Source organism: Phalacrocorax carbo, chromosome 11 (genome assembly GCF_963921805.1).
Source record: "Phalacrocorax carbo chromosome 11, bPhaCar2.1, whole genome shotgun sequence".
NCBI lineage: Eukaryota > Metazoa > Chordata > Aves > Suliformes > Phalacrocoracidae > Phalacrocorax > Phalacrocorax carbo.
The window spans coordinates 2,589,604-2,715,974 of NC_087523.1; the positions used below are offsets into that span (position 1 = coordinate 2,589,604).

At 46.5% G+C, this 126,371-nt stretch overlaps 3 protein-coding genes and 1 long non-coding RNA gene across 11 annotated transcripts; 1 reads left to right on the plus strand and 3 right to left on the minus strand.

The window, feature by feature from the left end:
* Positions 1-16,369: 16,369 nt before the first annotated feature.
* On the minus strand, positions 16,370-17,251 carry LOC135315428 (syntaxin-1B-like). The gene has a single exon (XM_064463577.1). It carries the CDS (start codon positions 17,249-17,251, stop codon positions 16,370-16,372), a length of 882 nt encoding a protein of 293 aa, XP_064319647.1.
* A 2,282-nt stretch (positions 17,252-19,533) lies between these two features.
* On the minus strand, positions 19,534-82,031 carry BRWD3 (bromodomain and WD repeat domain containing 3). Its single transcript, XM_064462842.1, has 40 exons — positions 81,741-82,031; positions 81,576-81,634; positions 81,415-81,444; positions 81,040-81,099; positions 72,524-72,674; positions 69,982-70,080; positions 62,709-62,869; positions 60,657-60,878; positions 59,054-59,154; positions 58,263-58,333; positions 57,019-57,119; positions 55,187-55,227; positions 51,161-51,265; positions 49,548-49,701; positions 48,874-49,008; positions 47,912-48,040; positions 47,277-47,502; positions 46,429-46,599; positions 44,394-44,577; positions 43,784-43,877; positions 42,996-43,145; positions 42,099-42,175; positions 40,957-41,134; positions 40,255-40,371; positions 39,696-39,803; positions 38,046-38,170; positions 37,747-37,829; positions 37,244-37,355; positions 36,817-36,878; positions 36,570-36,725; positions 35,725-35,845; positions 34,827-34,952; positions 34,655-34,736; positions 33,036-33,092; positions 32,361-32,501; positions 31,942-32,094; positions 28,960-29,123; positions 28,313-28,410; positions 27,631-27,789; positions 19,534-26,400 (listed from the first exon to the last, which is right to left on the minus strand). The coding sequence occupies exons 1-40, from the start codon at positions 81,775-81,777 to the stop codon at positions 25,613-25,615; spliced, it is 5,388 nt and encodes a 1,795-aa protein (XP_064318912.1). The 5' UTR covers positions 81,778-82,031; the 3' UTR covers positions 19,534-25,612.
* Positions 80,845-97,630, plus strand: LOC135315330 (uncharacterized). Of its 8 annotated transcripts, XR_010374769.1 has the most exons (6): positions 81,002-81,479; positions 81,595-81,623; positions 83,842-83,925; positions 84,653-88,260; positions 88,373-88,469; positions 88,920-89,247. It is a non-coding gene; the product is annotated as an uncharacterized LOC135315330 (long non-coding RNA). The 8 variants fall into 8 exon arrangements; XR_010374765.1 differs by adding an exon at positions 94,881-97,630 and having other exon boundaries at positions 84,653-89,061; XR_010374766.1 differs by having other exon boundaries at positions 84,653-88,469.
* Positions 97,631-111,062: 13,432 nt separating this feature from the next.
* HMGN5 (high mobility group nucleosome binding domain 5) lies at positions 111,063-120,287 on the minus strand. The gene is made up of 6 exons (XM_064462844.1): positions 120,013-120,287; positions 118,752-118,781; positions 118,191-118,220; positions 117,205-117,255; positions 113,066-113,209; positions 111,063-111,756 (listed from the first exon to the last, which is right to left on the minus strand). The coding sequence occupies exons 1-6, from the start codon at positions 120,025-120,027 to the stop codon at positions 111,709-111,711; spliced, it is 318 nt and encodes a 105-aa protein (XP_064318914.1). The 5' UTR covers positions 120,028-120,287; the 3' UTR covers positions 111,063-111,708.
* Between the last annotated feature and the right edge of the window lie 6,084 nt (positions 120,288-126,371).

A 126,371-nucleotide genomic window follows, 5' to 3' on the forward strand; every position in this document is an offset into this window, starting at 1 on the left:
CTTTTGGCCAAACAAGTGAAAATGCTTTAATACCCTAACACAAACCGGAAAAAAATGGGGGTCATCCAGTTCTGGAGCAGTGAATTCACAGGTTCCCCGGGAAGAGCCCGGCACAGCCAGGCGCCGGAGCTCGGCCGCGAGCGTCTCAGCTGCACAGCGTATGCTAATAAGTTCCATTATTTAATAATAAACAGCAACATTTAATTAGTGCAACCATTACTCTGCATAAAATGCTTTAATTACCCTGAAGGCTGGTGGAAACGAGCCAGTCTGGGGTGAGGTTGAGTGGGAGGCGCAGCTCTCATCCGTGCACTGAGCCGTGGCCATCAGCAAAGGCAGGCAGGGATTCGCCTTTGGTGCCTTCACTCACAGGTTAATTATACACTGAAATCGCTTTGGTTTGGGTTTGTGTTGGCGGGGTGGGGCACTCTCAGTTCCTCCTTGGTTGTGTGTCCGCGAGAGGCTGTGGCTGCTGCTGGGTGAGGAAGGCTGTCGTCGGTGGCTGGCTCCAGCCGCGCTCGTGCAAGTGCACGATCGTGCAAGGCGCCGGCAGAGCGCTCCTCCCTGCGCAGCCATGGGCCCTCTTGGATGGTGCAGAGACACCAGAGTTTGGAGGAAATGAATGAAGATCTTTAGTGCACAAAATGTCAAGACTGACATTTCACTTATATTTTCAGCCTATCACAACAATTTCCACCTATTTCCCGCCTCTCCCTAGATAAAACGACACTTAGCGAAGGTGCATGCTAAAGAAGCAAAAGTAGTTGCAGTCGCAGGCGTTGTTTTAAAATATGCTGGGTGGAGACAATCCGTGGGTTCTTCTCCCATGAACCGCCAGCCGCTGTAGAAGCTGAGCGAGGCTGCCCCGGCGCCGGCTGGTCGGTGTGGCACGTCTGCACGGTGACGGCGCAGGTTGAATTCATGAGCCAGGAGTTCAGCCCCGTCATTCTCTTGCACCCTGCATGCCGCAGCACGCAGCCTCCCTGCAAACCATCCACGTTGCCCCCAGTTCTTTCTTCTGCCCTGGCACTTCTCCTCCAAAATGCATCTTCAGACCTGCTCCTAATTTTGGCCAGTTTTTCCTTGCCATCTGCAGGTCAGGGCGTGGGGCTGTCCACCGGCACGGGGCTGCGGACGTCCCTGCGGCCGCGCCGAGCCAGGAGGAGGCACGGCTCCAGCCTTCATCTCCTCCAGCATCCCTTGCCCAAACAGTCACTCCTTCAGCTCAGGAGGAGTCTAAAAGTGAGGGATTTGTAGCTTTCTGGAGGCGTCCATCTGCCGTGGCTGTTCCTGGAGGAGCACGCGTGAATCCACACATAAATAATACCTTGTGCCATCACCGGTGGAGACGCTAGTCCTTGGTACCCGTGTGGCAGATGGGCTAGAGGAGTCTCATCAGCACCCTCGGTGTTGCCAAGTGGCTAAGTGGCCGCATGCGTTGTCACTGCACAGGAGAGTAATTTTGGGACACTGCATGTTTCCAGCTGAAAAAGCGATGAAGCAGCCGGACTGGAGTGAAATTACAGCTCACGGTTTATCCTGGGCCAGGTAAATTGAGGCAGGATGTGAATCCCGGGGTGGAGCCCACCGGGAACCACCTCTCGGGTTTTCCTTCGCTCCTAAGCCTGGCTTGTACATCCACCTGCCCCAAAATCGGCTGTCCCCAAACCCAGAAGGAAGATTTAGTGCACAAGAGTGAAAAATATCTTCCAGCTTTGCCAATGTTAGATTTGCTCAGGAATTTTTCAAAAACTTTTTTCATCGGTTAGTCAAGTCTTTCATTGTTAATTATTTTCATTAACTTGCTTTTCTCAAGCCAGTATTTTGAAATTGCTGAAAACTTTTTTTTTAGCCTTTTCTAAATGAAAAGTAGCCATTTAAAGAAAAAAAAAACCACCCCCAAACCGAACAAAAACACATTTATCAATAACATACATGTGAAAAAACAGATTATGATGAAAACACTTGAAAGAAACTATATTTTCTTAATTTTGTGACATGGGTCAGGGACATTTCAAGACCTTAAAAATGTTCATGGAAGGAGAAAACTAGCACCTGCCCAACTCCCTTGTGGTGCCGGTGTCTAGAAATGGGGGATATGGTGAGAGATGTCTACGAGAGCCATGGCCCAGCATGCTGGGTCCGGGGGTACCACCCGGCTGTGTGCTGGGCACGGTGCCGGCACCGCGGCCCATAGGTTTGTGTGATACCTCCCACGTCCCCAGGAACCCACCGCTTTGCTGGTGGATGCAAGGGGAGGCCCCGCCAGCTCTTCTGGTTCCTGCCTGGGTGGAGACTGGGGAGGGGTGGACATGGATTGCTCATCTCTGTTGCATACCCATTAATTATAAAAAGCTTTTGATGTCCAGGCTGCACGTCCTGGCACAAAGGCGCTTGCCCCGTCTGCCCTCTGCTCGGCTGCAGGACAGGACCTGCAGAGCAGAGGAGAGCTCAGAGTACGAGGCTGTGCCTTCATCCGTTTCACCTCTGAGGAAACAGCACAGGTAGCTTGAGTTTCTTCAACGCCTCCCCACCTCTCATGGTTGCAGTCAGCTGCCCGAGTCGACTGATAAAGGGGCATAAATGGGCCTGGAGGAAAAGCTGTCCTCTCCCTACTGACGCTCTTGTCAGTGGCCACATACGTTGCAAAAACATTAAAATAAATTGTAAACGTCTGGTTTTATAACAAATTCATATTTTGCAAGTTTGAAAACTTCAGTTTCTTGTGGAACGTATTTTCTTCCTGGAACTTTGTGCCTCTGCCTTTATTCATCAGAAATGTTTTAGTCTTAATTTAACATTATTCTGTTGGCGCTTTATGGATGGGAAACACATTGCTCTCTCCTCTGCTTGCATCTGCCGCGAAAACAAAAAGACGATGTTCGGCACCTGTCCCTGCTTCACAACCAGCTGAAACGAAATTCGATTCAACGGTCGCTAAACAAAGTGCGAGCAATGACTCAGTATGGAAATAAGACTTGTTTCTTTTTAACTCTATTATGTGATAGCACAAGAGAGCGGGCATGCTTTCTTGTACGGCGGTGTATATATGGTGTGCCTATTTCAAAATCTTCCCTCAATGCTTCCTCAACAACTCTGAGACAAAAGGAAAAAATACTGTATTTCTCTCCTGTGCATCTGTTCTAGGCGCTATTTGCATTTTTTAAACTTTAACTAGGCATGGTCAAAATACAAGAAAATGGAACAAAAGTAGAGGAGAAGTCTCAAGTCCCGGGCTGCAGCCAACCTGCGCTTGAATCTTCCAAGTATCTGCCAAACGTTTAGCAGAAACTTGTCTCTCAGACCCCCAGAGGGGTGGCTGCCCTGAGCCTGTGAAGGCTCCATCCCTGAAGGTTGTCAAGACTTGGCTGAGCAAAGCCCCAGCTGACCTGGGCTGGCAACAGCCGCGCACCCGTCGCGCCGCCGGACTGGGTGAGCCCCACAGGTCCCTTCCCATCAGCATCGCTACGGGCTTGATTTCCTGCTGCTGCTGTTATTAAGGTTGAATCAAAACCATTGCTAAGTGTGGGGTTGTAAGTACCATGGCCTTTGTACGCTGCCGATGGGTGTAACCTAACCAAATCCCACCGGCATCGCAGATGTGCTGTGCTGAAGTGCCCTTGCCACTTAACTCTAGTTGCAGGTTGGAGCTTTAGCCTTTAGGCTTTAGAAAGCCAAGGTTAATTTACTTACAATGACCAGATGATGGTGTTGCCTATTATCATCCGTGTTGTAAGGATATTCCGGTGGCCCATGCAAAACTGGGGGCCTGACAAGATGGGCACTTTCCAGACATGCAGAAAAAGTTTCTGCCTGAGGACATTTACAGGAAAAAAACCAACTGAAACTGCTCCTTGCCTTCAAAAACAGACAGAGGAAGAGCGGAAAAAGTCAAAAAGCATGTGGATACAGCAAACAGATCAGAGAGAGGCATGGTGTGAGGTACTTCGGTGCTTTTGCATCTTCATTTGGCTCTGCTACAGAGTTTTCAATGGAAACAACCCTACTTTAGAAGAAATTGTAAGGAGGAGAGAGAAGTTACTGGGAAAAAAATGATTGTGAGCAAAGATAAAGCAGGACACAAGCAGGGAACACAGCGAGGAGAAGAGAGGGCAGGCAAGGAGCATGTACAGGGGGTGTTCATGGTGTTGGGGGTTATGGTGTAGGTGGGAGGCCTGAGGAAACCCAGCTGCCAGGGGTGGGTGAAGGCTGAGTCCAGAGGACCATGCAGCCCCCCAGAGCCTGATGCAAGAGTAGCAGAGGTGCTCAGGGGCCCTCCCTGCCCAGGCTGACCCAACATGCTTTGAAGAAGCAGCTGCTGGGAGATCAGCACCCCTGTGTCTGTTCATCAGGCTTGTTTGACTACAGGAGCAAGCACAGGGCTTTGTAGCTTTGGCCCTCCCCAGGCGAGAGCCTCAGCGACGGAGAGGTGAAGCGCTGCGCTCGATTTTCACTTCTGCTCTGATTAACTTCAACCATATGTCACCCAAGCCGTACTTAACATCTGCATTTTGCCTTAACCACCCACATCTTCTCCTTGACCTTAACCTCCCAGGGGAACTTTTTCATGCTTTCTAGGAGTCCCAGCTGCTGTGTTATACCCACTGACTGCGTGTAGTTATAGCAGGAAGCACAGCTGTATGTGCCCTACCTGTGAAATGCAGATGGGTGCAGCATATTGAAATCGTGCTTCTGGAAACGTTTCAGCTCTCAGGATGCTGGGGCAAGAACTCTGAAAACTTTACGAAACTATGGAAACTTCTGGAGCAAACTCACTCATATCTGCTGTCCATCTTAACCAGCCTAGGTTCCTTCCTCGCTCGGATTTATATATTCACTAACTTTCAACAGAAGTTTGGTTTTCGAGTCTTTTATCTGTTCCCTGTCTTAAAGGAAATCCATTTTGTTGTAGTGAATAAACCTAACACATTCCCAACTGCAGTAAACACAGCAATTTTTTTGACTGCATAACATAGCTATTTAAAGAGTGCTAATTGCTTCTTTTGGAAAAAGTGCTTGAATGTCCCCGTTCCAGCACAGAACAGGCAGCATGTGTACGGTGCTATCAAGATTCTTTATCTTCCCTGCTCCTCTATTCTTAATATTCTCCGCTTCGGTTATTCTGAAGCCTGGCAGGCTCCTTATAAAAAATTGGGCAAATGATTTAAAAAGTAGCCCTTTCAGAGTTGAGCTGAGTGTAAAATCACAAGCGAAATAGTCTTTTTACTGCACATCCTAGGGTGGAAAGTCATGGAAAGCCTTCCACCTTGCTGCCCTTGCCACCTGCGTCCCTCAGAGAGGCACTGACATGATTATTTCTCTTCCCATTTGCACATCAGACTTATATGCAGCAATATCCACCTTCTGAGGAAGATAGCTGGAAGGTAGAAAGGCAGTGAAGGTCTAAGGACCTGGCCTTGCTGAGCTCTACACCATGTCGTCCAAGGGCATGAGCGGAGAAAAAGGATTGCCTTTGGAAACCACCCTTCCAGTTTTCCAACTCCATGTTCGATTCACATCTCATAAGCTCTCAGCTGCCCGTTGAATACCAAATATAAGTTAAAAGTGCTCTTTGTGGCCCAGGGAATGATGTGCTTTAATAATCAGGCTTTACAATATTGACTGCTCCTGTTTTGTTGCTTTCTGCCCACAATTTCATCTGAAAGCCACCAACAGAAGTTCACTGGCCTTCAGCCAGTGCCTCCAAGGCTTTCTGTGGGTCTCAGGTTTATCGCTGTCCTAATATTTTGGGAAGAGGATTGGCTGTTGAGGACTTTAAGGGAAATTATGGCACCCAGATGTCCTGATTTTGTGAAAAATAAAAAATACTGGGACTTCCCTGGAGGACAGAGAGGACAAGCCGTTTTCCTGTACAATGCTAACTCTGCAGGGCACCTCTCCTCCGATCCAGACAGCACACTTGAGCTGTTAAATAGCCTTGTTTTTCATTACAAATGGGAGGTAGAATTCACTCTGAAGTGTATTTGTTACAATAAAGTTCAGCTTGACCCATTAGCTTTTTTTGAAGGGAAAAAATTTTGTGTATTTTAAGTCAAAAAGAGGACATAGAAATGGCCCTGGACTTTTCAACAGAGAAGACCTGGAAGAAAGGTCTTCAACATTTTCCAGCCCGTGCTCACAGACACACTGTGTGGAGCAGCCGCCGGCGCAAGCCAAGAAGCCACAACGGCAAACGGTCCCAGATGCGCCGGCGCTGGAGCCCGCTCAGTCCGGCAGAACTTGCATCGGGACACACGTCCGTACGCTGCAAGGAGAAAAACTGCCAAAATAAGAAATCCTGGATTAACGGCTTCTGGTCTTGTGGCCAGGCCATGCACCATGGTGACAGGTCAGGGACCCAGAGCTCACCGTGGGGGGCACCGAGCAGAGACAGGCACCCCTGGGGAGACCCCACGTTGCATCGGCGCCTCTCCTTGCATGGGGAAGGGCTGGGCTGGTCGGGGGGTGATGCAAGGACGCTCGCTGCTCCTGGCCAAACTCTAGAGAGGGTCAGTAAGAACAAGTGAATTTCTTCTGCGTTTTGGGGTACGTGCTAAAGGGCAGCTATGTCAGCTGCCGCCGCAGCTCTGCGCTCAGGGCACAAGCTTGTGTTCCAGCGGGATGTGGGCACAGCTGGCGGGCACATCTGCAGACCGTGTGAAAATGCGCCTGCTGAGCTGCGCCCTCCCCACCCGCTGGGGTCGGCGCGGGACGAGTACGGTCCGTTGCGCTCAGTGAAGGAGGCAGGGGCTGCACCCACTCCAGGGAGGACACGCTGCCCCCGTCGCCGGCCGCTGTTGTGTTCCTCCCCGCAAAGAGGACGCGCAGGTATGAGTCAGGATGAATCAATTCCTGCTGGTAGCAGGGGACAGCTTGCTCTGATTGCGGCCGTGCTGGCAGCTGGCCGAAGGACAGGCGGGCTGAGGAGCAGGTCTCGCTGGAGGCAGTGCTCCCACGTCACAGCTTTCTGCCACAGCAAGAGGACTTGGGCAACACCGCAAGGAGAAGCAAAAGCCACGTGCGTCCCTTGCTGCACGTTTGCTCTGCAAAAGGGGTGACAGAGTCCCAGAAATTCATACGAACACCCATAAGCGACCCCTTCCTTCTCTAGCAGGGCACCAAACCACCTCCAGCCTGTGGCTGCCTTTAAACTGCAAGCAAATTTACAGGTTTTTCCCTTCTGAAATAATAATTAAAATGACAACAAAGATGTAGGAAGACAGAGAAAAAAGCCTGATATTTCAAGATGCAGTGAGCTCTCCTAACAGATGTGTTTTGACAACGAATGCTAATGTACACATCTGTAAAAGCAAAAGTAAAAGACTCCCCTAATAAAAAACCCTGTCACATCCTGCTCACATTTACATGTGACAGGGGTGAATGAACGTCCATACAATTGTCCATCAAATTCATTTTGTTACAGCGGGTTTTAACCATTCTCACTTTTGAAAATGTATAAAATAGGCGCCCTTGCCACTTCAATGGGGTTTTTAATATCAAGGTTAAGTAGCTGGTAATTATTCTGTGCCATGAGACTACCTGTGGCTCAGGCTGCAAACCGCTCTGAGAAGTGAGGCCGATGCTGATACCCCCTCACGGCGCCGCACACGGCGAGCCTGGGAGCGCCCACGCGGCGCCTGTTCGGGGCCAGCCCCTGCCAGAAAGGCAACGCACCCAGAAGGATGCCCACGCCAAGGTATGAAAAAAGCTTGCAATTGCTCCAGACATAGTTTTTTTAATAGGTGCATTATACAGCTGTAAATAGACGTTGGTAGCAAGAATAAAACGTTGAAATGGGGTGTAAATTGGAATTAGGGAGCAAGGCTCTTCCCTGCGGCCAAGGACAGTGAGCCGCGTGCCCCCGATACCTGCCGCTGTGGTACCACCGTCCCCTGCTGCCTCACCATGGCCTGAGATACTCGTGTTTCCCACACAGGCAAGGCAAATACTGTATATTTGTACCACAGCTAAGAAGGGATTTATAATCAACATTTTTAGGGGAAAATTTTTTTTGTTAACTACCATTTGTCACAGTTTCGAAGCAGCGCACGTCGCGAGGAAGTCAACAGAGCTGCGTTATTTCACGTTACATTACGATCTGGAAATATTAGTGGAAAACTTTATTTATTCCTGTGTCAACTGTATTTCTCAGGAAATGCATGTATTTAAAGCAGTGTAGCTAAATAAAGTCACAATGATAGAAGAAAGACGGCGAGTTTCCGAGCAGCCCGGTGGCGGGTGGTTTCCTCCCACCCCGCTGGCTGGTACTGTCCTCCTGCCCCGTGGCTGGAGTCCCTCGTGCCCTCGCTTGGCTCTGTTTCAAGGCACCAGGATGTCCAGCCTCTGCCTGAGATGGGGAATGGTTGTCTGTGATGTGCATCATCTGTACCTGTCGGCTCCAGCCGCTCCCCTGTTTACGCTCACTAATAAAGTGCCGACGTCGGGCGTTGCTCTGGTGATGGGATTTCGACACAGGCGCTCGGTGGGGCCGCCTCATTCCGGGCTTTGCCCGCCCTGTGTCTGCCGGACCTTGTTAGCCCCCTCCCCTTAAGCAAAAGCTGCTGGTGATCTGTTACTGTGAAAACCGCCATGGCACTTGATGTTCTCTTTCAGCTCCTGCCAACCTTATTTCCCATGCCCGTGCTCCCGCGAACCTGTTTTCCCATAAGCTACAGAAATAGCTTATTCTGCATTATGAAACAGTATAGAAAAATACAACATATTAAATGGATGGAAGTCTTTAAGGATGAGCCGCGAGCCATTTATGCAGCCTCTGTATACTTCATTAAAAAGCTGAGCTGGAAAGCAGCCGATCCCTTAATTAACCCCCAAAAGCAGCTGATTCAGTGCAGCTCCCCCGGCAAACATCGCGTGTTCGATGCTTCTCCTCGCGCTGCTCCGGCACGCGTCCTGGCGTGAATAACCAGGAATTCCTTCCAACAATGTTTTTGCAACAAGTTACAGTGGCGCATCACCGGGGGCTCAGCCACGAACCGTGGCATTTACGCTGCTTTGCCTGCACGCCACTTACACCCATCGGAGACGAAAGGCAGGCTGTGTACCCGCAGTACGAGCAAACCCAAGGAAGGTTTCGAGGAGACATAAGCCGGGAGCGAAGCACTGCACCTGAGGTCTGTTCAGAGCAGGCAAAGAGCCCAGGCAGAGATGGGGACATACCGCAGACAGGATCATTTCCAGCAGGCTGGAAGGCAGTGGGTGCGTGGTCCTGAGGAAGGGAGCAGACCCGCAGCCCCTCGAGCTGGGACCCCCACCCAGGCAACAAACGCCATGGGCCGAGGCCATTCCGGGGGGACCAGGGGCGCAGCCCCCGCCGGCGACAGCTGCGCCGAAGAGCTGATTGATGCTTGCCGTTGTTACTTTGCTCCAGCACGAAGCTGCCGCACGCTGGGACAGGACACAGGGGCTCCAGGTTACCTGCCCAAGAGCTTGTGCAATTGAATGTCAGGGAACGGGAACACGATTTTCTACATGAAAATTTAGTCAATTTTCAAGGTCAATTTTTTTCCTCTCACTGTTCATCCAACCCAAAAAATTAGTTATTTGGAGTGAGTGAAATGCTTTATTTAAGACTTCCATTATTAATAGAAATCCTGTAGTGGTTGGCTCCCCAGACTACATATGGATTGACAAAACTACTAAACCAAAACCCGTTTTCAGAGAACCAGACATTGACCCAAATTACAAAGCCTGGAGGGGTTGCTTTGTCGTGAAAAGCCAAATGAAAAACTACCCGTGAAGTTAAGACTGCACTAAAACTTTAATTTAGGGGCCATTTAAAGCCTTGGTGAATATTGTGCACGGCCTGGGCAGCAAAGGCAGCTCTGTGCCCTGACTCAAAGAAAGGCCATCGCCATCGCACGTCACACCACGGCCACCGCCGCGTCCCCGTGCGTGACTCAGCCCCAAGGCTCCACGGGTTTCCGTAATGCCGACTGCTGGCAACAATATCAAACTGTCCTCTGGATCTCTCCTGAAGCTTTAGAAATAGCAGTTAAGAACGAAATCATCCCCAGAGAAGCTATTATCTACTCGTCTCATCGTCGGATGCTAATGTGAGATCCTGGCAGAGCGCAATGCGCATCGTCCTTCCATTCAGAAGCGGCGTGATGGGGCAGCTGAGAGTCTAATAAATTGTCACAAATCCCTTTTCTCTCTCTCCCGTCATAAGTACTTTGCCCTTCCGGCCAAGCAGAGACCGTAAATCAGCCCCGCTGAAGATTTGCACAAAAAGATTTGTGCAAACAAGGCTTCAAGCTCTGGTAAACGGGCGTTTCCAGCCTGAGCTGCCCATCATGCTGTTTGTGTGACGGTTTGATCCAGCCTCAGCTGAGCAGGGCAGCTCAGGGCCGCCCTGGTGCAAGCATCTGGTCCTGCCTGGCTTCTGCGCGTCCCCACTACTGCACTGCCCCCTCGAAATCCCAGATTTGATTTACTCCCCTCATTTTGCAAAGAAGCCGAAGGATTGGAACAGGCTGTTAACACGCATATTTATGCCTTGCATTGTTGCCTGTGGGAGCAACCTTGTTAACACAGGCAACACCCTTTTAGGTGGAGAACCACAAAATACAGAATTTTAAATGCACGCATTCCTATGAGAAGACGGGTTGAGCAACTTGAACAGAAGTTACTGCCCTCCGTGCCAAAAGAAAAAAATCTAGTCAGCCTATTCACTGTTAATATGAGATTTTAAGAGTTTACCTTAAACCTAAAATAAGTCTTGCTGTAAATTCAAGACTTGCTTTTACTGCTTAAAATTAATGAAGAACACAACTGTTTCAAGACAGTGTAGGAAATCAAGCTAAAATTGTGTGTTCGCTAGTGATCACTTTGAAAGCCGTCAGTTCATCATTTATGTCACTGGAGTTGTGGTGATATCTTTTTCCCTAAGAATTATAAAAATGTATGTTCTTGACACAGCCTCGCTCAAGAAAATGGTAAAAAATGTGCTTGGATGCCAAGATCGACACACGGGATAAAAGGAAATGTTCAACGCGGAAGAAAAGAAGAATAAAGGGAAACGCCCTGTTCTGATTTCATGATAGGAAATAAATGGATTTATCGGGGAGCTCAGGAAGCACCAAGCGTTCCCCCTTGGGAACAACCGCATCCGGGACACGGAGGTGGGCACGTTCGGGAGCACAGGGTGGGCAGGGACCTCAGGAAACCTCCCGGACCTGCGTGGAGGTAGGCTCAGCCCTCGGCTCCCCCAGCCCCACACGGGGCCCATCTCCCACAGCCTGGGCTTACAGAGCAGGGCAACACTCGCCCGGTTTCAGCCCTTAATTGCACAGGAAGGAGCCATGAGGACTCTGCTCTCCGCGAGCCCAGCTTTTTCCTCACCTGGCAGCTGAATTCAGTGCTCACAAGATGATTATTCCACGACTCCTCTCACAACAGCTCATTGTGCATCTTTCGCATGCAAAGCTCGGGCTCCGCTGGTGCAATTTTACTGAGCGAATGGGAAGAGGTTCATTGTTAATTAAAAAAAAAAAAGAAAACACAACAAAGCTGAAAAGGTGCTGAATACAAAGACCATCACAAAAAAATACAGTTGTTTTGGTCTCACCGGGAAGAGGCAGAGGGTTGCTGTCAGTCACCCACGCGCACCCCTGTCACTACTACCGCCGTTAGCTCTGTGCACCCGTGGGACGCTCGGGGTCCCGGGGACACGGTGCTGCCGTCCTTCAGGACTCAGAAGGGGCTTTCACCCCCAAACTGGAGAGAGAATAAACAACAAGTGGCACCCCCGGGTCCAAGCTTTGCCGAATCCTCCCTCCACTTGCCCCACAACCCCCATTTAATCTCCACCTTTTGCCCAAACCCCCACACCAGTGAGCGCTCCTGATTGTTGTGTTCTTTCCTTTCCCTGTTCCCCACCAGGGACGTAACCCTCGGCCCGACGCTGCCTCGGCGGGAATTTGCTGCCTCCCTTTCCTTAAGTCTTTTCAAATTTGCTCTTCTCTGGAAGAACACTGCTCGGTGCCGGTCCATCAAAGCAATTTTGTGCGAGGCCTGGCTTATTGCCCCAGATTTGGGTCAGAAATGCTGACACGCGCAGCGCTCCCCTCTACACCCGTAAGCTGCAGCAACACATCCCTGCAGACCCACTAGAAGGCAGTGTTGGAGAAAACTTCATAGCTACTTCGCATTTGAAAGCTGCAGGTCAACGAACCAAAGGAGCGGGTTTTCTAAGATAGGGACCCCTGTAATAAAACATGAACTGCTTTGTCCTAAATTATTCCTGATAGATTTTGCCTCAGTTAACTGCAGGAAGAGGCACGGAGATCAAACTTCATCCCCGCCAGGGAAATCCAATAGCAATATGCTAACATTGGAAAACACAATTTATTTCACGCCTGCTGGAGAAACGCCCTTAAAAGGGCTCTAACATTGAGATGTGACCTGCTCCGTGCTGCCCAGGCGGGTCAGGCTGCTGGGACGCCAAAGGCACGCAGTTCCAATAAGCACCCAAACGACACTGAAATGAGCCCAATTTGCCAATAAAAACCAAGGAGGGAGTTTCCAATCTCTTACTAGAAAGACAAGAAGTGGCTCCCCTGCACGGCTTGGCAGTGATCCCTGCTCCTGCGGAAAGGCGTGGGAGCCAGAGCGCCGCATTTTCCGAAGCCAGGCAGCAGCAGCAGATACTTGATGAGCTCTATTCATAGAGTTGTTGATTCGCTGGAAAATACAGGAAAAACTGGGGAAAAAACAAATCAAGTCAATTTAAACCGCTGCCACATTTCTGTATTGGTGAATGGAGTGTAAAAGTGTTTTGAAGCATCGCAATAACTTGGTAGCCCACACAGAAGAATGACTTTCTGATTTGATGTTAAGTACACTCAGAATAAAAATACCAAGCGTGATTTGGTACACAAAGTCTTTTTGACGAAAAAAAGAACCCCACTTTTGGGAAAAATTCTGGAAATGGAAATATTGAGTGATGGTTTTCAATGGCAATAGTTTGAGGAAAATGTAAATATAATTCATTAACTCTCTCGTCTTGAATGAAAATATATAAATATTTCAAATTAAGAATTTCTCCTTGCCCCCGTGCCAGGGTGTGTTATTCAAGGGCAGCTGGAGTACAGCAAAGTGGAATCACAGTCCTGAACGCTGATGCAACCCTCCCTTCCACTTTTGCCAATAAATGTGCACGTCTCGAGGTTTGGCCAAACGGATGCTGCAAATTGAACAGATCTCAGGCAACTTCAATGTTCAGGAGGCTTTTAAAGTTGCATTCACAAGAAATCACTCTGTTCAAGAGCTGTTTGTTGTGACATGAAAAATCAACAGTGTTGAAGGGATGAAAATTCAGTGTTTGAGCTGGCGAGCCCGAGTCCTCCCGGGGTCTCTGAGCAGGAACGATGAACTCTCAAGCTGCAGTAACCTGCCTAAAAACAGAAGTCCTATAGGGTGATTAAATTGTGCCGGAACTATTTGCTTGCCTAAATGCCAGGAAGAGTTTTTATTCTCTTCTAAAGAGTGGCATTTCTTCAGCTGGAAGACCGTGCAAGTGAAAACCAGTGCATGCTGCTGGCACACCTACAAACCCTTCGTATTTTTAAGCCGGCTCTTTCTAAGGCATTTTACTAAAACATTCCTCTTTTAATGAATCTTATTCTGAGCATCCATTTGCATTCGGGTTAATAATCAACTTCGTGATGCCGGTGAGCAGCCGGCAGAGGTATCGCCGGGTCTCTCCCCATCAGGTCCGGTGTCCCACCAGCAGCGACCCACCCAGAGCCCACGGCGGGCCTCGCAGCGACCGAGGAAGGCTGGGGCAGGGCTCGTTTTCTTTTCGCAAAACAGGACAAGATAAAGGCGCAGTTTTCAGAATACCATGATTAGGGTATCCTTCCCTAATGGCTCTAGGTGGAAAGAAAGGCAAAAAAAGTATAATCTGATCTGCAGCAAGAAACATTAGAATACCTTAGGCATGACTGCAGTCTTAGCATGTCGTTACAGAACAGAGCTAAGGGGTTTGGGCAGCCTGATTTTACCCTACCATGTTTAGCTTTCTCTTAATTTTCCCCTTAAATGTGAACTTCCTAAATTTATGATGCTCATCTGGGAAATAATTAAAACAGCCTCCTCATGTATATTCTTCAAATCATTAAAGCAGGTCCTTCACCTTGGCTCCATCGTCCCTGGGAATATTCCTAAAGCAACGTGCTCCAAATGAAGCCCCAACCATTGCTCAGAGGAGAAAGGAAGCTTTCCCATCCTGTCGAACATTCATGCCCACATTACAATATTGTTAATCACTTTTCTATAGCGTAATCAGTCTCCTTCCGGGGCCAATATTTAGTGAAAGGCAACCAAGCATCAGAAGAAAAACCTGATGAATAAACTCATAAAGTCCCGTAAACTGCTGAAGCCATCGGTGGAAAGATCCGCTCCGAGGTGCAAAGTTTCTCCTCTTTTTGTCCCATTTCCTTAACTTCTCACCCGGCCGTGTAACACGTATCAGGGCTATTTTCTTGTTAATCCCGTATGCAAGAAAGAGCGTGCCCCCGGCCGCCGCTGCCGGCAGAGAGAGCTGCCAAGGGGCCGGCGCCTGGGGACCATCGCCTCCGCGCCAGGCTCCGGAGGACGCTGCGGTCCATGAAACCCCCTGTGAATACGCACTGGCCGAAAGCACCGACGACAACACAGTGGTTTTCCTGCACGTTATATGGATAATCATTTACTGAGCAGCTCAACCAGTTCCGCAGGGCTGCTGGCACTGGGTGCTGCCCAGTAAGCCAAGCCGGGGCTCAGGCAGGTCTCTGCTGAGGCCGACGCTCGCGCTACGCAGAGGTCGTTCGCACGGAGCCATGCCGGTGTTGCATAAAGCGTGGTTAAATATACGCTACGCTGCATTTGGGTTTGCCACCTCCCCCACCTCGCGGAGGTTTTTCCCTTCTCCGCACGTCCCCGGAGTCTGTAAATAGTCTTCAATGCTTCCCCAGGAGGCTGCTGTTGCAACCACACGTCAAACAGGATTTTAATATAAGATGTAGACGGTGTTTCCTGTGGTCTGGCCACACGAGACGGGACTGGGCAGGCGGTCACTGCCCTGCGCTGGGGAGGCTGGGGGGGGCAGGAGCCACCGCGGCACCGCACCGTGACACGGCAAGTGTGAACGAAGCTTCCTTCTGCTCGCTGCCTCTATTTGATTTCCACTCCAGGAAGCTTCCTCTGGGGTTGCTGGGACAAACAGGAGGGAAATAGACCAAGAGAAGGTCACTCCCCTGTGAAGCTCACGCAAGGATGGATGCTCCTGATGCCGGGAGCCTTCCAGCTCAACAGAAAAGACCCGTATCAGGAAAAGCAGCACACTCATCAGCATGAAAACTAAGTTTTCTAGATTCATAAGAATTTAACCCAATAGACACACCAAGTCATTCCGTTTCTGCAATTTGTTAGCTTTGGGCTACCCGCTGCAAAGAAATAACTCACCCATCCACACTCAAGAGGTTATGGAGAAATTGATTTATTAAGGCTCAGACAGAAGACAAAAATAACCCTAAGGGTGGTGGAGAGAGCTGGGACCCGACTCCAGAAACTGCCAGGACACAAAGGGACCTTCCGCAAAGGGTTCCCGAGAAACTTAACCAGGCCCCGGTCCCTAATTTGAGAGGCTTTGGGAAGTTCAGATGGTGTCGCGGGGACCGGAGGAAACGGCCACACCGAGTTCCCAGCACACGTGGGATATTGGCTGACCTGGCAATGTGCTGGTTAAGGAAGGGCCCATCTCCTGCAGTCTCCCAGAAACCTGCACCCATCATATGAAACCCCTCCTGGTGTCAGGGGGGAGTAGAAATTGGAGAAAGCGGTGAGAAGAAAGAGTCAGAGGTGGTGGAGGAGCCTTCACGCTGCTCTGTGGTGGCACCGAGCCATCGAGTCCCCTCGCGTGTAACAACAAATGTGCCAAAAACTTCAACGGGCTTTTTTTTTTTCCTCTCCTAATGCAACATTAAAGTTTTTAAGTATTTTCATAGTATTAAAAGTGCTTTTCCTTGTTGGGCACTGGGCGCCAGTCCTGCAGCACAAGCGTGGCCTCCGTGCTGGTGTGCAAGGCGTGCACGGTCTCCAGGTTGCCACGCAAGGCGTTCGTGGTCCCTGTGCCATCGTGCAAGGCGTGTGCGTGGTCCTCGCGCCATCGTACAAGATGTGCATGGTGTCCGTGCTGCCGCGCAAGGCGTGCGAGGTTCCTGCACCGCGGTGCAAGGTGTGCGAGGTCCCTGCACCGCGGTGCAAGAAGTACAAGACGGCAGAAGCCTCTCACGACGTCGTTTCTTGCGGCGCCACAGGAGGGAAGGCCATGAGAGCTGCTGCAGAACCCTCCCGGTGCCGCGCGGGCTCATCGGACGGTCCCGCTGAGGCAGGGCAGGCAGGCGCAGCAGGCGCAGAGGCCGAGCGCCGCCGTCAGCAGGGACGAGAGCCGCGAGGGCCGCTGGTACTTGAAGGCTTTTTTCACCTCGCTGCTGGTCTGGGCGACGTAGTCGAGGGTTTGCAGGACATACTGCTCCACGCTGTCGATGGCCCCGTGCTGCTCGGCCAGCAGCCCCTCCAGCTGCAGGAAGAGCCTGTGCAGCTCCACCATCTGCGTTTCCAGGTCGAGGAGCTGCTGCTGGCGCGCCTGGGCCAAGGCCAAGTGCTGCTTGGCCTTGAGCTCCCCCAGCTCCCGGCCCACGATGCGGGGCGCCTCGGGGCTCTCGGCCAGCCGGTCCAAGTCCTCGGCCCCCAGGTCGATGCCCGCCAGCTCCGCCTGCCTCCCGATCTGCTCCTTCAGCCTCTGCCAGTAGCGGCTCTCCCGGGCGTAGTGGCGGGCGAGGATGGCACGGTACCGCCGCAGCAGCAGCCACAGCTGGGTCTGGCGGACGCGGGGACCCGCTTGCCCCGACCCCAGCTCCGGTGCTGCCGGCAGGGCGCCCAGCTGGGACTGCAGGGACACGGCCTCGCGGGCGAAGGCGGCTCTGGCGGCGCCGAGCCCCTGCTTCTCCCGGGTGATGCTCTCCTCGGAGGTGCAGCACAGCACCGTCTGCTGCGTCCTGTCAATGCTCTCGGAGAGCTGCTCCAGCTGGTCCAGCGCCCGCCAGAGCTCGGCCGCCTCCCGCAGCGCCCGGCCGACGGAGCTGGCGTCGTCCCCAACGAAGGCCGGGTTGTCGAAGCACAGGGCATCCTCGTGCGGGTCGCCCTCGGCCGCGGCTCGCCGCCGCAGCTCCGCCAGCCGGTCCCTCATGCTCCGCAGTGGCCGCCGGCGCCGTCGGCAGGACGGGCAGCCCATCAGCCCCGGGAAGGGAGGGCGAGGTCGGAGCTCCTTGCGTCAGTGGGAGCTGTTAAAACCTTCCCTCCAGGCGCCCGAGCAAATATTGATGGAGGCGGGCAGGCTGCCCTGCGTCAGCCGCCGGGCCGGACCCCATCGCGCCACCGGCGGGGAGGGGAAAGGGGTTTTGCCGGGAGACAGAGCGGGAGGAAGGCAGCCCGGGGTGGGATGGCTGCCAGCACCGCCAACGCCTGCGTCATGGGAGAGGCGCTCCTGGCTCGATGTCCGATCCTCCGGGTTTTAAGACAAAGGGCTTTTATTCACCAAGAAACAAAGAAAGCCCAAAAGTCCGGGCTCCCGGGAGGCGGGGGGGGGGGCACCAGCCCGGTGCTCCCCCAGCCCCTCCTCCTGCCGCAGGGCCCCGCGGTGGCACCCCCGTCCCGCAGCCCGAAAGCAGCCCGCGGTCGGCTCCGAGGACACACGCTGCACATCTCTTCAGACCTTTCAATGAGCCTTGAAAAGCAGCTTCGATGAGGTGCCCCCACAATAACCGAAGGGCAAACCATCCTGCTGCGGGGCCTATTTTGAAATGAAAAGATGCGACGCAGGCAAAGCCTGGCTTCCCCGCTCCCGCGAAGGTCGGCACGGGGCTGGGAGCCGCGCGGAGCCCCGCAGCCACCGACAGCACCTGCACAGGCGAAGCGGTGGATGGAGCAGGGTGCTTCGGGGTCTTCCAGGCTGGAAATGAGTGTTGGGATGACACAGCTGTGCTGCACATCAGGGCAAGGTAGTATTTAGTCCACACACTGCTAAAATGTATAAAAATCACAATTTAATTCTGAAACATCTGCAAAAACGACTGTTAAAAAAGTACTTCTACAAAATGTATTTCCAAGAGGGTGTTGGAAGAATAACTGAATTGTTCTCGACTACATGGATAATTCATATGATGTATTTTCTAACATGCATTATCATATACGGCCTAAACATACAATGATATAAAGTATATAAAATCTACGATATAATATCTACGGGGGTGACAGCGAAGGGTGGTTTGACAAAGGTAAAGCAGCTCTTATTTCTTCTCACTAATGCCTTTCGGTGGCTGGACTTAGCAGGGGGCTTCAGCATCTGGGCAATGCAAGTTCAATTTTATTCTCTGTAATCAACAAAGCCAAGGGAAAAAAAAAAAAAAGCCCTTCTGTTCGCGGAGCCTGCAGCATGAGCTCACCCACACCAGAAAGGAATTGCCATTCGGGCCGTTTGAATCAGCGCAATAAAATGAAATGTCAAATAAGCCAGGAGAGGGGAAAAGCCAAAATACCGCGTTGTGAGAGCAGCACGCGGCGGGACGGGCGTGAGGGAGGGCTGAAGGGCCAGGGCCAGGCCACCTCGGGCAGGCTCGCCTTGCTCGAGTACTGGCAACAGCGATTTTTGAGGATGAAACCCCCGGGGCCGAGGGGGCGCAAGGGCGTTAAGGGCCCCGCGCCAGCCCCCAGCCCCTCCCCGCTCCCACGTGGGACGGCGCAGGGCCAGCCCTGCGGAAGGGTGCCACGCAGCGACGGCGAGCCCCCGAGCCCGGAGCCCCCCGGGGCAGCGCCCGGCCGCCGAGGCGGCCCCAGGCACAGCCGGTGCCGGCCGTGCCCGGCTGCGGGCGCCGCTCGCGGAGGAAAAGCCCTGTTTAAACAATATTATCGCTTCTATTTAACAAAAGGGCGAGAACAGCGATGAAAAAGGAGTAGCTCTTTGGTTTGCACTAAATACCCCTGAAAAGCAGGCACGACCTCCTCCTCGAGCCGAATCTCGCCGCCGGAGCCGACCGTGTCCGCGCTGGCCGCAGGGACCTCACCCACCAACCTCCTCCTCGTCGCCCGCTCCGGCGCTGCTCGGGGAGGCTCTGCGCAGGCCTGTCGCCCCGGACAGCGTTTTTCGCACAGTTTTCCATGAAACCGTCCGCTCCTGCTCTCCTTTTGCCCAGGAAGACGGTATTTTGGAGCCAGGCGGATGGTGATTTGGGCGACAGACGCCCAGCGCGCCCCCGCCCTTGGCCGAGGCGAGGGTCGCCGTCCTGTCCTGCTCAAGACTGGCATGGTTTGTAAAAGTTCCTATATCCAGTTTATAAAAGTTTCCTTTTTTATAAGTATAAAATTATCCAGTTGTATCAAAAAGTGATTTTCTTTTTATGCTGAAAACTCAATCTTAAAGTTTTTTGATCCTTTTAACCTCTAAACTATTTAGTAAGCAATGCAAAACCAACGTCAGAGTTTATCTTTTTTTTATTAAGACAATCCCACAGCTGGAAAATGAAACATCCTAGATTACATAAGTGACTTCAAAAAAACTCTAGAAAAAATTCTTTACAAATTTACATTTGTACAATACAAAAACTAACAGCTCATTGCATATAAATATTACATTTGGTCTGCCAACAAGTGGCATCAAAATCCCTGAAGTATTCATTTAAAGGGACCTGAGATAGCGGATGTGAAGATATGGGCATAAATATCACCTGGAAAAAAAAAATCAATATAGAAAGTAGACATAATTCTAATAGTTTTGTGCATTTTTGCAGTATTTTATATCATCCAGACCATGAACTGGAGAGCCTAAATCACGTGAATTTCATTGCTCCGACATCAACTGGTATTTCTAAATGAAGTCTGCTATAACGATCCATGGAGGAAAGAATAGCCTAGATTAGTATTTCTACAGAAAAATAATCATCAGACTTTGATTTCCGAGTATATCCGAGTATATCCGAGGCAGTTTTAGGAAAAGACACGGAGGATTTTGATCTTATCCGCCACGGAGCGGCGCCGCCGCGAGGCCCGCGGGACCCCCGGCCCCGCAGCAGCTCCTCTCACCACCCCGGCTGCTTCTCTCGCACCCCGAAATGGGGAAGATACGCAGTGCTCCCCAACTGACAACCCCAAAACTGCTCTTAATCGTCCACCGGTTTAAATATTTCCCAAATATTTACACGTCTGTCAACTCCCGAGTGCGGCTGCGGTTACCTGCCACGAGCGTGCGCCCGCAAGGGCAGCACCGAGCCGCTCGCTTTCGCTTTAGATTCTGACAAACCCTTACCAGGTACCCACACCCATGCACATAAGTGTATTTAAGCACCATTTTTATAACGCTAGAGTTAAGGCTGTGACAGCAATTCCACTGGAAATCTAATTTTTCAGGGATTCATAGCACAGTTGCGTAAGTTTGCTGTGGGCTGAACATGACATATTCAAAATGTACAAGCTTCCAACAGGTCCTTGCATTTCTAATACTAAAAAAGACAACTTTTAGACTAAATTTTGCAGGCTGTTACTTACTGTACATAAAGGAGTTTGTTTTTTTTCAATGCGTAAACCTCCGATATACTAATATTTGAAAATTATCTATCGCACATGCGCAGTAATTTTCTATAATACATACTTGTAAGAACACAATGACAGCTCCCTACAATACTAAATATAGATTTATCCTTGGATTGTTAACTGCTCCTTCAGTCTATCGTGTAAAGAATTAGCATTTTAGGAAACTTTGCATGACGGTTTTTTTTAAAAAAAAAAAACAAAACAACCCCGACAATAAAATCAAGAAATGTAAACACACAAATACATGTTTAAAACACTGAATTCATGACACGGACCATCGACAGCAGGACACTCCAAGTCAGGGCTGACAAGATACCCTTACACCTACAGCTACTCAATTTTCCCTCACTCACTGCTCTCAGATTAAAGATGACGTATTAATCAAGTTCTTATCAAAAATTAGTGATTTAAACTTATTGTCTCACGTTAATACTGTGTGATTTTGAACGGTTGCCAAAAGCTATCCCAGAGACACGCAGGAGCCGCCTTTTCAATCGCTTGACGAGGTTCACCTTGCTTTTTGCAGCCAAAAGAGCCTCCAAACATTATCAAGAGCAAATACATGGGCGTCGGTCTTTCCATATTTTATTTTTTTTTAATTACTTGAAAACCCTGTTTATATGCACCCGGTGTCAGACCTTTTCAGTGCTCTGGGACCACGCAGCCTGCCTGCCTTCGTGCAGGAGAAGCAGCCGAGGCGTACATTTAAGAAAACGTTCAGGGAAATTTAAAAGGCGCAACAGGACGCAAAATTTTAGGCGGCCCAAAAAAATCCTCCACCAATTACTTCTTCGCGATTCTATTTCGCTTGTTTATTTGCAGGGTGGGGGCGACTGCGATAAGGGGGTGGCCTCTGCTCAGTTTATGGAGAAAGGAGCGCTTGAAAGAGAGAGAGGAGCGATAAAACTGCCGAGACCCGGCGAAGTTCAAGCACCGGCATAAAAGTTTCACGGGTTATTTAAACCAGAAGTATCTCGTGAGGCTGGAAGCACGCGACTTCTACGAGGGTTACATCAACTGCTATTCACACAGCAAAGGGGGGAAAAAAGAATAAAAGGAGTAATCCAGCAGAAGGGAGCACACGCGCTGAGGGGCGCCAGGCGGAGCTGAGCGCTGGCTTACGCAGCCGTGCGTAGGGCCGCGCTGGGAGCAGCCCCGCGGCCCCGCCACCTCCGGCACCGGGGCACGGGGAGGCACGTGCTGAGCCGGCAGCGTCTCCCCTCGGGGTACGGGCGGCCGCGGGGGCGCGGAGCAGCCCTCAAGCTTTCCGTCTTCGTTAAATCCACCTCCAGCGGTTGGGGGTTGTTGCTAGCAAAGGCAGATACAACGAATATGGAAAGTCTTGGGGGAAAAGAGGGATTAATAAAGAATTAAATCTAGACGAAATAAAGATCATCGAGATGTTTCCGAAAGAGCACCCGAACGAACCTACAGGGGCAATAATGGGAAGCTAAAGAGGAGAGGTGGAGCATGGCAAAGAGAAAGCCAAAAGGCGATAGAGAAAATAAAAAGCAGGCAAAGTTTGGGCTGAACTGAGACAACAGCACATCGCTACTGCAAAATCGGCTTCGTCACGCGTGCCCTGGCCCGGGAAGAAGCGGGAGCGCTACGGCAGCGGCAGGTTTGCAGCCAGGAGAAGTCTGAGAACACAGATGCCCACAAGACTGTCAGCCCCGTCCCCCCAGAGGACGGAGCGCGTGGGGCTCGCGCTCCGCTGCCAGCGAAGCCCCTCGGGGCGCGAGCCCTGGGTCTCCAAGGTGTCTCTGAATGCCCTCGAGTCCCCCGGCGACTCGGGAAGGGATCACGCAAGACTGCACGTCTAGAGAAATCTTTGAAGCACCGATGCCCAAGAATTAATGCTACAGCAACAGAAGAACCCCTGGCCTGCCTGCACGCCTTGTTAGCCTGCAGGAATCGGATCCGTAACCAGACCTGCAAACCCTCTTCTTGGGCAGAGTTTGGGAGTTTTTGGTTAAAAGTGCAAGGAGAGAGACTACGGTCGTGACTCTGCAACGCACGGGGCGGTGCAGCCTGGCAGGAGCTCGGCAACTTCACGAGGTGCTGGCGAAGCACCCAGGTCCTGGGTCAGGCAGCGCGACGGCACAAGGTGTAAGTCATTTTACCGCTTCTGCTGCAGCTGCCGGGCTGATACAAAGTTTTCTGCAACTATGAGTGGCTCCTAACAGGACCCGGGCTTTGAGAGAAAGTGTCCAAGTTACTACAAAATTGTAACTATTCCACAGAAGGAGGCTATGAGAAATCGATCGCCTAACTCAGAGGAAGAATCCGGCTACAAAAGCAAGTAAAAATAACGTCTCTAAACCCAAGTTATTTCTTTCATGCTTATAAAAAACGTTCTCATGCACAAAAAAAAGCTTTTTTTTCTTCTTTTTTTTTTTTTTTTTTTTTTTTTTTACAAGAAGCAATAGTTCTGTTGTTGTAGCACACCCTGCTGTCTAGCTCTTAATCATGGAACACTTTTGATTAATACTTACGCCACAGCAAAGTGATGCTTCACTGTTATCTTCACAGTACTTCATTACATAGAAAAGATACATTTAAGAACAGATTAAGTATTATTCTAATTGCTGCTAAAATGCACAAACTTATAAAGCGATTTCTCTGGAATCCACGTGTTTTATCTCTCCCCAGCCCCTACACAAAATAAATAAGTGGATCTTCGGCCCGTCAGAAATATATGAAAAGCATTTCTTTTGCATTTCAAGATTTTTCAGGCTTTAGAACAGAAACGATAGTGTTTACATTAGCTCAACAGGACTGATCTAAAAGGAGGATGATTCTGACTATGGACTGATGCTTACATGCTATTCCTGGTTACCATATGTAGAAGGACCAACCAGTCAAAGAAATAACACATTTCTTATAAATATATAAGTGTGTATATATATATACATATATATGAGAGAGATGACAGGACAGGTGTTTATATTTTAAAGCCCAGTACAGAACTAGGAGAGCCTCTGCACTTTCCATACACCTCCCCCACCAAAACGCAACTGAATCAAATCCAGAAACTGATTACGGCCCTTCAAAACATTCTTAAAAAAATTAAAAGTGTGATTTTTGTACTGTACCATAAACTCGTATTAATGCTCTGAGCAATTTCGGATATACTCTCCTCCATCACAAAACTAAACCTCTGCATTTTTTCAAGTCATTTCGCATCTAACTAGAATTTTTGGAAAGCGAGATAAAATAGCTAGTGCTTAATATAGAAAGTCAAAAATTAAATTCCTTCTGCATCTGAGAATATACATGGGTCACTCTTTGCTGCCTGAGGTTTTCCAGAATTATTGACCAAGCTGTGCACAGAAGAATTTAAGGATATTGGATGAAAGTTTGTTTGTTTTTTAAAGTATATATATATATTCTTGAAAAACTCCACCAAAACTTTCTAGTCTTTTTGTTTGCTCTCTCTGCGTCATCGAACTCACTCTCTTAACCAAGCTAGAACTGTCAGATTCATTTAGACAAGGGGAGGAAACTGAAGTCCCATATATATTCCAGCCAGACCCTACGAAGCCAGAGGCTGCTCATGCCAAACACCTGTTTCTGTTCACCGAGGAGCAAGACTACAAACGTCGCCACATACTGTACTAAAACTACCAAAACAATTTCTGGTTTCAACACTTTTCAGGACGACAAGAGTACAGTGCAACACGAATTCTCTTCTGGAAGCTTGAGATACAAGAGCCCGCCTGCAGGATGTGAACCGGAGCCCATCCGTACTGCCAGCCACCAGAGGTACCCGCGCTCCGTTCAGCCCCCTCATCGCCCTCAAGGAAGGGACAAATTAAACCAAACGCAGATTTGCACCGAGCACGTGGCAGCAGAAATGCGCGGGAGCCAGTCAGCCTATCCGCACAAACCAACCACCAGCTGCTGAGAACCTTACGCTTCTGAAAACTCTGAGAATTACTTAGATTTTGTTTTCGTTGTGTCAATATAATGGAGATATAGTTACTCTACAACTTCGCAAGCAACTCCATCCCTCTACGCTCCTTCTTGCCTCTTCTTCAACACGTACTGAATAATAGCATCTATTTTCTTTTAAGCTTCCAGTAGTTGTAAATAGAGGTAGCTGAGCTACTATTAAAAATCACGTTATGCTTTGAAGAGGAGGAACCTTTCAAATGTTGAAGTTACCCCTTAGCTGCACAATCTCTATTAATACTATAAAAATATGAGCGGACAAAAAGAAAATAGATGCAAGTAACTTTTGCATTTGGCACCTTTTGTCTAGATATTCATACTTCTCAAGTATTCTCTTTTTAATAAAGTTAATGCACACATAGGACACACCACATCAAAGGTTTGCTACATATTTACAAGGCACCAACCCTTTGTCACTTTTTACACGAATAAAGAACCGATAGAAAGCACATCAGGACCCCCGCAACTGTAGTATAGACATACTTCAGTTCAGCACAATTCATGAACGTTTGGCCTGGGAAGATTAAAATAATCCAGATCCTTCTTACAATATATAAACTGTAAACATTTTATAGCTGCCTTTAGGATTGGTGTATTGTGCAAAAGTTATAATTATTACTGTGTATAAGGATTTATGGCAGAAACCACATAAAAACTCTGTAAGAAGGTGCTATTTCTATAATACAAAAACAAAACAAGGGAGAGAAGTCATAATCGTGACTCAAAATGTCATGTTCTTATTGAGAAGCTGGAAGCCTCTTTAATGTGATGAACTCGTAGTGTGTGGGGAAGAATTTCTGCAATTTAAGGCCTAATGACTAAGGCTAGTTTTGACCAATGAAGTGTGGCGATCTGAAGTTTCAAAACAAACGCAAACTGACGTAATGGAAAAGCACCACTGTGAAACGTGAGTGGAGTCCCCGCACAACTTGCTTGGTAGATTTTCTGGTAAAATCCCTGCAGTAGAAGGCCATTGAAGTTCTTTTAAAATTGTTCCAAAGTTTTTCATCTGTCAATAATTCCATCCCATGAGATGGCTGACCCTGGCTTTTTCTGTCATTTTCCGCACCCTGCCTGACCTGGAAGTACCAAGGTTCAAAGGATCCTCGGTGTGCACAAAATTGTCATTATCAGAATCGTCATTGTACAAGACAGTTCTCCTGCCCTCGTTCCGTGTCTTGATTCGAGGCGGTCTACTGAATCGCCCTCCAAACACGTTTTCACCAAACTGTCCTCCAAACAGGTTTTCAAATTCGTCATCTGTAATTCGGGCACGCTTCGCTCTGGTGGCTCCTCGCGAGGCTCCTCGGCCTCCTCGGCCTCTTCTTCCTCCCCTGCCGCCACCTCTTCCTCTGCCACAGCCTCTTCCGCCTCTACCGCCTCTTCCCCCTCTACTCCATCGCCCCCACCTCCCCCATCTACCTCTCCTCCCTGTCCCTCTGCCCTGCCAATTCCGCTTCCCACCGGTGATCTTTCGTTTGATTTTTCGTTTGGGTTTTTTGGATTGCACAACTTTGCTGTAGTCATGGTCTCCATCGATGTAATCCTGATCTGTCCTAGATGTTGATTCAGAGTCTGAATCGGAGCCGCTTCTGCTTTCAGAACTTGAACTGGATCCCGATTCCCCACTTTCTGATGAAGATAAACCAGATTTTTCCTTCAATTCTCTCTTCTTCTTTTCCTCTTCCTCCGCCTCCTCCAGATGCTCGTCGTCTTCTGATGCACTTATTAACTTCCTCTTGACTCCTGTCCGATGTTCTCTGCCATCACCATTTGTAAGTGGTCCATCAGGAGAGTGATCTAAGCAAACACAAAATAACCCTATCGGTTATCATCATCACGCCAGAGCCAAGTAGGATACAAAAAGTGGGATTCGCCTCATCTGCCTTTGAGGTGTGCTCTGGGGATGATCCAGCTCTGAGCTACTCACCACAGGCGACCTTTACAGGCTGCGGAGACAAACAGGTGCTCTAGGGGAAAATTTATCAGACAAAGTAAACACAGGTCATCTTATCTGGAAGCAAGAACTGACAACCCTCTTGACTAAGAGTTCAGTGAAGATCCAGTCAATAATAGGAGCCCAAAGTGACTAGGTTAGACACAAACATCTAACATTTAGTCAGATGAATCTTACCTAGGGTGCCAAGGCAGGAAAAACTCTAATATACATTTCAAACCTGCATACATTAAAATAACACTCTGCAAGCAGTATTTGTTCCCCACCAAATGCATGCTCTCACAAGGCTCACTCCAGGGAACACCTGTGGCAAGCACAGTTTCAAGGCAGTAAATAACCCAAGACAGCTCACCAGGACTGCTGAGCACCCTAACTTAAAAATATTATATAAAGTATCTTGCGGGCTTGGGACCCAAAACAGTGCACGTTTTTGGAGTTAGGAATCTGACAATGGAGATTAAAGATCTTCCTTAACATGGGATACCAAAAGCTGACCTGCAGCATACAACACTGCTACAGCACAGTCGTACAGACCTGGCAAAGGCTTCAGGGTTACAGCCAATGCTCGTTCAATGCCTACCTCAGTGGAAGGTCTGATTAACATGTCCCACCGACAAAACACCACAGTTTTCAAAGTGTTTCCCTTCTAATCACAACCACTTAGTCCTGATTACGACAAAAATACTTAAATTTTTCTAGAACTTTTTTTCATCTTTGGTTTCAACTTGATTAATGAAAGGACAAGGTTTTGGGGTGGGGATTCTTTTCGTTCGGCTCGCCTTTTTGTAACTCCTGAAAGAACTTCAAGAAGTTTAAGCGCAATCCAGCTTTTCCATCTGGAGAAATTTTAAGGGGCTTCACTGAAGCACATGTGGCATCATGTGCATGCCACGCTTCAGACAAGAGACCACAGAACTGTAAGAAGTGAGGTAAATTCAATTCTTCAGTATGGTTTGGGGATATAGTATAATGCTAGACTCAGGCAAGAATATCATAAACATCAGACAGAAGCAACACCTTTCATTTCTAGTGAAACCAGTCGCGCAAAGAACACAATACTTATTATTTCTCACCTTGTTTCACTGGTGTAGATTTACTCCTGATTGGCCTACTTTTCCCTGGATCAACGGTATTTCCACTTCGGTTCTGTGCATTTGAGCCTGAGGAAGATGGCTGGCCTTCCATCTCTTCACCAGTGGCTGAACCCAGAGGTTCTTCTGCTGTATCTGAAACTGTAGACAGGACACCACTAATAGGACAGAGTCACTTTTATCCTCTATTTATAGGGTTGTAACGCAAGGCGTTTTGGGGAAGTTTTGTGTCACCTGAATTAACAGCCCAAGTCAGGAAGTTAATCTCACCAAGCTGCCTCTGCAGCCACGAAAAGACTGATTTCTCTGGGGCATAATGCAAAGTAAGCTTAACGTATTTGCAGTCGCTGTATGAGAACCGCCTGCATACAGGAAGTCCAGCCTCTTGTCACTGGATTCATCCTTACCAAGGACAGACCCAGGTTCCCTATTCTCTGACCCTTACCAACAACTTACCAACAGCTGGAGGGCCAAGTTCAGCTAACACAGTCTACTGACACCGTATTTACATGACCTTGCTACTTGCTCTTTCAACAGGTGGGTTTTGCATGTGTCATGAATTTAAGATTTAAACTGAACATGAAACATCCTTCAGCTTTTTCATCATTGTGCACATACAAGTTGCTGCACGGGAAAGGATGCGTTTTAGAGAATTTCTCCTCACCATGAGATGAAACTGAAGAACTAGTTCTGGTCAAAGGGAGTGAGGTATTCTGGTTGGGTTTAGGTTGAATCTTCATTTGCTTCTGTTTCCCTTTTGGGCTGAAGACAGAAAATACCCCAAAGAGACAAAATCGTTAGCACCAGAAGACTCAAAACCAATTTCCCCACAAAGCGCCATGGTTTTTTTGCAGCAAATACACAACACTGATGATCTCTTCCCAGTGCTTGCACAGGTGTAGTAATACTAAAATTAGTGGCAATATCATTCTGTTTGAATACGAGTTTGCAAGAACAAGATTGTATCTCACCTTCTAAAACAAATACTCAGTTTACTTAGATAATGTATCATACGGAAGTCAGAAAAGTATTATAAAACACTTTTTTCAACAGTTACTAAACAAAGGCAAAAAGAGACCTGCTTTTCCATTTCTGCCGGGGGAATACGTCTAATTATATGGTCTTTCGTTTACCAGAATTATGCACAAACTACAAACTGAGGACGGAATTTGAGCTCCTGCTTTTATCACCCAAAAGAGCAAGTGCATCAGGAAACGAGCAATACTGTTACTGAGTGCTTATTCATGCAGGCATGTCTACCACCGGCATCTCAAATGACACTGAGAGCAAGTCTTGCTATCATGACGTTACCTAGATGCTCTGCTAGTTGATGGTGAACTGCTACTGCTTCTTAGCCGTTTTCGGTACCGTGGCCTTTTCCTCTTCTGACATTGCATTGCTGACTTGTACTCGGAGATGATATTTTTCATATGATTTTCAAATAAGGCAGAGAGTCGAAGTGTCATGCTGTAAATCTGGAGTGAGAAAGCATGGTCATACTTGTTAGAGGTAGAATAACTAGAAGATCAAGGAAAAAAAAAATCATGAAGATGCCCAGACTTCGTAGCACAGAAGAAAAATTCATGGTGACATTTAACTACGAGGTTCTTCATAGATAATTCCCCTCCGTGGTACATGTGCGTTCTCGCAACAGGAAGTGTTTTCATAAAAGGATTTAATTACTTACAGTACAAAATATTTACAGTTAAAGGAAAATGGATATCTAGATTCCTGAAATATAGCCTCCTTTTTTAATCTCCACAAAGCACGGAAGCATGCCATAAGACAACTTGAAGTACCAAGGGAAAACCACTTGAACTTTGCTGCCCCCTCACCTTTGTTTTTTGCTTTAATTCCCTAGTCACAAGTCCTTACACCACCCCTACAGAGCTGCACACAGAAGCCAACTAAAGCATCCTCTTTCCTAATTTCTCTAAGCCAGATGTCAAAATCCTTAAGCCATCTTCCCGTCCCCTTTCTAGGCCTTGCCTCTGTGCGGCCTCATCCACAAATTCACTCACGGTTATTTCTCCATATTTCAGACTGCATTTGCTTCTGTTCAGGATTTTACCTTGGATGTGTTTGAGTTACAACAATCTAATAGTTCAAACTCAGCAGAAATAAAGTTCTTGACTCCTTCCTCATACCTATACCCTTCTGCTGCACAGTCTTCTGAAAATTGTGGAAACACCATGAAGATGATGCTATCATCATCTTATCCTCAGACCTCTTGCAGTCTGTCTGAATATAACATCTCTTTGATATGGTTTTCTTTACATTCATGTAACTTCATTTTTGCCCAGACCCCTATGCGTTAGCAATGTCTCTTTCTTTAGCTCTGGTATGTATTACTCTGCTCCTCCTGCCTCCATTCAGGATGCTGTTGCAAAGACAGTAAAATGGGCTAGAAAACCTCAGGATGTTGGCACACATTTGGCAGCAGACGAACCTGCAGTGGCAGAAGGCCCAGCTGAGTGCCCCAGCCCTCCAGCAAGGATCATCTCAATGAGGCATTTCACAGTATTTAAGCAAATGGATATTGATGAGCCACTCTATTAAAGTAATTTGGGAGTTGACTCACAAGCTGTTCAGTTATTCATCCACAGGGAAGCTCCCAGGGAGCGTGCAGCAGTAAATAACTCACCAAGTTTACTCTGATATCAAGCACACACAACGCACCCTCAAACCACCTGTCTTCTTGAAATCCTCTACAGACTTCTCTTCTAATAAAGTGAGCAGAAGTTACTGATCTTTACCTTCAGAGCTTACCCGCAGCCCACCTCTCAGCCCTTATTCAACACCAAGAGTTCAATCTGCCTTCAGCAACAGCAACTTTGTGCTTTCTCTCACACTAATGCTCAGCCGGAGCTCCCCTCTCCCACAGCATCATCCTACTTCAAGCTTACTCTCATCATCCCGCTATACACAAAACACAGGAGTTGTTACTCCACTGATGAACTATTACTCCTCAAGTGACAAGTAAGGCCACTCAACCTCCTGCTTCCTCCCACCCAGCGCCGTTTACACGTGCACTGAACGCTCTTTGCGGCACACTCTGCTTCCTCCTCCTGTGTGACAGCGCCTAGTGTAGTAAAATCTTGTGTCAAACCATGTCAGGTGCCACACGAAGATTTTACAGTAATATTAAGTTCTGTGTATTACTGTGCTTGAAGTAACAGTCTCTCAGTCTAGTCCCAAATGGCATGTGTTTCTTAAGAGTTTATAAGTGCTCCTGTTTCTACACAAGAAATATTAGGCAGCTCACTAATCTATGCTAAATGATGCGTTTCAGAGATGTGATTTTGTCACAACTTGAGCACCTTATTCAGTACGCAGCTTCTCATAACAACAACAAGGTCATCACAATTTAATGTCTGGAAACAGTCAAAATTCTGTCTCCTTTTATATCACAAAGACGTCGACCGCTCGTGTTCTATTTTGCATCAACGGCGCTAAAAACTGCATCTGTGTCCTCGTGCCAGCTTGTGACTTTTTTGAGCATCAACAATGTATCGTTACAACGCTTGAAAATTTTAGAATCGTTTGATCATTTAGCACGTTAGGAAAAGCTGGCAGGCAACGTACCGCACAGGAACACGCATCCAACATAGCCATGTCTGCACGGGCAGTCACACACTTAGCAGTCATTTTACCTAGCTCATATAAAAATACCCATATCCTAACATTTTGATCTCCCCTTTCCCTCTTGCCATATCCTGTATTGGACTAGAGCCCTAAACATTTTTTGTGCCTATTCCTGCACGCAGAAGAAAAAAAACAACAAGATTAGCATCTGGGAAACACAGGCAACACTGTGCAAAAATCTTGGCAAGTATACCAAGTAAACTTGAAAAAAATTAAGTATTATAGTGCTCTCAGTAGAAATATAGGCTAATACTTGCATTAATAGGAGATTAAAAAAAGACCCTACTCTCTCTATATGCAGTTATCAAGCTGATAGCCTTGTTTCCAGGCATAAATTACTGGAAAAATAAAAGCAACCGGTGATGAGTTTCCTGCTACAACTATTAAAGAAACGGCTGCAACAGTAACCATACAACTTCTCAGAAGCTTTCAGCTCAGAGTGTTCAGATGAGAATGAAATTCAGAAGTGATCTGCATGAGCGGAACAAAGCAAATTTATAACCGTAGGTCTCAGAATTGACATACACTGCTTATTTTTATTTCACAATGCAGCGCTTCGCTCTCCAGATACAGACCTTATTTCATGCCCTGGATTCAGCACATGGGGCCAGGGTCTTTGTAAAGAAGGGATTAGGATTTATTACTTACTCGAGACTTTTTATTAGGAGTGTAAGCTTTAGAGTTGCAGAATATTAAACGAATATCTTTGTAGAATTCCAAGGGACTAGTGTAGTTTCCTGCTTCCAAGGTTTCTTTCACAGTGCTGAAGTCCATAGGGGTGTCTACAATATCTCGATAATCCTGTAAGAATACACAAGAAAATAACAAAGGCTGACAAATCCTATGGCAATAAAAGTGATCACCTAAGTGATTATCCACAGCGGTGACTCTCAAGTCATTATTTCTACTTGTGAGTTACTGCAGATAATTCTCTGAAAACATGAGCGCACAGAACACGGTGCGTGCCAGCTCAGAAAGGCAGAGGCTAGAAACGTGCCCGGCCTGGATGTTTTGCCAAACGATGAACAACAGGCTTTTTTAATTTCGCATATGGAAGTTATACTTACAGGATAGGAGAAGAGATCAACTGGCTGCCTAAAAGGCTCCGAGTCCTCTCTTTCGTAAATCAGGTTTAACAACTGCTTGCATTGCTCTTTCCAAGCATCAGGACTTGCTTTCATGGGCTGTCTTTTTATTCGCCGCCTTACCTGCAGGGAAACAGATGTCTTTCATCATTTTTCAGAATATTCCAATTTTTCACTTTAAGGTCCCATTAATTTACTAGCGTTATGGTTCAAAGCGGATTTCCACAATTAAAACCAGAATGGCGGTAAGACTAAAGCAGAGCTGATGGCACAGCAATATGCAGTATGCAAATTGTAGAAATATGCCTCTTCTGGTAATATATGAACACTGAGACACATCAGAGGTGTGCAGCATTTCAGATCCAGCCTTGCTGGTTTTGTCAGCTTTCAGCCAATTTTGACTGAAAATTGGCTGAAATCAATTGTCTTTCAAATAAAATTAAAAAGAAAAAAAAAAAAAAAAGATTCTTTAGCATTTAAGTAAGTTTTCCTGCCCAGTAACTTCCTTAGTCTGCCAACACTTACATACTCATGCAACTGAATTCACACAGTCCTACAGGCTGCAACAAATTTAAACCATTCCAGACCTAACCGAGCGTTTCAAGTACCTGGCCTGTGGCCCTTCACAAGCGAGACCAAGCAGAAATGTTTACTCACTCGTCTTTTTCCAGAGGAAGTTCCTGGAGCGTCTGAATCTACATCTACTTCTGCCACCTAAAGGCAAAGGCAGTGATTACACACGGGCATGCCTGTGCGCCCTCAGCAATGGAAAAGGGGCTTAAAACCTAACAGCCAACAACAAACGCAATTTGAAACTACTCAAATGCAGTGAATGGTTCGAGCAAAACATAAACTAGCTTCAAGCTAGAACTAAAATAACTTAAAAAAATAATTAGGTGGATAAGCTGTTTCATCTCTTTTCCAAGTTTGCTTCCACAGAAATCATATATAAATACGTGGGAAATATGAATGGCTTCTTTTCAGTCCTTAAGACTCAGCAAAGTCCTACTCTTGCAGAGCTGTATTCCCCTGTTGAAATGTTCACGCCCTGAGCACCTGTACTGAGTTTATTCAGGCTTCATGTAGTGCCTAACTTATGTCAGGTGTATGTAATAATCTTTTCAGAATCTGGATTCAGAAATTATAGGAAAAACTCCTTTGTACACAACTTTCTACCTGTGATTGAAAATAAGTGACTTTCACAGGACAGGAAAGTTCCTACAGAGAATCTAAAAGTAATTTCTTTCTCATTTTAAAACATATTCTAAACCAAAACATATTCTAAACCAGCTCTTTGAAAGGCTGGAGAGAAAGGAAGGTGATATCGTAGCAATTTTGGACACGCTTGATCACTGCTTGACATGGGACAGAGGAGATTCACAACTGGCACAAGATGGTTGGGTTGGGAAAGGAGGGTCTGCTATTTAAGTCACAGAAATCCCTCACATCCTTCAAAATACTCTTTTAACAGTCTGTGAAAATAGATGCCATTACTATATCTTCAGTTTTATAGTAGTAATTAATTTATTACATTGTAGTATAGGCCTTAAGTTTCAACGCAAACCCAGGACAACAGCACCAGCCATAAGCACACAGGTGCTCAAGCAGCATCAGGTTTAACTTAAGTATTTAAAAACTGCAACAACGGAGTATGTCTGGGGGAAGGGAGGAGGGAAGAAACCTCCTCAGTACATCTTACACTAGCTCATGTATTTGGAAGCAACACTGAAAAAGTAAAACAAACCCAAGTGGCTGAGGTTATAGCAGGTCGCTTCTTTGCGTATTTCAAAACGTTTACAAGCTGTGTTTAAGGGGAGAAGGTGTAAAGAGAGAAGGAGCTAAAGGAAGTGATATCTAACCTGGTTTCTACCTGTCATTTCACTCCATGGTACAATTGATGGGAAACGACACAGAATTACGTAAGAAAAGCAGCTCTGCTGCCTCGCTGACAATAGGAGAGCTGTCGTCCTTCTGGTTCGGCAGACTGAGTAACAGCTCCAGTTCCTGCTTCCCTTACCTAATACATCCTCGCTCAACAAAACATCGTGTACTGAGGTAAGATTAAAGCTAGGCAGTTCCAAGAATCATTTTTACTTACTTGAGGGAGCTTATTGCCGCAGGTGAGCAACACAAGTGGCCTAAACAGGCTCATCTCAAAAACTCAGTGCATCTACCCATAAAATAAAAACTCAACAAAAAATCTTTACTCAAACTTCTTCCAGGTGCTGAGTTTGAAAAAGGGAAAAAGTTCTGACGACCAGAATTAATGGTCTTACCTCCTCCTCTTCATCAGTACTGCTTAGGTCTTCTGCTTTCACCTTGTTATAGATTTCTAATATATCAGTACAGCTCTGATCCCTGCAGGGCAATAACAAAAGCCAAAAATATATAATCAAGTATCTCAGAAACTCAAGATGTCAGGTCCGTAAAGTAAAAAACCATGCCTACCCAATGAAGCGAAGTAAGACATCTGTTACAATTTTGGCTGCCTTGACTATAGGACTGTCTGGCTCGTTGAAAGTCCTGGCATTATGTTCAATGTATCGTACCTCCCACATCAGCGCAGAGATTCTCCTTAAAAACAGGGGGGGGAAAAAAAAAAGAAAAAAAAGGGAGGGGATGGAGAGGACAGTTTACATTATTTTCCTTTTCAGATCAGCAGGATTCCTCAGTAAAAAAAGGAATCAGATAATCCATGTCCAGGGGAAACAGGTTGCCAGAGCCCAAGGTCAGTGGTTTCTGTTCACATACTGCTGACTGCCCCAGCATGCCAGGCTGTGACAGCTTTGGGGAAAAATGATGTCCCTCTTCAAATCAGCAACGAATGGAATGAAAAGAGGAAAAACCTACTAAAGGAGACTGCTGACTGTGCCCACTTCAAGGAAGCCTGAGAGATAAAGTGATCCTCAAAGGAGGGGGGCAGGGGGGAGAACACGGCACTATTTATCCCCAAGCAAATTGGAAAACCTGAGATTTCCAGTTTACAGCTCTATTTAGCCCACTTCTCGCAACTGCAATACAAACAAAGCATCTGGTTCAAACACTGTAGAGACAACGATGAGGCAAATATGCCCTGCATACAACACATCTAGAGAGTAAGGCTCAGTTAAGCAAAGAAAACACTCCAGATCCAGATATACCAGCTTTGGCCTTAACAATGTGGCCACAAGAAATTATTATTCAGCAGCACTCACTTTGCCCGAGCCAAATAGAGTCTGATCGTACGCTGTTGGCTCATCAAAGAAATATATTGCTGAAGTGGCATTACGTAGTATTCAGCTAAACATATCATCCTGGATGGGGCTATAGTAAATGCAGACTGCAAACAAATAACAATTCGGCTGACCTGTAAAACCTGTTTTCAAGTCTCCTCCTGATCGTGGTGAGGTCAGTTGGATAAGCAACAACAGTGCAATACATGGGATAGGCACTAAGGTCCACTGGAACAGCAAAGGGATTAGAAATGTCTGAAAGAAAAGATCAAAATAATTTAGATGCCTCAGAAGATACCAGAAGGGAAGTTAGAAGAAAGCTAGATTCTTTATAATAGTTTCTTGGTTTTCTTTCTCAGAATTTGGCAAAACAATACCGACCTACAGCTGGGTACATCATTACCCACAGGGTAGGGTTCTTCCTCTTGTACCCTCTGTTAACTACTCTTGAAAAAGCGTTTTTTGTTCAAGTATCACATCTGAGATTGGCATACCAGTAGCCAACCCTGTTGCTAAAGAGCAACATTGCACATGCACTTACGAAAGAAATACTACAACAAGCAACATAAACTCAGAGTGCAGACATGTCCCGTGTATAAATATAGGCTAGAATTTAAATCATAGCATGCTATTCAACTGCTACAAACCAGTTGCACAAGGTATTTGTTGGTGAGGATGTTTGGTAAGGACCTGTTGGTTATTTTTTGAGGGGTTTAATTCAATGTTGTGCTCATTTGTATTTAGGTATGACCCACTGAGAGTTCCCATTAAGCTGAAAGGAAGCAAGTCAAGCCCCAGCAAAGAGGGAGTATAACTGAAAAGGACACCACATGAAATTTTAAAGGCCCTTTTCAACGATTTAGTTGAGCATATTTCAGCTCCTCCACACCAACTCCCAACACTCCATCCTATCTGCTCTTCACTCATGTGCTGCCATGCTGATATTCTTAATCCTTCCACTTTTTCCCTCCAAACATACCAAGGGAAAGAAGTTGCTCAATCCCCCGGATCACCCGTTCACATTCTTCATCTCTGGAATGGGCCCCCCATTCTCCTTCCTGGGGTTTGTAGAGAAGAGCTGTCAGCTCATCTGGAGTCACAGGAACTCCAGCACCAACCTCCTCCGGATAAGCAGCTAAATATGAAGAATTCAACAACAGTTAAGTATTAGCAGCGGCAAAAAATTGTTTCCTTTGTATATGGACGTGAATTTAACACACACTTACTTCCTTCTGGAATTGGTTCCATGTCCCATGGACTCATCCTCTCTCTTTCATTATTGTCCCAGCTATTAAAAAAAAGATACATTCAAATGCATAAATTAAAGCTGAATATAAAAATACATCTTTTCTCTAACAGATTTAAACCAAAAAGATCATGCCCATTAGAAACAAGACACATCAGTAGCTACATTCAAACTCCTTATTTTTCTCTCCTATCTCCTATATATTTACTGCCCTGCTGTTTACATTGAAAGTGTTGTTTTAGGAATAAGTTAATTATTAAATAAATAAAACCGAAGTGGCTGATTATGTACTGAAATGGGAAAAAGGTTCCTAGTTCCTGGGGTACACATTGAAATTGCATGTAAACGTCCAGGAGACGCAGAGCATGTAAACATGTGTGACACATTACAGCTATGTAAACACTTACTGAACACAGTAGCACTGGAAGGAACTATCAGGATATTCTGCCTGGAAAGGCTGCTGACTCTCCACAGTTCCAAACCACCAAGCGTCGTCTATTATACTGCGAAATCTATCCCCTGTAAGGAAGAAGATTGCATTCAGCAAAAGAACAGCATAAATAATTGTTAAATGCTTCTTTTTGGAGAATCGACTTCACCTTTCATAAATGCACTACTTCGATTCTTACATTTTGCACTACAGGAATCCAACCCTTCCCCTAAAGGGAGGGCTTTCACGGCTCTGGTTAATTAGTCACAGCTGCCTCCACACCTCAAATTACAACATAACCAGACATTCTTCTGCTATCACAGACCTTGTAACAGTTACTCTCATTTCTCTTTCTTTCCTGCTACAGAAATTGTAGCAAACATCAAATAAAGTTTCCATTGTGCAATACAGACACTGTATCCTATTAAACAGCTGCAGAAATGTCGCAGAACATACGGAAGTGGGGAAAAAAGTAGTCACCTATTTGCCAGTTCCTTTCTTTGGCTTCATTATAAAACTGATGCAGCACAAGGAAGTCAATAACATCTGGCATATCATGGTACCTTCAAGAAACAGACACAAAAAATTGCTTCTGTTACCCACAAACACAGCTCCACATGTACAATACACCACATTTCGTGCATTTTGTTCTCAAGGCTGGCGTAATAACAAATTAATGCTGTCCCCATTAATTCCAAGAGGAAAAAGAATAGGAGGGGGAAGCTTCTAAACTGCAAGGAAATCTCTCCAAGAATGTCACCAGCATTTCAGCTACTTACTTTATGGAAAATGATTCTCCTGTCATTTTGCCTGTGATTGGATCTAGGAATGCAAGCTTCAAGCAGCAGAGTGTAGGCGGCCCAACTTCATATTTAATTCCTACCGTCTTCACAAATTCTTGTTCCTATTTATCAGTAAGCATGGAACAATATGATTTTAACTTGCTAACAACAAAAACAGCCCTGTTAAAGTACCAAACATATTAATAAAAAACAAATACATTCCCACTTTACAGCCCAGGTAATTTCACCCAGAAAAGTTTTCTTTTCCAAATACTGAAAGTCAATCACAGTCACCATAAAACCAGAAAAAATGTAGGATGCTCATTCCCGGGGTAGATTTGTGAACAGAATACCCAGACATTATTTAACTTTTGTAGTAAGGTTCTAAGGAACACTCCACTGGTTTTAACCACTCTGGCGGCACCAAAGGTTACACCTGACTAAACCCAGGGCCTCTCGCCCTTAAATAGCAACGTACAGGGGAACTAGAAGGAAACTCTTCCTCTTAAAGCGGAAATTCAACAATAGCCTTTATGTTCACGTCCTGTCAAACGTCAGCTGGCAGCAAGACCTCTACCCTAAATGAAATATCATTTCCTTTGCCTTACAAACTCGTGATGCCTTTGAAGGTTACAGCTGGAATGACTGAATTCCTAGGACTAGTAACTGGATATTTTTTCCAGTAAAGCAATTATTTTCATTAATAGAACCACTGTCATACACCTGTATGAATATTAGCACATACATGCGCTCTTCTCTCAATACGAAATCTGAGCAATGCAGAAAAAAATATGGCAACGCTGGGGCTTAAATATTCAGGGGCTCAGTGGTTCAAAGCAAGAGGATAGGAAAAATCCACAGAACTATGTAAACCTAGTGTCTAGCCAAGTAATCCTTAATACTTTTATTTTGTGAAAATATGTTGTAAGATATTGTCTTGCTCTGCCGAGAATTTAACAACATACACAATAATGTGCTTAGCTAGATATGCTGCTGAATGGAGCTCGTCCATACACTTTGGTCTTTACACCATAACGTCCTACTTCTTACCGTAGCGTGTGAAACAACGAACAGAACGTAGGTGTTCAGGTCATTGCAGAGCGTCAGTAGAACTATAAACAGCTTTTGAGTGGTCTGCAGGAATTAGTGTTCAGAAAAAAAAACCACCAGAGCTGTGAAACAATTTGGGTTGAAAGTGACCCCTGAGAATCACCTAGTCCAAAATCCTGCTTATGGCAGGGCTAACGTCTACGTTAGATAAAGCCACCTGGAGCTTGTCCTGTGGAGCTTTGAGAAGTCGTCAAGGATAGATTCCATGCTCTCTCTGAGCAACTTGTTCCAGTGCTGAACTAATCTCACTCTGACTTTTTTTTTTATTTAATATTCTACATTTTTTAATCCATCAGGCAAGAATACCACACTAGATGATCTTTCACATTCTTTAATACCCTTCTGGCTTCCTGTTATCAGGAACTGAAGAGATGCAGAGGCTTTGTGTTAATGAAAACATTAATTTTAAATCTTAAAATCTTAATTTTGATATTAACATTTTAATGTAATGCTTTCTTTATATTTTTCATACTGGTTTTTAATGTCAATTTAACATTACACAGGCATTCAGCTCTTTGAAGTATTTGTTTAACTTACCCTGAGTTCCATTTTGTTCCATGGTTGTTTTTGCATGTTAATACTGTAAATTTTTGCTTTCCTTACTGCCCGCACATAAGCTTCATGGCCTTGCCTAAAGTATATGATCTTTAAAGAAAATTAAAAAGAAGTTTATTTTACTGATAGTTCTCTTCCTGTTTATTCTAAAATGTCTACAAACATGTCAAGCTTCACCCCTTTTAGAACATATCTCACACTTCTTTATTTCACTATAAAGCACTCTTCTCCTTAAAAATATTTATATCAGCCCCCAAAGTGGCACCTGCCACGTGCTTTCAAACTTGGGGGTGTTAAGAAGTGTGCAGGTTTGCCTCAAGATGCACACTCAATTCTTCCTCCTACCCGTAAGTTACATGGGCACAAAAAGAGAGACAGGGCAGCTATCTGTAAACATCTGACTGCCTGAGAAAGGAAAAAAGTTATTAAAAGTCAGCCTATCTTGAGCACGATTCACTGAAAATATTGCTGGATTTAATAGCCCTGGCCAAAACCAGCTCATTGGCCTAGGTGGGAATTTCAGAATTGCTCCATTCATTACCTCATCTCCCATTTGCGGGACAAAAGGCGAGCGGCGGGGTATCGTATCCAAGATCCACTGTGGGGCAAGCCATTCTTCACTAGGTTCGCCCTCCATCGAAAGCAGTCCGCTTGGTTTCTTAAGTAAGTTACATTAAATTCAGAATGAAGGCTCTAATTACTATGGCAGAACATACAAAAAACTGATCACGCAGCACTTACTGAAGGTAACTAGATATAAGGGCAAAGCAAGCGCTGGTGTGTCAACCTCCCCAAAACCTCAGCTAAATAGCAGGGAATAAGACATGTTCGTTATAAATATATAGAAGATTAAAACGTTAATAGAGATTATATTTCTTTCCTTAGAAATATTCTAAATGTCTTCTTTAAAAATACTAGAAAAAAGAAATCTGACAGTGCAGATACAGTACAGACGCGTTATAATTTTACAACAAAACTACCCTGGAGTAAATCTAACTGTAGTGAGAAGATGGTTTTAGGATAAAACATTCCACCCTTAACGGAGAACTACCTGCATGACAATGGAGGTACACCTATGTCACCGCAGCACCAAAACAAAGCAGAACAAAATTACTCTGGTATTACAATTATCGTGCCATCTCTAGGATCCTTCTTGCTGCACATTTGTTTGGAGTGGTTGTTTTCAAAGTAAGATTTTTCACAAAAAAAAAAGGTATATTCGTAAAAAATTTAAAATGCTGACCTTTTTTCTAGTCTGCTTAAGTTTCCTTCGTTTTGGCTCCAGTCCTTTTGTTCCCTTCATGTTTTCATCTTCAGAACTACTACAGATTTTCCGAGCTGCCTGCCTGGTTTGTCTCTTCGGAGGCTGGAGATTAATTCCAGCATCTGCTGTCCAGTCAGAATATTCACTTGAGGAATCGCTGTAGATAATAAAAAGTTGTAAGAAAGAAAACAGCGCTTCAGTTTTCACACAATGGAGTGAAAGGTCCAACCATTCAACCTGTTCTTCTGGTTATGTGCAACAGATGTCAGGATTAGCACAAGATTTTGTTCTCACGTGAATTTACAGAAAACCTAAGTGCCATCTAATTTGGGTATTTCAGCAAATTATTTTATCAACTGCAAACTCAGGGTAAAACTACAGTTACGGCTGATACCTATTTTCATAGTAATTATCTCACTGATTCAGAGACTGGTTTCATAAGAACCGACAGCACAAAATGCATGAAAAATTTAGAGAACTAGAGCACTCTTCTAGAAGTACAGTATTATATTAGCCAATGGCCCTTCCAGCCATAACAGCATAGCATTAAAAATAAGAAAAGAGACTGTAGAAATTGTACACAAATACATATCGACAACAGAAAAATTAGAAAATACTGAGGTGTGCACAGAAGCGATGTATACACTTCTATCAACATTTCTATTGCATACGACTCACCGGCATTGATTTTTTTCAAGCAGTTCTTAATTAAAGACAACACTTTTTTACAAATGGTCTTTCAAAATTGTTCTTGACTTGAAAAAAACCAAAATCCTACCAAAAAAAACCAATATAAAATGCTTCATGAAGAATTGGGGGAGGGGGGGAAAGTCAATCTTCAAAATTAAAGATTTTTTACACTGGTTTAAATCCTGTTATAAAAACTTCTACAATTACTTAGTCACTCACAGACATGAAAGTATTTGTCTGTTCACAGACTCCACAAATTGTGTTGGTTCCTGTTTCAAACTACCGAAGTGTGCTAAGCCCTCTGCTTCAATCTGTCACAGGCTGTAACAAATCTGTACTGACCTGTAGTCATAGGATCACAATATCAACTGTCTTACTTAAATTCATCTATAATCAACAAATGCTACCAATTAAGAGAGCAGTAAAGCTACCTGGAGCTGCTTTCGCTTTGCCAAGCTGCCACAGGATCATCCATAGATGCATCGCTTGTGCCAACAGTCTCATCCTCCTGTATCAAAAATGAAAGGTTTCACTTTTGGGCTAAGTTTGAAATGTATCATTTTTGTTTGCAAGCAAGTTACGCGAGTTGTCTCTCCTGAGGAAAGCTTTGTATTTAAGGACTGCTTTAGCTTAAACTAAGTCCGCAATTTCCTTCTGTATCTGAATTAGTATTACACTATAAGCTTATATAATTTCTATAGAAAGAGATGTGAATTTTAATGGTATTAGAACCATAGAATGAGTTCTTATTTAAGTGTTGGATTAAAAGCTTTTAGTGTCAAGTGACCAGCTTTATAGCTATTCTGTATGTTCAATGCATTTACAACGTGACAATGTTCGGTCTCTGCAAGCTTCCTTCATGAAAACAAGTTATATTTAATCTGGTATATTTTAAGTTCTTCCCTTGCCAATATCAGCGATTAATACCAATACTCAATCTCTTTCAACAGCAGGCTACAGATGGAGATGAAACCCAAGTACTGACTGTGACCTAGAATAAACGGGTGGTATGAAATCCGGAAATAGCAAGACGTTTAACACAACCCAGTTAAATTTACTTGAAAATGTTTCCGATTTCCAAAAATACACAACCTGTTTTAAGCTAGTTTTGAGCACTGTGCTGGCATTGAGGTAAATGATCCTTCTCTCTCCAAGATCAGCTTACTACACTAACACCACAAATCCAAATGACCCAATGATTTGCGTGTTTCTTCCTAGGAGGAGAAACTCAGAGCCTTAACGGTAACAGTGCCCTCAGCACATCCACCGTCAAACCATGCTCTTTGTGAACAGGGAGCCTACTGAAAGCATCACGTGATGGGTCAGACCTCTGAGGAGCTGTCCGATTCCTCCCGTGCACGTGCATTTTGACTTGCTCCTTGCTGACTGTGTTCTATCGTGGAGCGCGTTTGGTAGGCATGCTGGCGTTTGCGTTGGTTTCTTCTCAAAGACCTTCCGCTTCCTGGCTGGTAATCGTTCTTTTATCACAGGACAGGAGGGACAAAAAAAAAAATTAAGGGGTTTAATAATTAATTACACGGTTAAAAAAATGCCTCATTAAAGTGTCTGTACATGGTATCGCATTTACAAATGACAGCTAGGAAATTCAGAATTAGAACGGTATTTTTACACACTTGCAGTTCATGTCGGTGCATGTGCAGGTGGCGTTTCTTGGTTCAATATCAATTCTACTTTTTAAAGTAGCAGTCCTTAGAAGGGAAGTTATGGAGAAGTATAATTTTTTAGAATAAAATACCTGCAGTCTGTGGATAAGATAAAAGCTAGCCACTTAAAATTTTAAGCGTAGCCCCTCTAATAATTCTCCTAGTTTCCACGAGTCAAACTGAACGTGCGCTGTGGCTCTGCCCTTTTCCTTTCCCAGCATCTCCTCACCACTGAAGCCTTAAAGAGACTCACCACTGCTATCTGCATATTACAATATAAAGACAGACAAATTACAGTTACAGAAGGAAGAGAGAGAGCAAGAGAAACAACTAGTACTATCGATTGTCGAAATCGTTTAATAAAAGTGGGTTTGGGTTTTTTTGTTTCTCTTTGTTTTGCTCAGTGCTCAGAGCTGCTTCACGCACAGGTTCTCTCTTCTGAATTAACTCACCCGCTGTAAGGTGTGGGATGGTTTTCTCTTCTTTTCAACAGTGTATAAATTAATTTCGATTTCACCTTTAGCAGCTCGACATTCTTCCTGGACCCTAATTGTACATAGGAAACGTCCATTTTATTCAATAAACCATCGTATAACTTGACAGTTTCATTAATATACATATTAAAATACTTCTGGTTCCCTGGCTGTGAGAAATCTATGCACAAGTCCTCCTAGCAGCATCCACGCACACTTCCCTCCTGGAATCACAAGTTAAGGAAGCAAACCTGACAGCTGAGCACACGTAATTATTTTCAAGAAAATTGAAATGTATTTAAATTAATTTTTGTAGGTTTTTTTAAAATAAAGTGTCAGGAAAAATGTGTTATGTGAACACCTGATGAAAGATTCAGTTGTGAAGAGCGGGAATTACTACTCAACTCTCCAGCAGAGGCTACGACTCTAATCCTAATATCCGGATTTCAAAACGAACCAACCAACCCACCCACCCTCAACAGCCAACACATTTCTGAAAAAACGTTTTTTAAAACTCCTAACAGCTGTAAGGAAGAATCATTAAACATTATACAATTTAATCTGTTTCCTGTCTCACTTAGCATCTTACTTGCTGATGCCTGGAGGAAGCTCGTTCACCACTACCCTCCTGCTCCACGCCATGAGATCTCGCTCCGTTGCCATTTGACTTCGGGGAGCGTTGTGATGCATTTGCCGGACCCCTTCGATCTGACCGCTTCTCCGGAGACCAACGTTTGGTGGAGATGTAACATCCAAACCTGGACTTCGAAGAGCTAAGGAAGAAAATTATTTCTCTTCGTGTCTACAAACCATCAATAAAATCTAGAATTTAAAGCTTAAGGACTGCACGGAGATTCTTTTTTGGCAATAAACAACACTTATTCTGCGTTAAGTGGCTTTGTCTTTTGCTTCAGATGAACATTTTTGTGTATTGGCCTTGGACTAGCGGAGATGTGTATGCTACTGTAACATCGCTGTGGCTTGCTATGTCTTAGAGATATCTGAGGCAAGCAAAGAATATAATCGATGAGAAAAGTTTTAAAGGGACTTAAGCAACCTTCAAATCAAAGCCTTGTCAACTGTTTAAAGCCTCTGAAATCATGAATTCTATAGCACAATAAGAGATGAGGTTGACATCTAAAATTAGTAGACTGATGCAAGGGTTAAGGTTTCTGTTGTACCTCCACATGCTCTGTATTTGTAATGCTTTTCTACTGTGCCAGGGGCACCGCTCCCCCTCCGGGCTTTTCATCCGGTGGCACGAGACGCAGTACTACGTACTCAGGAGAAAACAGAGACTGAACCTTTAGGCAGCAAACTGAGACAAAAAGGCTGAAAATACCAGAATCGCTGCTAGCATTGCCTTAATTCATCTTATCATCTGGGAATGCATCGACACAATTTCCACATGCTTTAATATGGTTCACCGCCACCAATAAATTGCATTCACGGTTGTGCAAACCTGTATAAAAGTCTTAGGCTATTAAAACATCACGTACTTTATATGTACTTTAAGTAACTTCAACAAATGAGCAGTTTACGCAGCAAAGCCACGGATCAATGTGAATTCTCTAAGGTCACAGTACTTTAATTTCTATACCACTCATGTCTGGAAACTCCCTTTCACACAAATACAGGGATATACAAATAAAATTGACAACTGGGACTGTACAACACATCAACCTCTCACAAGAAGCAGAAAAGCCTCCTGAGTTGAAGCTGGCTTCTAGGCCACCTTCTTCATAATACCAATTTAGATCAACATAAAAGCGTATTTTAAGCCTTTTCACAAATATTTTTCCTATTCTTTCCTGAATTTAAAGGACAAGCAACTCAAAATCTAGCAATTCTAACAAGCTTTGTCAGGAAATCTAACTCAGACATGTGCAATCAGTCATTTAACCTAGAATTAATTTATTAGCGGATGTAAATTTTTTAAAAGCTCGGGATGACTTGCAGCACAAAGTCCACAACATCTGCTCTCTTACAGCAACTGCACTCAGGCAGCTACCTCGCAGTCAGCTGATCACATCTGATTGAGCTTGTTTTAAATTTTTAATCACTTTGTGTATTAAAAATAAAATCACAGTAGCAGAACACTTACTGTGAGAACAGTCTCAAGCTTTCTAAGGAAACACTAAGACAGAGCAGACACGTTTGTTTTATAAACACTGATGCTCAGCCTTACCATTTCTGCTGCAACAGGAAGCCATTAGTCTGTCACAACATTGTATTCCATTGACATTCTCTAATTACAAGCTGTTATCTTGACACTATGCAGCTACAAAGTATCACCTCTGCAGTGACTGACATCAAGACAATACAGTGAACTTTATTTTTTAGGAAAGGTTTATAACAGGAATAATTACAGTCTAATAGCCCTAGGTAATCAGATACAGGCCAGTTAGACCACTGTGTGCCCTCAGCTGCTCCTTAAACTTCTAGCTCCTCTGCTAGCATCAGTAGAATGTCCAACTGCTCCGCAGCGGTTAACAATGTGTATGAGAACAAGAGAGAAAAGCATCCTCAGAGACATAGTGTCAGAACTTACATCAACAGATTTTGATTAGTACCTTACTGTGCTTTAGGAAAAGCAAGGATGGAGGTAAAGAAGGGACACTCACCTCCATTAACAGAGTGGGATCTGTTGAGTGGAGGGTTTGGAGGAGTTTCTCCTTCATTAATTAGTCTCAGATCTTGTTCCCTCTGTAGCTCTCTGATCATTCCATCAAGGATGCTCTCATCCTGGTCATTAGTCTGCTGCCCGATGACTTGTTCAACTACTTCACCATCACCTTGACATGAACAAAGCCACAACTGCTTACCAAACAATTTCTGTTTTACTAAACACCATAGAAACAATCAAATTTAAAACTGTGCGCGATTATTTGTCTGCTCTGCAAAACATCTGATCACCAGCTGGCCTTCTGCTCTCATGTAATAAATGGAGGTAAAGTTTAAAAAGAGAAGTTACAATAAAAACCTAAAGTTACAGACCACAGGTAAAATATAAACACAAACCCTTAGAAACAGTGGGAAGAAATCATGCTTCAGTAGGTAATAATGAAAGATCTCTTCTGGAGATCAGCATTTTGCAAAAGTTTATATCTTCAAGAAAAAATAAACCTGTTTTAAAAAAGAAAAGCTGTTTTTTCAATGTCCTTCCTTACTCAAAAACACAGTTACACCCAGGTTAATGGGACAATTCTTTAGGCATGTTGCCATATACCTGGTAGAAGCCCACAGATTTTGGAACACTGCAGTCTCCTCGTCTTGCCTCCAGTCAAGCTGATTCCAAACACTTCCTTTATGCCAAAAAGCCACCCCATCTCCTCTTCTACCTCCACACTGAATTTAAACCGCTAGTTTCAGAAGACAACTGAAACAAGCAAATCCTTACAGTACCGTCATGCTGAGCTGGTGCTCACTACTGTGCAACACACGTGCTATGCAGGAGTGTTAGACAGCATACCATTAGCTACATATCCCAGCTGAGGAATAAGTTGTTCATCCTTGCAATTTTCCCTCCCTGGTACCAGCCGCTGGAATCTCGTGGGATGAGGATTTCCATCAACATCCACCAAGAACGGAGGAGGCATAAGATGTGGGGCCTGTTGAGTCTGTTCATCCAACACATAGTTGTTTGCATCACGGATCAGTGGTCGGTAATCCGTATGGAAGAACATCTGATCTGGAATCTGCAAGAAAAGTGATTTAGTAAATAAATCAATGGCCATTTGCAGCTGTCTTGCTGCTCTGGAATGGCTCCCATACCCATAAACCATAACCCCTACACTTAGGAGGAGCAGAAGAAACGTTATGACAGAGAAGAGATTCCTACCACAAGTGTGTTTTATTACCAAGGCCTGATGCAAAAATTCTATAGTAAAATATGCCAACAGAGGTGAATATATATAAAGTTAATGCTTTGTTCCCCTGCCTAGAGAGTCTCTTGTCTAAATCTTTTTGATTTAGGTAAACAGCAACTGCTTCATGATCTAATTACTGTTTTGCCTGGGCCAGGGTGAGAGAATAAACTGTAACACAAATACTTCTAAGACAAAATCAGGTCAAGACACAGAAGAGTTTAAAATTCATTCAACCCACCTTTTCATAATATTTATTGCATCCAAAACCAAATAGTAGCAGATGTCCATGAGAGTCTGTGCAGGCAAAATGTTGTCCATCTGGTGAGAACTTGCAATCAAAAACAGCTCCGTGGCCTTGGCCCTCAATCTGTATGCAAGCACAGAGCACTCTTTCACAATCATGCATTCTCTATAAGAGCGTTTTTACAAAAATTTCACCTGTGCTCCAACAAGTATTTATTCCTAATTTGGTATAATTTCTCATCTCGCTCAAGATTGATTTGCACTTACAGTTTTTTCCACTGAATTATTAAAGCTAAGCTGAACAATGCATTTTTCGCTTTGTCCGGAAATTTCAGTACAACTTTTAATGCATGTTCTGAAACAACCACCTAGAAGTCTACATTTTATGTTAATGGAAGACATAAGGCGAGCCTGCACCAAAGATCTTGGACACGTATTGGCTCCATACAAGCAGGTTTCACCGCCCCAAGTGCCGGGAGGCTAGCTCAGGTCCTCGAGCAGTACAGCTGCATTTGCTCAGCACTGGAACCGAACCAACAAACCCGGCGCTGGGCGCATTAAGACAGAAGCAGCACGGAGCCAACTGTACCATTCCCCAGACCACAGCATTGCGCTACAACACACAGGCTTACTGGTTTTCATTGCCCTACTTTGGGAGTCACTATAATCTTTTGCATGGTATAACCATACCTATACGCATGGATAATATTCAGGTGTAACAGACCCATGAAACGCTGCTACGCTTAAAATGTGCAAAAAAAATACTTTGGTATTGCTTACTGAGGAGTACAGGGATTATTTTTTAAAAATATTAGAAGTTTTCCCCTAATCCTGTTATAACATTGGTATCCTGTTATAACAGTAGGTATATAATGAAATCTGCGTTTGCCTCAAGACCAGTTTTACACAAGTGTGGAAAAAAAAAAACCAACCCCCCCATTCCCTGATCGGTCTTACCATGTTAAAGTAATTGCGAATTTTTGTTCCTTTGTCGATATCCCAAACAAAAATATTTCCATCGTGACCTGCCGAAAGCACTATCCTTTGGTCAAATGGATGGGCCTCCAGAACAAAAACTTCATCATCATGACCCTGCAATGAAAGCAGGGTGAAGAAGAATGTCGTGTTTCTCCATTGATGTCTGTAGTATCTCCAGACATGCTAGTATTTAGTGTGAGGACATCTCAGGTCAGGAAGTCATCCACGGCAGCTCAATTTACTGCATCTTAGACCAGAACTGTGTCTGTACTTCGCCAACGTTTCTGTCAGAGGCTTGGCATTATCACTGCCCACTCTGTAAGTGCCTCGGACTGTAGCTCAGCACAGCTGAGATGGAGAGGGACAGGGAGGAAGAAGAAATCAGCAGCGAGGACAGCTGCAGCCCTCTAATCTGGGCACAGACGGAGGCCTCCAAAGGGCTCCCTTGTCGGCCAGCGATCAGCAGGGCCTAGCAGCATTTTGGTCATCAGCTCCTCTCCCCACGATACACGCTCCTCCCAATATGCGTAAGATGGGTGGCACACTTCAGGGCAAACACTCCCCGTCGGGGGAATGATGATGCAGTTTAGCCTCGAGTCCATTTCAGACTTGAACCACAACCATTTGGGGTTACCCACTTGAATTTTACTCACAGATAAGGTCTGAAGAAGCTGCCCTGTGGACGAGTTCCACACTTTGAGAAGGAAATTGTTGACTGCAGTGATGACAGTGGCATCGTATCTATCCCAAGCCACCATAGTAACCTTCAGTTTAGTCACCTTGTCCTCCCCAGATGCTACGTTGTTTCTAAAGAAATTAATAATTCAAAGAATAAATAAATCAGTAACTACACATGGAAACATTTAACAGCACTAATTCAGTATTAAATTAGGGAGAGCATGGCTGCTACCACTGTGGCTACTGGCTAACACAGGAGAACGAAGGGTGGCTTCTGCAGTGGTAAAAAAACAGATACAGAAAATATTCAGTATCACAAAGATTTAGAGAGTTTGAATTCTGTAACAAGGACAAGTTTCTCTTTTCTTCTTAAGCGGTCACCCTCACCTACCCCAATTCTTTCTTTCAAGCTATTCAGTTCTATTAAGTTTCCTTCCTACAAGGCCTTTTTCTTATCAGTGATCAACACGAGTAAACTCTAGAACGTGCAAAAGCTTGTTAAATAAATCCAAATCATGCTTTGACAGCTAACTTACTAAAAATGTAACTGAATGAAATATAAAGAATTCTGCAAAGCAAAATGCCTAATGGACTTCTTTTTGTTACTGTGCCCAGTCAATTACAAGGACACTTACAGAAGTCACCTGAGGATCTCAAAAAGAAAAACTCGATTGAATCGGAGAACCAAATCACCCTATCTCACCTCTTGAAAACTTCAGGAAAAATACTATGTTAAGAAACATTCTGGAGATATATATATATATATCAAAAATTTTGCCAGGCAATTCAGGCCTTGGAATGAAATAAGGAATCCAAAAACGTTGTTTTCAAATGAATGTTGCTAGGGAAAAGAATCTATGCCACATCTCTCATTAACCTTCTGCTTACTGCCACTTGCCCTCAGGTGAGCAATAAGCTGTAATGGGCAACCCGTTTTGGGGGGTGTTTTGCTTTGTTTTTTACTAAAATTATTTACTAAATTTATTTACTGGAATAGTAACTGGAATCATAGAAGAAACGATCAATTACCTATAACGGTGGCTGTGTGATGCTAGAAACTACTGAATATGTTCATATTCACATTCATATCATACATTTTGCTTGTTTTTCTCTATCTTAACTTTATTTTTCCTTAAAATTTTAACTGCGCTCCAAAGCGCAAAAACCAAAATAGCAGAGCATATAACATGAAGTAAAAACTAGCAACCTGAGGAAACCAATTATGTCAGAAACTAACACTCGTTTTGGACATTTTTAAAATAACATGCAAGTCACCATATGATCAATGAGGTTCTAAAAACCTCTTTCTGTGAGATGAACTCTATTTGACATTCTTACTTCATATATAAAATACTAAATATTCCCCAACCATTAGGGTAATGAACAACAAATGTATGAAATTTGTCTTTTGGGGGCTAATTAACTGTGCAACTGAACAGGCAGAGCCATGGCATTTCCAATACACAAAAAAACATGCACCAAAATCAACTCAAAGTGGAAGTAAATAAATAGTTTTCAGCATGATGGAAGATTTTATCTTGCATGTAAACGCTGCTGTGAAGTGTGCTCTCGTTTTGGTTTGTTTTACCCTGTCATTTTAGTAGCCATATCCAGGACTATACTCTTCCAATCTTGCTGCTGATAGTGCCATATTCTTGCAGTTCCATCTCTGCTTCCACTGACAAATCTTAAGCTATGGAAGGAAAAAAAAAAAAAAAAAAGAGCCATGAAATTCTGAATAAGCGTAAGTTACTGCTGCTTTTGGTCTAATACCCACATGCCCATCTCAGAATCTTATTTTCTCACTATTCAGTAGCTTCGCTATGGAGTTTTCCATCCTCGGCAGCGTGAGCACACTAAATCCTGTGGCAATAATATTTAGGAGCTTGGCAGAGGACTGTCATTCACCTTAGGAAAGGTCACTAGAAGCACTTTTATGTTATTCTGCAACACAGTACTCAAGTATATATATACTTGGAATCGCATACTTGTGCATATATACTTGTCTTACTCTATATATGCCTACACATAGGCGTGTTTAACAACTCATAAAATATCCAGGAACTACTGCCACAGGAAAGAGGCAGCTACAAAACGCTGGCAAGCCAAGAGCACACCCATTCACACCAGCACAGAAGCTAGAATGTACATAATCTTTTTTCAACACTTATTCTGTATATTGTTTGTGCATCTCTGAATCTAGAGAATGTAATTAAAAGACAGTGAGGTTATAATTTTCATATCAGATATTGCGCGGTACAAAAGAATTTGCGCCCCACAACATTAATTACATTTGCTACAGCTAGCAGATGGCCTTGGAGTGACTTCAATGTCGTAATTCATACGAGCTGCACATTCCCTTTTTAATGACATCAGCAAATCCCTGGAGCAGTTCATAGTGGCAGCAAAGAAAAAGAAACTGCATGCCAGGAGTCTAGCATAAATTGTAATACATTAATTTAGGGAGAGGGTGAAGACAGGGAAGGGAAATACCCACGTTGAACACAAGTAGGTAGCCCTGCCTGGGAAGCTGAACATGATTATTTTCATTTTTAAGCTCCTCGTTTAAAAAACTCAAGCATCCAGCAAATGCATTTAACTACACCATAACGCTTTGGCTATCGGTGTCACACGAATCATTTTTGTTGAGAAATTTGAAAAAAGCTCCTCAAGTACTACATTTTACAGGATGGCCACCACCTTTGAAAGTGTATTCCACTTATATGCAAAATTGCAGGTAAAAAGGCAGGCCTATGCTATTTTATGTTAATACGTGATTCTTTCATCTTTTCAGTTTCCCTGATCTGAATTTTTTCATCATGATGAAAACGTGTTTTAAAATGCTTGTGACAAGTTTATTTTATCTTTATTTTTATTTGTTTATATTAAAATAAAGAGGAAGCTATCACTTTTCCATTAAAAGCATCACTATCGCACATAATTTTCAGTGACTATGTCACCCAATACCCACAGCGAGAGCTGTGCTCTCACACCCTTTGGAAGGAACTGTTAGTACCATTATACCAGTACATTCCCACGTAATTTCGTGTGACAAAGACCTCGGAGTACAGGTGCAGTTCCACTGGCAAAGCTACAGTTTTGCTCGGAAGGCTCCTGCTCGCACGCGTCCCTTAAACCTCCTGCCAAGCGAAATAAGAAATGCAAGCAAAAGCTGGCCTACAAGCATTTACATTAAGACGATCACTAATCAAAGCTTGTCACGCCACTCTCCAGCACAGCTGTACCGCAGCAGTTTGACACGCAGACGTGCCTACAGGCACCTTTATACATTTTATCATGAGCCTCCTGACTTTAATTCTTACGTAAGTGACAGCATCCTGACTTAGCAGAGTTTTAAAAACTGAAAGCTCTGCAGGTTGGAACGGTTCACTTCATAAATTTTAAAACCACTGTTATAATCTAAACTGATTAGCTGGAAATTCATACATCTGCCCAGAAATTCACATATTTGCCAGGTATGTCGTCAGAGATAAGTAAATTATTAAAAATAATAAAGCAGACCAATGAAATTATTATCAAGACCCAAAGGTCTTAAGACTGTGCCTCTGTAACTGGTTCTGGGCAGGCGGCAGCAGCCAAGGACTGCGAGTTCAGAGCACGCGACGTGCATAGAGTAACTGTCCCATACACGTGGTTCCAGCAACTGGTCCAGTACTGCAGCTCATCACTAGCCACATAAACACAGACTCACAGTGTCTTCACTCCAGGAAGAGTTAAGATTAGCCCATTTAACATCCCACTTGGTGACGTTAAGCTATCCAGACGTACTGGTGACTAAAGATAGCGGGTTGCAAGGAGACACAACCACAATATGGTAGGGCACTACTGAAGTATTACATAAAACATCCACACCCTTGTGAAAAGCCTAACAATTGTAATGAGAAGAACATGTGTAAAGGAAGGTTTTAATCTCAGGTGCAGACAAACTGAGCGGGGGAATTTTATCTACCAAGTAGACTGGATCCAAATCTGGGATGCGGGGATCAACTGCACCTTTCCATCCCATTCAAGAGTTGTTTTTTGCTTATTGCCCCTTGGAAATACATCAGGTGGTTTTTTTTTTGTTTTGTTTTGTTTTTTTTAATTCAGTGTGCCCAGATAGGGACCGGCAGAAGAAATCATTCACCAAGGAATTGAATGAGGCAGACAGTAAAGGCTGGATGGCCTTAAGTTTCAGCAACACATCAGCAATGTCATATTATTTGGAAAATGGTTTCAAATTATGCTAATCATTGGCTGCTTTTTGGTCCCCAGCTGGTATAAATGATACAGGTAACATATACGAGAGAAGGAAATTTTAACAAAACCCAAATACATACATAATCTATCAACACTACTATCAGCTTCAACATGATTCTCATACAGATCATAAATAAGAGCACAGTGAAGTAATGAAAAAAAAAAAGATAAAAGGTATATCTACAGTCCCTTGTTTTCATTATGCATGATACTCCTCATCTAGATGCCATTATTCCCTTGATTTCCATCCATTTCAGTTCTGACAACACTCAAGTCTTATTTCCCCTTCCACGTTTATCTTCTTTTCATAGGCGACTGCACTGCGTTTGTACATCGTTACGGTCAGTGCGGACAGCGCTGCTCTGACGCCAGTCTAAGAGCACACCTCTTCAGAAGTCAGCGTGTCACATTCCCGTACAACTTAATACAGAGAGTACAGAGCAAAAGCAGTTGATAAAGAAGTAAAGTGGCCTCCTCATCTGTGGCCCAGTACAGAAACAAGGGAAATAGAACCTCCTTTGAATGCAACAGCTACCGAAAGCGCTACTGTCGCTGGTAGCCTGGCCATCAGCTCTGGCTACGGCTGGCAAACAGACGGGTGGTACAGCCACCACGCTACCCCTTTGCTTCCTGCACCCCAGAAAAAAGGAAGCCCAGAAGACACTAACTCAAACAAGAGCCACACAGATAAATAAATACGTATATCTGCTTATTTTTCAGCTTGCTCTAACAGGACAGAAATGATAAATCCAACAAGCTTTTATATTTTCCTCCCCCCAACCTGATATTCTAGATTTAAAAAAAAAAGACAGACAAGTAATTGGGAAACCAAATCCCTGATCCCACTATAAACAATGAATACACTCAGATGTTATTGCCATGTTGCCAGGTAATAGCACCTTGCAAGAGAGGCTCCTTTAATGAAGATCAGACCACAGCTCCTCGCAGACCTACTTGTCTGACCATCTGCGTATGTGTAACAGTTCTAACTTTCGCTTAGAACTACATTTATCATAATGCCTTTACTCCAGAAGTAACCTACTACAGGACACAAGGCTACCTGAGAAGTAAGACACTCTTACACTGAAACGATACAAAATATAGTTTACAATTTGCTATTTTAGAAAATAGAAAGCAAAAGCATAGTTACAGAACGCTTTCGTTGTTAGAGCAGAGGAACACAAGTCCAAGCTCGTGGACATGACACACATCTTGCAACATACTTTAAATAATTTATCTCAGATTAATCAGAGCCCATGTGCAGTCTTTCTGTTGCACCAAATTTTCTCCGAAATGTTATTTGGAAAATTAAATACCATACTTCTCATGTCACCAAGCCAGGACAGCCACTCACCTGTCACCATTGTTACAGAACTGGACTGCAACCACTTTGTCCTAAATAGGAAGGAGGGAAAAAAAAAACAGTAGTAAGTGCTTTGTAGGCTGAAACACTCATCCAAAAAGATCTTAATGATGAGCTTCTATTTGGCAAATTGCATCTTCCCATACAGCTCCTACAACATACTATCTTACAAATTCAAAAACAGAAAAGTCGTATTTGAAGTTAAAACTTCCCCAGGCATATTGTGTCAAGCATTCAAATGGAAAACTTCAGAGAGGCGATGGTTTCGTGTGGCTCCAGAAGTAGCTCAGAGACAGATTCGATTTCCGACTCAGTCCTCCTGACACTCGGACGTTCAGGAGGAAGAGGCTGCAGCCCTGCTCTTGCCTGAGCACAGAATTCCTGCACAGTGCCACAGGACCATACACACCCCGGGGTAAGCTCTGCCTGGGGAACTCTGTACCTTTGAGATTCTGCAGAATTAGCAGGGATAAGGAACCCCAGGAGCTCACAAGGCCTAGCAGGAACAGCACTCAACGGATGGAGAGAGCATGATTTAACCAAATAAACGATCACAGCACGTTGCCATTTTTAGACCTAACATTAAAGTGCATCAAAATATTTCATTTAAAAAATTGGCTTTATTTCCACTTTTAAACTGTTGAGAAACTAATATTATGTTTTAGACGTGGTTTTGCCTTTTTTACTTTGCTAAATTCTTGTGTTGGCTACACACACTTGCTATCTTTACTCCCACTGACGTCTCTAGCTCCTGATAACCGAGTGTCCAATTCGGGATTGTTTTCGGAGTGGGCTGACAGCAGCCTGTGCTATTAAGAGCAGACTTTCAAAAATTAAAGGAATTACAGTTTGTTCCAAACCTGAACTGCTGAATGTAGAAAACATTTTTTTTTAATGCGCAAAATACTTGTTGGATTTGTTGACTTGAAGCTCCGAGACTTAAATGTGAGACCCGTGACTCCCACTGAAGTTCAGTGAATCAATTTAGACGTCAGCCTTAATCCATAAAATATTGTTAAGGTGGGCAGCTGGGCTATTAAAGTTCAAAGACAAATGCTCCAAACCCCTCACAAGTGACAGCCCTATCAGGGTTGCTGTAAGCTGGCCTTTCTGATATATTGCTTACCGTGCACATAATAAATAATGCAATCATCACCTGCTCTCCGTAACAACTAAGAAATGAAGAAAGATTTGGTACTATTTTAGTGACACTTCTTTACGGGGTTTCATTAAAACTGAGACATTCAGCAGCTTTAATAAAAGCTATCAAGACTCAAGCTTCAAAACTAACATTGAAAGTCGTCGTACAGATACCTAAAATAGTTTGAGTTTTTACAAGAACCCTGCTGCATTACCTGAGGAAGGATGCTTTTAAGCTTGCTTTATTTTCTAAATGAAATTACCACCACGATCCAAAAGTTTGACTCACACTCTGAAGCCAGAATTACTTTGGTTTTTCTTGTTACGTGCATTTGTGGTGTCAACTCAAGTGAAATATTCAACAGTAAATTTAATAGGAAAAATAATCACACCGTGCATGAAAACTGCTTTAATTCCTCATTCCAACACAGACTTTCTCCAAGAATATGGGAAAACCATCTAGCCCCTCAGTTTCCTGGGGGAAATGAAATACACAGAGCACATTTTGCACACACCTCCTGCCTCAGAGGAATTTAAAAATAAACATACCACCAATTTTCAGTGTTGAGAGCCAACTCAGCTCTAAAAACAGAAAACAAGACAAATAGCATGTACAAAATCAAAGTTCCTGAAATAAGGTAAAATAGGGAAAAAAAGGATTTGCTTTCTGATTCAGCTCTTACCGTGTGAGATTCTAACTCGGCCATTTTCTCCGGAGATTCCGAGCCCAAATAATAAATTCTGATCACGTGGTCAGTACTGCCTGTTGCAATGAACATGCCACCTAAGACAGACAGTTTTCTGTGAGAAGAAAAGCCATCCAAGGAACAACTAATTTTAATTACTGCTTTATTGCCAAAGCAGCAAACTGCAGCTTTGAACAGAAAATTTCAGTGCAACCAAAACCTATGTCCCGAACAAAGCTGTTGACTCTGACAACTTCTGTTATGATCTGTATTTTCTCAGGCCGTATCAGCTTTAGGGTAACTATGAGCTCTACAATATTTTCCAGCGGCAAACCTTCCTGACCAAAGGAAGAGAATATTGCAAGTTACAACATTCATCCAACAAACTATTCTGCTTTCCCTCAGAAATCACCACAGCGCTCTCCATCAGCCTGTGCGGAAAATTACACGGGGAATAGTTTCACGTTCTCACAGGTAAATATAAAATAAAATATTTAAGCGCATCTTCGATATCTATTTGAAGCATATCAGAGAAATTGTTGCTGAATTGGGAGTCAGTAATTAAGCTATTTTCTTGTCACATTTGTTCTATTTACAATATTGCACAAAAAGGGCGCTTCTGTGCCATTTACTGCATTGAAGTGGTTTTAGTAATTTCAGGATTTTTGGTTTTAAAAAAGGAATGTGCAAGGCTCACACGGCTCTAGAATAGCTCTGAATATCAGGGAGCAAAAATTAATGAGAAATTACATAATTTTGCTTGTAAAAATCAGTATTTTTGAGAATTCAAAGGTGCAAAGGATGTCAGTTAAGCTGATATTTTCAGACACATTGAACTGATCCTCCTAGAACTTAGCCAAATTTGGAAGATTAACAAGAGCGTAACCTCTGAACTGAGGCCACCCGTCTGCCAGATTTCAAGAACTTTCCACTCAAAAATGTTACAAGATAAAAACCTTAAAAGGATGTTACAAAGAAGAAGCTCTAATGTGCAGAACAGACTGAAAGCACAGTATTCCTTCGAAGTGGTCAAGACATTTTAGCTTAAATTATATTTAAAAAAAAAGAAAAAGTAGCTCGTAGCAGACACTTAGCATGGAATATTTCAAATAATCACAATTTGACAGTGCTGTAATTAACTGAAAAAGAGTTTAATACCATTTAAAAAGAAGTAACAGTCTTGTCACCAAAGGAATTATAGTTCACAAAATACCTTCAGCAACCTTACAGCGCATACGTACCGGAACTGAAAGACGAACAAGATATCTGGACACCGGGCCTGGATCTCTCTGCAAATTTTACAGGGCGATCCCTACATGCAACAACACAACATTTTTGCTTTTTATTACTTTATTCCAATGCCATTCCCCAAGAATAGCGCACTGCAGCTCAGCAGGTTAAGGTCAATACAGTCATCCTAAATGTCTTTATTTCAGAATTCTCTCCTAAGTTTGCTAGAACTTTTTCATTTTAGTAATTTTCTCCCTTAGTTTGGTAAGAAAACCATCATTTTCTAAATTGAAAAGACTCTTCAACTTATTTTACTCACCAGTTCAAATCTACTTAAAACAGAGCCTGGCAAACCATTAGTCTAATAGCATTTACTCTCTATTAAATACAGGTTCGATACCATCTACTTATGTGTAGATGGCTTAATCATCTTATTAAAAGCAAAAAAACTCTTCTGCCTGTACATTTTGGACAAGGATTTAGTCTTAAAAATAAAAGCTGAAAGTTCTTCCACAACACTGGCTTGCAAAGCACAAAACCCAGCAATAATAGCCCTGATCTCTGCCTCCCCCCGGGCTGTAATGCCGTAGACTCCCCAACACACCTAAGAACGCGCTCCCTGCCCCACACACTGGTATAGCACTCATGCACAGCGTGTCTGCGGGAGAACATATCCCGGGAAACCTGCTCATTGAGAAAGAACACACCCTTGTTTAATTATCCCAGCATTCCTCTCCACACTACAACTCAAAATAAATTTGTCCTTTATTTAAGATAATTATAATTATCTAAACCAGCTTACTTAAATTTCATGGTGTTAGCATGCCACTGCCAGAAACAGATTGTTCCGTCAGCACCAGTAGAAGTGAGGTATCGTGTTGTTCCTTTCCTTGCTGGAGAGAACTAAAAATAAAGTTGTGACAGTTAAACCAGCTAATTTCTTTCTCCCCTTACTTACTGGAAACTCGCAAATGGACGTTGACAAGAATCTCTTTCACGAACACATTAGCTTTCTCCCCGGGAGTACAGAGAGCAGTATCGGGGATAAGCACAGAATCTGAACTTCCATAAAAATAAAGCTGAGTAATGGAAAATACCTACATTTTGGCTAGCAAGTCTTTGTTTCTACCACACAAAAGTTAGTAAGTTGGAGATATGAAACAAGCCTAGACCATTCTAACGGGGCAACAAGATGAGCAAATACTTCTTTCTAGGATAGAACTGGATCAAGCATGGTAACAAAGACAGGAGTCTCTCACTTTAATTTCTGCAGCAATACCTTTAATCCTCTGGCTACCTGGTAATTTGATAAAGGAATCGAGCACTGCTTCCTCACAAAGCCATGACTGATTAATTTCTAAATTACCAGAGTTTTACAGAAAGCTGAGGAATGTATGTGAATAAAATAATATACTAAACAAAAACAAGGTTGTAAAATATGTTTCCAAAACAATCACCTTAAAGCAGGTAACTCACAACGTAGTTGAACTCAGACAGAATTGGAAGCATAGGCAAGAGGGGAGAAACGAGACTCCAGGGACTGCTGGCATGATGGAGAAGACGGTGATGAATCAAAGGCAGCAAGCCTCCAGAAGAGAGGGATTCTGAGCCAAACATCCCCACTCGTTCTCCCCTCTATGTGCGTAACCTGCCAAATCGCAGGGATTGTCTTTTTTATCCTGGAATTGTGTTTTGTTGGAGGTTTCTGCCTGGCTGTTGTGGCTTTTTTAAAGCTAATAAACTGCAAACTACTAGCCATTATTGACCGTGGCACCACTAGAGAACTGAGTGCTGGCAGTTTAGTGATTTTTTTTCCCCCACTCTGCTATTGCTCAATGGGCACTTGCCACCAACTGAAACTGCCTGGGCACAAGCGCAGACTCTCTGCGAACCCTGATCTGCGCTGCACTGCGGCTGCTGCAGCGTCTAGGTACACTACAACATCCAGATCAGCTTCTTACGGTACAGGCTAAGATAATGAGCAAATAAGACATGTGGAATAATGATTTTTAGCTGACAGTGTTCCTCTGAAAAATAAACGTCCTCTACGAACAAACAACTGTGGGGTCAGTCGCTGTGCAAGGACTGCCACCAAAGATTCCAGCCATGTCTCCCTGGCTCAGCTAGTTGATTTGATGCTCTCGGTGATCATGCACTTTTCTAGACCTAAGGTAGAAGCAATGGGACCACAGAGTTACAGGCAGCTGGGAGAAGCAGGATCGTCCCCTCAGGCAGCATTGGCCACCACGCAGGAGTGAGTTTGCCAGGAAACACCACCCTCAAATTGGGGCAAATCTACACTGCCAAACAGAGATTAAAAGGTAAGTTTTATCCCTGATTGCTAACCCACATCTCTTATTACCATTTTAACTCAAGGGTTTAGGACAAAAAAGGTCATTCCTTACCTGTATGGAAGTAATGGAAGCCGAATGGCCCTGCAGTACTGCGACTGGGGCACAGGTTCGAAGACACCATACTCGGACGACTTTATCGCAACTGCCTGCAGCAAGCAGGGTGTTCTCGTAGTTAACGGCCATGTCTGAAATTTCAGCCGAGTGTCCTCGCAACGTTGAGAGCAGGCGCCCATCATCTGTAGCCCAGATTTTGACCAAACAATCATCTGACCCCTAATGCCACACAAAAATTTCCAAAGATTATATAAAAGAATATGTGTTATGGGTACATAACACACAGGTACGCTGCAGAGGAACAAGGATCGAAAACACCACCGTGCCGTGATCCTGCCGGAAGAGCAACTTGGCAGCATTCCACAGGGACACAACTACCTGAGTCTGGGAATCATCTTGTGGGGTCAGGGATTTAGATATTTATAAAACAGAAGCCACCATCATATGTTTCATACTAAGATACGACCACTGCTGCTAACACAACTCCTCTCAGTACAGTTCTGTAATGGTTTATGTAAATTTAACAAGATAAAAATGTTTCATTACATACTACCAAAAGATATATTTACCTGTGTGAGCCAGATCAAGCCAGTAGTAAAATCAAAGTGATTGAAGCCTTAATCTCTAAGGAAAGAGAGCACTTAAGCATCTGAGGGACCTTAGAGTTTGTGCCACGCTGCTAGAGCTGTAAGGCAGCTGAACCATGAGTTCAGTTTTTGCAACAGAATAAAGTTGGACCACTCAAAGAGAGAAACGGTGCAACATCATGTGCAACTGAAATACTACGTCAGTGAGGTTTCAGTTCAGGACAGGGCACAATTCAAAAGCATATCCAATGTGGATCGCTGCAGAATACTTTTACCTACTTTAGCCCCTACATAATTTCATACTCAATCCCAATATTGCCAAGAATTTTTAGACCGTTCACATATGTCAATAATACACTGAACAATATGAAAAAATGTGAATACTGAACAATATGGTAAAAACGAACAATACTAACACTAGTGGCTAGGATTGCCACTATATATTTAGAAACATAACAATGAAACTAACTACAGTACCAACATCATTTGACTTTAAATTTTATTAACAGCAGGTATATTTGAAGACAAATAACTTTCAGCTCTTCATATAAGTGCAGATGAGAAAGATTTCTTTATCATGTAAATAAAAATGGAACGGCCCTCATATGACCCAGAATAACTATCCTAACATCATCTCTATTTGACCAATTCCTAATGAGTGAAGCTAGCAAGAACACAAAGACAACAACTGGCCTGCCAGGTAATCTGTTTCTAAACACCTATTGATAAGGGACAAGGGCAAAGACAAGACATTAACAGTTAAAAGATGCATTATTCACTTGACAGATCTGTTAATTTTTAAATATGCACAACAAAAAGCAAGGGCACTATCATAGAAATGGAGAAAAAACTTAGAATAATATTCATATATTCACTGACACACTACAAATTCTAGAAAGATAATTTAGTAGAGGAGTAAACTGCAGATGAAGTAACGAGGTCTTCTATTTATCATCAGGTTTTACTGAAATGTAAGGAAAGGACTGCCAGCATTTCCAAGGTTACCAGAAGGTAAAATGTAGGTTTTTTTTAAAAAAAAAGTGTTAAGATTTAACCCAGCAAGCAGCGTGCAAATTAATTCCAAATCCCAGAAGACTGCAGGTGCCATCCAGTAAGAAAGATGATAAATAAAGAAAAACGAGCACGTGTTTCAAGTGAGAGTTGCGAGCTCTGTACCAGAACAACCCTGATGTACGGTTCTCCATGGAGAAGCAAAGAGCTGACTAAGTTTCAGTCCACCAGAGCCGTGAGCAATTTTAAAATACCAAGTTAACTGAAAAGTGAAAATTAGCATAGAACGAGATCAGTTTTCCACACATTTTAAGATTTTTGTTTCTTTCTTTTTCTGGAAGCTGTGTCTCTGTATCAGTCAGTAACTAAGAGGCTGTTGAGGGACTCAAGAAAGAAAGAAATCAAAGCAAGCAAACCAATCTTCCAAGAAAAGTACAATTTTTAAACTTACCGTAAAAATTCGTCTCCCACTGCGATCAAAGGCTATACAATAAACAGATGACAGATGTCCCAAGATCCTCTTATGCATCTTCATGTGTTGGTAGGTGGATGTTGGGAACAAGTGGCTGAATCGTCCACATCCAGTTAATTGCCTGGCAGAAATTATATTTACTGGAATAGAAAAACAAAACAAGAAGAAAACTAAGACAGTCATTTTGCCCAGAACTGAAAGTAAATAAATATTAAATCAAATATAACATTTGGTAACAACTTTATTATTATAATCCATAAATCTGAACCTCTTCTGCCTTATCAGAACATTCAGTTCTTATACAGTCTTGTATAAGAACTTTCTTTATACAGTCTTGTATAAAGAAAGCCCGCTCCCAATGAAGCCTTTCAAGCCCTACCACATCACACACTGCACCTGCTTTCCTAACAAAAATTAAAGCAGAATAAGAAGTTCCCACCACACTAGAAGTTAGTCCAATGTTCACTTCATGAAGAGGCAACAGATACATTTATTCTATATGGATTTGGAAAACTTAGTATTAGTAACATATAATTTCCTTAAAGCAATTACAACAAATTTATTTTTAGAGTATAATAATAGTTTATTTTAAGGGCTCTTTTGGTGATTCTTTGGAATGGGTTCCAGATCATATGTGGGAATCAACGGTCTTCCACATGCTCCTCACAACACCGCGCTCTTATAAGCAGTGGCGGCAGCAGCAGCAGCATTGCATTTCTATGGCAATGTCATTGAAGAATAAGAAATGTGTGGCACTGAGCCCCAGTCAAAAGAATGGCAGGCACAAGAAAAAACTGCAAAAATAATGAATTATTCCATATTGCTAAACCTACGAGTCTTTACAAGAACAGCCCGAAATCTAAATGCACAAAAGTATCACGTAGAAGAGCCCGGTTAGCAGTTTCACTGCGATAATTATAAATCTTTCCACTAGACAAGAAAAGAGGTACGTGCCTTTGCCGGGACACACCGCCAAATGAAGATCGTTATGGCTGTAGAATACAGAAAGATCCTAATTCTAATCTTTGATTTGATGCATAATTTGAAATCATTTGGGGTATTTAATTTTACCTATCCTAACATATACCACTTGAACTTCCCATTTTAAAGTTGTGAGACTTTTTTTCAATGGCACTTAAAGATCTGACATTGCTACATTGGTGGGTTTTGTTGAGTTCTTGCAATAGCAGGCTCCCTTATCAAGAAACCCCTTATCTTGTTTACTGCACACTGAAGTAGGCAGGGCTCCACAGGAGCGGCATGAAGCTCCTCAGTGCCTTTCAAAACCTTAGTTTAAAAGTAGGGTGAACAATTTGACCCGTTTTCCTAATTGTATCATCATATCATTGCGTACCCACACAGAAAAGATTATGGAATATATTAAAAAAAAAAATCTACAAAGTCAAGACACATCATTTCAAAGGGCTACTAACCTGTAACACACTTCTGTACGTTTATAACATTGAAGTATTTATACACAAGCGGAGAGATAAATGGGCAAGTAAAGAAATTGTTTCCAGATTTACAGAAAGTATTTTTGTTCCTCAGTTTTATGCTCGGAAATTTGGACTATTTTTAATCACTCAATGCAATTGAATCGCTACATCCTAGGTAAAAAAAGTTTCACAAAAGGTGTAGATGTTTGCAGAAGTCATCAGGCTCCCAGCGTGACCTCATCTTCAGTTAATATTTGTTTTTTGTGTAAAAACACATATTCAACAATACTAAAAAAGCAAAACAGAGTAAACCAAATGAATTTACTACCTACTTACTATTTAGCTGATACCTGATGTTATATGGGAACTACTAAATGGAAACTGTCTCCCCTAGCAAAGTAAAAATGAAATCTTTAACCCTTTTCCCCACCTCTTACAGGAGGGCACAGAGATCCTGTAGCGACAAATGCTATACAAAGGTACCGTCCGTTTTGCCTGAACGTTTTTGTTTTTACTATTTAAGTATGACAGCTTAAAAGCTAAGTTCTTAAAAATATTACACCTCCCTTTCCCCCACACTGCGGACACTGTTATGCCAACACAGAGATGTAGTCATTTAGCAATATGGTAATTCGGCTGTGCCTTTCAGTGCTTAAATCATTTACATACATAATAACAGCGTATCTGCCTTTAAACAATTTCAAACGCCTTTGAACATTTCTTTTAACCACACAAAGAACTGTGTGAATCAAAAAGGTATACTAGCATTTCAGAAATATTCCCAATAATTACAATATTTTCTGTGTACTACAGTGTTCCCATGCCATCCTTCTGAAAATTTACAACTGCTGTTTGTTGTAAATCACATGAAGGAAACACTGCGAGGTATGATGAAGAGCGAGGCACCTAACTCACCCAACCTTTCATTTGGCACTGGGCACCTAGCTTTTCCAGTCGATTCCCAGACTTGTAATCAGTTCAGCTTCAGAGGATGTGAAAGTAATTTCACTTTTTTCTGTGTCTCCTTCCCTATTTGCACAATGGGGACAGGACTCCTCAATCTCCCAAGGATAATTAAAAAATAAAAAGCACTGCTTATGGAATCCTTCACTCATGAGTTTCAGAGAAATGCAGAACTGCAGTTGTGCCGTAAGGAGCACCGACTTTATCAAATCAACAGCGTCTTTGAACAAAAAGTGGCCAAGTATTCAATGTATCTGATCCTCACTATAAAAATCCTCAGGGTATATCAGAACTGTACACCACACACAAAAAGCTGTGACTGAGGTCTTTGTCTTCCCACACCTTATAAACTACCACTGCCTTCAAAGGAACTGCAAAGTAAAACACACACACCCCATGAAACAGAATAAACATCCCCAGTCCCAGTTCTCATATTTTTTGGTAGAAGATTAATACACAATATCTAAATAGGGAATTACCCACACGTGACAGAAAGCCCCGTGAAATTTGCTTTCTTCAGTACAATGAAGGTATTGTTCTCATAAAGCCCTGATTCCCACACAGGGAATTAGCAACATCGTAGCCCTAAACACTTTTAGCCACCTATCTAATTAGCTGCTGTACTTCACGCCACACTGGGCATAACAGCTGCCAAGTCTACCCCCTCTCTATTTCCTGCCAGGAAAAAAAACTTTCAAAACTGTGTTATGTTATTTCACATAAAAAGTGAGCATATCTAGTCTTCTTGTTAAGAAAAGTTAGTTAGTTTTGTCCACAAAGGGAAAGGCTGCCTTCTCACGTGAAGTTCTTCCCTTCTGGCTGCTGAAATGACTGCTGCCTAGGTGCAGAGGTACTGCCATCGGAGGGGGGGCTTTCTCTCCCTTAGCCTGCGCTGGGAGCAACCTGCTCCGGCCTCAGCACCAGCACAGCCAGCTTCCTGAGCAAAGCCCTGGCTTACAGACCCACACTCATGCCTCCTCAGACTGCAACCTGTAGTACTAACCGAGGGCGACATGGGGTAAAATGCATGCGTTTTTCTGCTGGTTTATCACTGTCCTTGAAGGTCACGCCTTCAGGAAAATTTCAGTCCTTAACTGCAAGTACGGGCACAGCTGCAGGGGCAGAGGGGAGTCACATATGCTGTACAACAGTAATTCTTAAATCACATTCCATTCTGCTAGAGATAACAGCGCAGATGTAAAAACCCTTGCAAGAATGCTCACCTAGGAAGGATAAAACCAAAACCCTGCAACAATAACCCATCAGTGAAAACCAGATTTAAAAAATAATCATCGGACACCACAAACTTCAAAGTTAAGTCACAACTTCAGAAGGAATTAAATCGTTTCAGCGTGGACAAAGTCACCTAACTGCAGCAGTTTTCAAACTGCTTGAGCTCTTCCTCCCCCTACAAAGCCCGTGCCTCGCTCCTATTTTTTGCAAGCAAAACCAGAAAACAGCATCTGGTTTAAAAATAGTCTCTCTAGTACGAAGGGTGATGACTTCACATCATACTATTTTACCTTTTGAAATCAGCGCTGTAACTTTGTAATGAGGACAAAATTTTACAAAGCCAGGGCATGGGGTGAGTAAGCTGTGACCTCAGCGTAGGGCCTGAGCAGGCATGAAGATTGGGTACCGCTCGCAGCGTGCAGAAGAAACGCAAGTCTGGATTTCGTAAGAACACTGGGAAATACACACAGTTGGCTCACACATGCGAAGTACCTGCTCAGAGAGTGGATGCGTGGCCACAAAGACAGCTAGACTCGGTAAAAGCACCAAAAGAACAAAGTGTTCCAGCCTTGGTAGCTGCTGACCTCATGGAACACCTTTACAGCAGAGAAACATCATTGATTTTTTGACCTCAGCAGAGCTGCTAATTGGCAGACCAAAGGTAGCCGCATCACCTTGACTCTGAATTTCCATATAGCCGAACTGTTTGTACATTGGGCCCATGTTGTGAACTTTCTGGTTCCAAATTTCATGTTATTTTTCACTAACAACAGTTACCCACATCAAGATTTTCATACTCGGGACAAAACAGCTCTAGTAATCAACTACAGAGGGAAAACAATCCTCTAATCTGCTTTGGGTTGCCTAAAAAAAAAAAGTCTCAGACAAAATTGAAGCAGTGTTCAAAAGTGGGTTTATCATATGTGAATAAATCCCTTTGCTGAGGTACTGTGTGACAATCTTTCAGTTTTCTGACTGGAAGAGCACAAAGGAAGTCCTAAACATACCACTACCACAAAACCTGCAAAAAAAAAAAACCTGTCTAAAAGACCACCCTCACCGTATTCACTGTGTTATCCTATCAGCAGCAGAAAGCTAAGACAGCATTTTCCTTCCCACTCCCCCCCCGCAGCAGATCTCCACAGACCTTCAAGACTCAACACAGAAACAAGACGTTCCTGAAAACAACTTCCAGAGATCAGCACTTTCTCAGAGACTCCCCCAGCCAGAAGATTCCCGGCTCTGCACAAACACGCTGGGAAATGGCAACACTGATTTCTTGCTCCGGTTCCACTGGGCACGACCTTGTATGCTGGAGTACAGATCACAAGGTCCCATCCCAACCCCATCCAGACAGAAAGGCAAACCACCGGAGCTACCGCCTCCGCCAGCTGGGAGGGCGACCACGAGCTTTCCCGTTCTTGCAGCAGAAAAGCCACATTTATGGCAGCAAGCTTAAATCTTTATCACTGGGAGGGAAACAATGTAAAAATACTTTTGGCTGCTAGTTCTACGCCTTATTTACCTGTCTACACAGGCAATTACACAATCATTTCATCTCACTCATGAACACACATCATTATGGGTGTCTATTACTTCAGCCCAACTACCTCAGCAAGTAATTCCAGAAAACTCAATCTGACTAAGCCAGCACAGTATGGGAATTCACAATTAAAACAAAATATTAAAGGGGCTGGGCATACTACTTCATCTTGGATTTTAAAACAAGACATGCACTGCGGCATGTGTGGCTGTCACTACTCACCAGAAAAATCACCCGTTTTGCACAAATATACACAGAAGTAGTTTTGTGACTTCCGCTTCAGGATTAAGAATGGGGAACGCCAAAACCAAACTCCAGCCTCCTGTACAGCTTAAGTGTAGTCAACTTCTTGTTTTAATCTTTACACGCATTTCCATCTCTTACCAGTAGTTTGTGTATCTACTCCAAGGAGGACTGTATTCTTCCAGGAACCAATACTTGTAAAAATCAGTTCCCAGCTATAAAAGACCCTTTTCCATGTAACACCTTTGCATTTCTTAAAAAAACCAATTCATCGGAAAACAGCAAACCAAACAAATCATTCTGTTCTCTATGTCACTAAATAGTCACCAAGCAAGCAGCACAAATCTTTGTCACAATGGCATGATGAACACTGAAGTCCAGTCTGCAGGTGTGGTTCATTAATAATACTGCATATTCCAAAAACGCACAGTCTGATTCTCCTCTTATGAAAGAATTGATCCAAGAGCCCTTATAGAAATACAACTAGAGAAGCTGAGCCTGTGCAATTAATCTACAATCTAGCCTGTTAGCGATCCATCAGCCCAACCGCTAACAATAAAGTAACTGCAGAACCAGCCTGAAAGAATAAATACATAGACATGTACTGAAGTAACCATACTAATATATGGAAATAGTTTCCTTTTTTAATGTCCACAGTACGACTCATACATTATCTGACAAAAGCAGGAAAAGTACCAATGCAATAGTTCCCTCCGCACTAGTCCGAGGCAAACACCCATTTCTTTTTCATTCAGGAGCCCCACCATTAACTTTGCTGTTCGTCACACTGCTGCCACAACACCGCAGACCTTATGCAAAGCACGCTATCGATTTCAACCACAAACAGCCCAGGCTTTGTCACTCTTGTGTCTGACAAAGATTAATTTTTGGAAATGAAAGAGAAAGTGCAGAAGCACAAATAGAGGAACAGACATGGTAGAAACAGAAGACCACCACCATCACGCCCCTGCCTCCAACGGGATGGGAGGAGCACACCTGAATGGATTCCCTAACAAACCAGGGGAAGCCTACACGTTTGCACAGACACTTATGCAGTAAATACAGGTAAAATACCCTAATAAGAAACAAATCATGACCAACAAGACTTACATTTATGCCTGCAAGAATCAAATTTGTTTGCTATAAAAATAGCTAATGAAAGTTCAGACCATACAGGGAAAACAGTTCTCAGCTGAAGCAAAACAGGGAAGCTCTCTGATGATATGTGCAAGCTGAATGCCTGCATATATCTGAGTTTTATACAAATTCTTTATCTAACTGTGTGGTCAATTGAAACTGAAGCAACACAAATGTTGGTTTGGCGATTATTTCCTTTCTAGAGGGGGATGTTGCAAGCAGGCTGGTTTCTGTTGTAATTGAACTAAAATGAATTCTTGAGTCAAAAAAGTTCCCTGGGAGCCAGGCACTTTGCTCTGGCTGAGATTCCTGAATGAAAAGATTGTGAACATGCTCCCGTGCCCACACCTATTCAATCTTAACAAGCATATGTACATATTATGTAGGTATATCATTAAAAAATCCTCAAGCATATTGCCCTCCAAACAGAAAGTTGGCATGCAAAGCCTTTCAACGTGGCCACAACATTTCAACAGGCATACATACGTTATGGAAGACTCAAGCCTGAATATTGCACAAAGGGTTATTCTGTTGTCAGTAAGAACCCTGGTTTAGACTAATTCGTAGTGAAATGTCAAAAAAGCCATTAATGCAAACCCACAGTCCTGTTTCAGTCAGTAACAGTAACTTTCAGCTGGAAGAGTAACAAAAACACAGAGAAGGAAAAAAAACACCTTACGTATGTTTCAAAACTCACCCACGTTTGGTGGTTTCCCATAATTTACAGGCAGTTCGGGAGGCCGGCCTCGGTGGAGAGCTGCAAACGCAGATCCTTTCCATAGTGTATGTCTGAAGTCTGTACCAGCAAGATTAACAGTGGGTTAGTGAAACGATCAGCCAAACTGGGTCCAACTGACCTATTCTTCTTCGAATAAAGAGCATCAAGCCCAGCATCCCAAAAGAAGTTCTGTCTTTTTAAACAGTTTGCAGGGATCTAACACTCAGAGACTGCTACTCTGATTTCTAGTTCCTAAGCAATATGACTGTAAATGGTTTGGGCTTATTTTTGCGAGTAGGGGGTCTGAATTGATGGAAATAAGAGAATGAAGAGCAGGCGCACTTTGTATTGAGGCAGGACTGATCTTTGGTATGTTTTCAGCCCTTTTGCAATCCCAGTACCTACAGCACCTCTTCTTATGAGCTGTACATTTGAGAATACCCATACACGCACACATTCGCTCCCTGAAAGTGGGAGAAGTGAGATTTTTTTTTTCTTTCCAATAAATCTGTTTTCCTGCAATTGGTGGCAATATGCCCTCCTTTCAGATTCTCCTCTGCACCCCAGCCCCCAAAAAAACATTGTTTTTAAAATGAAGACTTTTCTTTAAAGACTCTCCAGCTACCGGCTGCCAATTGGCCTCAGAGAGCCTTCTCTCTAGAACAATGGTGATTTTTCTGAGACTGTTCAGAGTGCCTCAGAAATTAGACCTGGACTTCTTCCATTTCTGGCCATCTGGAAGGAGAGAAATGAGCTTCCATGGTGAATAAGGACTGAAGCAGAAGGATAGTGCCACAGATTGGTGGATCTGCATATCACCATTCAGATCTCTGAAGTGCACAAGCTTACGTGACTCAAAGAGACTCCGGAGAGCACCTTCTGATTAAAACCCAAACTGTACCACCAAGTATTACAACAATACACATTAAAAAACAGCTCACATACTTTCTAAAACAGATCAAAATAGCTACAAATACTAACGGTAAATGGAAACTTCATACTGATGCACAACTAGGGGGAGCGGAAATCCGTGTACGTCAGCTTTGAGAAAGGTACGCTGTTTTGTATTAGTGAGTGTGGTTTACACACCAAACAGCACGTCACAGCACCTTTTTCTGAAGGGGAAAAAAACCCACCATAAATCTAGTAGAAACCTCTTTGCAATAAATTTATTACACGGCTTAGGAAGCACTACATCCTTCAGTGATGCATCTAGCCTCTGACCCCTACTTCACCTAAGAAAATTCCATTTCCCTACGCAAAAATGTTTATTTTCTCTTTATGTTTTGTTGCTCTTTTCTTCTAAGACACAAACTGAGTGTGAAACGAAGAAGTGTTTCTCTGCAGGACTCCCTGCAAACCTGAAATTCTCCCCCCAGCTGTAACAAAGCATAGGCAAAACAAGATTCTGTCCCAAAACTTTCCATAAGGAAACGTGTTTGCAAACAGCACATCCCTCCAGGTGATATCCAGTGGATCAGCAGAATGCTACGGTCCTCGTTAGCATCAGAGCGTGACTTCACAGGATGAGGTAAATTAAGTGCTCAACTGCCACTGAAACAGGAAGGTCCTGCTCTCCCATCCCTCCTCCTCTCCCAGAAGGATGCTCCTGCTGCCTGTGTCACCTCCAGCACTCTGATCCTTCCATGAGCTAATTTAATTCACTGCCACAGCAATAACAAATTTTTGCAACATTTTAGCTCTCTGAATCAGCACATCATGGCATCAAGTAAGTTCTGGCTCCTACAGGGAAGAAGTGGCAGGGGCATGGAGTGAGGAGGGAAGGGAGGAACCACTCTTTTCAATAGCAGATGGCTCTCAGATCTGTTTAGTTATAACAAAAACTGTGCTCTCAGGATTGTTATCTCAAGCAGAGCAGTTTTTCAAAAGGAATAGGACTGGTGTTCTATTCATGAGAGGAATAGGGGGCTTTCGTTCAAATTAACTTTAAGCAAGGACAAGCAGGAATTGTCACTGAAGAATCAGTCTCCCCTTCTCCCACCCTCTAAATGCCGACCCAAATGCCACCCTGCCCATCAAGCTGACACATCTGCCTGCATGGCCAGGGAATCAAATAATGGAACAAATGGAACAAATCAGCCTGAAAAATAGCCCAGAAAAGATATAGGCTGCTGCGTTATTTTAGACACAGGCATGTAGATAGGTCTATGAAAGAAACTGGCTATTTTTCAGGCTATTTTTCTAATCCAGTTCATCACATCGTTTACACAAACACCAGTCCCACATGCTGAGAAGGGAAGGGAGCAGAAGAAAGGACAAGATCAGGCAACTGTAAGCAAGAGCGGCTTAAGACAGCGTTCTCAACCAAAGAAAGAGGTATGTAACAGGGCCAGCAATAGCTGCACTTTAGCAAGGCTGCAACAAGAAAGCAGGAGCCAACAAGCACAGGAGACAAACCAGGGTTCATGCAAACACACACAGAGAGCACAATATGAATCAAAACAAAAGGGATTCTGATCATTAAAATAAAATTCAATCACATGTAAATTGAGAAGCTTACCTTTTGCTGCCCTTAATAGAGACTGGCGCCCGACACCTAGCAAAGTCTGCACACCTAGGACACTCTGTGGGATTTCCTTGTCTAAAAGGGGTCCAAGCCTCTCACAGATCCTAAGAAGATAATCCGGAGGGATGTGTGCATTGACAGCCACCTAAACATATAAACAACGCAGCCGTTTGAGAATGGTTTTATTCTTGCTTCTGCTGGTATTTCTTTGTTTGGTTCATATTCAAGTGTTAAAGTTACTGAAACAAAGTCCAAAACCCCTGAAACACCCTCAAAATTAATTATACCAAAGACATCTTTTAAAGTGACATGGAGTGTTGAAAAAGTCAGACCAGAAATTCCAGCTGGTGGTAGCTACAGTTGTAATTTAGGATACCCCTCAACAACAAACAAAAATCCCTGAAACTCAGAGTTCCCGGCACAGTACTCTCTGATCAACAAAGTATCGTCTGTGGACTTTTTGGTTTTTAAGCATGTTTTACCCTTCAGTTCATTCTCTTCCCTTACAGTATTTCTCGCTCAGCTGAAACACCCTTGCCAGACACTCACATTACTTTAAGAAGCACATGTGCTAAAGCCTAAAAACCCTAAATATTACCCTAAAAGCAATACCCAGCCTCTGGTTTTTAGCTACTTGGAATAAGTATCTTTAAGACCCACATGTGTAGGCTCTGCTCCTAATTTGTCGGCTCAAGAAAACATTCTTCTTTTTTCCCCTTTAGACAGAGACTGTTTTCTATGGAGAGACAATAGTTTTTCCAACGGTCTGTTCAAACAGCAAATAAATTGTGCCTCATTATCCAGAATGTCCTGCACTTGCTTGACTTTTACTATATTTACTAGCTGGCAGTACAGACTCAACATCAGAGCTCATTTAGCTCCTTCAACACAGGACATACAGCCACATCCACCTCCTTTTTAAAGATCAACTGTAAGAGGTCACTCAGCTCCTAAGTACCTGTGACCGAAGATGGAAAAAATATTTGTATCAGAACTATTTACAACTTTGGTATCTGTTGCAATATTATGAAGAGATCGTCAGAAACCAGTTTTTTGTTTTACCAAGCCACAAACTGAAGCCAAATAACACTAAAGCTGACCTGAAAGGGCCAGAAGGGCGCTCATGGTAAAGAAATAACAGCAGGCATGTGCCTGCACACACCCCTCTCTCCTACATGACCACTTCAAACGTGGCCAGTCACAGGCCGATACCCAGCGACAGGGCTGTGAGCGCTCACAAACCCATGCAGTTCCCTCCCAGCAGGGCAGGGCAAGTTTTTGTGCAGCTGCAGTGAGCCAGAACGATTCCCCAGCCTGGCCAAACCCACGACCGAGCTCCTCTCTGCATCAGCTCCAGCGCTCATCTACTGCGGAGGGAGCCGTTTCAGCTCCCTGGCTAGGAATGCTCACCCGACAACTGAAGGAAAAGGTTTTCTGCCAGGTTTAGCAAAGTTGACTGTGATTCAGAGAGGTGTCAGAGCTGGTGGAAAGCAAGCAACAGGACAACTTCTTTCAACAGCTGAGCATCATCAGATAGGCCCAGCTATCCTGCCTACCCAGACCCCAAGGATATGCCCAGCTCCTGCCCTGGCACACCGGAGGGAGCGGTACGCATCGGGAAGGAGGAAAAGTTAAGTACTTCACTCAGACCTGCTGCCAAAACATTGTTCACTGAACTATGTCATCAAACAGATTATTACTACATGTCATTGGGAAATCGTTCGTTCCAATTGGGCAACAGCAGTGGTGCTACGGGACTCAACGCAGTGAGTCATGTGTTGTATAATGTAATCACCTGCAGCACAAGCAGGAGTGACTCCATCCCACAAATAAGATTTTAACCAAACAAAAAAAAAAAGGAAAGGCTTTTCTAGTGATAAATAGAAATTATCATTTAACTAAACCCAATCAAAGACCCTTCCAATCTGAATGGAAATTCTTACAGAAGAGAGACAGGCTTCCCCACATATCCTTTCAGTCACTGCACATTAAAGATTCGGCTCTGGCCTTTTGATGGAAACAGAAGGATCGTACCTCCGCGGGAAAGATAAACCTCATGTCTGCACTGACATGGTCCCATTCCATGACTTTTCATACTGTGAGCATCAAGGAATGACCCCACAAATGCCCTCTTGCACTGACCGGTTTCTCGAGCCATCCTAACTCCCCCCGCCACATATCACAGAGTTCCAAAATTGCGTTGGTACCTTCCCAATAAGCAGGAATTGCCTTTCATAATAAATTACATGATATAACAGAAGTCAAAATGAGATTAAAGGATTATCCAAACTTTTGTATTTGCCTATCATTCTTACTCATTTCTGAAATATTAGAAATGTGTTCACGCTACAAAATATTTTCGTATCCTGCGCCAGCCTCCCTTTGGTACGTGAGGGATCTGAAAGGACCTGAAACAAAGGTAATTCTAAAGAGAGAATCTGCGATTTAATAAAACCTGAGTATGAAAATCTCTTTTACATCTCCGATCATTAATAACATGCTTCTCAGTCAACAATTGCCTATCCTAGCAATTTATCAAGCTTAAGATTAAAGAGAGTAACCAATGCTGTGGAATTTTACATTTTACTTCTAGGGTAGGAAAAAACAAACCATACCACTCTCTGGAAATATAAAACTCCACAGGAAGTCCAAACCCTTCTCCTAGTGCAATGCAGCAGAACGCTTCCCTTTTCACTCAGGAGCACGTTGTTGAAACATCGCCACTGTTCTACGTCTAGAGTGAGGTGCTGCATTAAGCCTGGCAGCAAATACCCTACTGTGGAGGCAGAGCACAAGTTATTCAACAAGCAGTCCTGGTTACCTCGGTGCACCTACTCAGAAACAGAGAGGGACTTTGCTGCTTAAAGATCTGCAGATTAAGCCACGGTTTTATAAAGACTAGCAAAGGGAGCGAACACCAACACATGTGCAGACCGGCCAAGGCTCCAGGATGAAAGGCGGATGCCCAGACTCCCGGAGCATGTGGCAGTTATCTGCCTACGCCTGGTGGTAATTTGCCAGGGACATCCAGCCGTTAAGCAGCTCAGGATACCAGACATCTGCTTGATCGCTGCCCAGACCAGGAAAGTTGGCAAATCCAGCACGGAGCCAGAGTTACATCGGCACAAGCGAGCTGCTGAAGCATCCAGACTTTAGTGCAGTTTTATTAGACTCTGAACTTTTCTAAGCGACATTTAATGTGGAGCACATTGCACAGACTAGGCGCATATCAAAGTGACCACTCACTTCACTGACACGCCCTACTCACTAGATTTGCCACCTGCAGTCAGAACCATGCCATACTAAAGAAGAAAGGCTGTATTGCGCTTCTTTCCCTGCATGTTTTAACGTTTCTAGAAGCCAGAACAGCCCAACTAAGTGGTCTTTAATGTGAATATTATCACTGTTCTTACCAAACAGCTACACAGGCAGGCAGCAAGAGCAGCAAATTCTCCTGGAGACTTTTTTTTCCATAATAACTTCCAGATAAAATGCTTAAACTGCAGCCCAGAGCAAAACAAGCAATTCTATTTTCAGGTTGCCAAAAGAACTTGAAACAAAAATCCTTCCTTTCACCTCTGTGTGAGATAGCTGTAAATGAATTTTAAGTATCTTTCCAAAACATGAAGCTGTAAACATACAGCTGAGAAAAGCAAAGTCTCCAGATCAGATCTTCGTTAAAAGAAGGAAGGAAAAAGGCAAAGCTTAGCATCAGTTATAGCCACACCTCTTAGCGTACGCTAGTCCAAACCCCGTACAGCAAAATTAAACGATGGCTAGGATATTACCACCTCCACAAATCTCTTAGAAAATATTTTTAGAATGTTAGAAGATAACTAGAAAATTAGAAAAAAATCAGAGACAAGTCATACAGGCCAAAAACGTGCTTAACAGGAGCTCTTAAAAGAGCATGTTAAAATAATGCAGAAGAGCTGAAAGCGTGCTAAGCGAGAGTAAGTTCTGCACCCTGGGATAAATTATAAAGAGAAAAATGTTGTGTTGCCTTAAGATGTGAAAGGCTCTATGAAGGTTAAAACGTGAGAGCACAATAATGCCACGGTACTAGGTAAGAGTTCTCTGACAGAGTAACCACACAGGTCTTACAGATCTAAAAACTTTCAAGAATTGGGTAAAGTGAATCCATTATTTAGAAAAAAAAATATGTGAACAACCGCAGGTGAATGTAACACCATCATGACTGCTTGAACCAGTATGCAAATAAGTTGCTACAGTGATAAGCAGCTGCAAGTAAAGGACTATTAGTGAAGTCACGCCAGGGCTAGGAGAAAGTCATACCCCTAAACCTGTTTATGCTTCTGTTGTTGGAATCATTACCATGTAACCCCAAAGACTACTGAGCAAAGGGTCCTCCTCGGAGAGCTAGGACAACAGGCATGAAGCTTGTTGATCCCCAAAACAAACAAAATCCCCTGGTATGACTGCTGACAATTTCTCCTCCCAGGAAGGTTTCAATAAACAGGAAACAAACAAAAAAAGACTCTTTGTGACTTCTACTTATTATAAGACATCTGTCTTCCCAGGGATAGGAAACAGATAGCTCTGAAACAACTCTTTTGGGAAGCCCAGTGAAACGTTGCTTCAAAGCAGAGACTAAATTTGATGCAGGAGCTGCATAATGGAGGCAACGCAGACCTTCGAAGGCTCCTCGTGCCCAGCCTCCTGTGGGCCGGCAGGCAGTTGTGCATCAGCAGCAGATTTCTAACCTCTAGGCAGTCGTGCGACACATCTCTCATTTGCCAAAATAATTGTCAATTAAGAATCAATTGACAACTGTATCAAAAGGACACCAAGAGAACCAAGGCAGCTGAGCAAGCAGGAAATTACTCAAGAACTCAAATATGGAATCTCAGCAAAAGGAAGCTCAGACACTGGACTTGCACAAGATGTCAACAGTATGCAAATACAGATGAATTTTAAAAGCCATTATCCACTCGGTTTCCCCAGAGAGAACCAGGGTTGGAACCGCCGTACTAGCAGATGACATTTTCCTGAGGTGACAAAACCGTAACATCTCTGTGCTGCTAATGCTGGGATTGGCAATCTCTATAAATAACAGCACCTCGGACTGATAGCTAGCTTTAAATCAATGCAGATGGGCAAGGCAGAAACTCAAAGCCAAATCCCATAAGCTGTTCCATACCAGCACAGCCGCTCACGGATGCAAATTCTCCACTGTCCAACAATAGCTGATTTTCTGGGTTTTTTTCCTGAAATTATACATATCTTCAGCACAAAGACCAAAATGGGCTGAGCCAGAAGAGAGAGCCCATCAAAAAGTTCTTGAAAACCAGAGCCAGTCATCTTTATCAGGAATAAATAAAGATGATTTCGAACAGCAGCCCACTGGAGACTGTTCTGACAATCTGAGTCGGTTCAGCTTGACTCGTCTGTACAACAGCTGACTCCACACTGAGCTGCAACGGTTAATTTAAAATAGGAGCACTCACTGCGTGCAAGTTTGACATACTTCAGGTCTTCGTAAGGAGAGCCAGGACCCTCCTTTTTCCAAACACATTTTGTGTCTCGAGACCACCAGCAGTCAATCACCTAGATCACCTAGACAGCCAGCCACACGTTGCACATAAAAAGTCCTCCAAAGTGGGAATAAGCAGAGAAGACAAAGGGAACACAAATGCACGTCGGCTAGCATTCTCTGCGCAGTTTTGCTCACTAGGTATGACTCTTATTAGTGTGCCTTGAGTTACTCTTCTGCCTTGTGGTACCTGACATTTAAAGGAAAAGACCAAGTTCAAATGAAAAAGACTCAGAGAGTTTTCAGATCTTGACTAAAAGCTCAAGCGAAGCAGGAGTAAACATTCCCTAGATAAAAGCCACCTAGTAGGCAATTTGGTTCTTACATCTTCACCGTTTCTGAAAGCCCCAAGAGGAATAACAACATGGCTAATGGCAAGAGTATCGGCATATTTTCTGAAAAATACCACCGCTGACCTGACCAGTCAAGCTGAGAATGGAAAACAAAGTTGAAACATCAGCAGTTAGAACACAAAATACTCTGTCAGATTTGCCAAAGCAGAATATTGGCCAAACAAAGCGTGGGGGGGGCCAACTCAGACTTCTCTGGGTTTCTAAACTCTCCTTGGGTTTGATTTTCTCCGGCCTGCCTGACCAGGGTAGCTGCAAGACCAGGCAGAGATTGTCACTGAATTCGGTTTTCTGTCTGTAAGTGTTCAAAAAAGAGAAACACGTAGAAAAAACCCTTTATCTCCAATTGCTAGCATCTATAATTTCTTTTTGGCTCATTACGTGACTGAGATAATTAAAATGAAGGTCAGCGTTATTTGTGTTCTTCACACCCTGGCTTTGCTCTAAGCCCAAAGCTCAGACATCCAGCTAGCATAGAAGTCGAGGAGTTCAGGTTAATATACAATCATATGCAACCAAAAGTCCAAGTTCCAAATACATCAAACCCAAAGCAATGAGAGGGAAAAAAAGGCCTTTCTTCAACATCCTCAGCAGTGAAAGCTTTATTCTGAGGATTAATAGAGAGAAGCTCAGTTCATCCTACCTAGCATCAACCTGTCTAACTGTAATGATTCATTTATGGACCTGTTTCTTACTGCAAATCAAGACAAACAGTTAAATAATACTAGATAAAAAAGGCAATCTAAAAGGATTGATTACTGTTGATTAGTTTAAGACAGAGGAAAAAACCCTTAATTTGGATAATTTTATACAGCAAGAAGCAATTTCCCACTAATGCCAAGCCTTACTTTACAATGGTTTGTCTCCTGTTTCTGAAATTTTAAGGAAACGTATTTGGTTCCTACACCACCATCTAATGCACAAAAAAAAAAAACGAAACCACTGGGGGGTGTTAAGGCTTTCCTATTCGTGCCCCACAGAATAAAAGGAAAAAAAATGTATATGTTAATGTAAGTGATTAAGCCAAACCACTATGTCTGAAATCAGACTTCATACTGCCACTGTTGATATTGCTCTCAGGTACCAGCTACAGCCACAAGCTAATCCTCAAACAGCCCCTAGTTAGATTCCAGGTTCTCCAGGAAGACCGTACAGCATCCAGATTTACTGACTGCAGTACATACTCCGTGTCTTTCACTCAATCTACAGTCCCAGAATTATCCACAAGGGGTACAATGAAGCATAACATTCATCTTAAATTCTTAACACACTTTGGAGAGGGAAAGGCAGCAGGTACAAACGTCTCATCTGGACGCAAGGAGCTCTCCCATCTGCATCTGAGGTTCTACAATATCGCTAGAGTGGAAAGCTAACTCTTGAGCAAGCTACGAAGCAGTTTGAGCAACAACAGTCATGTCAAAATCCCACACTGCACTGTGCGAGATGGGAAAGGCAAGGACGTACTTTCAACCGCTCGCAAGAGAGGAGACAGCGGGACCGCACGTATGCGGTGTATCAGTATTATAAAAGCTATTAGTTAAGTTTACAGCATTCCAGCTGCAAAGTGCTACATCAGCACCACACATTATTACCCAGAGCTCCTCCTAGAAATGAAAACAAGGCCGTCTGCACCCTTCGGAAACAAACCGAAATGACTTTCCAGCCTCGCCGCTGGCACACGGCGAGCACGGGCGCATCTGGGGGGCCGGGAGGGGAGAAGGGCCATCCCCACGCACCGGGCCCCTCGGCAGCGCACAGGGACGCCGACCTTCCTCAATGACAGGCGTGCATGTGGTTTATATCTAACAAAAGCAGCCACTCCGTACATTTCGCAGGCATTTAAGAGCTTCGACGTCACATGTCCTAAAAAGTCCCTGGTTTTTTAACAGCTATTGAAGCAGGCCCAGCCGCCCCGGTGAGGCGCGGGGCTTGCCGCCGCAGGCCGGCACTCCCCGAGCCGGAGCAGCAGCCCTGCCCGGGGCCGGGCCCGGCGGCACGGCGGTGCGCCATCCCCCCGCCCGGCCGGCCCGGCCGCCCCCCGCCGCCCCCCGGGGCCGGGCGGTGACAGGAACCCGCTGCCGCCGGCCTCCTCCAGCCCACGGGTGCCCGCGGAAAGCCGTGTTTCGGCCAGGCTGCGGCTCGCCCGCGGCGGGGGCCGGCCCTCTCAGCCGGCCCTGTCAGCCCGGGGCGGGGAGGGGGGGACGCCGGCACCCCGCGCCCCCCGCCCCAGCCCGCCCTCCCTCCCGGTGCCTCCGCTGCGCCGCAACCAATCAACTACCGCCTTCCATCTCCTCCCGACGCTCTCCGGCATGTAAGACGCGGCGCCATTCGCCGGGCCGGGCCCCGGTAGGTGCCCTCAGATAACCCTCCCGGCCCCACAATGGCACGGCGCAGTCAGTCAGCACCAAGCAGCCCCCGCCGCGTCCCGTCCCCCCGCCCCGGGCACCCACCACCGAGCCTCCCCTTCCCTCCCCTCCGCGCCCCCCGGGGCGGCCGCGGCCTCGGCGAGGCGCAGCCCTGTGAGGGAGGGCTGGGGGTGGGGGGGACACCGGGAGCGGAGTGGGGGGGGGGCTCGTCGGGGAAGTCGGGAGCGCAAGTTGTCTCACCAGGTCCTCGAAGCTGCGGCGGTGCTCCTTGCCCTGCCAGTCCAGGCGGCGGGGGATCAGCTGCGGGAGAGAGACGGGGGAGGAGGGACGGGAGGGAGGCGGCCGTCAGACCCCGGCCGGCCCCGCCGCCGAGCGACCCCTCCCCGGGCGGGCGAGGGGAGCCCCCCGCCGGTGCCAGCCCGCCCCGGGGAGGAGCCCCTCCGCCGCTGCGGGGGCACCCGCGGCGGAGCCCCGGGAGGACCCGATGGGCCGGGTTAGACGGAGCAGGGCAAACCCCCGGCATCGCCGCGCCGCGTCCCCCCCCAACCCTCCCCGCCGCCGTCCCCAGGGCTTCCCCGTGTCCCCGTCCCCGTCCCGCCGGGGCAGGCGCCTTACCTGGTGCTCCTCCAGCTCCTCCACCAGTACCTGGGGAGAGACGGACGGACGGACAGACAAAGAACGTGAGTCCGGCGCCCGCAGCGCAGCGGCTCTCCCTCCCTCCCGCCGCCCTCCCCGTCCCGTCCCGCCCCGGCCCGAGCCGGCGGCTCCCCGCTCACCTGGGCGGATTTCTTGCAGGGTCCGGACTGCAGGAACCGGGCGATCAGGTAGTAGAGCTCTGCGGGAAGGGGAGCGGGGGGCGAGGGGAGAAGGGGACACGGTTACAACGGGGGGCGGCGGGCGGGGGGGCGAGGGGGGCAGCCCCCGCCGCCAGCGATACCCACCGGCTTCGAGCTGGGTCGGGGCGGCCGCCGTCGCCATCCTCCTCAGGAGGCCCGAGGGGGAGGGGAGGTGGCGGGTGGCGCCCCCGGGGGAGACACCGCTCCTACTGCGGCCGAGCCCCCATGGAGGAGCCCCGCCGCCCCTGCGCGGTGCTGCCGCCGGTCCGGCTCCCGCCCGGGCTCATCGCATCGCCGTTCGCCCCATGGATGTCCCGGCCCGAGCGGCGGCGGCCGAGCGGGGTGCAGGGTGCGCCTCCCGCCGCACGGGGGCGGTGCGCGGCGGCCGGCGGCGGGGGGGCGGACGGGGCGGAAGGGTCCGGCCGGAAGGGAGGGGCGGTGACGCAGCGGGGGCGGGGCTCTGCGTCAGGCGGCGCTTCCGGCCGGTGTGTGGGTGGAGGAGGCGGTGGTTGGGCCGCGCGGGGCCCGGGAGTTGCGTCATCGCCGCCGCCGCCGTGACGGGACGGGGAGGGGTTGGGCCCTTACGGGCCCGGCCGCCGCCGCCCCGGGGGGAGCCCGGCCGCCCGTCTCGGCCCTCCCGGCCTCTGCGCCGGAGCTGAGGCGGCCCCTGCCTGGCAGCGGCTGGGAAACGGAGAGCCACGGAGGCCCGGAAATAAGTGTTTTATATAACACAAAAAAAACCCCAAACAAAAACCCCCGCAGGGATTGGGGAATCATTAGCCTCTTCTAAATATGAAGCCACACCTGGAGTGCTGCGTCCAGGCTTGGGCCCCCCAGTTCAAGAAGGACATGGAACTGCTGGAGCAAACCCAGCGGGGAGCTGCCAAGGTGATCAGGGGCTGGAGCATCTCCCTTGTGAGGAGAGGCTGAGGGACCTGGGCTTGTTCAGCCTGGAGAAGAGAAGGCTGAGGGGTTATTTCATCAATACCTATAAATATCTGAAGGGTGGGTGTCATGATGATGGGACTGGACTCTCTTCAGCGGTGCCCAACGCCAGGCCGAGGGGCAACGGGCACAAGCTGGAACACGGGAAGCTCCACCTGAACACGAGGACAAACCCCTTCCCTGTGTGGGTGCCAGAGCAGGGGCACAGGCTGCCCAGAGAGGCTGTGGGGTCCCTTCCCTGGAGACATTCAAACCCCGCCTGGACGCGGCCCTGTGCCCCTGCTCTGGGGGTGCCTGCTCCAGCAGGGGTGGGATGGGGTGAGCTCCAGAGGGCCCTTCCAGCCCCCACCAGTCTGGGATGCTGTGATCACTGGCAGGCGGGTAGGGTGGGTGCAAAGGTGGAGGCGGAGAGCTGCTGGCTCCATTAAGAAAGGCTTAGCTGTAGGCAAAGGGCAGGGGAGGCACTATTAGGTACAGAACAGCCGTACAGCAATGTGCTGGAGGTACAGAAAGAGGTTTTTTGAGCTGTGTTCATGAAATTGCTTAATTCACTGTAAACGTAGGGAAAGACCCACAAGACAAAGTGTCGAGGTACAGATAGCTGGTGCTGGCCAGCTTGAGAAGCACCTTGATGCTTCGAGGAGCCCTTGTGCATCTTGCACCAAGAAGCGCGCTGTTACCAGCCTCGGCACGCCCAGTCAGCGATGCGCCCCAAGGGGCGTGGTCCTGCCAGGCTTACAGAACGGAGGGCGACGGGTGACTTTAGGAGCCAAAAGAAAATTATTTGCTCCCAGTGTCCGGGAAATGAAAATATGATTGATGTGGCACCTGCTCTCTTCAGGGAAAGAAGGGTTCGATATCAGTCACTGTAGATACTCTTAAGGGAAACAAATGTTTTTTCCATGGGAAGCATCCTGTCAAAGCCCCAGAAATTTATGTCACTTTAGCAATAAGTTGCTAAACCATATTAAGTGAATTGACAGCATTCTTTAGTGTAAAATTGTGTTTTGCCACCGTAAATACCAGGCATTTGGTACTAGAACTCCCCGAGCCTTGGCAGCGTAACAGTCACTGTCATAAGTGGAAAACAGAAAAAGACAACTCATCTTCATGCTTTGAATACCAAGAGCTGAATCATTGTAAATCGATGCCGTTGAAACATTAAGAATAAATTCATTTTTAGCATGTATTTATAGCATCTACTCATGACTAGGCTTTCTGTGAAGTGCTGTTTCAGAGTTGTTCTTGCTGTTACTGTCAGGATGCGGTCCTTCCCGCTGGCAGCCTCTTCTCAGGACGCTTCAAGGTACTCGACCAGGCGCCAGTAGCTCTCTGGAGGAGTCAGGTACTTGACATTCAGCTGCTCCACATAATTCACCTGTATTCGCCTTCCTGCCCCTTCATACAGCTGTGGAAGTTGTTTCTTTGTGCCAGCAGCTCAGATCAACTGGATGTTGTGTAGACCTCATTTCTTCTTCATCCTCTAATGTTCTCAGTGCTGGGGAGGCCCCACCTCGAATGCTGGGCTCAGGTTTGGGCCCCTCGGGACAAGAAGGGCCTGGAGGGGCTGGAGCGTGTCCAGGGAAGGGCAGCGGGGCTGGGGCAGGGTCTGGAGCACAAGTGTGCTGGGGGGCGGCTGAGGGGGCTGGGGGGGTTTAGCCTGGAGAAGAGGAGGCTGAGGGGAGCCCTTCTCGCTCTCTGCAGCTGCCTGAGAGGGGCTGGAGTGAGGGGGGGGCTGGTCTCTGCTCCCAAGTCACCAGTGACAGGACGAGAGGGAACGGCCTCAGGCTGCGCCAGGGGAGGTTTAGGTTGGAGATGAGGGAGAGATTTCTTTACTTCCAGAGCGGTCAGGCCCTGGCACAGGCTGCCCAGAGAGGTGGGGGAGTCACCGTCCCTGGGGGGGTTCAAAACCTTGTAGGCGTGGCACGTGGGTGCATGGTTCGGGAGGCCTGGGGGTGCTGGGTTGGGTGTTGGACTTGATGATCCTCGAGGTCTTTTCCAACCTTAATGATTCTGTGATTCCTCATGAGAGTTTAAATATAAAAAAAATTGCTCTTGGAATCTTTTTTAAGGCAGATTCATCGATCAGCTCGTCACTAGCAGAGATGTGAGGTGCCGCCTTACCAAGCTGCAAACTCCAGATCTAGTGGCTTTCCAACAGTAACGACACTCCCACCTTCCCAGCGTTACACCGCAGCCTCTGAAGCTGCAGCACGGGTGCTTCCTGTGAGGGCTACAGTGTAAAACTGCAGTCCTCAAATAAATTACCAGCTAGAAAAAGAGTATTGCTGATGTTCACTATCTTTAGAGGTAATCTTTCTCCCACCTGTCTTCAGAACTGTGAATCGCCAGCTCATCTTTTTATGTGTGACGGGGATGCAAAGAAAAGAACACGTGATGTTTTATCATACACCTGAAAGTGCACATCAGTCCTTCTGAGCTAAATGGAATTCTGTGTCGAGAGAAAACACAGCACCATAAGTATTTAATAGCACCACGTCCTGGGGTATTCTAGTGCTAGCAGTTACCTAATAGATTTCTTTATGAATATGGTGTGTTTCTTTTGGTCTGTGCCTTACGGAACGCTTCCACTCATTATTTGCTTTTCTTTGAGCTTGGGGGTGGCAACACGTGGGGCTGCACCACCACAATAGGCAGGATTCTTTTAGGGCCTGTCTAGAGCCGAGGGGAATTTCTACAGTAATTAAAATCACTCTCAAATCAAAAGCCTGGGATAGAAAATGTTTCCAAAGCAAGCTCATCTGTCCCTCACTTGTGTCCTTCCCACACCGTTCCGACGGGAAGTCTCACCACATGCTGTTTGCCTCAGTGCTTATAAATACACCCGCTCCGTGTCGCAAACGCTGCACCCTCATCGCAGCTCAGACGGATTCGTGCATCAACAAGAGAGGAGCGCGTTAGTAATCACCCGACTATTTGTTACGCGTGTGTGGCAGAGTGCAGGTACGCAGACTAGGGCATCCTGCATTCAGGTCGAGTACAAACAGCATTAGTCATGCCCAAAACAGCCGTTGCGTAACTTGGCCGGAGTCCTCTGGCGCGATCACAGCTGTGGTTTACTGCGCTGCAGTGACTCCCAAGCCTCTTCCCGAGTTGCTGGTCCCTGGCACCTCAGCTTCCTGTCGTTAATATTTTCCCAGTTGCTTTATTATTCCTTAAGGCTGTTATACGGGCTGTGATCAATACCTCTTCCCGCTTCTCCCGGCTTTTCCCCTTAAGGACTCGTCTCTCTGGTGAGAAATGCCCACTCTCAAGCGTAGCTTTCGTTCCCCAGGAGCTCCATTTCCACAGCACGCTGCGGCCACACGCAGATCTTGCAGCTCCGTGACTCATCTCTTTCTGGATCCCCTGCATCCACGCAGCAGCCTGCTGGGGGATGATAGTAAATCTCCTAGTGAAAGCAAGATTTTATGGTTGTGCTTATTCATCTTTCTCCAGAGCAGAGCTCTATTATCTAAGTGCCAACAGCAGCGGCGGCACCGCGTAGCAAAGAAGAACGTACTGACTGGCGTGGTAATCTTTGCTAATGAGCAACAGAGGTATTCAGAAGCAGTGATGCTTTAAGGAAGAAGCTGGATTGTAACAGGTTTTTTCCATGCTGCTTGTTAAAAAAATAAAAGCCTTTAAAGGATTTTAGGGGTAGAAAACGTTAGATAAATGCACGCTCAACACTGTCCCGCAGAGTGGAACCGGTCCCATTCTGCTGTGGCCAAACTCGTCAGACCTTGCAGGGTTACCTGCCTCTCCCCACACCTCCTGGCAGGGCAGGGCGCAGGTTGTCAGGAACCTCTCTGGTCCGTGGAAAGCTCAAGAGGGTGGATAACAAGTGCTGAACATGTACCGGGAGAGTATCTCGGAGGATATCGCTCTGAGAGAGAGCTTGCTGAGGTTATAGAGGTGGGTCACAGGTGAGGCTGATGGTGAGATTTTCGTTTCATGCATGTATATGCATATTTCACACTTCCACAGGCTCACTTAATTCCACCTTTCTACCTTCCTATTGCCATCTCTTGTTACTACTAAGTCCCCAGTTTCTTGGCGTAGCCCCTCTGTGCGTGCATGTTGCTCCAAGCAAAAACCTGTGTGAAACAAAGCCCTCGGAAAAACTGCCTCAGACTTCTGCGTTGCACCACTAGCTTACCCAAACCGCTTTTAACATTACGTAGATGTGATTAACCTGACGCACCTTATCCCTCTGAAAAGCCCCGTTCCGACAACTTTTGCCAGTAATATTCAAACGCCCGTCACTTCCACCCGGTTGGTATGGTGGAAACCTCTCGGCACTTAACAATAAGCCATTTTCCAGCTTTTTGCCTCTTTCTGGCTCAGCCAGGGCTGCGCTAGTGCTTGTGCTGAGGGCACTTTCATACCCTGACTACTGGCAGCCTGTTCCTCCCCTGCAAAATGGTCCGTCACATCCTATCGCTGTAGGTGAGAGTGAATCCAAGCCAGCAGAGTTCACCCCTGTTTAATCTGTCTACAAAATTAAATGGGTTTCCCCAAAGTCAGCTTGTAACGCCAAGTAAATGTGTCTCTCTCTTACTTTATTTATCGTTACACCGAGGAGTCAGATTCTGACTTCTGCTTTAACGTGGGCTGAAATCACGGTTGCAGTTTTTCACAGCCAGACGGAAATGTACGGTCGCAAATCAGAAAGAGAAAGTTTAGAGCGGAATGGTGCAGGTGTGCTGGCTTGTGCCTGGGTTGCACCTTTCCTTTGCCGTAAATGTGGATGGGAACGCAGGTGTCTGTCTCCATTTGGATTTAAACACTAGAGCAAGGTAAGCTTTTTCAGCTTTTTTTTAAAATATCTTCTATGCACATTTCTGCGTACGTCCTGCTCACCTTGGGCCTTTGATATGCAGCTAAGTGGTAAATGAGGATAACAATGGTTTCAGAAGTGAAAACCGAGGTTTTGTTTAACTGACCCAAAATTAAGTGTTATTCAGAAGGAACTTAGGAACTGGTGCCTTGTACTGAGCAGCCGTAAGCCAATACGGATGTTGAAAAGTCAAGGTTTAATTTAAGATGATCTCTAAATACAGCAACCTCAAAAGGAAAGTTTGGTATCGTAGCTCATTCTAAAAAAAATATGAGGTGCAAAATAATTAGCAATAGTAACAGTCCCGGGCTTTGCTTGAGAGCAGAAGTCGTGTGTGCAAATCAACACCCTGCCTTGCGGGAGGAGTCTCCAAAGTTCCCCTCCTCCGTACGGGTTTTTCCCTTGACAACAGCTGTTAAGTAATGATTAAATAGCTGTTAGATGTTACACAAGATCTGCTCTAGGTTTTTTGCTATTTTTAAAAATTTAATATTTAATTTCCCTGCTGCATCGTACCAACCTTTCCTCTAGATGGTGCCCCATACCCAAGAGCCGGGCGTAACGCTATCCCACATGAAAGGCGATTGAGAAATAGTCAGGACGCCACTCTCCTTTGTTTCTAAACTCTATCTTACAATAGTTCACCTAAGTTGATAGATTACTTGTTCTGCCTGATGTAAATATGGTGTTTCTTCCTCCTGAGAATCCTAAAACCCATTGGCTAGCGCCTGAAATGCCACCTGCCTGGAACTACCATCTGTTACGCCGCGGACCGATCCATATCTCATATTTCTTACGGCAGCCATTAACTGGTGCTAGCTGTCGATCGCCTGGACGGTATGTACATGACCACCGCAATCGTGGGAACTTATTGCTTGCCTGGTTTTCAAAGAAATGAATTCTCTCTGAATATTATACAAATGTTTATCCATGTCTCTGTTTTACACAGAAATGCAAAATTCCAAATATGGATGAAATGCATATGAAAAGGGGCATCGGCAGGCTGCGTGCCTGCATGCTCACAGCTCTGTAAGCGGAGGGACCAGGTAAATAACGTCCGTATTTCGGTGTACGTATATGCAGCGTCACTGAATTTCAACATTGTACCCGGACGTGCTCGTAACCCCGCAAGTGTTAGAAGTGGGAGAATTACTATGAGCTGTAAGCGGCCGGGTAGTTTTGTTATTGTCGGGATTGCAGTTGCGGTCGGCTGCGTCCCTGTGGAAGGGCCCGATGCTGATCCCGCGTCCGCAGGAGCCCCCCAGCTGGGACGGAGCCCCCTGGCCCCAGCCTCTCCCAGCTGCCCAGCGCAGCCCATCGGGCGCGGGGTGGCCGCAGCTGCTGCCCGTCTGGGGCGCCGCGACGCGCAAAGGGGCTCTCGCCCCAGAAATGCCGCCTGATGTTGCCTGCTGGGGCTAATCCAGCAACTTCAAGCCTTGCTAATTTTTTTTTTAATAACCCTTTGATGTTTGGTTTGTGATTTTGGGGGGTTTTAGGGCCCAATCCTGCGGTTTTGACTTCTGGAAGCGCCGGGGAGCCTTACAGCCTGGGCACACGGTGTCCAGCTGCGACTGGGAAGTCATCACCTCTCTCCCCGCAGACCTGGACATGCAAATTTTGCTGGGCCCCCTCAGCTAAGTATATCATTTAAATCAAATTATGTCCCGTTGTATCCCGTACCCTTTCTCTGTTATGTTGTGAGGATTTTTATACGTTTTGTTTGTCAGTTTTACCAAAATATTAGCTATTTTTGTGAAGGAGCACGCAGGGTTCGCAAGCGTTTTTAAAAGTGCTGCTGTTTTGAAATAAAAAGTTTAAAAACGGTTTGAGGTATTTTTTATATTTATTTATATCCGTAACATGTAGACATTGCAAGTCTTATAAAAATTAGAACTTAAATACAAATTACTGCGCGAGATGATGGATTAGAAAACTGTCTTGTATAAGTTTGCCCACAGGAGTGTGAGTTTATAATGAACTTTGTGAGTCACTAATGAAACCACTGCTCCAGTTTGACGATGAGGAGAACGAAATGGGCTCTGTGAGCCCAAAACCGAACCAAGGAGCAGCCACCCCCCTTCACCATGCTCTTCATGTACCCTCATCGTATTCTCTTTCAGGCATCCCTTCCAAATAAGACAGCCCTACTCTATTTAACCCCACAAGGCGAGTTTTTGCAGACAGCTACTCCCTCCCCGTGTGTTTTTCCACCTTTTCTGGGTACCCATCGTGGGAAGAGGGGGCCGAAACGCGTGGGCACACCGCGGGCTCGTGCAGTGCTGTAACAACACTTCTTTTTATGTTCTCCATGTTCTCCCTCATAATTCCTCGTGGTCCGTTTGCCTTCTGGCTGCCTCTGAGCTCTATGAAAATGCCGGTGCGGTGATGCCGAGAGCTCCTCAGCAAGTCGTAGTGGGTCCGAGCCCGTTCCTGTGTGTTTGTAGTGGTCTGCATGATTTTGCGTCATCCAAGTTCAGTTTCACTTCTTCTAGTCATTAAATCTCGGGCCTGATTTGCACAAGGGCTTTCAAACTAGGGTTAAGTAGTCTGACACTTTCATATTTGAGCACTTTTCTGGACCTCTCAAAATGCTGTCCCATACCGGCATTTTGTTCCCCTTATTTATTCGGTTTAAAGCCTCTTCTAGTGATCTTCCGTTTGGGATGACTTCTCCATCTTATCCCTCATAAAGAAAGGCTTTAACGTGGAAACCTCCATAGATTCCTCTGTAGTAAACAGTGACCCACACATATCATTTAGTTCTTGTACTTCCCTCATTTAGTGGACACACACATTCTCCTGTAGCCTTCCAGCTTCTTCTCTTTGGGAAAAGTCTTTCCTCTGATATTCTCAGGAGGTCAGTTTTCAGAATCCCCCTTGTCTTTATTTTTTTGCCCTTAACTTATTAGGGCTTGAGATACAGAATGCTAGAATATGTGCTCTCTGACTTCTCCATTTGGAGATGACTTACGTTCTTGGAAGATCCCTTAAAGCTTTTCTTGACTGAAGGACTAATTTAATTTCATCTCTGGTGAAGTGTTTTTCAACACCTGCAAGTACTTGCCTTTTTGGCTGTTCCCTTTCACTTCTTTTATGCCAAATAAAAGAGTTTTTCTTCAGAGTTTGTCAAGTCCCTGAGTTCTGCGTGGCTCAGTGCTGGGCTGGTGTCTGGTGGAAAATAACACGCAAGGCCAGGAGGTGTGAGGTGAAGCTGTGGAGGCAAATGGTGGCCATAAAGACAGAATCCTTTAAAAGAATTTTGAAGACAGGTCTAGATTTTCCCCACGGTATTTCTTGTCGCTGGATTATAATGAGATAACTGTGGAAGGCAATTGCACAGATTGGAGAGGTGAAAAAAGCATCTCCTGTTTATTCCCCACATTCTTTGTTACACCTAAAGAGTCCTGCCATTTTCCTGTGGAGGATCCTCTTCTCTCTGTGTGTTTTCTGACGTCTCTCTGGGCACCTTTCTCTCTCCTGGTTCTGTGGCAGTCTAGTAGATCGCAGTCTCTTAAATTTTTTTTCCTTTCTTTGCTCCTTTCTCCTGTCTGGGTGACTTGGTTTGCTACAGGTGACATCTTTCAGTCCTCAACCTCTCTTCCAAACCCTTCTTCCCATCTTGACTCTGTCACTGCTGCCTCTCAGCTGGCCCGGCCCCCCGTGCCCTTGTGTTTGTGCTTTTGTCTTTGCTGTGACTCTTTCCGAGATGCTTCTGGAACATTTCCTTGGGAGATGCGGTGCACCCTTAAATGGGGCATCGAAAAATCCCATTGGGAGCGATGCTAGCCTCCTGGCACAGGTGGGTTTTTTCACTGCTGGCTGAGTGCATCAGGTTCAAGCAAACATCAGAGAAATGCCGGGAGCTGAGCACCGGCGGAGGAATTTAAGGAGCGCAGAGACTCGTGAGACGCTTCGATACGCTTTAAAGGTCTCGTCTTTCTTATGAGCATGGGGAAAACCAGCCCACGCTGCAGCACTCCCTCCCTGTTGGGAGAAGAAAGCAACCGGACAAAAACTCTTGCTGAAACTTTCCTCCTGCAGCACTTTCGTCTCATCCACCCTGCGGGCAAACGGCGTGAGCCGCGGTCGTGTCTGGGGAGGCAGGAGGGCCCGTGCTGCTGCACCAGCACCGTCCCGGGGGTCGCCGGCGGCCCCGAGCCGGGGACTTCGCTTTGTTCCCTGCAGCCCCACCCTGACGTCAGCCGCAGGTGACTTCTTTGGCTTCTCCAAGCCAAAAAGGAGGTTTTTCACCAACGGCAACAGTCTCCTCCTCATGGTTTAATATCAATTTTGGCAATTTGCACCCACGCTCTGAGCTACCTTATCCAGGAAATGGCACGGCAGCCCTGAGGTCCAGCCCCATCTGGGGTGGCAGAGCTTGTTTCATTTGACAATATGGATTTAATGAAGAGGCTCCCCGGCACCGGGAACCATTTCCCTCGAATAGCTGCAAAATAAATGATGGGACATTTTCCAGTGCAATGCTGCAACCACCCAAAATACCACTATAAAATTTGCAGGCGCAAACCAGAGCGAGTGCATTAAGCAAGGCTTAGGGGGATTAATGAATTAAATTGGTTGCCCCTTCCACCCTTCCCCCAGTCAAAGACGTTAGAAATCTAAATACAAAAAAGGGTGTTAAAACAACACAATGGGCTTCGCTAAAACCTATAAAAGCAAAGAAACTCATTGTTAAGGCTGTGGCTTTATTCTAGAGCGCTATTGTGTTTAGGCGCGGCGTTGCGTTTCAGAGGGTTTTCTATCAGGGAGCTGGAGAGCCGTGGGTAATCTTGTGAACCACAGAAACTGCCGCGGCCCTAACGCTCCCGGAACGGCTCTGCTTCGGTAGCTCCCCCGGCGAGGGAGCAGCGCAACGGAACCGCGTACGGCGCAGGACCGTTGCCTCCGCGCCGTCCTGCCCGCCGTCGGCGCTCGGCGCTCGCTGCCCGCCGTTCCCAGGGGCGGCAGGGTCACGAGCACCCTGCTCGGTTCGGGGGAGAGTCCGTGCGGTGAAAGCTTTCCTTTAATCCATGCTGGATTTATCCAGATGCACCGATCTCTGGAAGGCTTACATGGGTCTCAGGTCTTCTACGTGCACGTAGCCTTGATTTGTTAATCAGGAAATGGTTTATTCCATATTAAAAAAAAAAACCCAAACAAAACGAAAGGGAAAAACCCCAAGCAATCCTTTAAAACTGCTTCGCTTGAGCTGCTCTGCCTGTGCAGCGGAACGAGCGCCCAGGCTCTCGGCCGTATATATGGTCTGGCACCCATGTAATAGGTTTTAGGCTAATATGTGGCACGCTGTGCCTGCTTTAATTAGACAAATTACAGCAAAAAAAAAAAAGCATTTCCAATTTAAATTTAAATATTTTAATATCTTAATGATACGCTTTGTTTAAATATTTATATATAACTATAGAAAATTAAATATTAATTTCCAATACATTTACAGGACCCATTTCACCCAAATGACCGCAGAAATATTTCCTTACCAGGGAATCCCTTTTCTCTGCACCGTTCTTAACATCATTACAGACCCTCGTATTTAAAGTCTTTATTTTAATACAGTCCTCTTAGTAATAAAATTAATTCATTAGGCTTGGACTAAAGAAAGGAGACACCTGTGTAGCAACAAATAGGATTTACAGAGGTTTTAAGCTCTTTGGGGCAAAGGCGGGTTTGCTCTCGCCTGCATCAGAGCCCGGAGGAGGGCGGCCGCCGAGCACGCCCGCGCCGCAGCCGGGGGAGTGTTGTTAATAAGTGCTAATTAATAAACCCACCGGGTTATCTTCGACCTTCTCAAAGTCTTATTGCAAGGGCCGGGGAGGAAGGATAAGACCCGGCAGAGGGATGCCTCGCCGCGGCCGCGCTCGCCCCGCGCAGCTCTCCGCTCCGACCGTCGGGGCTCCCGCGTCCACCCCGCGCCTCGGCACGGATCGGCGGTACTTCGTCGCGCAGATGGAAGTTTCAAGGTGTTTTGCACCGCCGTGGGACGCCGCGCTCTGGGAAGGGCCTTGGATGCAAGGCTAGCCTGGAGGACAACCAAAACCGTAGCGGTTCAAAACCTGAGTAGTATTACTATGGCAACAAAATAACTCACCTTAAAATAAAACGTGCATCGGAAAGCAACCTTATTTTTCAGGGAACAGAAAAAAAAGATCCTATTTTGTTTTAATTTTTTAGCTTCCTGAACTTTTCACCTACTACCAGATGCTGATGCAGATATAAAAAAAATCAGTTTCCACCAGCAAGAATCGAAACTGAACACAACCAAATCTACAAGAAACTCCCCAAATGATGCCACCAGTGTCGTGAACTGGGTTAGACGATAACTCCCCGACGCCGGTAGCTTACGCGAAGGAGGTGAGCGGCGTCCCGCCTCGCCTTGGCTCCATCGCAGAGCGGCGCCCGGCACGGGACCCGGCGTCCCCGAAGAACCAAGTAGTGCCTCGGCGGGATCTCCCGATAAAGCACACGTGTTTCTGTGGGAGCTGGTTAATGGCCTGAGGTCGTCTCTGCAATTAACAGGAAGAGCGTGTTGTTCTGGGCTGAAATGAAGGCAGAAAGAGAGCAAACCCTCTAACGATCTGTGCAGGCCTTTTCACCTTCCTTTTCCTCCCAGGGGGGGTCGGAGATCCCCTCGCTTGCTGACGTGGGTGACCTTCAGTGAAGATGGCATGAAGGGAATCTCTGCGTTTTTTAATAAACGGACACAAGAGTGTATCCGAGCGCTTTCTTTGTTGTCTTTCAATGGAGCACTGCAACGTCACCGCAGCATCACCGCAGCGTCACCGCAGCATCACTGCAACGTCACTGCAGTGTCACCACAACATCACCGCAGCGTCACCGCAGCGTCACCGCAGCGTCACCGCAGCATCACCGCAGCATCACCGCAGCGTCACTGCAGCATCACCGCAGCGTCACCGCAGCATCACTGCAACGTCACCGCAGCGTCACCACAACATCACCGCAGCGTCACCGCAGCATCACTGCAATGTTACCGCAGCATCACCGCAGCGTCACCGCAGCGTCACCGCAGCGTCACCGCAGCAGCACGGCAGCGGTTCAGTCCCTGCCTATTGCATTTCCTCCCCCTCAGAGGAGCACCTTGCACTGCTTTCAGTGATTTTCTCCTTGACCTGTCACCTTTTTATAAATATATGCTCTGTGTATTTATAGGATACGCCCTATATATTTATATATAAATGTGTCCCCTCTCTTTACTTTGCTTACCAGTGCCATATAAGATGCTGTCAGACACCATTCAAAAGCCACGATACATTCACTGCTTCTCCTTTCCCTACTAGGCCAGCTACCCTGCAAAAAAAGAAATCAGCTTGCTTTCTTGGTATTTATTCCTGACAAATCCATGCTGGCTGCTTTCTTATCATTTTATTAATCTCCAGGATCTCTGTATGTTGACTGTTTAATATTTTTTCCCACTACCTTCCCAGATATCAGAGTTGGGCTCCTGGTCTGTAATTCCCCGCTCCTCATCCTGGAAGATGGGTGCTGCGGGTGTCCGCTCGAGCCCCCGTCACCTTCGGGTTATGGCGGATGATCGCCCGTAGCGACGCCCGTGTCCGGGCAGCGATGCTCCTCGTCCCGCCAGTCCCAGTCGGAGGCGGTGCGTCTCCCGATGCACATCTCCCCTTCAGAAGTTTCTACTCCGGCTGAGATTTTCGTCTCCCTCGCGGGACATCTCCTGGGAAGCCCTGCACTCCTCCTGGAAAGGAGCCAGCACCTATTTCCCTGTATCTCTGCTGTCCTTGGGGTCATCCGTGCGTCTGCAGCGCTTGCCCGCTGTGCTGCCGTCGGGCAGCTCGCTCGGCCCCTGCTGACACCGGCTGTGCCCCTTTCGGGTGTGAGCGAGCAGCTCCTGAGGGTTTCTTCCGCCAGGGGAAGGGAGCGGGACAGACGCTGCAGGGGCTGCCTGAGGTCCTGCACCCAAAGTCCGACATCCCTCCGTAAGCGTCTCTTTCCAAGCCGACGCTTTCTCCGCAAGCATTTCTGCCTGTCTTTCCTGGCCCTGCCTTTCTTCTGCAGCTTCCCTGAGAGGCAGCGGGGCTCTCCCGGCGCACTCAGCCCCGTTCCAGCCAAGCCCGGCCTTGGTGCAAGCCGGTCCCGTAAAGAAACCTGGTTGCTGTCCTGTGCCTTTCCTAAAGGAAAGGTGGGTGGCAGAAGCACCATGTTCAACAAAAATTTAATACCATTGTTAGGAATTTAGAGGGGAGCTGCCTCTGGTCTCTACACCCAGAAGGGGGATGGCTAAGCTAATTGCTCTCCAGGCTCTGCTGATGCAACGGCAAACCAGGAAAGCCAGGAACAAGCTGCGGGTCCTCCCTGGCCGGCAGCATCCCTGGCTGCCCCCACGGAAGGTTTCTTCTCTTTAACAGACGTTTCTGTGGCAGAGGCTGCCCGTGTTCGTCGGGGAGCACACCTGGTCTGCCTCCGAGGGCAAGGCTGGCAGCTGAGCTCTGCCTCCGTTCCTGGGTCTTCCCCTTATTTGTCTGGATTTAAAAAAAAACCCCAATCTCGCGCACATTACAATTACAGGGCAGGTTTTTCAATGTAAGGAGGGAAAAGAAATCGCCGACTTAAACTTCCAACGCATTTTATACGCATTTCTTAATAGCGTGATGTGAGCACCATTTTCATGTTTAGCATTAGCCTTAAATTGCACTTGAAATTTGGAGTTAAATCCCCTTTGTATAGTAAATAGGCTTAGTGCGGTGGTGCCAATCAGCCTGCCTGCCCCCCTCCCTTTCTGGGGGGGGGTATTTTTCAGGAAAAGAAAGAGCCCACTCATCTGACATAATGTACTAAGATTCCCTGCTCCAGTAACTGAAATAAATCGGGCTATTAAAATCATCATTAGGAGCAGATGTAGGCTGCTTTGGGGACAGCGAGGAGCTGCCGCTGGCTCCCCCCATCTGCTGCTCCGCGCTCAGCCCCGGTCCTGGGCGCCGCTGCCCGTCAGCTCTGGCTTTATTCCCTTTTCATGAAGAATCAGAAGCACCGTACAAGACAGAAGTTAATATGCATTTGCTGGGGAGTGGGAAAACCCTATAACTGCTGATAACTAAAAGTTATTCTGACAGATGTGAGATCCAGAGTATCAATATCTGAAGCTCAAGGCAACAAGCAGGGACTAATTATCACTAATAATTTTCATGGACATAGTGTTAATCTCTTTCAAACAGTCCCAACACCGTTTCCATGTTTGTTCCCTCCAGCCAGGTTGGTTTTGCCATTGTTTCTGCATTAAATAGGAGCAACGGGTGGAAATTCAGTGGTTTATCTGGGAATACCAAACTCTCCCAGGCTCTTTTCATCCCGTAAGCATCCCAGCCGGGTTGGGACCATGGAGATTTAGTCACAGCACTGCTGGTGAAATGTTCCCATTTTTTCATAGTCCTGGCTGATTTTTAAATGGGAGCGAATAACTTTGACCATCTCTATGTCAGGGAAACCTTGATGGGAATCGCGCTGTGGTGCGGGCAAGGCTGGGCACTGGGACGAGCTGGAGCCGCGCCGGGAGCTCCTAGGTGGGTCAGACCCTGGCAGCGAACAGGGGTTGTCCTGTCGGGCTCCTCTCCTGCTTGTCAAAGGCAAAGAGTATTTATGGGGTAAAATATAAAGCCACGGGAAAGCACCACAGCCCTGTTTCTGCCCTGCATCAAGCCTGGACTAATCCAGTACAAAAAAGGAATAAAAGCTGTCCGGCGTTTCAGCTAGGAAGCAGAGGTCTGGTGACATTTGATTTTGAGATCATCCGGATGGTACGCTGCAAGAGGTAGATGTTATTCTGGAACCCACACTTATCCCCAGGGACTTTGCTAATGATTCAGATGGAGGGATGTGCCTGGTGCTCCAGCGGGTGATGGGAGATCCAGAGCCGCAGCTATTTTAAGCCAAGCAAAAAGGCAGCTGGCGTTATGCAAAACCCAGCCGTTCTGTGTGCGTTGGGTACGGAGCATCTGACTGTAAATGCATAAATAAGTGCTGAAGGCTCCGTAGAGGCACAATTTTTCCCATTTGTGTGGCAAACTTCAGCCCGTTCATAAAAACCGAAGAAACCCCAGCACACCCCGGCAGGAATCGCTGGCGGAGGCAGCTGCGTTAAGCGGGTCTGGACTCGGAGGTTTTGCATTGATGAGCCACCGCCAAAATAAGTACATTTAAGATAATAAAGCGCTTCCTTGATGCTCCGCTGCTTCACTCGGTTCCTCCCAGGGGAGAATAAGGAGGTTCTCATCTCTCCCTCCTCAAAAAGCCGTGGCTCTTCCCTGCTTTCCTGCCCCTTTTCCAGGGTAAATCCAGCTCCTTCTGCAGAGCTCGCTGCGATCCTTCTTCACCGCAGCCCCTCCGCCGTCCTCCCCGCCCGCCTCGGCGGGCTCCATCCGTGCAGCTCCCCAGGCGCCAGCATGGCCGGCCGGGAGCACGGCGCGTCCCAGCGCCCTGAACGCCCCCGGCTTTCCAAGCCCATGGGTGCCCGCTGGAGCAGCCCCGCTCCTGGCTTCCGAATGCTCGGTGTGAACTACAGGTGGGAGCATCCCCCAGGGTCGGACCGCGATGGTGGGGGAACCCGGACTAACCCAGAGAGGGAAATCAGAGCCTCGGGCTTTTTCCCAGCTGGTGTTTAGGCCTCTCAAACAAGTCCTACCTTTTTTTGCCCTCCCTTTGGTTCAGCCCCAAGGCTCGTGGGAGGCCGGCGGGGATGGAGGTGCTGCTGAAGTGTTTCTGTGCTTCCAAGGCAGCCACCAAGCAACGTGGGCGAGCCCCCCGCCCACGCCGGCTGCAGCCCCCCAGCAGCGGCGAGGCGCGGTGCCGGCAGCTTGGGACCCCCAGCTTCCCCGGCCGAGCTCCAGGAGCTTTTGGAAGGCGATTTTTCCAAATGAGCGGGTTTGCTCTCTGGGGAAGGGGTGTGCCTGAACTTACGGCCTGGGGCGCTGGGGGCTGTAGAAAAACTCTCCCCCCTTTGACTCCTCTGCTGCAATTTGCACTTTTATTCTGGCGCAGGAATGACTCTATTCCCCAGCACCTACCCCGCATTCAGAGCCCAGCGATAGTTTCTGTAGCAAAGCCCTTTTCCCCGCAGAGCGGGGAGGCGCAGCGGGAAGGCAGGCGGCGGCAGCCCCCGCAGGACGGGGAGCGCAGCTCCGTGCGGGACCCCAGCGTTGTGTCCGGCGGCGGCCCCCTGTGCGGGACCTGCCCAGCTGCAGCGTTGCCCCTCCGCCACACCGGCCCCAGCACTCGGAGCCAAATCGTGAGCTCCCGCCAGTCGTGGGGTTTAAGCTGTACTTTGGAAGAAAAAAAAAGAATAGAAGTTCAATTCCCTTTCTTATTTGCTTCCTGAGCTTTGGGTATACTCTGCTGTCAGAGTTTCCACTGAAAGCAAGAGGACTATAAACACGGTGTATTTTTTAAGTGGAACCAGAAATCTTTAAGCCAGAAGCTCCCGGAGCTTTGGCAGGTGTTTCCGACCCTGGGCGAGGGAGCCTGCAGCCAGGTCATAGAATGGAATAGAGTCATAGGAGAGAATCACAGAATCATTAAGGTTGGAAAAGACCTTGAGGATCATCAAGTCCAACCCCCAACCCAGCACCCCCAGGCCTCCTGAGCCATGTGCCACGTCTACAAGGTTTTGAACCCCCCAGGGACAGTGACTCCCCCACCTCTCTGGGCAGCCTGTGCCAGGGCCTGACCGCTCTGGCAGGGAAGACATTTCCCCTCATCTCCAACCTAAACCTCCCCTGACGCAGCCTGAGGCCGTTCCCTCTTGTCCTGTCACTGGTGACTTGGGAGCAGAGACCAGCCCCCCCTCACTCCAGCCCCTCTCAGGCAGCTGCAGAGAGCGAGAAGGGCTCCCCTCAGCCTCCTCCAGGCTAAACCCCCCCAGCTCCCCCAGCCGCCCCCCAGCACACTTGTGCTCCAGACCCTGCCCCAGCCCCGCTGCCCTTCTCTGGACACGCTCCAGCCCCCCAAGGCCCTTCTTGTCCCGAGGGGCCCAAACCTGAGCCCAGCACTCGAGGTGGGGCCTCCCCAGGGCCGAGCACAGGGGCCCCATCCCTGCCCGGCCCCTGCTGGCCACACCAGTGCTGACACAAGCCCGGGGGCTGGTGGCCTCCTTGGCCACCTGGGCAAGAGGCCATTTCCTCTTGTTCTATCACTAGTGAGAGACCTGGGAGAAGAGACCGGCACCCACCTCGCTGTAACCTCCTTTCAGGTAGGTCCTGTCCTGTCCTGCTGCCATTAACTGCGGCTTTCGAGGTGAAGTCTAAGGGCAGTGGTGATATCCAGCGCCACATAGCTACCAGGTTATGGGTTTTCCCGATTTTGATGGATTTTGATTACAGTGAATGAAGAACTTTAATATTTTTTCATAGGACTCTGCGTGCGTTTCACTCTATAAATCTCCCTTTGCGAGAGCTTTGCACCCACTTGGACAGCAACAAAAATAATTTGCTTCCAACTGCTTCTTTCAGAGCAAACCAAGGAAAGTGGATTAAAAGAAACGAGGTTATCTAGCATAAGAAAATACTCTAAGACAACTGACGAGGAGGAAAGAAAAGGTACAGCTCTGGCATTGGGGTAGTTCAAGTCAGCGCACGGAATAATCAGGTGCTGTCGCAATGCTAAATAATTGAGCGTGTCACGTTTTAATGCCATCGGCACAGAGTCCAGACGCTGCCTCTCTCCCTTCCATCAGCATTTCCTTGCAACGCCACGTTTTATTGCATTTTATGCAGCCTATGGTCATTTGGAGAACTAGAAGGAGTCCTGGCGTAGCTTCCCTGCTCGCTGGCAGCGCGGGAGGGCTGAGCGAGATGAAAATGAATTCCCAGCATTAATGTGGGGCCGGCCCCGGCCCCGGCCCCGGCCAGCCCCGGGGCAGCCCCACTCCCGCACCCCATCCCTGCCCGGCCCTCCCCTCCAGCGCCCGCCGAGGAGAAGCGAGCACCTCCCTTACCTCCAGGTATAATTACTCTCTGCTCCAGAGCTAATTAGGAGCGCGGTCCGTCCGGAGGTCGGGGCCGGAGCCCTCCCTCCTGCTTCGTGCCATCTGCCATTGCCATGACACTGGCTTTGCTTTTCACGCCTGGCTGGGCGCGCTGGATGCGTGGGGTAATGGGGCTATTCCCCCCCCGCCCCAGGTCTTTGGAAAGGAAATAATAATAATAAAAAAGAATGGCTCAAACTGCTGCGCGCTGCCCTGTTCCCTTCCACTTTTGAAGCCTTTTAGCATACAGTTTTCCAGCAATTGGGAGGAAAATTGCTCTGAAAGAAAGAAACAAAAATCTGTCTTATTTTTGAAACAAAACCCCTCGCACCACACAAGCAGCTGCAGAGAATTTCTCTTCCAAGCAGATGATGTCATGGGCTTTGTCAGCCAATGCTGTAATGAATTAAAACCTAGACCCTAAAATCATCCACGCTTTTGATGAAAGTCGTAATGTTCCTGTTGCAAGCGATCACCAAAACGAGCTCGAGCCGGTGGTTTTGTCATGCAGATCTTGACTGAAGCGAGCCCGAGAGCGGAGGGCTCCGACTGGGCAATAACCAACACTGCCGGCTTTGGCGCGGGCCGGCCTCGCCGCGGGGGCACCCAGGGGCACCCGCACCGAGGGCCGCCCAGGGCGCACAGTCCCTGGGGGCAGCTGGGTGCGGGGACGTCACACAGGGCTTTCAGCACCCACCACGGAGTCATGCTTGGTCTAAAGAATGTGGCCTACAACCACATTGTATGTATTTTTAATATATTTATGTTTTCATATGTACCTATAAATAAAATATTGTAAATAACGCCCATTGCTGCTGTACCGACGGGCACATTGCTGCTCTCGTGGGGGCACCCCCCATGCTGAGGTTGGGAGGCTTTGCAGCCGGCGCTGGGCTCCCGGCTCGGCTCGGGTCCGGCGGGGGAGGGGATGGGTGCCAGGGGTGGGCGGCAGCGAGGGCAGCGCCCGGCAGGTCACAGCAGGACGTTAGGGACGGGGCTGGGAGTGACAGCCAGGGCGGGGAGCCCACGTGGCTGGGGGGTGGTTGCTGTTCCCGCAGCACCGGTGCTCCTGATGGGATGAGCCGAGGCCAAGCAGGGAACGTGGAAATATGGGAGGGGAAAATCCAAAAGGCAAAATTTTTTGCCACAACAAAATATCTGCTCAAACAAGTCCGATGGACAGTGGTCGGTGAGCGCCGAAGTCAGCCGGTGCCCGGGAACAGGCGCATCCCTCCCAGCCGGCTCACGCACGCAGCCGAGGAGGCTCCCGATGTGTGCACGTGTGGGCACTTCTCCTGGATTAAAACCAGGGGTAACAGCACTGAATCATGTTTGTAAAGCAATTTTAGGTTATGACTGGAGCTTTCTACGGATAAAAGGCGAAGCATCAGTGATCCACATAACACTGAGGGGTCTGCGACCCGCACGAGGCTCTCCAGGCTGAAGGCACGGCTCCGTCCTTGGCAGAAACCCTGCTGCAAAGCCGGAGCCGCTGGAAACAAGGCGTATTGGCCCCGTAGATTACAACCACACGCCCTAATCAATACGTGCGCTAATTGGGGAGCTTCTACAGCACATATTCCTCACCTGATGTCCTGCGATGGCTCGAAGCCAGTGGGGGCTGCTGGCTGTCCAAACATGCATTTGGATGATTTTCAAGGTGTGCATAGCCTACCCCATGGGCTGTAAAAGATATATGGAGTAATTATTATCCGCTCCATAAAATATATTTTGTTTTTAGAAAATGTGCTGGTGAGATGCCTTCGTAGAGCCCTCCTAATTTATCGATTGGCACCATGGCCATCACCGACATCCCCGGGAGCTGCCCACGGCACACAAGCAACCGCCACCGACCTCTGCACAAACCGGGGCCCCTTCTGCAAACCCAAAGCAAGACTCCTTCCAGCCATCGGCACGTGTGCCCCAACGCCTTCAAACCGGTTGTTTCCAGATAAGGTTTCTACGCCGTGCTCGCACAGACGGCAGCGGCGGGCAGGACCCGGCTCACGGCAGCCCGGCGCCGGCAGGACACCAGCTGCCCCGAATTCACCGCCGGGCTCGCAGCTGCACGCCGAGAGTTATGAAAGAAAGATGGTTGTTTTGTTTTGGTCGTTCGTAGCTAACAGCGCTAGGACTCCCAGCGCTTACTGCTCTGGGTTTCATTAGGCTGTTCTTGCAGGACCTCGTGGCATTTCAGCGCAGATCGTTTCCAGCCCAGTTTACGTAATGTCAGGCTCTTCTTGGTGCAAGGCTCGGCTTCCTCGTTCCCATTAACTGCAGCTTTGAATGCTCGGATACCAGGCTGCGCACCTCCAGTTACGGGGCCGAGTGCCCGCGTACTCGTGGGGGTCCCAACTGTTCCCTGGGGACGTGAAAATAGAAGCTGCTTCTCCGGAAAACGAGACAAAGCTGACTCCCAAGATCAAAGGACAGCTTGGCAAGTTGGCACCTGCAGTTCATTTAAGGCGATGATAGGGATCTTTAAAATAAATCGCTAACGAAAGATGAGCTGTATTCTCTTCTTTGAATGATTCTGACCATGTTTTCATGTCAGACGGACAAATTTCCCATGACACGCGAGGCAGCGGGGCTGGACGTGCAAGAGACCATTCTACAACAGCCTTTTCCTTATGTTTTTCTCTTTGAGCTCCTGGATGGTCACTGTTTTATTAAAGAAGTTTCTTTTATGCGAATCCTAGAAGATAAATAAGAGGTATACTAAATAAAACCAGATCAGCGAGTGCTGTAGTGGCTGTTACAGTGAATGGGCTCTGCAGCCGGAGCCCCGGGGATGGCAGAGGGTACGGTGCTTCCAACATTTAACCAGCCAGGGCAGGACCAAGTTTCCTGCCTTGACATTGTCGGTTACAGATGCCCATTGACTGAAACGTCCAAGGCAGAGATTAGAAGAAAACACATCTATTTATGAGACCTGGACCGTACGAGAGGCATTAGGTTGCAATCAAAAAAGGCAGCTGAGCTGAACTGGCACACTTGAAGCAGAACCGGTAGATTGAGGATGGTTCCGTATGATCCTACTTAGATTTCAAATTATAGCAAGTTACAGGTGCTGCTTTCCACCTGCTATAGGTGGAAAACCTCTGGGAGAAGAGCGGGGCACCAGGGGGGCTTTGCTGTGCTTTAACTCCCATGTCCTCCATGATGAGCCTGCGGCCTCGCTGCTCAGCTGGCCCGCTTTTCCATCGTTCTCATTACAAATAATAACAATCACCGTTTATCCAGCACATTAAATTTATACAAAGATTTAGAGAATGAACTCCTCACCTTATTAAACCTGATGGAGAAACTTCTGCTGACTGCCGCAGAGCGACGACCTCATCTTCGTAGCTTGGATTTCTACGGTTTCTTTTCCTCTAAGCTCACGTACCTCTGTAAGTGGGACGTGCAAAATGAAACAAGAGTGCTTGCTTGCTTCTTATCCACCGCAGGACTGGCCCGAGCCACTGTCCCCATCACGGGGGCAGCAGGAAAGTGTGGGCACCCTGCTGGGTACCCGCCAGCCGGCGTCCGCAGGTTCTGCCGCATCCCAAGGGGAAGTGGGCTGGTGGCCCAAAACTCGGCCTCTGGTCCCCGACAGTGGGGACCGGAGGATGGGGACACACACACCCCAAGTTTCTGTGACAAAAAGGCTGCAGGGCAGGGCAGGGAGGAGCGTCTGTCACCCCGGAGGGTTCAGGCTCTCGCAAGGACGTTGCGCTTCCAAGCGACGGGGAGAATCGCGGATGCATTTTCCTTCGCAGCCCCAGCTCACACCGTGGCCGGGCTGGTGGTCTCTGCTGCCCCTGGGCAGCCTCACCGGGTGTTTCTGCTGGGGGAGCTGGGACACAGGGGCTCCCACCACGTCACCCAACCCTGTGGAGCCACTGGTGACAGCGGAGCACCCTGTGACCGGGCGCTAAATACACCGATGCCCTGGCCGCAAACGCCGGGAGCTGCGGTACGTGCTCCCGGCACAGCGCTGTCAACGCTCCCGGCCAGCTGATTAACCTCAAACTCCCCCGGTCCTCCCTGATGATCAAGTTATGTTTGCAGTGCAGTTGCACAAGAATATTCAGACATGACCACCACCTAGAGGCTAGAGCACTAAATGAAGCTAGAAAGATTTATAGTCAAGATGGGCCAAAATAGGGGTTGGAAATATTTCAGGAGCCCAAATCGAGCAGCAATGAGAGCTGGGTACCCTGACCACCCTCCTCCGCCCCAGCGGTGGCCCTCAACTCAGCTTCAGCCTACGCAACAGCAGCCAACGAAGGGAACCTGCCACCCTGGGGGGATGCACTTAGGGAAGGAGTTTTGCAAGGGGCAGAAGAATGGGGTGCCCTTTTCCTCCCGTGCATCCTCCCCTGCATGAGGGGGGTTAGGAGGAGCCCCTGCTTCAGCTCCAGTGGAGTATCAGATTCCTGGGCACCGCTTGCGGCGGGGGGCGTAGGCAGCAGCCGCGTTCCTTGGCTTTGGCTGCTGAGAAGCCAAGGTTTAGCAGCACAGGGCTTGGCAGGGATGCGCGCAGCAGCCCGCCAGCCTACGGTACCTCGCTTACATCCACGCCGAAGCCACTGCTGTCTGTCTGTCCCCACCGACAGCCAGAGACACACGCGGTCTGACAGCAGGTGAGCTTTTCGCCTGTGGATGTGCCAGGAGGGCAGCTGGCGGGGCTCGGACCAAAGGCACAGGGCTGTGTCCCCGTGCCTCCAGCGCCGCCGGCGGTGGTGGGGCAGGGCAGGGCCAGGGGACGGCTCCACGTCCCCTCCCAAGGTTTGTGACTTCAGCTCGTCCTGCACTGGGGACGCGTCTTTGTGTTCAACAGCCCCGCTGGGTCCTCTTCCAAGAATTTGTCTAATCACTTACTAAACCATTACGATTTTTGGGATCCATTTGGGCAATGAGTTCCATGGCTTAATTACGCATTGTGTGAAATATGTTCGTTTTGCATCTGCCGCTCGGTAATTTCATTTGGTGCCTCTTTGTTCACTTTGTCTTCCAACACAAGAGCCATCGACCCCTATTCACTTTCTCCGTGCCACTGCACGAGTCTGTGCTTCTCCCTCCTCCTTTTTTCCCCTCCGTCTGTCAATTCTTTGCAAGACAAAAAGGGTAATTTATTTAATTGTTGCTGATATAATGTGCTAAAACTCTCCTTTACTCTCCAACAGTTAATTACACTTGTTAATTATTTTAATTACTCCCAGGGTAAAGTTCCAGGTATAGCGGAGGACGCCACTGGGCTACACAGGCATAAACACAGAGCAGAGGAGTCAGCATTCACTCCAAAGAGCTACGCTGATATAACCAGTCTATAACAGCATGGGTGGTGAAACCGGAGCAGGGAAAGCTTGGCCTAGATTTGCAAACTTCTGTTTGCAGCATGGAAAAGATTTATAGGAGGCTGCCTTAGGGGAAGGCAGATCCTGCAGGGTTTCCCTTGGACTGGGCTGTCGAGGCTTGGAGTGGCGACTCCAGCCTCTCCCTGCTTAGCGGAGATGCTTTCAGTGCAAAATGGAACCGCGACTTGGCGATGGAGTTACGGCCGGCACCTCTGTGATGGTAGATACGGTTATATGAAGGAAGAAAATCAAATCAAGGGAACTTTCAGCCTGGCTGGGAAGCTGAGGCTCAGTCCTAGGCTTAGCGACAGCCTCCCTCTAACTACAAGACGTGTGCCATGGGGCATGGCAGCCTCCGTATCAGTAAAACAAAAAAAGCTCATTTGTGGTCTCGCAGAGCAGCATCTGCCAGCACCCTCGTAGCCAGGATGAAATCCGAGAGTTGCCGCAATCTAAACCTTCTCTGCAGTTGCTTTTATCTTACCGGGGGAAAACAAACAGAGGAGAACCAGAAAGCTTTGTGGCTAAGATGTCTCACATCTGGTTTTAGCTCCGAGAAATGTAGTTCCACCCCCTCCCCGAATCGTTAATGTTAAACAAACAAAACCCCGGCGATTTTTCTGGACTTCGGCTCTCAGATAACTTCCAAGCAGCTTTGACTGCGAATTCCGGGCTTGCGCTACCCTTCGTGCCTAACAAAAGCAACGCACCTCGCTTGGCCGGGAGGGAGGCCAACCAGAAAGCCGTGCCCTGGGACCGCACGCGGGTACGGGCCCCCACCGGCTGCGCGCTGGGGACGCCGGCGCCGGGAGGGAGAAGCGGTTTGTGCCTCGGCACCGGGAGGCATCGCCAATTTGGGACAATTCCTTAGAAATTTCACCCCAGGAGTGCTCCGCCGGAGCTCCTGCGCCTCTCTGGGACGGCCTCTGCATTGCGCACTCCTCGCGTCTGCTCTAAGAGGGAATCGAGCTTCGTCGCTGCTCCGGGGGAGCCTGGCTGAGGAGTGAAACGAAGCTGGGCTCTCCTAGGGAGGGATGAATTTCCTATTCCCAGTGAGATGAACCTGGTTTAAATCTTGACCACTCTATTTTTAGGTTTCAATACAGCATTTTTGCCTGTGTTATTTATGCTTCCCCCCTTTTTTAAAAAACGTCTGGAAACGTTTAAGATGTGTCCAATTCTATTAACATGCCTTTGAGAGCATTATGGTGTCAATTTGATTTCCACTCTTTTAGAAACAGGGCTTTCTAATTTGCGATTTTATTCCTTTTATATCACATAAGCACCTACTTCGTTTCACTGCTTTCAGGTGTCACATCGATCCAAAGTTCACGCTAACGCATTCGGACATCGGTTGCGTATTTCCATTTGACACGTTTCGAGCAATTCCCTCGAACTGCTGGCGGCACAGGAGGAAGGCAGAGTTTCGCTCCTCCGAGATCCTCTCCCGCCGGCCCCGCGCTGTCCTCTTCCAGCAGCGTTGGCAGAGGTAGCTAAATCAGGGCAGATGAAGGGTGTGGGAGCAGCGCACTGGCCCTCTCCCCATCCCCTCCTCGAGTCGCCCCAAGCCCGATCCTAATCGCACTCCTCCAAAAGCAGGGGACGGTGGCCAACTGAGGCACCGACGACTTCGGTCACCCACCTCCGCGCTCACTTGTGACCAGCTCCCCTCTTTCAGGCACCGGGACGGTCTCTGGCCAGAAGCCACGTTAACATTGTTCTCTCAAAATGAGAGAGGCTCCTCGAAAGCCACGCAGCGGTGGGGCCCGAGGGATGTTCTCGGCTCTCTGGAGCCCGTCCAGGGCATCAGGTTTCAGAGCAGGGGCTCCCACGCCAGCTGCCTGGGGAAGGAACATCACCACTGGGACAATTAGAAAGAAGAGCCATCCGTTTCTATTCAGGGGATTCAATTTTCTTTCTACTTCATCAGATTAACACCAATGTAACTCCATTAACTACCAGGGAGTTGTTCTTGATCTGAAAATCAGACCCGTCAGATTTGCTGGCTTTTGCATGCAGTCACTTCATTCAAAGGAGCGAAGGTGGCTGCAGGATGTACCTACAAAAGCCTTCCCTGTGTGTGGTTCGTGGGGTTGAGACTGCTTTCTTTTGTTTCAAGCCCCTTTCCAGGATGGCGAGCAGGGTCTTTCTAAGCCTTTCATCGTTCCGACAAAGCCAGAAGCAAATGCTTGCCCGAGGTCTGTTGAAGATCCTGTAAGAACACGCATTATTGCGAGGAGTGGGAAGTCTCAGTACTTTCTCTTGAACTTTTAAGGCAGCTTTTAACCTCAGCCCCGTGCTGCACCGGGAGCCTGCACCAAAAGTTACATCATGAGTCACATTCATGCACCGAGCCTGGCAAGAACGACAAGGCAAAAATCCTCGCGAAGAGCCGTGCTTGGTCCAACGATTGCTACTAAATGAAATCGGTAGTGCTCACAGGCTCTTGTTAAACAGGCCATAAGGTTTGTCAAACTACCTCAAATGACGACGAGTATCTAAACCATTACGACCAGCAACATCGCCTCCTTTCACCAGGTTTCACTGCAAAATCCACCTCAGCAGCTGTACGTGTATCTTGCCCGATAACTGACGAGCTATACGGGCATCTCACCTCTGCAAGTTGCTGCCGACCTCGCCGTACATCTCTTCCCCTACCTAAAACCAACATTTTGCCACCTCAGGACCATGCCTGTATTCAGACTCATGAATCTGTTTGCCATCATCTACGGCCTGTACTTGTTATGGTCAGTAACGATAATCCAACTCCCGCAGCCGGCTTTGCCCGCCTAGCAATTCCATGGATCTTTCGTAACCAGCATCGGCGCAGGCAAACGCGTACTGCTGGCACCCGGAGCCCTGCTCAGCAGCCAGCCAAGGGCCTCGGCGAAGGTCGCCTCTCCGCATACTCCAACTAAACCTGAGCGCACGTACACCCAACTGACCCGTCAGTGGAAAAGGCTTCTCCCTTCGAAACCTCTATTTTTCGGACAACCATGAACTAAGCAAAGCTTGTGAGCTGACGTGGAGCTAGCCTTTGATTCAGTGTCTAGACATCAGGACCTCATCTAGGCATCAGATGGGGATTTGGCAGAGGGCAGGCAATCTATTTAGTTGTGCAACTCGCTCAATACCCCATTGCTCAGAAAAGTTATGAATTGGAGCAAGGGGGTTTGTCTGAAAAGTTCTCAAGCAATTTTCTGTACTTATTTGAAACAGGAATCTGATTGTAACAATAGTTATAGAATTAACAACTCTCGCCCTGGCGCTGGAAGAAAAAGAAATAAACAAAACCAAACACTCAATTGTATGTTTCTGTGTGACAACCTCCGTATTAAAATGGAGAAACATGACTCGACGTACAGAATGACCTCAATTAGCGTATGATGGGCTGATTATACCTTGGCACATGGACGAGCCCTTCGCTAAAAAGAAAATACCAACCATATTCATCGCGTCTGCTGCTATTTAAATAACAATGCTTGAAACGCTCTCTGACTGGAGGCTAAGGCCACAGAGAAACGGTTCAACGGTACCAAGATTTGGAGAAGGAGCTCACCTTCCTTGCAGAGCTGGATTTGCTATTTTAAGGCCTTTCAGAGAAACCACCGGGGGTGGGGGGAACACGCAAGTATTAAACATTTCATTCCAATATGCATTTTTTCTCCCTGAAGCGGTACGGGCCGTTGGTATTTCTCATCGACTTCAAGCAGCAGTCAGTCAGACCCAAAAACTGACTGTACCACGTGTCCAAAGCCGCTGTGCTTGTTAGTCATCTTTCATTATTCAAAAGCAGGCTAAATTCAGTGAAAGGTTTTTACGTGTAAAAGTATCAGGCTGACATCTGAACTATTGCTGGATTGTCTTCGAACCGGGACATTCAGAACCTCCCTGGTTTTACCCGCATCTCACCACACTTCCACCAGGCAAGGGATTCCGGCTACTTCTCTCCATCAGTTTTCACTGCAGGACAGACTACAGAGTACGCCCGAAAGTCACGGCGTGAAGGCAGCGTTGGATTAGGGAATATACTGCAAAGGAAAAGGCCCCTAAACACTCTCCCACCTCTACCGCCGAGGAAGATCTAGCTCAGTTAACCCTGCCGCTTTTATAGAGCAGTTCTACAGAATGGAAAGTGGTGCAGCAGGAATAAAAATCCCCAGTGCTTTCGGCCTCGAAAATTAAATCCGCATTAAGCACCATCCAGTAGCCAGTGCCCTGGGGTACTGATCCTGAGACACAGGTTTAATACAAGACACGATGCATTGAGATGCTGAGTTAGGTTTTGGATACGAGATAAAACAGGCAAGCTCTCGGAATGTCACATTTCTGGGCTGCGAAACAATTTCATGCAAAAGATAAGGTTTCTGCATTGCAGACATTTTCCTTCTTATTAAATATATGATGTATTTGGTCATCAGTGTGAAGAGACTTTATATAAAAGGAGGCTTTAAGAGGAAAATTTGAAGTGTCCTTGAAAAAGTTGCATAGAGTAGCTGTAGCAACCAAAATACGGCTTGGCAAAACCCACACTAAACCCGCACTTCACTACGGTCTAGTCTAGCTGTCATTTCCCAGAATAATGAAGCTTGCCTTAATGGAAAGCACTCCTGTACACAGACGTTATCATGCTAGGAGAAGCTAAGCGAGTCCAAGAAAATATTCAGTGAGTAATACACGTTTAAAAAAGAAAACTATAAACAACAGTTATGGAAGTATGCACTTTAACCAGGGCTACGAACGCCCCCCTGTCAAGAGAGAAGTATTTTACGCTATTAAGAGTTCGATGTAATCGTGGTGGTCTCTAAGCTTCCGCAATACTTTGAAGAGGAAAGAACCCCCCCCAAATCATAATTAATTTTAATTGATTTATTATCAATGAATATCCATTAAATATTGATGCAATTAAAAAAGAAAGCCAGACGATACCCTTCAGAATTAACAATAACAATGCTCAAGGCGTACCGGGCACCACCAACACCCCACCCTCACTCGAGTGAGCAACAGGAGTTGACAAGGCCAGCGTCCATCCGCAAGCGCTGGCTGAGGCGCCCAGCTGGCGCGCGCCAGCCCTGAAATCGTCCCTTCCCGTTCGGCTGCCGAGGCTGGCCCGTAACGTCGTTGCTGTTGACACAACGGAAGAGGACAGGGGCCCAAGCCCTAACCCTGCCGTGGCCCAGGGCTCTCTAGCCGCACCGGTTCCCTCAGCCCGGAGCTCGGTACTACTGCAACTCTTCTGGAATGCGGGGGCTTTCCAGCACTACGCTTGCAGCACAAGCAACAAACCACAATCAGCTTTTGAGGAGTCTTTTTTATTAAGATAAATCCAGCAAAATTCCTAACAGTGGGTACATACAACCAACCTGCCCTCTTAAAAGAAATGTTTGTATTTCATTTAAAAACATGATTACACTTTTATTTATTTATTTTTTTCAAAACTGACAAAATAAAATTACATTTGGGAAACAACAGATTTCCAGCTCTTAGGTTTTTCATGAAAATAGCTCACCTTCTTTATAAAAGCAACCCACAGAACCACTGGAATGTTTAACACGGTTATTTGTTTTGAGACCTCCCCACTTTAAGAAACCATACAACACATACAAGGGAAAAATTAAAATCTGAAGTCTGTAAGCATGACTTACACAAAAAGGGACACACTGACAGAAGTCAAAAGCTACCACCACTTATTCTTTCCATGTACCATACAAACTATTACAATCACAAAATTTAAAAACAATGATTTTTTTTTCTTTTGTTTTGTTTTGTTTGTTAGGGATTTAATTCCCAAGTAACCGAGATGAAGATGTTCCATAATTAAATTCATGCTAAAAAAACCTGCATTTATAAAATAGTTGATAAAAATATTCCTCTCTGTTAACAATACAGCATGGAGGTACGGATACCAAATGATGGAGATATAGGGCAGGGTTAACATTACTCGGACTTGGCTTCCTTATCATCAGATGCTTCAGCAGCTGGTGCCTATAAAAGTGTTTGGGAAGAATAGAAATATTATTCGTAATGCTAATCGGATTCCATTCGAACAAGCATCAAAGAGAGACTAGTTTGTCAGCACAGACACGGACAACATTTTGTGTAGATAGACATGAATGCACAGCCACTACAGAAAACATCGACTCAACGAGCTGTCGGCTGAGAATCCTAAAAATTAAAACACGGATTGAGTATTAATTGATGATCGGGTTAATTTTGGAATGTTGAGTGCCTCCGAAGAGGCGGAAGTTTACAGCACGTTTTAGGTTAGGATCAGCCATATGCTAGGGAAAGTTCAAGTCCTCATCTCTGTCAGCCACAGGGAAGTGTGGGAATCACACATAAAACCACAATACTTGTCTATTGTCCAAACTTCGGGGAAATTGGTTCTCCCTTGTTTTCTATTAAAATGTCTGCTATTACTTTGTAAGTCGACACATCAAAATCGCAAAGCTCCTATCAAAGATCCTTTGAAGTGCATTAGCCCCATATTAATTTTTAGCAAAGAAGCTCCTGAATTAGCTTTAAAATGAAAGAATAAACAACCCGTTAACTGGATAATGATACTCAACATGCGAAGAGAGATCACTGTAAATCAGAAGCAACAGAGAACACAACAGGCTAGTCTGTGCCTACAGGGGCAAAGGGAGCCCGTAGCAAATGTTGTGCTTCTACTAGCAGCAAGAAATCTGCTGGGGAAAGGCCATCAGGAGCTGACTGAAGCTTGTAGCTAGTCCTAGCAAATGGCAGCTCTTAGGTAAGTAGCTGATACGGTAAGAACCTGTAAGAAAGAGGCTTGCAGATCAAGAGACAGGACCAAGTTTATTTTGCAGATCTCTTGTTGAATTGTTCTGAGGCGAAGAATTGTCTCAAAGAATTGTGTAAAACTTAAAACCAGATTTCTGGCACAGTACCAACCCGTGCTGAGCAGAAGAGGCAATCCAGCAGTCCAGAGAGGATATGCAAAGTCAGCTCAGGGTTGGATAGCAATCTTACTGAGCTCTATTGTTCCCCAAATATTCTGCATTGCTCTTGTGCCAAGCCTGAGAGGGACACTACGATAGCACGGGCCACCTGTGGAAGGGCTCTATCACACAGCAGGAATGAGGCTCAAGGAGAACACTATTCTTTCGGGCTCTCCCTGGGAGTAGCCCTGTGCAGATACTGCAGCTGGTCTGTCTTTACAGGACGGCAGTGCAACACACCCCCTTCTGACAAGGAGGCCAAATCGTTAGCTCCTGCAGATGTATTACCAATACATCTGTGTTTATTCCCGTGTTTACTGTAGCTAAAGTACCTCATTAGTTTTGGTATCTCCGTTTTCAGAGTGGTTTTCTTCTTTAGCATCCTCTTGTTTAGTTTCATCTTTGCCTTTGGCTCCTTTCTTCCCTTTTGTTGCTGCCTTTTTGTCCTCCTTTTTATCATTTGCTGCTTTTTCCTTCTGTGAAGAAAACAGACCGTGTTATGGTAAGCGCTAATTTCCACCTCGTACATCTGCACAAGCACATTCTCAACTCTAAAACCTTCTGTGTGACCTGCTTCTACACACTGAACTTCCTATTGACAACGATGAGATGAAAGTTTCTACGGAGAAGTGCTTTCCTTCTATTCTGCCCTGAATGCGCTACTGGGAAGCGCATAATATAAAAGCAGCCATGGCTGGGGTTAGAAGAATTTCTATTTTAAACCGGCATTCAATTAAATTAGCTAAAATATGTTGGAGTTGAACTGGCCTGTATTTCTGCTGTGCTGCTGAAAGGCATGCCACAGAACAAAGGGAACATGTACAACTAGTGGAAATACCAGAATACTTCAGATGTGCTATTAATGCCTATTTAGAAAACTGTAACAAAGCTGTAGTCAAAGGACTTTCCCCCTTCCCTGCCAGAAAAACTCCTTACTGTAGTAAAACTGTGTGATAAAGAAGTCGGGGGCGCAAGAGCATCAATTCAATAACGAGACCTTTGCGTTTCTTATTTAAACGCCATTTCTTATATGTGGAACAGGCTAAATCAAAACAAAACTTGGTGCTACAACTTATGTAGTAATAGTTTTCTATAGGGCAAGGCCAGATCCCGACCCCAAGGCAGTAACTAGCACGACTCTCACTGGTTTCACTTCCAAGGATCTGCCTCGTGCTGCCAATAAGTAACTGCACTAAGCAAACTAGCTTAGTTCCTCGCTTGATTAACCGAGTTGCACAAAGGAGCCATTAATATCTGCAAAATTACCACTCACAGGTAAGTGAAGATACACAGATAATTACTAAATATCTCTCTCTCTCTCTCTCTACTCAGAAGATGGAGTTGTCTCAGTGACTGGAAGTTACGAAAAGTACACTTTCTTATTTCAACACCTCACTTATTAGTGTACAAAATTCATTCACATTAAAAATGAGCTGCTTGCTAAGGGTAAACTCAGTTACAGAGTAGAAGGGGCAAAATCACTTGATTCTTCAAGGACACCTATGCTGATAATTGAAAATTCACCAAAATTAACCTCAAATCCTATAATAATGCACAAAATTTAAGACAGGAGGTTGGTAGCACTCAAATGGGTGAGGGTCTCTTTCCTCTCTAACCTCCCACTCCCCAGTCTGACCTGGCTGAGGGATTTCAGCCCACCTGGGAAACTCTACTACGACAGGGGGTGAGGAGCCCCTTCTCCTGGGCTGTGCCCACTCTCCACAAGCCTCTCCTCCTCTCTGGGGACTGACTTATGTATGTATGCAGCTCCTTCCGAGAGAAGGAAGAGAGTCACCAGAGGAAAGAGAAAAGTATGCCTCCACTTGTTCTTTTTCCCCTCTGTTGACTGAACAGCCCTCCAACTTTCAAGAGAGGCGGAAAAAATATAAATATCACAGTAATGTCAGCACCCAAGTCTCCTGGTAGCGTCCGGCAGCAAGATTTAGAATTGCAATGCTACCATGGTACTGCTTTCCTCTCTGTCACTTGAACAGACCTCATCAGACCTTTGAAGCACACGTAAGTAGTCCAGCACGAAGGGCTCCTCCAGCAGCACCAGTATGCTCTGAACTCATGAGCACAGGTGTGTTAGTCACTTGCTCTTCCCATGTAAGCCGTAAAGGATTTTTAAAGACTTGGAAAAAGGGTATCTTTTCCCTTACCCCATTAAAAAAAGACAACAAAGTATTAAGAGAGCTAACACTGTCGGTCTCTGTAGCTTGCTCTTTGCTGGTAAAGCCCTGCTTCGGCAAGCATTGGAGGAGAGCCCACAGAAACTGGCTTCCATGGCTGGCCTGACCGGAGAGAAAGTGTCTCGCAGCACACAGCTGTGCGTGAGGATCCCGGGATCCCTGCTCTGTCCTGCAAGATCTGTGGCTCCTGGGGACAAGCTAACATCTATTCGGAAAGGGATCAAGCCTGCTTCCACAAGCGAGTGACTCCAGGAAAAAAACATGCCCAAGGAGACAATGATATTTTTCGATTTTCAAGTTCCTCCCATTCTCTCCGCTAGTTCTGAGCTAGTACCCTTGCATTAATTTCCCTGAATAATTTTTCTACACAGGTGACAACATCAATTCAGTAATAAGGTCATGTGTTTTATAACATGATAAAACTTTTTTCTCAGCTCTAAGTTTTCCAACATGGCAAAGTTTAAAAGGTGAAATCTATTCTGACACACAGAAAAACATTCAAAGAACCTGAAGGTTGTAACGTTAAGCATTTGGGGAAGCAAGAACTAAAGATGACTGCACAATTCTTATTACATCCCCCTTTGCACAGGTATTGATCCAGCCTTAGGAGCTCTGGAGAGCCGAAAAGGCAGCTCAAGTATCCTGGCTTCAAACCAGCACCTCAGAAGCAAGAGGACCAATGCTTTCCCAGTCCAACTGGGGGGCAATGACCAAGGCACCACTCCCAGCAGAACTAATCTGTGTATGATCCCAGAGGGAGCCCACAGCATACAGCGTGTGCACTGAGGGACCAAACCGAGTTTTCACAGTCACTCACAGTCCTTAACTTTTGAACGCTTATTTTCACAACTTTTAAGATTCGGTGAACGCAGCTTTTGTGTATAAACCCTGAGATGTTTCCATAAAAATTTAAAAAAGCAAACTTGAAAAAAAAGAAAATACCAACAACGTGCATGGTGTGCAACGGCACTGACCTCTGCACGGGTCATCAGCAGAGGCTGAACCCGGGACTTTTAGATCCCCAGGCCAGCTCTCTGCCACTTGGGCTGGAAGAGCAGCCATGAGCAGTAGGCTCTCCTCCTCCCGGGGGACCAGCCACTTGGAGACGTAATCCAGAGCGTGCCAGCCGCTTGCACCACAGGAATGCAGGGCGGCAGGGTCCCTAGGTTCCCCTGCCACTCCAGAATGGGATCTAGAAATCCAGCCGCACCACCAAGATGCAGATGTGAAAAATTTGCTCTGCACACCACTGAGATGACAGAGCTGAGGCACGGGGTCCCCAAAATGGCAAGCAAGGTTCTCCTTCTTGTCCATTTCTCGTGATATCTCTGCTGCTCCACACAGCAAGACTTGGAGGCAGGGTAGTTTTCCATCATCTGGAAGTCTGCTGTGCCGTATGTAATTGTAAGGCCTTTTAAATGTACAGAAAAAAAGAATTCTTGGTTCCCAGCCCGTCATCCCCTTCTGTAACTAACGCACCTCAGCTTTGCCCATGTGACCGTCCAAAACCACAAAGGAGAAGGTATCACGGGAACAGGTTAAAATTAACGCTAAGGTTTTGTTGTTGGGTTTGTTGTTGGGGTTTTTTTGCCAGCTGCAAAATCCAAACACAATCTGAATGTTTACAGACAGATCTAAAAAAATGCATTGCAAACAGCAGCCACTGGGGAAGTCTGTGGCAGGAGTGGGGTATAAAGAAATACCCCCTAGAGTGCAGAACTATCCCCTTTTAAATTTCAAACTGTTGCTCCAAAGCACAAAGGAACTTTAAATAGTTTCTTTTTTAACACTGTCAGCTATGCCAGTATTTTTGACATTTCCAAAAATATCCAGCTTAAGGAAACTGGTATGTAGAACTTTATCTCCGGTGACCAAAATCTGATAAACTGATAACTAAGAGGGCCTTTGAATAAGAACAGAGTAAGGAACTGTAATTAAAAGCACGATTTCCAATGCCTTCTCTAATTGAGTTTCTGATCTCTATTCAAAGCATCGTTTTCCCAACAATGCATTACATGAAACTTCAGAACGGCCTTGCAAGGCAAGCAGTAAAGCCTCACCACAACTGATTTAAAATCTGTTCAGTTTACCACATTCCTTCACTAGGAATTGAACAAAATTATCTTTACATCTTTCATGTTCTTTTAACTCACATCATTCAATCTTTGAAGAAAACTAGGAAAAACCAAAATGGTTAGCTGTGGATGGTTTTTTTCCCCCCTAAAAATGCCTTGAGAAAGAAAAGAATAACTTCAGTTCAAGAGATCTCAAACACTTACCTTAGGTGCTGCCTTTTTGGGCTTTGGCTCCGGTTTAGGCGGAGCAGGTTTCTGCACAAAACATACATAAGAATCAGAGTTAGATGAATGCGTAAATGTTTTAGCAATATGTTGGTAACTTTTGAAAACTAGTCAAACAAAACATAGTTCAGAGCTGTCTGCTTCCTTCTGTAGTATAAAGAAGTAAATGCCAGAGACAGATCAGCATTTTTCGTTACCCAAACCCATGTTTCCTCATGTATGTTACAGCGGTTATGGCACGGACACTGATAGTGGCAGCAAGCAGATCATTACTGTGTCTGGGTGTTACTGTCTGCTGTGAAGGCAAGCGGCCGTCAAAAATGAAAGGTATTAACATTCGGACATACCTCTATTTATGAACACACATCTTAGCTTTCACTAAAATTAAGTACTTTCTTTTTTAAATAGCAACCCTATCCACTTGGCATTTCCAAGATGGCTTTAAAAAGGGCTGGATGCACAAAGTGTCTGCGGAAAAGGATGCCAAGAGCCTGTTTAATGCTGTGACTTTGGGCTGAACCCTACCGCATGACACAGACTTAGACCCTCTAGGTCTCACGTTACCCAACAGTTGGGCTCGCAAAATCAACAGGCAAACTGCGAGTATAAGGAGAGAGCAGGTAATTTATAGAGCTGTGAGCAGGTATTTGTACAGAGAAGACCTACAGAGAACCAAGGCATCTTGAAATCAGTATTCCTTGACTCTGGAGAGTCGTGCGTCCAGACCGAACGTTAACTAACACAGATGTTGCATCTCAGGTGAAATGTCTAAAAGCGAGCCTGTTTTGTGTTGATACTCAAGGACTGGAAACATAAGACAGCAATTTTACTTTTAAATAGTGCAATACTCTAACCATGCCTTTCACAATATTGGTGGAAGGAACCCAAACAGTTTCTCTGTAACTGTCCCTCAGAACTTAGCATCCCATGTGATGTAACATTAAAAGGTAAATAAAGGTACTTACAGCGGATAGTCTAGCTGACCTTCTCTTTGGCTGCGTAAAGAAAGATGTGTCACTAAAATTCAGAGAGCGTATCAAGCAGTGCTTTCTCCGAACCACGACCCGGAATAACGCCACACATGCTATGTCACAAAGTCCCGTAAAAATTCTAGGATTTATGAAACTACGGGCATTACGGCGATGACCTCCCAAGAGTGCAGCGCTGTTCAATGGCTCTCACTCTACGCCGCTGCCCTTTCACCCCACCGAGGTGGTAAGCGATTAAGTTTCTTTATTTCCAGTTGTGCCATTAAGGCTCTGCCATGGAGAACCTGCCGGGACGGCTAAAGGGAACACGTTCCCGTTGGAGCCGGCGGCCTCCGGGCACAGCCCGGCGGAGCTGCTGCCTGTGGCCGGGACACCCGGCACCCACCTCGGGCGACAGGACACGGGCTGGGCCTGGGCACCCCGAACCTGGGCACCGGGCCCGAGCCTGCACCCACCGCTGGGGACTTTGTAATTTATGTGGTCCACCACATGAGCTCATGGAGGAGCGGGGACCGGCACCGAAGAAGCAGCTCCTACCTCCTCCTTTGCCTCGCCTTCAGCTGGAGCCTGCAAGGAAAGGGAGAGACTGAGGTGAGAAGGCGGCACCATCCCCTGCACTCGGCTCCCTGACGCCGCTTGGAGCCCTCAGGGGAGCCCGGGAACCCCCAAGACCACTCGGCGGGGGGTGGGGTGGGGAACCGCACCTCCGGGCTCCCTTCCTCGGCAGCGTGAGGGGAGATTAATGGCGGAAAGAAGGGGGGGGGGGGGGGGGGCGCCCTCCCTTTTCCCGCGCCTCACGGACTACAACTCCCACAATGCCTCGGGGCCGCCCAGGCGACGTCACCGCGCCCGGCCGTTCCCGCGTTTAAAAAGTTCCCGCCAAATTACCTGCCACAACAAGGTCGTCGCCGGCCCCGCGCAAGGACAATGTCGGACACCCGCGTTCGTTTCCCGCCCGGCGGGGCCTCGGACCGGACCCGTCGCCCCCGGCCCCGCCGACGGCGGGGCCGGGGGCGACGGGTCCGGTCCGAGGCCCCCCCGGGCGGTCGGGGGTCCCGGCGGGTGGGGGGCGACCGCCTCCTCCTCCTCGTCCCCGGGGCTGGCGGAGGAGGGAGGACACACGGGATCGGTGGGACCCCCGCAACGAGCTAAAGTTACTAATTATGGTGGTGAATCCCTTCCCCGCTTTCCTTCAAGGACAGTTTCAAATTCTGCGCCGCCTAATGGCTCCAAATTACCATTGCACAACCATCTGGTATGACAAGAAGTGGGAGAGGAGAAAAAAAAAAAAAAAAAAAAAAGGGAGAACAAAGGCAAACGCAGGAGAAAGAGGCACCGTTTAGACCCAAATCCTCCCGGGGAATGGCCCGAAAATACCCCCGGAGGTGCCCGGGAGGGCTGGGGCCGCTCGGTCCCGGGGTTTTCGGCGCTGGGCGAGCGGCAGAGCTCGCCGTGCCTAGCGCTGCCTGCCTGTGTTCTCCATAGGGGCAGCAGCAGCACTATGGCTGTTTGTAATCCAGCATGGAGACACTGCTCAGCCTTCTCCTTGCAAACAAAACAGCCCAAAGTGAACTCACAGGCTCCCCTGCCCGCGCCGAGCAGCCCCAACACACGCCCTAGCCCTCTCCCTCCAGTCCCAGCTCCGCTTTAGGACATACACAAAAAATTAAAAATGCAAAAACTCCACATAGACACACACGCGCGCGCGCAAAATTTTACAGCTAAATTTGCAAATGCTGCTTTTATCTCTCCCCTTCCTTCCCCATCTGTCTCCCCTAATTTTTTTTTTTGTACTTACCTTTCTTTTGGGCATAGTTGCACCTTAATAGTTGATTGCAAAATGTATATAGATATATATAAAAAATAAATGTGACCACCGAAAAAACTGTTTCAACCCTTCTGCAAAATTGAAAAAAAAGAAAAAAAAAAGAAAACGAAAGATGTATAAGGGACCAAGAGTTAATTGCAGCAGAAACTGAACAAAAAAAAATCCCCCCCTCTTTATTGCAAACAGTAAAATACACCAACACGCAACCAAACTGCATGAATGGGGAGCCCGAGATGGGCCCAGCCGCCGAGTGACGGCCGCGGCGGCCAATGGGAGCGCGGGTAGCGGCCCGGGAGGCGGGGCGTGGGCGGGTGGGCGGGGCGCGGACCGTAGCGCGAGAGCCGCCGGCAGGCGGAGGGACGGCGGCGCTACGCTGTTTGCGTAGCGGAGCCGGCGTAAAGTGCGCGGTGAATAGGGCGCCGTCGCTGCGGCGGGGCGGGCGCCGCCGGCAGCCCGAGCGGGCCGGGCGGGCCGGGAGGCGACGCGGAGCGGAGAGGGGGTGGCCGTCCCCGGGCCGCCGCTTCTCCGAGCGGCCTCTCCGCTACGGCGCGTCCTGCCCCGGCGGCCGCAGATACCCCCCTCCGGCCGCCTCACCCCCGCCCCGCCGTCGCCTCCTTCCCCGCGTTCCCCCCAGAGGCCGGGAAAGAAACTTCCCCGAAAGTTACCACAGGCCGCAGGACGACAACATGGCGGCCTCGGCGGCGGCGCCGGCCCGCCCGCCCGGGGCTGCGGGGAGCCGCCATGCCGCGGGGCGCTGCGGCCTGGCGGCCGAGGGCGGCGGACAGCAGAGGCCGGGCCGCCGGCGAAGGGGGGAGCCGGGCCGGCCACCGCCCCCCGCCTTTGCGGTACCTGTTGGAAAGGGCTGCCGGCCCCCATCCCTCCCCATCCCCCCGCCGGGTTACCTCAGCCGGCGGAGGGGCCGCGGCCTTTGTCCGCCCCGGCCCCGCCGGGTAAAAACGGGGTGACCGCAGGGTGCGATCGCCTCTGGGGCCGGGCGACAGCTGGGCAGGGGGTTTGGGGCCAGTTCTGGCTTTTAAGTCGCCTTTTGGTCTGTCACATCTCAGCCGAAGAGTGCAAAATCTTCCCTGGAGCCGGGCCTGAGTTTGAGGTAGGCCGTAAGGTGAAGCCTCAGACCTCTGCAGGGATTAAGGAAATTTTGCTCTTGTTTCTGTCATAACTGCAATTGCCATCAGGGTTTCTGCCGTTTACTTTGTGTATTTCTTTGGGGAAAGCACAAGGCGTGTATTAATACCACCTTGAGGGCCAGAGCGCTTTGCAGTGAAGACTTAAAGCCAGAGCTGCTGCTCTGAGGTGTGTCGGTTCCTGCCAAAAGCCCCTCTAATCTCTTTCTAAAAACTGACGATGAAGGAGATTCTGCAACCTTCCCAGATAGCCCGTTTCAGCACTCATCTGTCCTTAAAACCACGAAGTTTTCGCCAGCATCTAAACTGTGCTTTGGTTGTGAATTAAATAAAGTTTCTTTGCCTAGCCTCCAGCAGATAGAACAGTTAATCAACATCAGCTTAACAATAACATTTTAGATACTGTATCATCTCACATAATATTATGCTCTCCAGTAAACTTCCATTTTTATAGACTAAACAACGTCTCATAGGTCTCATGATCTCATAGGCCATATTCTCTAAACCTTTTCTAATTTTTAGGCTACTCTGGACTCTTCAGCTTTGCATTCTTCCTTCATCTATATCCAGTAATCAGGTTAATGACATAACCGATCTCAGCGTGGCAATTGCCGTCTTCGCAAGAGCATCACCATGTTGGTTCAGATTCTTTTGCTGATCCCCTGTAATCCCCTGTCCCTTTCAGTGCTGCTATCTGAACAGCTGTTTCTTGACAAATTAATGGTGACTTTTTGATTTGTCACTTCGTATGTTACCCCATTCTCACAGTGCTTTTATGTCAGGAGTTTATTATCTTCCTGGACTGTGGAGTTCAGCTGAGCAGTTTTCTATCCATGCGTCCACCTTTCTCCACCTTCCTCCAATCAATGCAGAACCATCAAATGCCATCACTTTTTTGTAGATACATGCCCATTATTCAATACTGTCTCTGACTGGCCTCCTGAATACTGGGGCGTGCAGTTTCCAGGCACCTCACTGTAGCCCCATAACGAAAAGCAATTTAGTCTGTTTTTTCTGCTGCTACCTGTTGCTGCCATCTTCCTTAAAAGGTTGGGTTTAGTAACTGGTGGCGGTTCACTTTATTTGAAGGCTGAAGCAAAGGAGAAACGGGGTTTTTTGTGCCTTCCTTTATTTGTTCTCCTTTTCTGTCAGTAATAAGATTTTCTGTTGTTTTGCTTTTACTTCTGTTGTGTATAAACAGAATGTGCTCCTATATCCTCCTCCATTCTTCCCTCACTGCAACTGATTTTGGACCTTTGTCTCTTATTTTGTTCCTCTGTGCCCATTCTAGTCCATTCTCCTAATTCTTGGTTGTCTGCTTGTTTCCGCTTTTTGCACAATTTAGAAAGACTGCTCATGCATTTTTAAAGCTGCCATTACAGCTACATCATACTTTTGTTCGTCTTTATTTTGGTCTTTAATACGCTTCCTATCTTTCTTCTGTGTGAGGATGGTTTTCCGTTCTGTCAGTGGGTTTCTTTCTCTCTCGTTGCCTGTTAATCGTGCCACCTTCAAGTCCTCCTGGATTAATCAAGATTTTAAATAGTGTTTCCAATAGTTTTCTCCATCTTCTGAACTAAAAATTGTCTAAAACACATTTCAAGGGCTCTTGGTCTTCTTTCAAGAGTCTGTCCAATAGCAGGAGTTCTCCATCACCAACAAGATTTGTGCTGCAGCTGCCTTGAAAAGTTTTGCCCATTCCCCTGCAGTTATTGTTTCGTTCTTTCTATATTCTCTGAGAAGTCTTTGTACATTTGTGGAAAAGAACAGGAATTTGTTGAAGAGTCTCTGTGAACGTCTTCTCCTGAACAACTTGCATGACAAGCAATTTGGAAGCTTGGATCAAAATGTGCACTGGAAATCAAGCACAGATTTAAAATTCAATGCTAGTGTTTGCGTTGTATTTGCTCTCCCTTCTTTTTCACCTTTATATTGTTTCCAAACATTTTGACTTTTCTAAAAATGTTCATTAAACCACAAACTGGCTTGAGTCATCATTAGACGATCTGAATAGATAGGATAAGCTGCTGCAAGATACTGTAACGCTGAAAGCGTCAGTGGCTGTTACTGTGCAGACCTACAGAAAATCACAGACCTGGCTGTAGCCTACGGGTATTCTAAACACCCTTCCTTCAGGCCAAGTGGAAGGAGCAATTAAATATTCCTTTATGCAAGAATAACTGGAAAGAATAGGAAGTCACCTATCAGCTCATCGGGGAGCTGGCCATGGCTGGTTGAATTTTCTTCTAAATCACAGGAGTAGCTCTATGTTTTATCCGTGACCAAAACCAAGCGGCAGGTAAAAGGCATTGACGTGCACAGCCATGCGATGAAGGCCTTCTGTCCTTGCTGTTCACCCTCAGTGTCACAGCAAAGGAGACAGCGGTTCCACCACCGTTAATACGGTAGCACAGATCTGATCCAGTCAGGCAGCAGGCTCACTGCGACATCAGTCACAGCACACAGTGCAAAACTAACCAGTTCAACCTTTTGAATGAATTAGGCCTAGGAGAAGTTTATTCTGGAGCATTAGTTTGTACCATGTGACCTTTTTTGGTGTTTTTGCCAAAACTGGCATTTTTATTCAGCACAAAAAGACCTAACCTGAATTTATGATGTCCTATAACCAGACAGCATCAAGAGTCAATCAAAGCAACAAACTAGAAATTAATCTTTTTTGTGCTGCTGTTTCCATGAGAAAACTTAATGCTAAAATTTGAATTCTGCTCCTGTGAGCATAGGTATTCGCACCAGGTTATTGACTCCAGAGGTAAAAACATCCAGTCTACAAACAGAAACACATGACTATGTCAAAACAATGGTAACCAACACAGCCAGCATGCAACATCGGTCTGAACAGCCCAAGCTAAACTTAAAGCAATGTTTGAATGTTGAGAAATTATTAGAAAATTGGGAAATTGCAGATAACCTAAGTGCAAGAAAATACTTTCAGGCTGAAACTGTCACGACTCAGTTTAGGTTTTGCCCCCTAATCTTTCCAAACTAGGGCAAGACTCAGTCAACTTGGTTTTGATACCCCCCGTGGCCTGACTCCTGGCTGTTCTGTGTCTGCTGAGCAGTCATCTCGGGGATCTACGTCTCTGCAACGTCCTCCAAGGTGCAGTTACCGATGTTTTGACTGTTGGATGGTTTTCAGGATATTTACTGGTTCACAATATCTCGTGTAGATAATGCCTGCTGTTGCCCGAGGCGGGAACGTCCTGCAGGGCAGGAGAGCCTGTTCCTCATGTCAGAGAAGATCTGTAGTACTGGATGCATGTTTTCCTAGATCACCTTGAACTGAGGCAGATCAAGACATTCCTCGGTAAAGGCAAAACACACTGAAGTCACTCTTGGGTGATTGTGGTCTAGCCTTCCCCAAACAGGCTGTGAGATAGATGTTGTTTTCTCATTCCTTGGTGCTGAAATTCACGTGAGTTTTGAACGTGAGGAGATTCCTTTCCACCTTGTTATCTCAGTAGTCTTGCAGCTCTCACGGTCATGCTGTTCAGACCCGAGGCATTTTATTCCCTGATTCATTTGTCTCTAATGCATAAAGACTTGGTCTTACCGAAGGTACTGTGGTTATGCCCTTCTTCAACACCACTATCTCTGGAATCAGGAGGGTGGGTGAGTGTCATGGATTTAGCTGGGATAGAGTTAATTTTCTTCACTGCAGCTGGCACAGTGCTGTGCTTTGGACTTAGTATGAAAACAATGTTGAGATAACACACAGATGTTTTGGTTGTTGCCGGGCAGTGCTTGTACTAGTCAAGGACTTTCCTAGCTTCCCATGCTCTGCCGGGGGCACAAGGAGCCGGGAGGGGAGGAGGCACAGGTAAGAGCAGATTCAAACTGGCCACAGGAATATTCCATATCATGTAACATCATGCCCAGTGTGTTACCTGGGAGGGGCTGGCGGCGGGAGGGAGGCAGCAATCGCGGCTCAGGGATGGGCAGCGGCGGGCGGTGAGCGGCTGTATCGTTTGTGTTTCTGGTTTTTTCCCTTTTTCCCTTTTCCTTTTTATTACATTATCATTATGGTTATTATTATCATAATCAATATTATTATCATTATTATTTTATTCTAAATATTAAACTGTTCTTATCTCAACCCAAAAGTTTTCTTTTTTTTGCTTTTGCTCTCCCGATTCTCTCCCCATCCCACAGGGGTGGGGGCAGTGAGCGAGCGGCTGCGGGGTGTTTAGCTGCCGACTGGGGCTGCAGCACGACAACGAGGCGCATCGCAGGCGCTGACAGCGTGGCTGATGGCATGGCGAGGCTGCCCTGACCACCTTGCTGACGTCTGCCGTGACGACATCTGTTGAACCAGAAGCAAGCACGACACGGGCTTTGGACACCTTCAGCTCTCAGCCTGGTTCATCTAATTATGCAGCTGCCCCATAACGACGGGTTCAGAGGCAAGGGAAATTAGGACACAGTGCCGGCACAGAGGACAAGTCATATTAATACATATGTTGTTTCGTGGCAAAATATCACCAACCATGTTTAACTGTTAGGTACCTGGCTTTTAAAGTGTCTGTTGGCCTTGTTTGACATAACTTTTGGAATGAGTGGATTATCCATCTCTAGAAGATGTTTGTGCTTTGTTAATTTTATACTTAATCCCAGGTGGTTTTATGGTTTGTCGTGGGTAAAAATTGATTTATGTGTCCAATTCAGTACTGGGTGCGATGAAACATTTACTGATTATCAGTTAGGGAACATGAGGGTGTATCTGTGCTGGTTGGTTTAGGATTTGCATTGAGTCTGTTCATCTTTGCTTCGGTAAAACCTTTTGGCTTAGCTACGGCTTCCTACCTAGTCCCCAGTAGTAAAGGGGATGACTGCAAGCCCCAAAGTAAACGCAGATTTTTATTAAACGCTAAATACAGAGAAGAAGTTTCAATCCATTGCAGTCAGACGAGCAGACTGTCAGCAGCAAGTTTGTCTTTTAGTTATTTCTTACAGTTTTGGTTCTTTGAAAGCAGACGTAATTTGGAAAAGCAGTCAAAACTAAGACTACTACTAAAATGGAGCCAGAAAAAAGCACAAAAGAAAAACGAGTAGTTTCATCGGCTGATCAGTTGCCAACACTGTCTTTTATTTGCCTTTTCCTCCACAAATCTCGTGTGGCATGCACTGCTCAGGCACCTGACGACTGCCATTACAGTAACTATTCTCTCT

What these genes read in the sequence shown, in the direction of transcription:
- LOC135315428 (XM_064463577.1), bottom strand. Translation starts at nt 17,251, where the DNA reads ATGAGGGACCGGCTGGCGGAGCTGCGGCGGCGAGCCGCGGCCGAGGGC.
- BRWD3 (XM_064462842.1), bottom strand. Translation starts at nt 81,777, where the DNA reads ATGGCGACGGCGGCCGCCCCGACCCAGCTCGAAGCCG. An exon ending in GCCGCAGCTTCGAGGACCTG is followed by an intron (nt 72,675 to 81,039) that starts GTGAGACAACTT and finishes TTATATGTTTAG; the next exon opens with GTGGCTGTCAATGCACACAT. An exon ending in TTGATCTCTTCTCCTATCCT is followed by an intron (nt 32,095 to 32,360) that starts GTAAGTATAACT and finishes GTATTCTTACAG; the next exon opens with GATTATCGAGATATTGTAGA.
- HMGN5 (XM_064462844.1), bottom strand. An exon ending in GGTCAGCTAGACTATCCGCT is followed by an intron (nt 117,256 to 118,190) that starts GTAAGTACCTTT and finishes TGTTTTGTGCAG; the next exon opens with AAACCTGCTCCGCCTAAACC. An exon ending in GAGATACCAAAACTAATGAG is followed by an intron (nt 111,757 to 113,065) that starts GTACTTTAGCTA and finishes ACACTTTTATAG; the next exon opens with GCACCAGCTGCTGAAGCATC.